This window comes from Copadichromis virginalis, linkage group LG23 (genome assembly GCF_057382275.1).
Source record: "Copadichromis virginalis isolate Kocher_CV1m ecotype Utaka linkage group LG23, C_Virginalis_male_GT1.1, whole genome shotgun sequence".
NCBI classification, from domain to species: Eukaryota; Metazoa; Chordata; class Actinopteri; order Cichliformes; family Cichlidae; genus Copadichromis; species Copadichromis virginalis.
The window spans coordinates 47,723,601-47,842,637 of NC_140639.1; the positions used below are offsets into that span (position 1 = coordinate 47,723,601).

General features: G+C 42.3%; 4 protein-coding genes across 21 annotated transcripts; 1 reads left to right on the top strand and 3 right to left on the bottom strand.

Annotated features, from left to right (window-relative positions):
* Positions 1–15,401: 15,401 nt before the first annotated feature.
* Positions 15,402–49,688, bottom strand: LOC146681970 (NLR family CARD domain-containing protein 3-like). 9 transcript variants are annotated; one of them, XM_085448437.1, is made up of 11 exons: positions 49,542–49,686; positions 48,140–48,305; positions 42,573–42,704; positions 41,759–41,890; positions 39,292–39,533; positions 37,402–39,184; positions 31,861–32,034; positions 22,902–23,078; positions 20,600–20,794; positions 16,496–16,669; positions 15,402–15,820 (listed from the first exon to the last, which is right to left on the bottom strand). In XM_085448437.1, exons 2-11 carry the CDS (start codon positions 48,277–48,279, stop codon positions 15,808–15,810), a joined length of 3,162 nt encoding a protein of 1,053 aa, XP_085304563.1. In that variant the 5' UTR covers positions 48,280–48,305; positions 49,542–49,686; the 3' UTR covers positions 15,402–15,807. The 9 variants fall into 9 exon arrangements, with proteins under 9 accessions (XP_085304563.1, XP_085304561.1, XP_085304564.1 ...); XM_085448435.1 differs by having other exon boundaries at positions 37,402–39,187; positions 49,542–49,685; XM_085448438.1 differs by having other exon boundaries at positions 37,402–39,187; positions 48,170–48,305; positions 49,542–49,684.
* Positions 49,689–62,669: 12,981 nt separating this feature from the next.
* LOC146681971 (uncharacterized) lies at positions 62,670–70,167 on the bottom strand. Its single transcript, XM_085448489.1, has 7 exons — positions 69,855–70,167; positions 69,502–69,727; positions 69,037–69,137; positions 66,910–67,098; positions 66,768–66,842; positions 66,557–66,646; positions 62,670–63,233 (listed from the first exon to the last, which is right to left on the bottom strand). Exons 2-7 carry the CDS (start codon positions 69,725–69,727, stop codon positions 62,997–62,999), a joined length of 918 nt encoding a protein of 305 aa, XP_085304615.1. The 5' UTR covers positions 69,855–70,167; the 3' UTR covers positions 62,670–62,996.
* Positions 70,168–73,486: 3,319 nt separating this feature from the next.
* On the bottom strand, positions 73,487–112,580 carry LOC146681972 (protein NLRC3-like). 10 transcript variants are annotated; one of them, XM_085448422.1, is made up of 14 exons: positions 112,500–112,579; positions 108,646–108,847; positions 107,251–107,419; positions 106,811–106,945; positions 99,672–99,803; positions 97,807–98,048; positions 95,914–97,702; positions 93,671–93,844; positions 90,668–90,847; positions 88,193–88,366; positions 79,685–79,861; positions 77,133–77,309; positions 74,581–74,757; positions 73,487–73,905 (listed from the first exon to the last, which is right to left on the bottom strand). In XM_085448422.1, exons 3-14 carry the CDS (start codon positions 107,391–107,393, stop codon positions 73,893–73,895), a joined length of 3,513 nt encoding a protein of 1,170 aa, XP_085304548.1. In that variant the 5' UTR covers positions 107,394–107,419; positions 108,646–108,847; positions 112,500–112,579; the 3' UTR covers positions 73,487–73,892. The 10 variants fall into 10 exon arrangements, with proteins under 10 accessions (XP_085304548.1, XP_085304551.1, XP_085304550.1 ...); XM_085448425.1 differs by lacking the exon at positions 90,668–90,847; XM_085448424.1 differs by lacking the exon at positions 88,193–88,366.
* On the top strand, positions 111,551–115,661 carry LOC146681973 (uncharacterized). The gene is made up of 4 exons (XM_085448806.1): positions 111,551–111,564; positions 111,629–111,747; positions 114,859–115,179; positions 115,350–115,661. The coding sequence occupies exons 1-4, from the start codon at positions 111,551–111,553 to the stop codon at positions 115,466–115,468; spliced, it is 573 nt and encodes a 190-aa protein (XP_085304932.1). The 3' UTR covers positions 115,469–115,661.
* Positions 115,662–119,037: the final 3,376 nt, after the last annotated feature.

A 119,037-nucleotide genomic window follows, 5' to 3' on the forward strand; every position in this document is an offset into this window, starting at 1 on the left:
GACCATGAACGCCACAATCACTGTGCGCCAGTCCAACACAGTGCTTTACTGTGAACTCACCACAGTACTGCAAACTAAAGTGTTTATCTTCCAGTCCAATCCAATCCGTCTTTATTGAGAAAGCACTTTAAAAAACCCAGGACAAAACCAAAGTGCTGTACAGTAAATGAGTTAAGAACAATAGAATAAAACATAACAGTAAAAAAATAAAACACATAATACATAAAAAATGTAAACAGCCCTATATTTCAAAACAAGATAAAACAGCAAAAATAAACTAAAAAACTCAAACTAAAAACCAACATCTTACAAGGTGTCAAAGGTCAGGGTGAAGAGATGAGTTTTCAGGAGTGATTTAAGAACAGGCAGAGAAGAAGCCTGTCTAATCTCTAAAGGCAGATCGTGTCACAGTTTCAGAGATGCTGCAGCAAAAGCACGATGTCCTCTAAGTTTACGCTCAGTCCTGGGAACATTCAGGAACAGCTGATCAGCTGACCTGAGACAGCGGGTGGGTTTATAAGACTGTGGCAGCTCAGAGAGTTAAGATGCAGCTAGGTCATGGAGAGCTTTAAGAGACATTAATACCAATAAGCTGCTAACATGATGTTGTATTTTATTTACATGTCTGTTTTAGCACTTTAACATTTGCATCTGTCTAACTGGCTAACCATGCAAGACTATTGTAAGCATTGCTCTGTAATAGTGCGACATTTTGGACCCCAGGAGGTCCTTCTGTATCTGCACGATGTTTGACCTGCAGTCTTTATAGCCGCCTATGTATATTCTTTTAAACCTTTTTATTGTTTTTAAATGATAGTTACGGACCAAATGTTAAACTATATAGTTGAATATATAGTTAAAGTGTTTCTCTAGATACAGAGAAAGGTTTTACATCAAAAGGTCATCTGTCTGCATATAAAACAGAAGCTTTCATGCAGATGCACTTCCTGTTTAGAGACTTTGAGGTTTAGGTAGTGACGGGGGTGATTTACTGAGCGTGTAAGTTTTCCTCCTGTCAACACACTCTACAATGCCGCCCACATGCCACTCCTGTCCAGTCTTGAAAGCAAAACATGTATGTATAGTATAAAATGGTGAAATGCTGATTTCCATGTTTCAATTGAATCACTTGATTGTAATCAATTGATTGCAGAGACTTTTGTCAAGACCCTATAGAATCAGAAGTCCCGTGAACATGCACTAATAAAAGCTGCAGTTGTAATAGGGGATAAAGTGGTGTGCACAATGTGTGTTTGGATAAGATGTCAGTAATGCATTCACATTAAAATCACAGGGTTTCTTTCTTTTTCTTATTTTTCTTACATATCATGTAAAAAAAACACTCCTGCAACATTTTTTCTCTGCCACAGATTTAGGAGCGGAAGAGTCCAGCATTTCAACACCTGTGCAAATGTTAGTTTATTTGATAGGTGCATCAGTAGTAATTATTTAAATTAGAGTTTTCAGCAGTGTTGTTGTATTTACAGCAAAGTGCCTGCAAAGTGTAAAAACTAATTAACTGATGATACTAGACCCTTAAAAGAGATAAACACCACTAGTCAAGTCATAATGGCTACTTACAAATACATAAGCACTCAACACAACCCACACAGTGATCTAATGCACAAAAACAAAGGAGACTTAAACTGGCTGAATCAATTACTGTAAAGAAAACATGGAGGAAGGCTTCCTGTGGTGTCTGGCTGCAGTATAGGTCATAAACCTGCCTCCTGCATTACAGCAGACAGGTCAGGGGTCAAATGAAAAGCAAAATGTTTACTTCAGATTAGGGATGCACCGATACCACTTTTTTGGAAACGAGTACGAGTACGAGTACTTGCATTTCAGTACTCGCCGATACCGAGTACTTAATAAAAACATGATTTAAATTTACAGGTAACAGCTTTAGTCCTATAATTTAACAACAAAAAAAACAAGGGACTGGTTTGGAATTAAGAACATTTATTTAAAATAAAAGCATGTTGTATGCAACATATTACAGAATAAATAATTATAAAAAAATTTAAACAGTGACAGTGCAACTCAAGTATTTTTCAGTTTATTGTAAACTCTGCCGCTTTGGACAACACAAGGGGCATTAATAAACATCTTTGCCATTTAGTGCACAATATGTGAATAAACTAACAACATCCACTGACATAGAACTGTGGCAGTCAGTGCAGCTGAGGTAGGTATTAACATCAAGTCTAAGATGACTCACTAAATGGAGAGAAACAGTGAGTGGCAGGGTTTTTTAAGAAAAGTAGCTTTTCTGCATCATCAGCAGTCAGACTGTTTCTGTTTTCATCTATAATGTGTGACACTGAGCTAAAAAGCCTTTCACTGTCCACACTGCTACATGGGGCTGAGAGCTATTTACAGGCTATTTTAGCCAAAGTGGGGAACCTGATTTTGTTGACACCCCAGTACTTCAGAGGACTGTCTTCACGAGGGCTTGGGGCCTCTCCGAGGTATGTGTCGAGCTCAATGGCAGCACCTGCTGCCAGCGGCAGCCTGGGCCTTGAGGAACAGTTTAGCAGGAGGTTCTGCAGCTTCTGCCCGACTCCCCTCTGCCTCACCTCTAGAAGCTCCTGCTTCAGGTGCAGCTTGGCCTCTGGAGCAGTGTTGGAGAAGAAGCGATCTTTATACCTGCACAAAATTCATAAATGTATTAATATGTGGAAAAATAGGACTGATGTCATGTAATACGTGCTCTTCCAGCGTGTCTGTACGTCCTGCTGCAGTCTCTTTATTGGCTGGTTGAGCTGTCCCTGAATGTCCTCGAGGCGGGAGTAGGCTAAGGCGGAATGTTTAAAATGCCCAACTATTTTCCGTCCCACTGCTTTAGCATCAGCTATGCTCCTCTGTGCTAATAAGCGTGGGTAAATAAGCGTGGGCAAACTCTTTGTACTCGTTGTCGTGTTGGGATTTTAGGTGCTTGATTAAATTACTTGTGTTAAATGCGCTACCTTTAGAGCCTCCTCTGGACAATTTCGATGAGCACAATTTGCAGTCCGCCTTTGTTTTAGTGTCTTCGTTCACTTTGAAATAGTTCCACACGGCTGACTTGTCTCGCCTCGCTTTCTCCCAGCTCTGAGATGCAGCCGGGGCCTGTGGGGCGGGCACTCGGCGCCTGTGATTAACCCCTTACATGCCGCTCAAACATAGACAGGGCTCAGACCGTGGTATCAGTCCTCGATATCGGGGAACTTTTAACGAGTACTTTAGAAAATGCGGTATCGAGGCCGATACCAGATACCGGTAAATTGGACTGAACTGGCCAGTTAAATACACGAGGGGATAAGAATAGAAAATAAAATATCTAAAAACAAAGAATGAAAACCAACTATTAATTTAATACTTAAGTCTGTGAAGGTTCTCAGTCATCCAGGTCATCGTAGTCTAAGGAGCTTGGAAAGAAAAGCGTCTGGACTTCTTGAGTTGCTTGAAGACGTTTCACCTCTCATCCGAGAAGCTTCTTCAGTTCTAAGGGTCAATGGTGGGGAGTCCCAGACTTAAAACCAGTGGGAGTTTCGCCCCAAAGAGGGACAAAGGACCCCTGATGATCCTCTACCTAATCACATGAGCCAAGGTGTGAAAGCGGGTGTGGGTCCTAATCAGCCAGGGTTTCGGGTGAGCTCATTGTGAAACCTGGCCCCACCTTATCATGTGATTTCCTGAGGTCAGATGGCCCAGGATGTAAATGGTCTGAGATCCCTTCCCAGACGCCTTAACGTCCAGTGAAAACAACATCATTTTCTCTCCAGTTACCCTCAGCAGTCCAACAGACCTCCAGCACCAGTAAAACATTAACCAGAAATAGTTTATGGGACATGTGTCGTTATTTATGTTTGTGGAAATGTGCATTAAAATTAAAATAAAGATGCTGGTGTCTGACGTTACTGACTTCCCAATTGTGTGGCTTCTGGTGTGGCCTTCACAATTCAATTTTCAATTCAATTTTATTTGCACAGCGACAAATCACAACAATATAAAGTCGCCTCAAGGCGCTTTATATTGTAAGGCAGACCCTACAATAATACTTACAGAGAAAAAGCCCAACAATCATATGACTCCCTATGAGTGAGCAGTCTGGAGACAGTGGGAAGGAAAAACTCCCTTTTAACAGGAAGAAACCTCCAGCAGAACCAGGCTCAGGGAGGGGCGGGGCCATCTGCTGCGACTGGTTGGGATGAGAGAAGGAAGACAGGATAAAGACACGCTGTGGAAGAGAGACAGAGGTTAATAACAGGTATGATTCAATGCAGAGAGCTGCATTAACACACAGTGAGTAGGAAAGGTGACTGAAGAAGAAATACGCATTGCATCATGGGAATCCCTCAGCCACATACACCTGTTGCACTACACAACAAATGCAAGCATGTCAGTTTTATTCATTTTATGCTCATCTTCGTACAAATTTTAAAGGTAATGCAGTCAAAACTTTGTAAGTATCTGAGTGATTGGATGAAGCGGTTTGATGACGTAACACGCTGTTTTAGTTTAAAATGCTTATAATGTTATGATAAATGGTAGTTTTGTTGTTACTTTTACAATATTATCCATCCTTCAGTTTCAGCGAACATGACAGTTAGCAGTGTAATAATTCCTCTGTGATAAAGAAAAATTAGCTTGTTTTCTTTTTGTGTGGGAGCTCGCACAGTGTTTCAACTTTACAGCCTTTTAATATGAAAGTCCTGTCAGTACACTTCCTTTTTACATCATTTCACACTTGCCCCGTGAAGGGCAACAGTCTGACGTCTGCTTAGCCAGGAAAGCTTCAGCTTGTTTCTTTCCGCACATCTTCCTCTTCACTGTCGGTGGCTTACAGACATGTTAACAAGCATGTATCAAAACTTTGCTTGATTTTGCTGTTACCACTAGCTGTGTCCCATGATGCTGAAGGTAATACAAGGAAACTATTTTCATTATGCATTATTAATATTTTTAAATTTATAACCTCCTTGCTTTTAGTTTAAACTAAACACATTATTATGGGATTAAAAAGATGGTTTAACATTCACAAAATATAGAAACTAAAGTCCTCTCTGACACAGGCTGAATCTTGTATTTACCGTATTTTGCTGCCCCTGTTTACAGAGACTGTTGTGAAGACAGTCAGGAGAGAACACGATGTCACTCGGATTTGCAACAAGGAAAGTCAGACTACTATTGTTTTGATTATCTGTAAGATCAAAAGACAGAGGGACACAGGAGGAGAGTGTCATCTGCTGTATCGACACGGAGAGAACGTTACTCAGGAATGTGACCCCAGGTTCTCAATAACAAAAGAAAATCAGACTGCCTTTCTGGAGCTGACCAGTTTAACACCAGCTGATAGTGGGAACTTCACCTGTGAGTGTACAAACACTGAAGGGACATATATTGTCCATATCAGTGTCACTGTGGAAGGTAAATGCATTTTGGTTTCTTTATCTGACACAGTTATTCAGCACTGTGTTAGCATTGTATTGACCTGCTTATGTGTTTTTTATTCTTGTAATTTGTTCATTTCTTTTCTTCTTATTTTCACTTACAGCAGTTTAAATACTCTCACTGACTCATTTATCAGGTACATCTTTGAACCGAGTTGGACCACCTTCAGCCATCAAACATGTCTTCATTTTTTGTGGCACAACAAGGCGCTAAAAACATTCCTCAAAGATTCTCAAGACATATTGAAATTACATCATCACACAGTTGCTGCAGATTCGTCAGCTGCTCTTACTTGAAGCAAACTTTCTGTTCCACCACATCCCAAAGGTGCTCTGCTGGATTGAGATCTGGTGACTGCGCAGGCCGTACATGATTTGAGCGCCGTGACATGGTGTGGTATCCTGCTGGAAGCAGCCATCAGACGATGGGTATTTTTTGGGCATAAAGACATGAATGTGGTCAGCAACAACCTTCAGGCAGGCTGTGGTGTTTAAATGATGCTCAGTGGTTACTACAGGGTCCAAAGTTTGCAAAGAAAATCCTTCACAGAGTATTACACCACCAGCAGTCTGAACTGTTAGAAATCAACTCATCGGGCAAGGCATCGTTTTTTTAGTCTTCTGTTGTCCAGACTTGCAAACTGTAGCCTCAGCTTGCTGTTGTTAGAGGACAGCAGTGATATCCAGTGTGGTCCGCTCTGCCTCAAGGTTTGATGTGTAAACAGCATTTTTACCCAGAGAATCACAGCTCACTGGATATTTTCTATTTTTCAGACCATTGTCTGTGAACAGAGATGATTGTGTGTGAAAATCCCAGCAGATCAGCAGTTTGTGAAGCACTGGGACCAGTAACATGTGCCATGTTGCTCTGTTTGAGCATTGATTTGCTGACATTTTATTATTTTATTAACCTTTATTTAACCAGGAAGATGAAGCTGACATGTGATTGACAAATGAAATGAACACTGAAATATTTGTGTTACACCCTGAACAAGTATACCTCATAAAGTGGCCAGTGAATGTATATAAGCAGTTGGACCAATTTCAGTTCATAGTAATATTCAGAAAAGATGCAAAAGAAGAAGAAGACAAAAGAAAAGAGCACAGTGACAATATTTAAAGCTCTGTGGTTATAAAACTGGGGTTTCATTACTTCACTCAGAGTTTCAGTAGACGTAAACTGTGTTTGATTTGTGTTTTGATTTCCAGGAAATGAAAGTAAATGATTTTACTGACAAATGCATCTTTTCAATGATTTAGACACAAACGAGGCCCACACTTCAGCAGACAAATCTTTTTCCGTTTATCTGCCCGGTGTTGTGATCATCTTTATAACTGGAGTTATCGTGGGATTTATCTACTGGAGGAAAAGTAATGGGTGAGACTATTTTTGCTGTAGTAATTCAAAGATGATATAGATGTAGAGAAAGTGAAAGGAAACATCACATTTCAATAAATGAGAATTCGCTGTATGTTAAACATCATGTCTAGAATGAACACTTTTTATCCTTCCAAAAATAATTATCATTATTAAGAGAGAAGATAATATAAATGTAGATGTTCTTACTTGATTTTTCTCTGTTTGAATGTGAATAGTGTTACACTAATGCTGACATCCTTTCTTATCAACGTGGCTGCTTAAGGTCAGGAACATCTGGAGTGTCTGTACCTGAAAATCCCAACGGTTTGGTGAGCAATTTATTGCTACGATCTACAGCAGCTAGTTAAAAGTTTGCCAGTAACCCTTTAAAGCCGGTCGGAGCTGGCACGCTCCGTTTTGCGTAACTATTTTTAAATCCCGGTAGCACTGCAAACACACAAGCTAGCGCAATCACTTTTTTTGCATATGACACCAGCGGAGTTGTACTTACATCTGATGCCATCAGCTTGTCCTCGGTCACGGTTTCCTTCCACATAAAGCTTTGCAAAAACTGCATAAAAAGTACTTGCAGGAACAAAAACATAATATTCCAGAAAACTTTGCCGATCCGATCAGCTGTTTGTAACACTTCCTACATCCATCAACTATCGCATGTCTGCAATGACCTGCCCGAAACCGGAAGTGACATCATTTTGCAGAAATGTAGTTTTTTACCATCAGGGCCTTATGAGCCTATACTGGTGTTTTTAAAAGTTATGTTTGACTTTATGACTTTCTGTGTCATTTCTGGGATGCTTAGAACTCATATTGCACTGCTGGAAATAGTTTATTTTGATGATTAATTTTGCATTATAATATTTATTTTCATTTTTCCTGCATTATATAAAAATTGGTGTATTTCAAAAATAAAACTATGAAGACACTCAAAATAAATTTCCTGTGGTGGGAAACTATTTTGTGCAACTTTTTTGTATTTACAGTTTTGAGGGATAAGACTCTTAAATTTCTCTAACTAGAAATATATGTTAAAAAAACAAAAACGATTTTCAATTTTTTGGTAGTTTATTCCACTTTTTTGCAATTTATGTAATTACTGTGCACTTAATGCAGACATATTATTAGAATTTGGGCTATAATGATTGTATTGATGTATATGAACTTTAAATGCTCCCAAAAATGGCACTACAGCATGTAAAAATATAATATGAGCTCTGGCAGACTTGGTAAAACATGTACATTTATGTTTTAGGATGTTACTTATATAGATAATTACAGATTAGTGTTATAATACTATTAGTGCCAACTTCAGTGTCCTTTATTTTGTGAAGAAGCTCTTACAGAAATGAGCAGAAACATTAAATAATCCAGGCAACAGATGGAGAGATTTAAAGATCAATAGAGTGTGTGGGTAGACCGGGTTGAACTTGATTAATACCTAAAATATTTCACTTTTCTAAAGGATGACGATGAGCCAGATCAGCCCTATACAAACCTTCAGCAGCCATCGAGTGATTCCTACCAGACTATCATCTCAGTGAACCATCAACACGACAACAAGACACGCTCAGCAAGAAGCGCAGGAACTGTGGGAGTGGATAATAAAGCTCTATGAAACATTTTAAAGTATATAAAACTTTAGGTGACATACTAATATAATAATATTCATATATTATAATAAATGCCCATCTTTTCACACTGGATAGTTGTTTCCCAGTAATGGAGACCATTCAGTCATAATACTCCAACTCAGGCTCTCAGATTTAATACAATACAAACACAATAAACTGTGGCAAACATGACTCTTTGTATCAGACTAGTTTTGTTTTTGAACAAACATCTCATCATAATTTGAACACAATGTCCATCCAGATAAACAGAGAGATCAGTCTGGCTTAAACAATGTTGGTGGTTCACCTTCTACTGTCCTTCCACTTTTATGCACTTCTATTTTAGACATAGTAAAAGTTTCAGTGTAGACACAAGAGGTGAAATAAGGAGGGTGCAAGTCTTCCTGCTTTCACTATAGTCTACCTCACACTGTCAGCCACAGTTACTTCCTCACCAGCATGACTGCACGGAAACTCTGCTTTCTCCTGCTTCTGCTTGTGGTTTTTAGCAGTGAAGGTAAATATATATAATTAAAAAAGAAAAGCTGTAAAGCCAGGTGTTTAAGAAGAAAGCTTTAGTTAGGTTAGTGAAATAATATATGTGATTGATTTTCCCACAACAACAAATATATAGAAACTATAATCCCGATTTTGTTTCATTTTAACTGGAACAATTTATAGAGACTCTTGTGAAGACAATTGGAAAGAAACCCGATTCCACTCAAATATGCAGCAAAACAACTCTGAATGTTACTGTGATGATACTGTGTGAGATCAGCACAGAGAGGAGCCGAGGAGAACAGCGTCGTCTGCTCTATCGTTACGACCGAGGCTTTATTCATGGCTGTGACTCCAGGTTCACACTGATCAAAGAAAATGAGACTGTGTTTCTCCACCTGCTCAACTTAACATCTGAAGACAGTGGGAACTACACCTGTGAGTGTGGATTTCGTGGTGGATTGTATGTTCTCCATCTCAGTGTGACTGTGAGAGGTAAAAACATTTTCTATTTATACCCACACCGCAGATTCAAGGTGGATGTTTGGAACTGCGTTAACACTTTCTTTTCTGTCATACATGGTTTGAGGTCGTCATTCCCGCCTGCAGCGGATTAATGAAAGGTTTCAGTCAGGAGATGAACATCTGGAATGTTTTTAAGCTCTTCTTCTGGCTAATTTGTTTAAAATTTCATTATAAAACTGCTCCAATCACAACTTTGGTGTTATTTCATCAGTGAAATGTTTGAATGATGCAATTGTAACTCTAATGTAATGAAAAGATAAACATGTTTTCCACCTTCATATAACAGATTAATGCAAATTTCGTGACTTTTCATGTTTTCAAAATGAAGTTTTTTTGTGTGTGTGGCAACATTCAACAGACGATGGAGATTCTTCTGGCATGAAGTTCATGGCTACAGTTCCCATCATTTCTGCTGCTGCTTCACTCATCAGTGTGGCTGTGATAACCTGTGGTTACAGCCTGAGGAGAAATCCTCGCAGGTGAAAACTTTTACTGACGCACTTAAACTCATGAAATGACCCTTTGAAATCACTTGAGCACATTACTGCATACAGCAGCCACTGTGGTGTTCAAAGTATCTCATAGGTTCTTTTCAAACACCACACATTAGTTGTAGACATAGCTAGTCTTGTTTTTGAGGTATTTTTCACCCCATGACCTCTGATGTTTTTATCCTAACAGAGAAAACAGATCAGGTCTAACTAACTTAACAGGATCTGAAACTCGCCAGATGTTTGTCAGTTTTCCATAGTTCTGTTTTACACTTAATTGTGCCGAGGCTGCAGTGCATTATGTCTGTGTTTTAAGCTGCACTTTAATTAAATGTAAATGACAGTGTAAATTGTTGTTTAGGACAAAGAGGACCGCTACATGAGCCTTCATCGGCAAAACATCGATGTCTACCAAACTATCTCCTCCGGTCGCCTTCATCATGATGCTGAGGCCACTGCATGTCACAGTCATGTACAATAATAATCAGAGATGGAGTTTTTACCCTGACTACGTGATCTATAAAACTATGATGCTAGACATGCTATCTATAAAAGACACTGACATTTTAACTTGCCAGCATCATGTGTACTGTTAGTTTGTTTTGCACTGAAAAAAGAGAAAAATATTAACGTCCAGTAAAACTTGTAATTATGTTGTGAATGAATTGCCTGAATTCATGGCTTTTAACACCATTTAATTTCTGTTTTTTATCTGGTTTGAACGTTGAAAATCCTGCCACTTGGCTCTGTGGCCTCTGCCACCATTATGGTTTTTGCTATACTGGTCCACTTGATAGTCATATTTGATGATGATTTTACTTTATTTTGAGTCATTAGAATCAGAACGGGGGTCAGGAAAGAAGAAAAAAGATAAGCTGGGGAGAAAGTTAACAGAAGAAGAGGGAAAAATAGAGAAGAAGAGAAATAGATGGAGAGGAAGAGAGAAAACATACTGAAAATCTATTTCATCATCTGCTGAAAAACACAAGGAAAAACCAACACAGTGGGGAACCCACAGCAACAACCAATAATATGCAGTAAGTAGGCTAGTAAGTAGTAGTAAATAATAGATATTAAATGTTACTGAGCAGTAAATGGGCCCAGAGGGCCGAGACCTGAGGGCACCCCACCCGCAGCACAGGCCCAACAGAGCCAGGTGGCCGGGCCCCACCGAGCAGCCGCCCAGAGTGAGCCACTAAACACAGAGAACCACTAATGCACTGTGGGTGGGGGCACCAGCTACTGGCAGGAAGTGTGGTGGGGGGAAATAATACGTGACTATTTTTATGTGGAGTGGAATTAAACTGCCATAGAATATGCTTGTGGTGGATTTGACTCAACACAAGCGTATTGTCAAAGTGTTCTTTGGCATGCATCGAGACAGTTTCTCAGATACTGAAGTGACTTGAGCAGAGCCAGTTAAAGCCTACTGTGCTTGAGTGGGCAGCTCAAGTTTCCACGTGGAAGGTTTAGTGAGACAAAGACAGGAAGTTAAAGCTGCTGACTAATAATCTGCAGGTTCCTGATTTGAGTCTCTGTTAAGAGGATGGTGTCTCTGAGATAATTGCTTTTGTGCATCGATAAATAAACAGGGAAATAAATGAATAGAAAAAAGCATCCGAGCGGATGTGCACCGACAGTGTGCCCACTGGTCTTAAAGTGCCTTTGCGCCCCTTACCATTTATGGAGGTCCCATTTGGGCACATTGGCATGGACCTATAGTGTACATGGATATTGCTTTGTATTAGTTCTGGTATATTATACAACACAATAACATGATGCAGTGCTGCTGTGCACCATTTCTGCAAAGAGTGTGGTGCAAGCAAGGAAGATAAGATAACTCTTGCACAGTCATACCTAGTGCAATAATACAACAAAATTGGAAACTGTCCCACCATAACACAATCATTTAGATACAATATTGGACTTTGTTTACATGTAACTGCACAAATAGAATTTAGAAATGTAATTATTGACAAGAGTGAACAACCACTTATAATGTAATCTACAGCTGTGAGCAAACAGCTAGATAGAGAATCAGAAGTGTTGTTTTCTACAAAGTTTGCTGTTTCAGTGAGAGTCATATGTCATATCATTTCAAACAGTGGCGATCCAGAAATGTTGTACAGACTAACTATAGACTTTAGCCAAAGTTGTTAAGTTAGCTAAAGTGTTGGGATTGTGTGTAAGGCATAAATAAACCTAAAATGCAATGTTTTGGACGTTCTTTGGCACATTTCCCTACTGTAGGGGTCTCTGCAAGCATACGGGGCTCTGAGAGGGAACAAGATGACAACGAGGAATTCTACTGGAAACAGTCGATCATGTCTGTCAAAGCTGAATTCAGGGCAAACTAGGCTAAATTAGTGTTTTTAGCTAACAGCTACAGTAAGCATAAAAGTGACTGTTGGGCTATTATTTGTTAACAGGGGCGATTTTAGCCCATTTTGGGGTGCTTTGGTTCATTTTTGGGGTGCTTTGGTTCATTTTTGGGGTGCTTCAGCACTTACTTACTTTTTTTGACAATATTTCCTGTTTGTGTGACACACTACTAAAAATATAAAAGGCAGAACTTGGTTGAGAGGTAACATTTTAACAACAAAAGTATCCATAATATTTTTTAATATTTTGTAATAATTTATTTGTAATAATTTATTCTGTTTCAGGAGTGTTTTTATGTATCTGTATTATATTATACAAACACATTAAAAGTGAATCTCTGTCCAAAATATGCACTCAGTTTACTTCTTACTCACTATGAGCATCATTCATTATTCTCCTCCAGTAATTAAGGTTAGGATATGTATTTTTTTTATTCCAATCCATTCTTCTTTGGCAGCATTTAAATAACCTTGATCAGAATTGATGGTTTTGTTACAGACTTTTCAAAAAAGTGTTTTGCTTTTCTTTCACAAATGTGGGATTAAATTGTTAAAAAGTACAAAACAGTGATGGCATGTTTTGTGACGAGGACCCAGGCACAGAGAGACTTGATGGATTTAAGAATCTTTTGATTTAATAAAGAAATTTGCAGACTTGCACAGAGACGGTAAAATTATGATGACTGATAAAGGAGGCGAAGACAACAGACGATGAGGACAGGGAGGATGCAGGGACAGAGACGGGGAAGAAGTCTCATTGTGACGAGTAAAGTGTATCTTGGCTGGCTGGGCAGCTCTCTGGGTGCTCAGCCCCCCGAAGCACTGATCCTAGAATCCTCCCTGAATTGTGTTAATACAGTATGTCAACATGAAAGCATAACTGTACAGGGTGGGCCAGTTATATGGATACACCGTAATAACATAGGAATGGTTGGTGATGTTAAAGTCCTGTTTGTGGCACATTAGTATATGTGAGGGGGCAAACTCCTCAAGTTGGGTGGTGACCATGGTGGCCATGTAGAAGTCGGCCATCTGATACCAAATGATACCAAACAAGGCAAAGTAAATAATTTTTAAAAGTGAATGTAGAGGAAACATCAAAAGTTGTCACGGCTGGGGCAGCAGTCGTGTGGTGGAGTGAATGAGGACCAAGATGCAGACGGCGGTGGAGATGCGAGTGGAGATTTATTTACAGTGAAAATAACAAAGGTGAGGGAAGAAGTGAACATCAACCTAAACTGGGAAGAACTAACAGACAAAGCAGAAAACATGAGGGCAGCAGGGAAACACAGAGATGACACGAAGAAGACAGAGAGACGTGGAGAAACACCGATGGACACGGAGACTTTTCACCTGTTCCTTTTGTTTGAAGTGGCCGAACTTGGCCACAGTAGGACGTGGTCTCCCGGTCGCAGCCCGCATGGGGCCGATGCGATGCACTCTATCAAAGGCGATGTTCTTCACCGTGTCCTCCAGCAGCTTCAGGTGGGTTTTGATGAAGTTTTTGCACTCTGAGCCTTCTTCATCACAAGATCCTGGAAGCACTGATCAATGTAATCTTGGAGAGCCTCTAAACTCTCCCCGTTGTTCTCCAGGGTGTTGGAGATGATTTAGACAAATATTGTTAGTTAGAAGACTATTGATAAGTGTATTTGGTAATACTGAAGCTTAAAGGAATTTGTTCAATTCTAAACTACCATTCGCTTTAATTTTCCGCCAAAATCTCCGGCGTCTGACGTCAGTTACAACATGAGTCGCTTACCTCTGACACTCTGAAGTCACATTGAGTTTTCCTCACTGACTGTTTTAGACAGGATTGTGGGAGCAACACAAAAAGCAGCTTCAGCTGGAAACACACAGTTTAGTGTCTTTGCTGCTCGCTTTAAGTCACAATAAACAGGAAACTCATTGTGTCTCATGTCAGAATCAAATCACTCATATACAGGACAGGAAGAGGCGGAGCTTATTTCCTGCAGGGAGAGGTTAGCAGTCTGTGTCTTTCTCATTTCTGACTCCTAAAGAGCTGAAAAACACAGGCTGTTATTGGCTGGCTGACACTGGGATTAATGTCCTTGAAGCCAGCAGTCTTTAATGTCCAGGTTCAGAACGGGCAGGTGAAAAACAGTCCTTTATGTCCTCTGATGTTCAATAAACTGTCCTGATTACTGAGGGAGCAGAGAAAGTGTCTCCATCACTCACCACAGCTGGATGCTCTGAAATCCTGGAATCCAGCTGTGGAGAGGAGCGCCGGCGGCGTGGACGCAGTTTAGTAATCAGGGAACGGGAGACAGGAGGGAAACACAGCTGGGACCAATTACACACACGAGACAGGAAACAGTAACACAGGACTGTCAAAGTAAAACAGGAAATATAACACAGAGTCCAAAGTAAGGAGACGTGGGACACAGTGAAGACACAGAAACAGAAACCAGAACTATAATCACAAAACAAACTCAGAAACATAAAGAGTGAATCAGCTGATTCAGTGTTTGTGACAAAAACATGGATCCTGGTTAATAACTTTTATTTGTTTGTTTCTGTATTATTTTGTGTATCGTTCTTATGAGCTGTTGTTTTGTCAGTGAAATATTATTTCATTGTTTTAAGCTTTTTGTTGACTTTGAAGTGCTTAAGTTGATATTTTTGAACATTTAATTTGTTCGATTATTGTCGAGTCGATAAAACTGTCAAACGCACAGCTGCTTCCAGCACGGCCGGAGGAGAGGTGGCCGAGCAGACGCACAACACACACAGCTCACAGGTTTGCATTTCTAGATATTGCAGATGTTGCAGAAATTGAGAGTAAAGAACTCAGAGATCCAGCGCTGTCTCCTGCCCCTTATTTATACACCACAACACAACGACAGGCGTAACTCACACAAACGGGTAACATGAGGCTCAGATGCTTTGGACGTGTTCACATATACTGGACACAGAATGATGAAGATGGAGCTGCAGGAAGGAGGAAAAGAGGAAAAACACAGAAAAGATTCACAGATGTGGTGAAAAAGGACACGACAGCTTCTGTTTGTTAGTTTGGTTTTTCTTTATTTGGTAAAGATTCAGAAATAAAGAGAAGATCACATGTTTGAATATTATATTAACGTTCTGTAATTACAACAAGTTGTAAAATCTTTCCAGAGTGAGACAGAGACTGTGCAGAGACTGTAGAAGGACAGAGCAGCAGCAGAGCAGTCCAGATACACTGATGATCCTCTGTCAGATCCAGAGGGACACACAGGGCTGATGCTGGACTCTACATTGTGTCTGACAGTGGAGCTGTTCTCAGAGCAGTTCACTCTGCAGCACTGACAGTCATCTGCACTTCATTCCTCTGTCAGTCACTGCTGGATGAAGCTCTCCTCTCCACCTCCCAGTAACATGGCCCAGTCAGAGCGTCTCTACACACAAGCTGCTGCTGCTTCAACCTCTCTGGATCATCAGGACACAGCTGCTCCTCTCTCAGCACACACACTGTCCTGTTTACCATCATGGCCTCCACCTGCAGAGAGAAGGAGGAAGAGCAGAGGAGATAAACGAGTGTTTCCAGAGACTCTTCATCAGCTGTCAGTCAGTGATGCAGCACATCCAGTATAAAGAGCAGCAGGGACGTCAGTGCTGGGACTGTACTAGGACTCATTGTTGCTTCACTTTTTCTAATCTTTGGATTTTTATTGAAGTTGCTGAAAATGTTTTTCCCTCCTAGTTTGAGTTTGGACTTTCATTCATTAGAAGAACCTTGGTGTGTCCACTCTGAGCTCTGTAGGAACCCCAACAACAAGCCCAACAATCCAGATGGACGGTTCCAGCTGTTAACTGGAGGAATTCCATCCAAACATCTGCTCTCACTAAATTCTTCCTCACCTACAGACTGTGTTCTTCACTGCTTTAAACTTGGAAATCAATGCAGTCATTGGTCTGCGTGCTGCTTTGTTCAGAGAGCTGATTGGCTGTTGACAGTGTTTGATCAGAGCGTGTCAGCCGTTACTATGGTGACCATAAAGGTGAGAAACAGGAAGTGTTTGTGTCCAATCCTGAAGCCTGTCACCGTTCTTCTCTCACAGCTTCACTGAGAAGCTGCAGCTTTACAGGAAACACTGGATCTTTGTTTCATACTGACTGTGTTTAGTACAATACTGCTGACAGCACCACCCACTCACTCCATCACTCTACTTACAGCAGAGTCTCCAGTCTGTAGTCTGGACTCTGCTGAAGATCAGACAGCTGCTTCACATCTGGATCCTTCAGGTTGTTTCCCCACAGGTACAGCTGTCTCAGATGGGAGGGGTTGGACTTCAGTGCTGCTGCCAGATAATCACAGCTGATCTTTGACAAACCACAGTTCATCAATCTGTATAAAGAATGAAAGATGTAAGTTTATTAGACAAAGTGCTTGAAATCATTCAGTGTTTCATCATCTGTTCAGAGCTGAAGAAGGTTCAGAATGTAGAAGTTTAGAAAATGGAAACTCCAAACAGCTGAAGCCAACAGGAAGCAGCTTCAAACAGGAAACTGTGCAGAGTTTCAGACTATATGTCCTGATGCAGCCAGTTGGATTTTGGAGATTTGAATCTCTGTTCTGTGACTAAGTCCTTGAATCATTTCTTCCAGTTGGTCCAACACAAGGGCGCAGATTTGTTTTAGTTATTAGTTCACAGAGGCTGTTAAAATTATACGTCTAACATTAAAATGTTGGTGACACAATAATTTCATCCTAATGGTGCTGACATATTCATAGGGTTAATTTTTGCGACAAAATGTCATGAGGTAGTCATTATTTTGCAAATATCCACCTTGTAGTGCAGTTTGCACAAATTGTTTTAAAAATGCACTCACCCTACAAACATTACTGATGAGTCAAGATCTGCACAAATTGACAGAAACACTGAAGCAGCTCCACATTTTATTCTTATTGTCATGTTTGTCCTATTTGTCAGGTGACAGAAGAACCAACACAAAGCTCAGAGAGCAATGGTGACACAAGATCACAGGTGGAATTGGATGATGACTTGATGGTTCATGACTGTATTTGAAGCACATGTGTGACTGCATGTATGTGGAATGTCTCACTGTTATTCATCAGGTGACAGAGGCAGCTCTGCCATGTTGTAGCTCAGAGGTGAAGAGGCGAGGTCACAGGTGACTGACTGATGATTTGGTGCTATAGATTAACTAGTATTTATTATCATGACAATTGTTAGGCTGCTGCTGTAAATTGATTCATTAGTGTATGTTTGACAAAGAATCTGAATTGACACGTCTCACTTTTTATATGGCACGAATCAATGTGTTATTTTATCAGGTGACAATATGTCCTAGTGCAGTCAGAGGGGAGGAGCCAGGGCCAAAGGTGAGGCACATCAAGCACAGAATAATAATTGTAATCTGAGGATAAAACGCAGGTACTGAGGCTGAAAGAAGCCTCAGTGCTCTCAGAAGACTAAAAACATGGGTAAGGTCAACAGTGACTCAAATGAGATTAAACAATGCTGCTGTGTGTCCACCAGGAGAGACTGGACAGTATAGATGCAAAACCAATATGCCAGCAGTTTATCTCAGTTAATGAGAGGAGCAGGCCTGTGTTTGGCTCCTTCACGTTGAGTTGTGTGGGACGCCAGTAGTCCATGTCTGTTGCTGTAACAGTAGTTCATGTTTAGAATAAAAAATCTCAGCTCACTGATTTGATCGGAGCAATAGTGCCTAAAATGTTGCATAATTTTGCTGAGAGATCTTTTACTTTGTGGTAATCTTAGACGAGTAGTTTTATGGACAAAACCCACCAGGTCATTCAGTGTTCCCTTAGTGCCAAAATATAACAGAAGTAATGTTGTTAAGTCCTTAAAGTCATATTCTTTTATTGTCATGACTCTATTTTTATTTTTGTATGATACCTGATTTATATGGATTATGGCTGAAGTAAACTAAAGCCTAAAATACTTTAGTCAGTCATTTGTTTAATAGTAATTTAACATTATATAATTCACATATAAAACTATGAATTGTGATTTTAAATGGTTTAAAAGCACGTAGAATAGCATATGTAGGCAAGTATATTTCTCCTCTTTTTATTAAGAAGCCAAAACAAAAAGGGAAAAAAAAAAGAAACAGGGCAGAGTTCGGTGGTTGAATTATTCGTCCCCAACAATGGCAAAACCAAATCTACACCCTTGGTCCAACAAGACAGACTAAGTATTGGACATGTGTTGTGGCTCCATCAGGGGAGCTTCTAAATGTGATGTGATGGCCCCTCTGGGTCTGTCAGGTCACAGCACTGAAGAGAGCTCAAACTGGGCACACAGTTGTTCCAGTCTGGACCAAAGACTCTATACTGGGACTGAGGGACTGCTTTGACTGCACCCACTGGGACTTTTTAAAGGCTCATGTTCTCACTTAGATCATCGATTTCTACTGACATTTCTTTCTGGGAAAAATGGAGATTACTTTGGAAACAGGAAGTATTTTCCCCAATAAGCAGCCCTGGATTAGTAAATCACTCCAACATGTTCTCAGGCAGAACAAGCTGTCTTGTTATGAGGGAGAGAAGAAAAAGATTGAGGCACAGAAACCTGTTGAAAGAGAGATAAAGCAGCTAAAATCAGGTGTAAAAGTAAAGCAGAGGATGAGCTGAATAAAGGACACTCAAGGCTGGCTTGGAAAGGAATGAAGTCCATGGTGGGGATGCAGAACAAGGAGCAAAGATGAATGTGATGCTGAATCAGCAGAAGACTTGGACTCATTTGATCCCAGCTTTGATATCATTGATTTCAATGAAGAGCTTTGTGATTGTAGCAAAGGGCTGGTAGCTCTGAGAGTCCCACTGATGAGGTGTTTGTGTGGAAATCTCTTAGTGGGACCAAAGAGAGAAAAAGCCCTGGTCCTGATGCTGTGGGAGGGAAATGATTGAAGTGTGCTGTGAGGAACTGACTGGGAGAGTTTCACACATTTTCCAGTCCTCCTTGGAACAACAGGAAGTTCCCAGCATATGGAAACAAAGGTTAAGTGTCCTATGGCACTCAGTGATGATGGTGCTGTGGCCCCACCACCTCCACCTCTTTGTAAAGGAACTAACTGTAATCTGAAGCTTCAAATGGAACTAAGACTTCCTCCACTAGGTGGCAGTGTCTGATGAGAAAGTGTTAGTGGAGCTGGCCTGGAGTCAGAAACAGGAAGATGCAGGATTTGGGCTGAAATGGGCAAAAGTGGTTAGCACTAGTGCCTTAGAGCAAGAAGGTTGTAGGTTGAAGCTTGTTGGTCAGCTGGGCCTTTCTGTGGAGGTTGGATGTTCTCCCACAGTCCAATGAATGCTGCTTAGGTTCATTGGTGCTTCTACATTGGCTGTAGGTGTGGATGTGAGGGAGTGCTTCTCTGTCGCTCTCTGTTGGCCCTGTGATGGACTGCTCACCTGTGCAGGTGGACCACGCCTCTTGCCCTATGACAGCTAGGGCACAGGCTGCAGCCCTGTGAGCCTAAGCTGAATAAACAGTTAGCAAAAATGATCCATAGATGGCCTGAAATCCCCCAGTTAGCAGTTTGGTAGATAGCTATGACATGCTAATCCCATCCAGCAGCTGTATTCTACCTGTAAGCTGATCCCTGCTGAGCCAAAGCACTTTTTCATATACAAATTACAACCTTTAATAGAAACCTATTGGTCAGCATCTTATTAGCCTGCTGTTAGCTTCATTCCACAGAAAACTGAGAGAAACTAACAGAGTTGATAAAGAATAAAGAGAAATGTGCTGATTTAAAGCCTTTGAAGTGCTTCAGATGATCTCTGTCCACTTCTGTCCACTCATTCATTCATGTAAGCTTTCTAATGCAGCTTTGATCTTCACAGTCTGCTTGATGAAACTCATTCTAACCCTGAATGTCAGAGTGTTCCTCCTTCTCTTTCCCATCATTCATGCTGGCAGTGGAGGAGATTTGGATGTTGGACTGTGTTTTGGATGATGTGTGTATGTTTGTGTTGGACTGCTGTCTGTAAAGCAAACGCACATTTTGCTTTGGATTTCAGTGTCAGACAGACTTTAAGGTGCAATGAAGAGTTTGAAAGTTTCACAGTGAATTTTCCAGTGGAGGATTTTTCTTCTTCTTTGAAGGTTTGAAATGTGAACATTGTTCTGCTGCAGTCAATGGACTAAACCAGAGAAGAAGAAAACAGACTTTACCATGAAGATCCTCAGTGTGGATCAGTATAATATCAGCCTGATGTCTGCAGTTTAGTGTCAGCACAACTTTCACATCATATTCATCTCAGCACAACTAAAACATGCTGACTGACCTCAGAGTTTCAAGTTTACATCCTGGACTCTCCAGGAAACCACACAGATGCTTCACTCCTGGATCCTGCAGCTTGTTCTTATTCAAAGACAAGTAGTCATTACTCAGGACCAGCTCTCTCAGATGGGAGGGGTTGGACTTCAGTGCTGCTGCCAGATAATCACAGCTGATCTCTGACAAACCACAGTCCCACAATCTGTATAAAGAATGAAAGATGTAAGTTTATTAGACAAAGTGCTTGAAATCATTCAGTGTTTCATCATCTGTTCAGAGCTGAAGAAGGTTCAGAATGTAGAAGTTTAGAAAATGGAAACTCCAAACAGCTGAAGCCAACAGGAAGCAGCTTCAAACAAACACAACAAGAGAAAAAACTCTGAATGTTTCACATTAAAGTCGAACATTTCTCATAAAAACAGGACAAAGACTTGAAAAAGTCGTGTTTTTCCTTCCAGGAACCACATGGCTTCACTTTTAAAGGTGAAGTGTGAAAGAAATGGACATATTTGAAGTCCAACACCTTTTTCCAGTCACATTATTAAAGCAGACAAACTACAAGCTCATTTTCATTCCAACAAGTCATCTTCTGACCTGGACTAACAACACTGGTCTCTATGTGCAGCTGGCTGTGAGACCAGTGCTCAGGGAGCGTCTACAAAGTGCAACACTGAAAGAACATCACACACTCATTTGCTTCCAGCACTTTCACACAAACATCTACTGTCATTATTGTCACCAAACTCTGTGGATCCTTTATTGCAAATTCAAATGGGATCAAATGGTCAGACAAAAGAGGGTTATGAGGAAATATGATGAAATGTTGTGTATTAGCAGCAACTTATTGAATCATTTTCCTCAGAAACCAAACAAAATGATTGACAAACATGTTTTTACAAACTCAGTGTTGGACTTGGATCAGCAGGATAAGCTGATGTTTAAAGGCATTTGAGTCTCGCTGTATGAGAGTCCAGTTCTTACTCAATATTTATGGATGATGTTCTTTCAGTGTTGCACTTTGTAGACGCTCCCTGAGCCTCACAGCCAGCTGCACATGGACCAGCTGACATTACCCAGCATTAGAGGCGGCTGTAAAAAATTCATGTTCCCATTTAAATGGTTTTAATTTGAATAAAACGATGTTGATTCATTCAATCCTGAATCGATGTTTAATATAAATGTATTTTGCCAGAATCTCAGGTTAAAGCTCACAAACTATTTCAACAAGCAGCAAACAGCTAAAACAGTAAATGAGAGCAGCTAAACACACAAAGATGGAAACACAGAGCGTGGATCGTTCACTCGACGGCACGTACACGGACACGCCGTCGGGGCTGAAAGTGGACAGCTCACAGATCCTGAAGCTGCAGGTTTCATCTGTCTCCAACCAAAACTGAGTGAAGCAGCAGCAAAAGAAGATCCAAACTCTGCTTCACGTTTGATCAATATGCTCATGAATTCTCTCTGACTTTGGCTGTTCCTGCCTGCACAGCTCTCTCTCTCTCAGTGTACTCCAAGAACAGCTTCAAACATCTGTTTCTGCATCATTCACTGTTTATTAGCCACCAGTCTGCTGTTGTGTTCAGTGCTGTCGGCCTCTGACAGTAAAGCCTCATTTCTGCTGTTCCATGGAAACTTTTTAAAATGATGACAGATTACAAACTCTCAGCTGTGTCTGTAATCAAACCTCTGTAACTTTGCTTCACTTCAGCAGCATCAGCTCATGTTCACATGTTGCTTCATGGTTTGCTTCAGTTTTTGATCGACTGCAGAATATTTTGAAGGTTATCTGCTATAAAAAGCCAGAAGAGGAAAATCTGCTTCATGTGTTTCTGTTTGATCCTCAGTGACTTTGACACAAAGGCCTCTGCTGTGATGATCACACCTCTGATCAAGTCTCACAGTGTCACAACTGATAAATGATCAGAGTTAGAATATTTCTGACTGTCTGCTGTGTGCCGTGACCTTTGACCTGCTAAAGACAGTCAGCTGTGGATTATTCATTGTTGTGTCTGATACTTAGAACTGTGAGGAAGAAGCTACACAGTTAATCAGGGTCCCCTCTCTCTGAATCAGGAAAGGTGGGCAGGCCACGTGTGGGCCGCGGGCCATACGTTGAGTATCACTGTTTGAAATGTGAACATTGTTCTGCTGCAGTCAATGGACTAAACCAGAGAAGAAGAAAACAGACTTTACCATGAAGATCCTCAGTGTGGATCAGTATAATATCAGCCTGATGTCTGCAGTTTAGTGTCAGCACAACTTTCACATCATATTCATCTCAGCACAACTAAAACATGCTGACTGACCTCAGAGTTTCAAGTTTACATCCTGGACTCTCCAGGAAACCACACAGATGCTTCACTCCTGGATCCTGCAGCTTGTTGTTGGAGCTCAGGTCCAGCTCTCTCAGATGGGAGGGGTTGGACTTCAGTGCTGCTGCCAGATAATCACAGCTGATCTCTGACAAACCACAGCTCCTCAATCTGTATAAAGAATGAAAGATGTAAGTTTATTAGACAAAGTGCTTGAAATCATTCAGTGTTTCATCATCTGTTCAGAGCTGAAGAAGGTTCAGAATGTAGAAGTTTAGAAAATGGAAACTCCAAACAGCTGAAGCCAACAGGAAGCAGCTTCAAACAAACACAACAAGAGAAAAAACTCTGAATGTTTCACATTAAAGTCGTACATTTCTCATAAAAACAGGACAAAGACTTGAAAAAGTCGTGTTTTTCCTTCCAGGAACCACATGGCTTCACTTTTAAAGGTGAAGTGTGACAGAAATGGACATATTGAAATCAATGATATCAAAGCTGGAATCAAATGAGTCCAAGTCTTCTGCTGATTCAGCATCACATTCATCTTTGCTCCTTGTTCTGCATCCCCACCATAAATATAAAGAGGCAAAACTCACATTTTCCAAAATCCTCTTTAAGCTTCGACAATAAAGGAAGATCGTTTTATACAAGTCTTTGTGGTTTTCTTGTCACCCAGATGCCCGAGTACTTAAACTTCTTATAGCTGGGTTTAAAAGGGGCTAAAATACACAAAACTCCCCAGTTGTCGTACAGATAGACTTTGCCTCGCTCTTCCCAAAATTCACATTATATCCAGAAATTGTCCCAAATTCCTTAAGTATGCATTAAGGTGACCTTGAGGCTCTTAAAGGCGCCTATAAATAAAACGTATTATTATTATTATTGTAAGTCTATCCAAAAGTTTGCGGAGGCTGTTCGATGGGTTGGAAATAAATAAAATCCTGTCGTCGGCATAAAGAGAGACTTCATGTTCGATACCCCCTCGATGTTTTCCCTCAACACCAACACATTGTCTCAGAGCAACAGCTAGCGGTTCAATGGCAAAAAGGAGACAGAGGGCATCCCTGTCCTGGAGGGCAGATTATTGTTAGTCTGGACGGCTGTTAGAGGGGAGCAATACAATACTTTTATCCAAGATACAAAATTAAAGACACATTTTTTAAGCGTATAAAAAAAAATCCCATCTCACCCGATCCAACGCCTTTTCTGCGTCAAGCCAAATGACAGTTTCCAATGTATCACCTTTAACATGGGTATAAATGATATTTAATAGAGCTCTAATGTTCAAAAAAGAGTGCCTAATAAAGCCCGTCTGGTGAAATAATGGAGGACAAATACTTGTGTAAGCGACGGGCCAACACTTGAGCCAGGATCTTGGTGTCTGTGTTGAACAAAGATATTAAACGACATGAACGACAATCTAAATGGTCTTTTTCCTGTTTTACAATTAAACACATCACTGCTTGATGCATTGTTGGAGGCAACGACTGTGAGAGGAAGGATTCTTCAAAAGTTGATTTTAACAGTGAATTCAGTCGGTCAGAAAACTTTATGAAAAAATCAGATGGATACCCGTCGGGGCAGCAGATTTTCCAGACTGCATGCTCCGTACGGCCGTTTCAATTCCAACATTAGAGACAGGTTCCTCCAGACTAGCGATCGCATCTTCTCCCAAGGAGGGAATATCAAACACCTTATTGAAATCATTGTAGATCTCAAGGATAGTTTGGTTGTCTGTAGACCTTATTCCCTGGTCATTGTAGAGCTCAAGGATAGTTGGTTAGCTGTTCTTAGTCGTAGCTGGTGAGCTGATAACTCGCCTGTTTTTTCTCCATGTTCATAAGCGTAGCTGCAACTTTGACTCAGCCTGTTTTGTAGATATGAGATTGTATTCAGTTTGTCATTGTAACCGTTGTGTATATAATACAGGCTCAGGAGAGTGGCTGTACACAGCATGTAGTTTAGTGTCACGGTCACAGTGGCTGACCGTATGGAGAGTGTGTGGAGGACTCAGGCGCAGACACTGGCGCAGACATGAAACTGAGTTTTGAACGAAAAGCGAGCCTTTATTTCGGCTGAAGACATCAAACAAGGCAGAATCACAGTGAAGAGAACTAAACTGGGGAACTAATACTATAATAAATCATGAAGACACGGAAAGCTATGGCTAAGAATACAAAAGACTGGGCATGAAAATATGGAGGGTGGGAACACAGATGACGCGACACAGAGACTAAATACACATGAGGGATGATCAAGTTCCAAACATTAAAACTGTCAAAGCTGCAGGGGGGATTGGCTGTTCCAAACCTGAAATATTATTTCTGGGCAGCTCAGATGAGACCCCTGACTGTATGGGTGCGGGATTTGTCTGAAACTCAGTGGCTAAACATTGAGAAGACAATGTGCGAAAGATCATTGGAATCCCTGCTTTTTTCTAACATTTCAATTAACAATGTGCATATGGGGGAACGGACGAGGGTCACACTAAAGATTTGGCGTAGAATCAAACAATCATTTGGTCTTCCAAAAGAAATTTCATTGTTATCAAGCCTCTCCTCCCTGCAGGGTTTTTCTCCTATTGTGGAAGACTCTGGCTTCAGAGCATGGTCAAATAGCGGGCTTCATAAACTTTGTCATGTTGTGAGGAATGGGCACCTGAGCTCATTTGAACAGTTGAGGTCAGTTTCAGCTTCCTTCTTCTGACTTTTTTAGATTTCTGCAGCTAAGAAGCTTTTTGACAAAACATAAAGAATGGAGGCAAGTTTTGGAGCCCTAACCCATTGAGGAAATATTTCTAAAAATATTTCAAAGTCATTCCTCCCCAAAATTAATCAGTCATTTTTATAACGCATTTATGAGTTTCAATACAAATGCAACTTTGGATATTAAGGCAAGGTGGGAAGCTGAGACTGGCACTCAAATCTCAGAGGACACCTGGGAAGAGGTGTTCGGTGAAGCCCATCTGGTGACTAATTCTGGGCTGTGGAGAGAATTTAAATGGAAGGTGGTCATGAGATATTTTAGAACCCCAGAGATAATTGCCAAAATGAAGCCTACAAATCCTGACACCTGCTGGCGAAATTGTGGTACTTCTTTAGGAACCCACTCACATATATTCTGGTCATGCCCAAAAATCTGCTCACTTTGGAATGACATATTTAAAGTTCTCAGTACAGTTTTCCAACAACCATTAACAAAAGACCAACAGTTAGCCATTTTAGGAGTCTTACCAAAGGGTTTTGCGGGAAACAATAAAACGTATCTCTTAAGAATCTTACAGCAGCACTAAAGTGTATCACTATTAAATGGCTGAATCTTGACCCACCTTCATATAATATGTGGATTGATAAAGCAAGATAAATTTACCAGATGGAGGAAATAACATCTGCTCTGCGGATTCAGAGAGAATTGTTTACTGAGCGTTGGCGACCCATACATGCTTTACTGTTTCAATAATTTAGCATAGGTCTCTTTCGTTATGTTCATTTACGGCTAAGTTTGTCACATGTTATTTAATATTACATAAAGTTTATGTTTTGTTTTCTTTTTGTTATGTTGTTGTCTGTTTGCTTGCTTGCTTGGGTTTTGTTTTGTGCTTCCTAATTGCAGTTCTTATTTTAATCTAGATTTCTGCATTGCAGTTCCTGTAACTGTCCTACTTGTGAACATCGACAAGTACAAGTTGCAATGTTGTAAATTATAATAAAAATTGAGTTAAAAAAAAAAGAATATTAAAGTCGTACATTTCTCATAAAAACAGGAAAAAAGCTTGAAAAAGTCGTGTTTTTCCTTCCAGGAACCACATGGCTTCACTTTTAAAGGTGAAGTGTGAAAGAAATGGACATATTTGAAGTCCAACACCTTTTTCCAGTCACATTATTAAAGCAGACAAACTACAAGCTCATTTTGACAAACTGAGGCTCAAACTGAGCCACAGCTGAACCAGCATCCCTGTACAGCAGACACTTACAGCGCTTGGCTGCTTCCATTGGACCCTCTGCACAGAGCTTCAGTTTCCTCTTCTGGTCCCAAAGTGCAGAACAACAAGGTTTCAAACAGCTTCGTTCCAGCAGCATCAGCCACAGACATGCAGAGAGAATCCTTTGGTTGTGTTGTGTGTTTGCATATCTGCTGTCTGTGTTGCTTTGTGAGGATGGATCATCTCCTGCAGCTCCAGATAAACAAGCTGGACCTGAACCTGGTAGCTTCACTTAGAAGACACTTGTGACGGGAACGTGTGAGAAGTTTTGTGCAGACAAGTGTGGATTTAGAGTGTGGGACGAGCTCTCCACAGTCTTTGTGGAGATCCACATTCTGCATACTGCCTGTGAGAAGCTGCAGACATTTGTCCTCCAAATCCACTGAGCAGTTGCTCGTGGTGGTATTAGCTTCATGTGTGCGTGTTAGCATGAAGCCTCGGTCACACTCTGCTGTGGACACGGTCACGGACAGCTGGACGCCTGATGGACGAGTCGTCCTTCCTGTTAAACTTCTTTGAGCATGAGAATAGCATGAGAAGCTCAGTGGACACTGTTCAGGGTTTTAACTCTCGCTTTCACTTCAGCTTCACCAACAACAGCACAAGCAGAGCAGCCCACTGCCTGCATGGCTGGGACAGCGCCCCCTGGTGACTGTAAACCACTACAACATGTAGACGGCCGTCTGCAGGCTGGATGTAGCACCACCGCAGAGACGTGCTGCAGCTCTGTTTAGTTACCCAGCTGACAGCAGAGGCTGTAGTTTACTGTTACCAACATGGAAAACTGAAGCTTCACCAGCTGGAGCTACAGAGCTGGAGAACAAAGGAGACTGAGAGGCCAGAATGATGTGGGAGGAAACATCAAGAGCCTGTTTGAAAGGAGACACATGTGGATGCTGTGCCAGTCTGTGGTCTGTCAGAAGTCAGCTGAGTCACACTGCAAGAAGCTGCAGAATCTCAGAGGAGGAGATTTGGAAGTGTTTGTGGGACAAACTGGACTCAAAGAAAGAAGATGTTTGTGAAGTCTTTGGTGGAGGTGAGCAGTGTGAAGCAGAACACATGCAGATGAATCAGGAGGTCAGCATCAGTGTCTCCTTGTGGTGGACGGTAAAAGAATCAGAGCCAACGCTCCCGTCCACCCTCGGCATGAAGCAGTGCTGTTTCTGAAACAGGAGGACAAGTCCAGAGAAGACAGAGGAAGCAAAGATGAGGGTGGGACAGGACAGCAGGACTTCCTTCAGACCTGCAGCTCCATCACACTGCTGTAGGTCCTCTTCATCACACATGTACCTGCAGCCTGTCTTCAAGTCCAGGAGTCACCTCCACACAGTGTAGAAGCCTCCTGTGCAGACCATGGAGTCCAGCCTCTGTCAGGGAAGTCGGCACTAAAGCCTGAAAGACTTCAATCTGTCTCTGCTCCACCCGAGAAAGACCAGCACCGTACTTGTTGTGCATTCAAGGAGGGAACATCAGCGCTGCATCGTGGGAACAACACCGCAGGAACAAAGACACAGCACGGCCGATGAAGGACGAGGACAAAGGAAAGGTGAGTGAGAAGACCCTGGTGGTGTGGACGGACCTGCAGGGCTCCAAGACTGAGGAGCAGAGACGTCCATGTACCAGCTGAGGATGCTGCAGTGATCCAGGGAGCTCGGTCCAATCTGAGGCCGTGTGAACTACGTGGACCACAGTTTCTTCACAGACTTCAGCCACGTGAACATCTGGAGATCCAACAGTGCACGAGCTGTGAGCCATCAGCTGTTTCTCTCATCAGCTGCTGTAATGAGAGCTGCTGGAATCATCTCAAGCAGCAGGAAATCACTGATGTTGTTTCTAACCAAAGATATGGGACTGAGCTCCGCTGAGCTCCTTCTACTTTCATCCAGATAGAAACTGCTACAGTCTGCTGATTATTGCTTTGCCTCCATCACACGAGCTCTTTATCCTGTTCTTCACTCTCATTGGTTCTTTGTCTGCTTGTTTTTACAACAGTAGTCTTCTGATTGGTCAAAGAAGACAATCAGCTGTGACTAAATGTAGCTCCTACAGCAGTGATGGGAATAACTACTGAAGCTAATCCAGTATCAAAGCTCAGGAATCAGCAGCTCCCACCTCGTTTTCTTTCAACAACTATTTTTAGCTGCTGTGTTTTTGTGTTTCTGCAGACCTCAGACATCCTGCTGCTCTGGACAACTTTTTCATTCTTTTTTATCATTCTTTTGCTTTTCTTTTATTATTATGTTATATGTATTAATATGTGAAACACTTATTCTTTGTGTTTTTGCTTTGCTCCTGTCAAACTGCTTTAATAAAATCTGCTGCAGTCTAAACTGTGGACATTCCCTTTTTAACCCTTTGTGAAACAATAAAGGTTTAAATCTGAGTATTCATCTATGTTAGTGTTTAATGGGTCTAATAGGACGCTTTTAGGGGGTGGGTTTTTATAATCGATTTATCGATTAAAATCGATTCTGGCTTGGATAACGTAAAATCGATTAATTAAAATCCTGAATCTATTTTTTAATATAAATTTATTTTGCTTGAAATTCCAGAATTTCTGGTGAAATCTCACAAAATCTCAACAACAGCTAAGACAGTAAATGAGAGCAGGAACACGGATTCTGCACAAAGACTTAAACACACAGCGCGACCCGCGAATCAGAATCAGTGAGATGTCGCTTTTCTCACCCGATGACACGGACACGGTCGGGGTTGAAAGCCGACAGCTCGCTGATTCTGATGTTTCAGCGGCTCCGAGCTTTGTGTTTAACCTGTTTGAACCTGCTTAGCTATACCATACCGTCACTGCCATTATATTATGCTGCTATTCATACTGTCATTATAGTAATGCTGCTATCCTGCATATATCTTACTTACTATTGTTTGAATACTTGCGATTGTTTTATTGTACTTTTTATATTTTACATTTATATTTATTTTTGAATCTTGCACCAAGGGAGTGGCACTCCAATTTCGTTGTACTCTGTACAATGACAATAAAGGCTATTCTATTCTATTCTATTACGACCTTTTTATGCTGATTCTAAAGCTGTTAGTTTTATCTCTCTCCAAACAATATTGACTGAACCAGCAGCAAAAGAAGATCCAAACTACGCTTCACATAAACATCGTCATGAACTCACTCTGACTTTTGCTGTTTTGCTTCCACCAGGATAAAAATCACACTTCATGCACAGCTCTCTCTCTCTCTCTCTCTCTCTGTACTTCAAGAACAGTTTCCCATCTAAAAATCTGTTTTCTGCATTATTCGCTTGCTTGTTACGCACAAGTCTACCGTTGTTTACAGCGCTGTCGGCCGCTGTTTTTTTTCCTTTTACTTACTTTCGAAAAGAAAGCCTCATTTCTGCCGTTCAATACTGAACAAATGTAAACTTTTTAAAATTATGCAAAACTGCAAAACGCTGTGTTTGTAATAAAAACGGTGTAACTTTGCTCTGCTTCACTTCAGCAGCATCAGGTAATGTTTATGTGTTTTTGATCTACTGCAGAATATTTTTATAAAATCCCAGGAAAATCAGCTTCATGTTTTTCTGTGTTTTATCTTCAGCTACTTTGACACAAAGGCCTCTGCTGTGATGCTCACACCTTTGATAAAGTCTCGAAAGTGCCAGCTTCCCTTTTATAGATACAAAAATATGTAAATATACTGATCTGAATTATAATATTTCTGACTGTCTGAGGCAACATTTCCCAGATTCCAATCGAATTGAATCGAATCGATTCTAGAAATCAGTGACGATACCCAGCCCTACTTTGAATTGTGTTACACAAAAATAAGCAAAGTTTCTCGTTGTTCAGGCAGAATCGAGCGTTGAAGAATGAATTCACACGTCAATAAACATTTTCATCAGCACAAGCAGGACAATGAAAGCAGGAAATACCCCAAACTGCTATTTCTCATTCTACAACTTCAACAACTGCACATGAATTATACTTCATACACAGACCCACAGTCTCTGATTGCTCTGAAATCTCACTGACAGCCAATAGAAATAAAGAAAAGTCCAGACTGACAGTCTCTGTGGGGTTAGGCAGTGAACTGCTCACGCTGCGTTAAAGTGCATCACAAACTATTGGAATTGGATCCAACTTTGTGAAGCAGATTTCTTCTCAGCTGCTGTTTTGAACATTTCCTCATGAACTGTATTAAACTCTGTAAATGAACTGAGAACTATTTCTACATTTGAAACTATGGATTCATTTTCCCGTTCACTTCTGTACGTTAGTGTATAAATGAATGTTAGACTGGGCTCCATGGAAACACTTGGACTGGTCTCAGCTGCCTTCTTTCTGTAGTCCTTTCTCTTCTCCAGCTTCTGTTTGAAATCCTCTCACAGAGCCTGAAACCTGCTTTGCTGTCATGTGTGGGCCTGTGTTCCTCTGCTTTAACACAAACCTCACCACAGCAGCTGTGTGGGTCGTCTCTGTAGCAGCCAGATCAGCTTCTGATACATGAACATCATCACAGCTCCTAACTTCACCTTTATTAGCTTTGACATTCATGTCTTTCTTTTCTCTGTCTGTTTCCACACAAGCTCAAAGTCTCTGCAGCCTGTTTTTATCTGCTATCATCAGATCTCCAACAGCCTCATTCACATCCCTCACACACTCTACAGCCTCACCAGTACTGACTTCATCTTCACTGACTGATGGAGCACAACATGAACCTGTGGAGGCTGAAAAGCTGTCCTGACAAACATCTCCCCGTCACCACTCCACTTCTGTCAGCCTTTAAATGAACCCTGCTCAAGTCTGTCACTTCTATTTGGAGCCAAGAGGAAAAACTGTTGTTCAGTCGTTTGGAAAGACATAACATTTCTGAAAGCACTCAAACGTCTTCACATTTGTCTTCAGACACATCCTGAACATTTAGGAACTAAAGAACGTTTCAAATATCAAAGATCAGAAATATAGAAAAACAACAACAGCTGCAGTCAGTGAACTCACCTCAGAGTCTCCAGTCGACAGTTTGGACTCTCCAGTCCAGCACACAGAAGCTTCACTGCTGAATCCTGCAGCTCGTTGTTACTCATCTCCAGTTCTGTCAGATGGGAGGGGATGGACTTCAGAGCCGAGGCCACAACTTCACAATGAGTCCCTGAGAGTCGACACCGAGTCAGTCTGAGATTACAGAAAATACAAAATGTGTTATTATAAAAGCAAAAAGTCTGCATTATAAACACAGACTGAATGTATATGAAGACAAAACAGAGTGAGGTCATAATCTGATGAACATCTGCTCTTCACATCTGTGCTTCAGCTCCTCTTACTGTGTTTGACATGACAAAACGATTGAGTCTCTCTCAGACCTGCAGACTTTTACAGTTTTTTCTGAATGCTTAAACCCTAACTGTGATTCCTGTAGCACAATCTCTAAAACTATTCAGACTTATAGCAAAACCACTCACTGAGTTTGCAAAACTAAAAGCACAAAAACTGCACAACACTCAATTACCAAATTTCCAACACACTCCTAGCAAAAGTATACACATGTATGGCTATCATTAACACTAATTTGCCAACTGTCTGGCACACTTTCACATGTGAAAGCTTTTTTAGATAATTAGTTCACTTTGCAATCAGCCTAAGCACTATAATACAGGTAAGCTGTGTGTGCGGAGTACAATGGAGGGAGCAGAAAGAGTGAGAAGTAGAGGAGGCCGAGGAAGAGGACGTGGAGGTGAAGAAGTAGGATGAAGAGGACGACAAGGACAAGGAGGAGCAAGAGGAAGACGAGGAGGGGGGAGAGGAAGATGAGGAGGGGAGAGAGGAGGATGAGGAGGGGGGAGAGGAAGGGTAGGAAGAGTAGGAAATAGAATTGCTGATGACATCAGAGCTACAATAGTGGACCATGTAATCAACCGTGGAGTGACCCTGAGGGTAGCTGGCCAACGGGTCCAGCCTAACTCGAGCCGCTACACTGTAGCAAGCACCATAAGGACATCTTGAAATGAGAATCGGTTAGTACAGTCACTTCGCACAAAGATTTGTATCACCGCCATATGCCAATGAGAAACACACCAATACCATTGATGTAAAAATACTGAAATTGTTACTTTACAGAATTGCTAGATGACCAGATGCTGGGGGCAGAGGAAGCATGTTCACTGCAGACCAAGTAACCCATATAGTCATTATGGCGATTGCAAATAATCCTATACTTGGAAATGAACACTTGTGTTTGTTTTGATGTGTTTGAATAAACACCAGTACTTGAAGTTTGGATCCCTCTATGCTTATGGATCTATGACAGAAGTATGAGCTCAAACTGACATAGCCTACCTTGTGCACAGAGAAAGCAAAAGCCAGATGTGTTTTGTATTCATACCATCAGTGTGCAGTTGGCGCATTGTGTGCTTAGTAGATGATGGCTTGTGTGTACTGTTTGATACGGAAACACCATTTTTACGAAGGTGTGAAGAGTTAATCTAGCTGTGTTTGCTTTTGCAAGAGAACTACAATGTTTTGATGATTGGGTGACAGGTTTTCTTATTTGTGTGAAGAGTTTTGCAAAATTAGCCAATAGTTACAAAAAATGTGCTTAAGCAATCAGAAAAAACTGTAATGAGAATCTTTGTTTGGCTTTAATCTGCAGATGAAGGAGGAAGATGGTGTCACATTTAGGCTTCCATAACGTCCACAGTCTGTCAGTGAGATCTGATCCAGAGTCAGAGTGAAGACACACATGTGGACTGTTTCCTGTCTTGAATCCAGAACATTTTGAATGAGCTCAGCTCAGTGAAGAGTTCCAGCTGGAAAGACGATCTCTGTTTGCTACCTGCTGCTGTCAGGTACGACTGTTCACGTCCACACTCAGGAAAAATCTGCTGACTGTCACCAAACGGAGCAGAAATCTCATCACTGGACAGTAATGATGAATGAACTCAGAGCTGCTGATATCACATCTGATTTCAGGGGAACTAAACACAGAAATGATTGGCTCATTTTAGCTTTCTGAGCCATTAGTCTGCAGGTTTATCACTAGTTGGCAGAAACAGACTTGTATTAATGTTCAGCGCTTCAGTGTTTATGACTCCAGATCCAGGTGACAGCAAGTCAAAATGATGTTACCTGTCTGTGTCCAGCAGCAGCCTTTGAATATTGTTATAAACTCACATGGATCAGTTTGTCTTTGATTGGTTTGTAAAGTTCAAATTCATTTATATTCATCAACTCTAAATGAAAAATGTTTTTCTTCTTCTATGTTTATTATTAGAGTAACAAATTCTTATAGTTTCCTGTTGTTGAGAATTTCAGTGTAAAACCACTCGGACCTGTGCATCACTGCACACTGTGAAAGTATTACTGCAGTTTAATCTATAATCCTAATCAGTGTGTTTACTGGACTGTAGTCAGACCTCCGTTATACCAAAGGAAACACTGAACGTCTTCAAAGTCACAATAAATTTATAATAAATGCTAATAAATACTGGAGTGTTAGAAAAGATGCTTCCAGCGTGTTTGTCTTTGATAGGGTTTATTCTGTTCGTCTACAGTCTGACCACTTGGGGGCGCTTTTGTCTCTTTTGCTCTGAGCCTTGGGTTTATTCAAACTGATTTTAATAAACTATTTTCTGCAAGTTGAAGCTTCATCTCCATCTCCAGTGGTTGTTGCATATTTTATGACTATATTAGTAACAGTCAGAGAGTTTAGAGTAAATTAGATCTTCACGTTTGATTCTTGACACAACATAAATGGTGAGCCAGTGTCAGAGGAAGTGACAGCATCCACCGAGGACCGGGGGGAGTGGGAGGACTGGGGGACCAGGCCAACAAAAAGGTGATCACTGATACAGGTCAGCAAACATTTGCTCATTTGGTGTCTTAGAGCAGACTCCGCCCAGCTTTGTCATCCATGGTTGCTCTTTCAAAGGAATCTAGTTACATATTATTTTACTTAATGATTTACTGACACCACTGACTATGCAGGACAACCCCACGTCTGGAGCCAGTGCACATGTGCACAGTCTGTAAATTTATCCAAGTCACACAAGCATTTTGAAATAAGTCCTAATCAGTCCAAGAAAAACAGTCTTGAAGGGTCTGGATGGACTCGCTGACCACACCAGAACCAGCACTGAGGTTTAGTTCTCTTTAAGACAGATTTCATGATGGGAACCAAATAAAACACATTTCAGTCAAACATGCCACAGAGAGCTCTACAGAAAGATTTATTAGGTTCCTTGATGGAGCCATAACAAACGTCAGCGAGCGACCTCCCAACTGTACATTGATTAAAATGACAAAATAAACTGGGAGCGTCTGGTGTGACGTTACTGTGGTCTGAGTGGCGACTTCCACATTCGCCCTCAGTTGAACGTACACATCAGTAACAAGGATCTGTGGAAACTCTCTTGGTAAGTAAAAAGGATGCAGGGAGGCGGATCGAAGTTCAGTCTCAGCCGTGATTCCCTCACCACCACTTTATCACCAGCTCTCATTATTTTAAAGACAGAGACCCTCACACTGGGCTTCACTAGTTACTGCTGGGTCTCTGTTATACAGAAGGCCCATGCCACATTAAGGAAAAAATAATGTCCTTAATTTCAACATTAAAGGTGAAAATGACTTTGAGAATAAAGAAGAAATGTGGAGATTTGCTGTTTCAGGACAAAGTGCCACAGCTGCTGTACTCTCTGAGTCAGTGAAACTTCAGCAGTGGTGTTAGCTAAAGAAGGGAAATGATTCCTGTTACACATCCATGTGTTATATAAACACAGTGTGGTGAAAAGTATAAAGATGCTGAAAGGATGGTGCAGAAAGCTGAAAAACACAAATCTGGAAGATTTGTACAAAATCAAATGTCTTGTAATGGACGGATGCGAGGTTATCGATGGTTCCACCTTCATACAATAAAGAGGATGGATGCTGCAAAACTGGATGATGAAATATTGGTTCAGCACTTTGTTTGAAAGCGCTTTAGAAATAAAGTTATTATCATAAGACGGTGGATCACTTTGTTTCACTAACTCATCTAAACAAAGCGTTTTGTAGAGGGGACAGCAAACCTGGCAGTTTGTCTTGAAACATCAAATCTCCACATTTCAACTTTTTTCTCCAAATACAATTTTGACTTTAACCTCGACTTTATCTTAAAATGATCGGGAATATTTTTCTTACCGTGGTCCTAAAACTCGGCCTTACTCCGTTTCCATCGAAGCAATAAGGTCAGCTTTCTTGTGCTCCACGGTAAACCTGTTCACCGTGGAGAAATCACGCTGAAGAACTCGGCAAGTAAGGCCCCTGTGAGCTCCACATCTCCAGCGTCGGGTCCCAAAAGAATAAAAGTGACTCTCGACTATACTGGCGAACCTGAAGATCTCCACAGAGCTCTCACTAAGTGGCAAGTCAGCATCCAGGTGAGGAGGATGGCTGTGAAACCAAAACGAGCCAGAATGACTCAACAATCCACTTTAAGAAAAACAAACACACAAATCACTCTGGCCCACTCACTGCTGCTACACGTCACCAACCACCAGGGATGATGATGATGATGCTGGCATCAAGTAATCAAAGCTCAGCTTCTCGTCTGGTGATGATTTCTGATCATTTCTATGATGATCGTACCAAATAATGCAGATACGACGTGATCACGCCCAACAGTCTGCCAACGGGCACAGACTGACCTCTTCCTGCTGTGAGTCGTCCCTGTCAGAGCCTCGTCCTTGTGACTTGGTGATGCTGTGGTGTGTTCGTGACCTCACACGCTGTTTGTGGGACTTTTGTTGTAAAGGGGCGGAGTCACGAGTGGTGACAGTATAAAAATAATGACCTGCAGTGACCTTTGACTCTAATTTTGGATGTATGCTGGCACACTGCTGTCCATCTCAGCTCTTTAGTACAGAGGAAAGAAAAACTAAAGAACTGAAGCACATATGCTGATGGTGATGATGTCACAGATAATGTGATTGTTCACACGTTCAATAATTAGTTGGAAAAATTAAGAAAGTGCAATCAGAGCCCAGATAAAGACAATAACATCAGACAGAAAGAGCAGTGATCAGAAGCACAAACAGAGGCTGCTTTGGACCATCTTCACTGTTTCACACAGTTTCACTTTACTACAAACACGTTCTTTGTAAAGTCTCACTTCAGTCTTCTCTCCTAAGGAGCAATGCTAACAGACCAACAGCAGCACAGACATGAGCAACAGTCTCATTACTGTCTGCTGCACCGTGTTAACACGACCAAGCGGAAACAGCACACAGATAAAACATGTCAGACTGCAAACTCAGCGTAAGACTAAAAACCGACGACGTGATGAAAAGCTCACAGTTACACACCCACATACATGTGAAGGTGCACTCTCCTACCAAGGTCTCTGCCAGAATAATACAAATGTAGTGTTCTGATAAAAAACAAAACATTTTTAAAAGCATGAAAACAACTCTTCACTGTGAACACAAAATAAAGCAGAATTTATTACTGTGTGACTGAGTAACTAAACTATCACTAATTGATAATATTAATGATCACATCTGGACTCACCGAGCCTTTCTGAAGTTCCTCACAGCTGCAATCAGTCGACGTCGTCCCTCTGCTGATGTTTTGTACTTCTGCAGGTCAAACTCATCCAGAACCTCCTCTGACATCTGCAGCATGAAGGCCAGAGCTGAGCAGTGGATCTCAGAGAGTTCCTTTGATTTGTTCTCTGACTTCAGGAACTCTTGGATCTCCTGAGATAATAAGATGTCGTTCATCTCCATCAGACAGTGGAAGATGTTAATGCTTCTGTCAGGAGAGGATTTTGTCTTCCTTCCTTTTAGATTCTTGATGACTCTCTGGATGGTTTCTGGACTGTTCTCTGTCTGACCCAGCAGACCTCCTAAGAGTCTCTGGTTGGACTCCAGACAGAGGCCATGAAGGAAGCGAACAAACAGGTCCAGACGACCATTTTTACTCCTGAAGGATTTTGTTAGTGTTTCCATCAAAAAATCATCCAGAGATGACTCTTTGTATTTTTTTCCCAAGAAGTTCTTCAGCACCTCTGACTTCCTGTTGGTGAAACAGTGGAACATGTAGACTGCAGCCAGAAACTCCTGGATGCTCAGATGAACAAAGCAGTAGACTGGTTTCTGGAAGATCACACACTCTCTTTTGAAGATCTCTGTACAAACTCCTGAGTACACCGAGGCCTCTGTCACATCCAGACCACACTGCTCCAGGTCTTCTTGGTAGAACATGATGTTTCCTTTCTCCAGATGTTCAAACGCCAGCCTCCCCAGCTTCAGAAGAACTTCCCTGTCAGCCTCCGTCAGCTCCTGTGGACTCGTCTCATGTCCCTCGTGGTACTTGTTCTTCTTCCTCTTTGTCTGAACCAGCAGGAAGTGTGAGTACATGTCAGTCAGGGTCTTGGGCAGCTCTCCTCTCTGCTCTGTAGTCAACATGTGCTCCAGAACTGTAGCAGTGATCCAGCAGAAGACTGGGATTCTACACATGATGTGGAGGCTCCTGGATGTCTTCATGTGGGAGATGATTCTGCTGGACAGCTCTTCATCACTGAATCTCCTCCTGAAGTACTCCTCCTTCTGGGCGTCAGTGAAGCCTCGTACTTCTGTTAGCCTGTCAACACATGTAGGAGGGATCTGATTGGCTGCTGCAGGTCGGGAAGTTATCCAGACGAGAGCCGAGGGAAGCAGATTCCCCTGGATGAGGTTTGTCAGCAGCTGGCTGACTGATGACTTCTGTGTGACATCAGACAGCAGCTTCCTGTTGGTGAAATCCAATGAAAGTCTGCTTTCATCCAGGCCGTCAAAGATGAACAAAAGCTGAGAGACAGCCAGCTTCTCTGCTGTGACCTTCTGTAATGTTGGATGGAAAACATGGAGCAGCTCCAGAAGACTGTACTGCTCCTCTCTGATCAGGTTCAGCTCCCTGAATGAAAGCAGAACCACCACACTGACATGTTGGTTCTCCAAGCCCTCTGCCCAGTCCAGAGTGAACTTCTGCACTGAGAAGGTTTTTCCAACACCAGCCACGCCGTTGGTCAGAACCACTCTGATGGGTCTCTGTTGGTCAGGTAAGGCTTTAAAGATGTCCTGGCACCTGATTGGAGTGTCATGGAGGGCGTCCATCTTGGAAGCTGTCTCCAGCTGCCTCACCTCATGTTGGCTATGAACCTCTTCACTCTGTCCCTCTGTGATGTAGAGCTCAGTGTAGATCCTGTTGAGGAGGGTTCTACTTCCTGTTTCATCACTTCCTTCAGTGACACGTTCACATCTCCTCCTCAGACTGATCTTATGTTCATCTAAAACCTCCTGCAGACCAACATCTGCTGAAAGAAAGAAAAACAGACAGAAAACTCTTCAATGTCTGAACAACAACAAGAAGTCCAGTTTTCAGAAATGAGTCCATCAGCAGACAGATGTTCAGTCTTACTTTGTACACAGCTGCTCTGACTGGCTGTCTGCAGTCCAGCTCTGCTTCTGGATCTTTCTCCACACTGGGGACAGGACCAGTCTCCTGATGAAGCAGACTGGTCCCAGTATGAGGACATGCACTGTCTGCAGAACCAGTGTCCACAGCTGGTAGAGACTGGATCCTTCAGGACGTCCTGACACAAAGCACAGCAGGACAGCTGCTCCTCCTCACAGACACCACTCCTCTTCCTCTTCCTCCCTCTGTGAACACATTTCTTTATCACTAAAATCATTGACTGTCAGTGACAAACATCCAGATTTGATGACACTGTGCAGAAGCTCTGATGGTCACAGAGAAAAGTCAAAGTGGAGAAACTTGTGTTTGAGTTCAGAATCCAAGTTTCCTTTGCTGTTCCTGCCTGTCTTATTAAACACAGAGTGATCAGCCTACAAACTCCACAGTAAAAGCCTTCATCACAGAGCTGATTATGTCCTTCACTGGATGTACTGGAAGTTTGGGATCCATCACTTTCAACTGACCTTTGACCTCCTCTAAAAACTGTGGTGGAGCAGCGGTGTCACATTCAGAGCTTTCAGCTTTATTTTGAAAGAGTTCAGTCATCAGGAAGTGAACTTCTGGGTTCTGATTTCCTTTCTATTATTTTACAGAAGTGAAGAAGAAGAACTAAAAGCTTTGAAATGATCTGAGTGATATTTTTGAACATTGCCACCAAATTGAGTTCAGCCTCCAGCAGTAACTTTGTTTCATGATGCCTCCCTGATGATGTGATGTTTGATTACAAACCTGTTTATGTGTTAGACATTAATCACATGAACACAGGCAGAAAAAAGAAGCCAATGAAACAAATGACAGAAACGTGTTCATTCACTGCCATGATCCATATTTTATATGTACAGATGTTTGTAAAGAACACGTGTGCAGCGCTTTGTTCTGAGTATCTGCTGTCAGCACACAGTGCAGCAATAACTACAACCACACGTTTCTGTAGATCCTGAACATCAGCCTGGAGGAATCTGACCTCAGGTCTGCACACAGAGGAGCTTCACCTCTGGGATGATGCTGGCTTCAGCTCCTTCTACAATCAGGCAGAAGCTTCTGCACCATCAGGACACAAACAGAGAGGAGCTTCTATCCTCAGACCATCCAAGTCCTAAATCAGAACATGCTCCCCTCATAGCATCACCATCAGGGTTTAAACAGGACCTTACATCATGTTCTTGTCTCACTGTCATATTTCAGATCATACCTGATTCATTATGACGTCACACGCTGCTACACTGATCCTGCTGCTTCATTACTGCTGATATTACTCTGCTCACTCTGTTCAGTTACTCTGTTTACATCACTTTGCTCATTTGCTTTGTTCTGCTTGCACTGCTCTGTCAGTACATGCTGTGCTAATGTGGCACAAAGCACTTTAACATTACATCTGCACAATGTTTCATTATTTCATTTAATGATTGTTTCTAATGTTTTGTCCAGTCACAGGAGCAGCTCAGCACATTTCACTGTGTTGTACGTGTATGACGATGCCTGTGACAAATAAACAGCCTCGGACTCTTCAATCTTCTGCATTTCTTTGGAGATCAGCTCAGTGGCCTGTTGAGACCATCTTTCTATTTCTGATGACTCAGTTCAGATTATTATCCTGATACTTTCTCCATGTTACACACAGTGTAACGTCACCATGTTACACACAGAGCTGTTCTGTTCCTCGTCACTAAATTCAAAGCTTATGTTGGTCATATCTGTTCTGGGCTGTCAGAGACAGTAAAATGATTCTCACAGACTGATGCTACAGATTTCTTTCACAGACTCGTTTCCAACAGTCTTATAAACAGTGATGTCACCGTCTCCTCCTGCTGACACACACCTTCACACAGCTCCTCCCACCAGCTGAACTAACTGACTTTCACAGCACTGAATTTTAACTCTGGCTTTAATCATCTTATATTTTCTCCTCTTATCAATAATCCATCTGTGGAAACTGCAGAGGGGAAACAACCTCACAGGTTATCAGACCTGTTAACACCTGTTTCTGTCACAGCCTCACAATTCTGTTTGATTCATGTATAGACACAAATTTGTTCTTATTAAAATAAAATCAACTGAAAAACAAATTACCTTTTTAAATATTAAAAGCAGATTTTATATTAGATAATTTCTAAGAAAACTAATAACCAAGTCCAATATCCTTCTCTCACTCGGTCATCTTTGTCTAGTTTAAGTTTTAGATCATCCATCCATTTGCTTCCACTTGTCCTTTTCAGGATCACGGGGTCATAGGGCGAGAGGCATTGTCGACCCTGGACAGGTCGCCAGTCTGTCGCAGGGCTAACACACAGAGACAGACAACCATTCATACTCACAATTTAGATTGACCAATTAACCTATCCCCACTAACTGTAATAACAAAGTGGTCAACAACTTCAAGCACCTATAAATGAGTCAGCAGATCTCTTACATGGTCAGCTGGCGTCCATGACTGAAGAACATTGTTGCTGCAGGTTCATTACTGAAGTTTAGAGGATGTTCTTTGGACCAGTCACTCCTCACAGACACACAGCTGGATACTGGAGACTGTGACCTCTGACCTCTGCAAACAGAAAAAACATTTCTTTTCATATGTGGACACATAGAGCTGTGTGTCATCAGCATAGCAGTGAAAATGTATGCTATGGCTTCTGATGATACTGCCTGAGGGAAGAATGTATAATGTAAACAGAATTGGTCCTAGCACTGAACCCTGTGGAACACCATAATTGACCTGAGTGTGTGAAGATGAATTCCTAGAGTATTTAAAAGTAGAATGGGAGGCAGAGCCTTCAGTTTTCAGGCCCCTCTTCTGTGGAACCAGCTTCCAGTTTGGATTCAGGAGACAGACACTATCTCTACTTTCAAGATTAGGCTTCAAACTTTCCTTTTTGCTAAAGCATATAGTTAGGGCTGGACCAGGTGACCCTGAATCCTCCGTTCATTTAAGGAGACTACTCTGTAGGAGCTCACATACAGTTTGTTGTTGTCATGACAACAACTCCAATGTAAAGTGCATACACAAAATAAACTAACACATTTTAAAAAACAAAGTTTTACTTTGAGGGTGAACAGCCTGGGTCTGTTTCATTGCATGTTTTGGTCCAAACTGACAGATGAAGGGTAAAGTAGATGCATTTGCATCAGCAGGAAAATACACCCAGAACGAGCATCATCATACACAGACCACTGTTAGGAATAAACTATGATGTCAGTGGTAGAATTACAGTTAGCAGATCTCTTACATGGTCAGCTGGCGTCCATGACTGAAGAACATTGTTGCTGCAGGTTCATCACTGAAGTTTACAGGATGTTCTTTGGACCAGTCACTCCTCACAGACACACAGCTGGATACTGGAGACTGTGACCTCTGACCTCTGCAAACACACACATCAATCAGAGATAGATTCTCTGGTTAAAATCTTTTAAGCAGCTGTAAACACAGAAACTAAATGATGTCATAGTTTCTGTCAGTAACAGTAATCTGAGATTAGATTACAAACAGCTGCAGAGATGTTCACAGGAAAACAAGGATATGATTTTGTGTCATTCTGTCTGTAAACATGATAACTGACAGTTAGTACAGACAGGACCATTTGAGATTTTAAAATCTTGTGTCACATTTGACCTCTGACCTGTGATTCAAGGTTGATTAAATTCAATTTTATTTATACAGCGCTAATTCACAACAACAGTTGACTCAAGGCGCTTTATATTGAAAGGTAGACCCTACAATAATACATGCAGAGAAAATCTAACAATCATATGACCCCTATGATCGAGCACTTTGGCGACAGATATCTTGCAGTACTAATATATTGCAAGCTTAATCATTTTAGCAACACGGTCTACGTGGGCCGTGTCCACCGACGGCCGGGTAGGTGAGAAGGGTCTGGCTGCAGCCACTGGGGAGCGCCATATTGGGACCTCCACAGTAACTACTTTGCTTAAACTGATTATGTTGGCACTTTGTTAGCGTTACAACAACGGTCAGACCCCCAAGGTATCTAAACTTTAGTAAGGAATGTGTACTTTTAACACCTCTGGTTAGCATTTAGTGGTCAGTTTCAAAAGTATTTGATTTTTGCTTGTTATTGAACTGCTTTTCACTATCTGTAACATCAATGCACATTGTTCCATTTACTGCATATTGCACTTTGTTCATGTCTTTCATTCCACCTGCATCAACACTAGGGGTGGGTTTTTATAATCGATTCATCGATTAAAATCGATTCTGGCTTGGATAACGTAAAATCAATTCATTAAAATCCTGAATCGATTTTTTTAATATAAATTTATTTTGCCCGAAATGCCAGAATCTCTGGTGACATCTCACAAAATTTCAAGAACCACCAAACAGTTAAGACAGTAAATGAGAGCAGGTACAGGGATTCTGCACATAGACTTAAACACACAGCGCGTCCCGCGGATCAGAATCAGTTAGATGTCGCCTTTCTCACAGTCGGGGCTGAAAGCCGACAGCTCGCTGATTCTGATCTGTCGGCGGGTCCGCGCTTTGTGTTCACGCCCTTTATGCGCTGATTCTAAAGCTGTTAGTTTGATCTCTCTCCAAACAATATTGACCGAACCAGCAGCAAAAGAAGATCCAAACGCTTCACATAAACATCGTCATGAATTCACTCTGACTTTTACTGTTTTGCTTCCACCACGATGCACAGCTCTCTCTCCCTCTCTCTCTCTCTCTCCCTCTCTCTCTCTCTCTCTCTCTCCCTCTCTCTGTACTTCAAGAACAGTTTCGCTTTCTTCATTATTCGCTTGCTTGTTACGCACAAGTCTACTGTTGCTTACAGCGCTGTCGGCCGCTGTTTTTTTCCCTTTTACATTCTTCCGAAAAGAAAACCTAATTTCTGCTGTTCAATACTGAACAAATGTAAACTTTTTAAAATTATTCAAAATGCAAAACGCTTAACCGTGTCTCTAATAAAACCGGTATAACGTCAGAGGTAATGTTCATATGTTGATTAATGGTTTTCTTTCGTTTTTGATGTACTGCAGAATATCTTTATAAAATCCCAGGCCAGGAAAATCACCTTCATGTTTTTCTGTTTTATCTTCAGCTACTTTGACACAAAGGCATCTGCTGTGACGCTCACACCTGTGATAAAGTCTTGCGTGTGTCAGCTTCCTTTTGATTGATACAAAAATATCTAAATGTACTGATCTGAATTATATTTCTGACTGTCAAAATTTCCCAGATTTAAATCGAATCGAATCGAATTAAATCGAATCGTGGATCGAATCGATTCGGGACCTTGTGAATCGGAATTGAATCGATTCTAGAAATCAGTGACAATTGTAACCCATATCAACTACTCCCTGTCACATGACCCACGTCAGCTGATTTGAGGCCCCTCTTCTGATTGGCTCCTTCCACGTCGCGGCAACTCTGAAAACCGGCTGTGGAGGGATACTTCCGGGTTCGACTCCTGCTGTGGCTGTGAGCTTATGGCATTTAGAACGGTGTTGGAAAACAAAGCGTTTTCTCCCCTCAATTCATCTATAAACTCATTTCACCTCAGCGGTAAGTGTCCTTAATATCTTTCACCCTTTGGTTGTCAGTAACCAGCCGATCGTTTTCGCGATTAAAAAATGACTTTGTGCGGCGGAGTTCCCACCGCGAGCAGAACTCCAGTTCAAAAACCGCTGTTTTTGAACACTTTTATTTACTTAAGCATTTTTATGGGCTTACTTTGAAACAAAGTGCGATCGAATGATTATTGTTATGTGTTGCCTTGAATTCGGCTATGCTGTCTGTTAGACAGTTGTTTTTCTTTATTGTTGTTTTTGTATTGTTTGTAGCGAACGCTACTGGAATGTATAGATTAAGCTACGTAGCCAAGATGATTAATAATTTTTGTACATTGATTGATGATGATGATTTGCATTGTTACATAGACTTGCAGAAAAATATATTTGTTTACCCGTAAACTGAATCGAACTTGATGTGCTAATGGACATTTTTCTGACCTACAGGTCAGGTTTTTTTTTCCCCCCCTTTGAATTGATCTTGTTCATATTGAAGTGGCGAGCCGGTAGGACCATTCTCTGTTTTCCCCTCTTTTCCCCCACTTAGCCGTCTTTGGATTACGGACATATTTCCCCATTGTATGAAGCTGGACCCTAAGGAGGAATACCTTGAAAGTGAACTTTAAAAAGAAAAGGACCAAAAAAAAAGGACTCTTAGCAAAAGGACTCTTGCACAGAAAAATCACAGCATTGATTTATTATTTAATTGTGGGCGTTTATGTTGTGTGTTGTATTAATTATTTTGTTCCATTTCCCCTGTCCCCCATTTATTCAATATATTTTTGGTACAAGATATTGCAGTCTTTGGTCTCATCATTCACACCATCTAGGCTCCATAAAGAACTATTTCTTCTGCGCGTCAGTCAGTAAATTCATCCATTGAAATAAACTAGTCCTTAAATAACTTTGCGTTACACGATACCCAGCCCTAATCAACACTGTAAAGTTTGTCACAAAGAGGTTTATATATTTAGAAATACTAATATTCTCTATTCCATTCTGTTCTGCTTTTTTATTGCCCAGATGTTAGTTAGCATTTGTTAAATTGTCTATGTCAATATATACGTATGTCACGAATAAAAGTGTCTTGTAAATTATGTTTTTGTAAAGAATTTTCTCCCAAATCTCTTATATGCTAACTGTAACGTGTTATTTCTGCTAAAACCTGAACTTAAATGTGTATATGGTGTTTATCTGTTTCTCTCTGTTTTAGATCCACATATCAATTTGGAGTTCTGCCTCCAAGCCAGAATTGCAGGAATGCACCACGTGTTGGCTGTTTCACTGCCCTCTGTGCCCCACTCTCAGCCCTACTGTCAGGGCAAAGATCGAGGAGCATATAAATGGACACATTAAAAATGCTTTGCCTTCAAAGGTATGTTGGTATTAAATATACCTCATAGTTAAAGTTATAAATATGCACCTCTTTTCAGCACCTCTGCAGTCTCTTTGTTGACCTAAAAGTTGATTTTCACATTGTACAGTTCAGTTCATTCATCAACAAGAGAAAAAAGTGTTTTCATGAAATTTTTTTTTTCCTGTTTACCATATTTCCTGACCGCTCTTGTGGTCCACACCATTTTGCTTTCATTATTGAGCATGGCTTGGATACTTTTGTTAATATGTACAATCTGATTGTTAGATAAACTGATTGCATTCTATACAACTGCATTTAAATTACATGTTGTTGTTTTTTTCTCTCTTCCAGACAAAATGATATGCCGGTGCACTTTCACTGCCTTGTCTGTAACATGACAGTCATACAGCATCATGTCAGCATTGTCATGTCAGCATTCAGGACTGCTCCCCGCTGCACTCTCCAAAGAGCCCCGCCTCCCTCTCGATGTTTTGTCTCCAGCATCTGAATCTTCAGTAGAACATTCATGTGCTCCTCCCTCTGTGCTGAATGAAACTGTGGCTTGTGGAAAGTCCATGAAAATAAAACGCCCTCACTGTGGTCTTAGTCTTCTTACAAAAAAACCTTCAAGGCTCAGCATTGTTTATACTTGTAACTTCAAAATAAAAAGCTTACAGATGCTATTAACATTAATGTATTACCCTGTAATCAATAATATTTTATACATTTTATGCATTAACCTTCTGGGCTCTATCCTGGCTATTTGTGGCCACTTCTTTTTTTGGACCATTTTTGCTGTGTTAATGCAAATTGAATGAAAAGGTCTAGATTTATTTTCAGCTTTTGGCCACTTGAAACCCATTATGACATTTTTAAATTCCTTGTTATTGACAGTGCTAAATCATGCAATTTAGGTAAAATTGCTTTCATTCTAAACAACACATAAAAATTATGGTTGTTTTCTTTTCTTTTTTACCAAATTACATCATTTACCCATTTTTGGCCAAACAAACAATTTCATGTAATATTCTTAGTTTCAAATAGGGGCATCTGATGGCTTACTACACTGCAGTGGACCAAAAGAATGACACAGGTTTGATCTAAAGGATCTAATAGTTGTGTTTGTGCATGACATTGCAACACAAATATGTATTTGAAAGATAGACTGGAATAAATTATGACACATCAAATATTACACAGACTGCAGTGAATTTCTGTTGATACAGACTATTGAGCTTTGAGTTTCCCAGTCAAACTTATCAGCCAAAATATTAACTCTCAAAAAAAATCAAAGCTGCAGCACACACAGCAACAAACACTGTTAGTAAATGTGTTCTGGAGTTTATGCAGGTGCAGAAAGTGCTGCTGCTGTAAGTCAGCCTAACAGCTTCCAGATCACTTATGTTTCTGGAAAGATGGTAAGAAGGGCATCGCTGCTCATTTCTACAATCTCCCAGATCTTGGAATACAATGCCTTTGTCCCATGAAAACCACTACACAGTACGAGGAGTCCACTAAAACCTACAAATGAAGAGAGATCATTTGTAATATTCTGGATATTTATGATTGAGCTGTTTGTATATATTAGAGCCATTTCTTATATTCTGTAACACTGTCATATATATTGTATTATGTCATTAGTTCAGTCAGTTATTGTTACTGTGTTAGAGTAACTGCAAACACATACTTTCATTAAGGATTAATAAAGTATCTGATTCTGATTAAATACACTGAAGTTACTGTAGGAAAAAAAACTAAATCAGCTGATTTTAAACTAAAGGGTTGGAGCTGCTCTCAGATTTGGTTCTTTTTTTAAATCAACACGACCATAAGGAATCATTTATGATGTCACTGGTAGAATACATGTATATAAACAACCTTTAAACTCTGAGTCAGCAGATCTCTTACATGGTCAGCTGAGCTCCATGATTGAAGAACATTGTTGCTGCAGGTCCATGACTGTAAGGTGGAGGTGTTTGTGTAACCCCGTCACTCCTCACAGACACACAGCTGGATGCTGCAGATGCTGCTCCGTCCTCTTCCTCCATCTTCTTGATGTCAGGGTGGAGTTAGTCTGAGAGGTAAACACACACACTCAGAGGTGCTGTTGTACTGGAAGCACTGTGGCTCAAGGGGTTGGGAAGCGTATCTGTAACCGGAAGGTTGCCGGTTCGATCCCCGGGATCTCTGTCCTGGTCGTTGTGTCCTTGGGCAAGACACTTTACCCTACCGCCTACTGGTGTTAGCCAGAGGGGCCGATGGCGCGATATGGCAGCCTCGCTTCTGTCAGTCTCCCCCAGGGCAGCTGTGGCTACAACCGTAGCTGCCTCCACCAGTGTGTGAATGCGAGAGTGAATGAATAGTGGCATTGTAAAGCGCTTTGGGTGCCATGAAAAGCGCTATATAAATCCAATCCATTATTATTATTACCTTTATTGATTTATTTTGGAATAAATTAAATATAAAGGTGCCAAAAACTGCCTGCAGCTTCTGCTCTGTGACAGGAAACTACTGTCAGGCTCAAAATGACTTCAGATTATTCATCACAGAGTGTTTATAGATCACAGGACACGTTACAGTTTCACTGTTGATGTTTTAGTTTAAAAAATGACGTGAGAAGGTCTTACTGTGAATCTGCGCGCTCATTGGCTAATAATAACTTGAGACTGACAGGTGGTTATCCAATCAGCGTGCGGCCTCACACGGACATAAAACTCTTTAAAGTTTGTTTCTGAAGGGATTTTCAGATCAGACCTGATGTTTCTGCCTACAGCCTGTTTACCGATATAATCAATATCAGACATCAGAGCAACAGAAACCTCGGTGATCAGGACGCCGGGACTGAGAACAGGAAGTGGCTCAAACGTCGCACTTTCGTAAAGTCAGCCTGAACTCCACTCACCGAGTTTCTGTCACCATTTTAGTTTTAAAAGACGTCGTGATAAGGGCGGGTCTTACTGTGAACCTGCGCGCTCATTGGCTAATAACTTGAGATGGACAAGTCGCTATCCAATCAGCGCGCGGCCTCTTCCGACATAAAGTAGTTTCCTTTGAAAAACCAAAGTCTGATTATTTTTGCCTCCACTGATGGAGCCTGTTGTTCCCGCCACAGAGACACAGTAATGTCAGAGCGGTGTTAACACTCACCTGCCTCAGCACAGCTCTCACTCTCCTCCTGCTCTCTCTTCCTCTCTACTTACAGGAAACCAGCGCTCAGAGGAGCCGACCGGCCTCACGTTTCACCCACAGACACGAACAGCGTGGAATTATTTTATGTCATAAGAAGAAACATATTCATGTTAACACTCACCTGCCTCAGCTCCACCTTCCCCCTCCTGCTGCTGCTCAGAACGGAGGATCAACACTTTCACTTTCACTGCTCCTCCCTAAACACAGAGGATGCTGGGACTTGTAGTTTTTAAACTTCGTTCAGCCGTCTTTAGTCCATCCAGGACTGCATTTTGGGACAGTTACTGACCCCACATCTGGGGCTCTTCTCAGCTCTTTCCGGGGGTGAGGTGCCCTTGTACCTCGGGCCTCTGGGACTGGGGTTTGGTCTGCTCTGGCGCGAATGGCTGCCGGCAGGGCCTGCGGGCTTGTCGTCGCAGCCCCCTGCGCCCTCTGTACCTTGGCTACTGGGTGACACCAAATGACTCCTTCAAATTACAAACATATATATTGTTTATTAATGGATCGGATTACATTTTTTTATTTCTCTCCGATATCCGATCCAGTAATTTACGTCAGTATTGGACCGATACGTAATATCGGATCGGTCCATCTCTAGTACGGACCTTCATTGTTTTGAAGTTACCAAAACCCCTTAAATTATAACTTCCTTCTTTCAAAAGAAACAAAAAAAAACATACTCAGAATATTACCTGGCAGTTCTTTATTTTTTGCTTTGAATAGAATTTGTGCTGTTTGGAACTAGATCGTCAATTTTCAATATTTCAGACTGTAAAAATAGTGAGTTTGTATGTTCCTATAACCTGCATTGTGGATGATTCGAATTGCTTTTTTTTGAAGAGTGAAAAGTGAATGTAATGTGGTTTTATAGTTATTGCCCCAGACCTCTGCACAATAGCTTAAGTATGGTGAAATCAGTGAACAGTAGAGAATATGAAGTGATGTTCTGTCGAATGCCTGTTTTGCCTTGTGATACTTTGTGATACTTTGGAATGAATATATCTTACGTGAGCTCTCCAGTTAAGTTTTTCATCTATTATTACCCCCAGAAATTTATTTTCACTGACTCTTTCAATATCAACACCATTTATTTGAATCTTTGCATTTGTATTTAAACTACTATTTCCAAATAACATAAGTTTGGATTTATTCAAATTTAATGATAATTTATTTTTATCAAGCCAGAACTTCACTTTACTTATTTCATTAGTCATATCCTCCAATAAATTCTGCAGATCATCACCAGAGCAAAAAATGTTTGTATCGTCAGCAACGAGAACCATTTTTAATACTTTGGACACTTTACAGATGTCGTTAATGTACAAGGTGAAGAATTTTGGACCCAAAACTGACCGTTGGGGTACACAACAAGCAATGTCCACACATAAGGAGCAACCACCATTTATTTTCACAAACTGCTTCCTGTCACTTAAATAACTCCGGACCCAATCTAAAACTACCCCTCTGACACCATAACGTTCCAGTTTTCTTATTAATATATCCTGATCTATAGTGTCAAATGCCTTTGTCAAGTTTATGAATAACCCAGCCACATATTGCTTTTTGTCTATGGAATTTGTGATGTAATCTATTGAATCTTATAGTGCCGATGATGTTGATCTGCTTGATCTGAATCCGTACTGACTCTCAGTGAGTAGTTTATGTTTATCTATAAAATTTTCCAGTCGGTTTTTAAACAGTTTTTCAAGAACTTTTGAGAATTGAGGTAGTAAAGAGACAGGCCTGTAGTTTGTGAAATGGTGTTTGTTTCCAGATTTGTATAGAGGTATAACTTTTGCTATTTTCATTCTGTCTGGAAATCGACCAGTTTGAAATGATAAATTACAGATGTATGTAAACGGTTTTATAATAGCCTCAATGACTCTTTTAACCACTATCATATCAATATCATTACAATCCAAAGATTTGTGATTTTTACATTTTTTGACAATTTCAAAAACTAACATTTTCATCAACAGCTGTGAGAAACATAGAATATGGATTTCTGTCTATCAGTGTATCGGGTTTTTCCTGTGCTTTCCCAGGATGAGTGATTGTTCTTGCTAAATTTGGTCCAGCAGTTACAAAGAATTCATTGAGACTATTTGCCACAACATCCATGTTGTATTCTTCATGGTCATTACAAATGAAATACTTGGGATAGTTCTTTTGTCCAGTCCCACATTTTATAACACTGTTCAGGATTTCCCATAATCTTTTATTATTATTTCTATTTATATCTAATTGCTTCATATAGTATTCCTTTTTACTAAATCTAAGTATATGTGTTGGCCAGAGGGGCCGATGGCGCGATATGGCAGCCTGGCTTCTGTCAGTCTGCCCCAGGGCAGCTGTGGCTACAACTGTAGCTGCCTCCACCAGTGTGTGAATGTGAGAGTGAATGAATAGTGGAATTGTAAAGCGCTTTGGGTGCCTAGAAAAGCGCTATATAAATCTTATCCATTATTATTATTATTATTATTAGTTAACCTATTTTTATATCTTTTGTATCTGATTTCAGCATCTTTAGTTCTCGTTCTTAAGGACTCTCTATATAGAGCATTTTTCTTTATACATGCATTTTGCAGACCTTTTGTTATCCATGGACAGTCCATATATTTATGTTTCCTACTATATTGCTTTATTGGACAGTTGGTATTGTACAGTAATGTAAATATTCTAAGGAATTCATTATACGCACTATTAACGTCCTGTTCCTGATATACTTCACCCCAGTTCTCTTTCAGTAACTCTTTTTTAAATGCGTTCATTCTTTCTTCTGTTCTTACTCGTCTGTACTCTTTTTTACTGTCCATTTTATTGATCTTGTAATTCCTATCATAGATTGTAAAAATTGGAAGATGGTCACTTATGTTATTAATCAGGAGTCCACTTACAGTCTTATTTTCAATGTCATTTGTAAAAATGTTGTGTGATCCTGGTAGGTCTAGTAGTTTTAGGGAATAGGTTCATATAGTGCATTGTGTTTATAAATTCCTCAGTGGTTATATGTTTATTTGGGTTTAGCAAATCAATATTGAAGTCTCCACAAATGAAAACTTTTTTGTGAGCTATTTCAATAAATGTTTCTTCTATCCAGTCTTTAAATGTCTCAATACTACTACCTGGAGCTCTGTATATACAGCTAATGATTACATTTTTACTTTTTTCTTTACAAATTTCAACTGTAATACATTCTAGTACATTATCAATCACCATCGTCATCTTTTCCACCACATTAAAGTTCAAGGATTTGTCCACATACAAGGCCACTCCTCCTCCTCCTTTGTTTGGCCTAGTTATAAATGTGAATTCATAACCCTCCAGTTCAAAGTCTGTTCCTTTTTCCATATTGATCCAAGTTTCTGATAAGGCAATGACACTAAATGGAGGTGAAAACTGGTTAAGATATTCTTTGATATGATTAAAATTGGCATAGAGATTTCTACAGTTAAAGTGGATAATTGATCATTTATTCTCAGTTTTAATCCTCTGATTGTAGTCTTTATTTGTATAGTAGCAGCAATTGTTATTGTTAGATGAGAAGAAGTTGTTGTCTGGATCTATTTCATATTCCAAGTCCTGTGTATTGTGATCCATATAGTTAAATGTTTTCAGTTCTAATTGATCATATTCTGCAATTGTCTGACTGATGCAGCTGTTTCTTCCAGATGTATCTGAGTTCTTCCTTCCAGTGTGTGTCATAAGTGAGTGTGTGGTTGTCTGTTACCTTGTTTGCCATCCAGATCGTGTTGCTCACTGATATTTTTCGAGATCCGCCACTGAAATCCAAGTTAGGCATGTTTCCCTTTTTGTTGTTGTTCTTGACACGAGTGCTTCAGTTATTTTCTCATCAGTATGTTAGGACAGAAAGGATTCTGTTGTGGATTTATGATCATCTCACGTGTGTCCATCTTTCAAACTCTTAGATTGTGTAGACATTAATGCAGCTGTCAGACTGTAGGCCAGTTTCTTTGCACTGTAAGCATTGATCGGATGCTACTGTAGCAATCAGTGCTTACACAAAACGTCCCTGCGTAAACCCTCAGACACACAACAAACAGATCAATAGTATCTGAAATTCAGAGTACGGATCTTTTTACACATTTCTCACAGAAAATCACCTAAATCGCTTTCGTGTGAGATGCACATCATGTTTGCCTCATAAAGACTTGCCCTGTATGTATTCATTTCTTTTGACTTTCACGTGGAATTGTCACCTAATATAACAGGTCCATCAGTAAATGGTGTCTATCTTCAGTTTCTGTCTCCTAGACTTTGTCCCTGTCAGGTTACAGCTGAATAGATAGTCATATCATGCAGAGACTGCATCGTACTATAATGCTCGTATGATCGCGTTTGTCATAAGTGGACTGGTCTTGTTGAAACTTTGCAGAAACCTTGCCCAGTAAACTGTGAGTGCTAACATTTCTATGGCATATGCAAATACTTTAGACAAATCCCACAGTTGTCTATATTTGTATATTTGACAGTTTAATGAAGCATTTAGAAATCAAAGGTCAGATTAAAATGCTGTATCACAATAGAATGTGATATCACACAATACAATATTTTTAATATCACACACAGCATGAAAGTTTGCTAGTGTATATTATAAAAATATTACAGTATGTTGGTATAACTTTATCCCCTCCTAGTTTTTAAGATACAAATTTTGGCCCACACTGATTTGTGATCATATTCCTCTGTCCACTAAATGAAGATGGAGGCTCTGCTCTTTATTTCTGTGTTTCTCTGGAGAATCCTGGTAACATGATGGCTTTCTGTCTCTAAACACACACGAGCTTAACTCCGAATGAACATGATCAGAGTTCATTGAACCAACTCTGATCAGTCTTTTCTAAGGGTTTCAAGCCTTTCTTGTTCGAGCCTCTCTTTGTTGTTGCTACAGTTATGTGTAATTATTAATAGTATTGCAGATGTTAGCCTCTGCCTGCAGTGTTGATGTGGGTAAAGGCTTTAACCATGGATTAGCGGCAGGTCCCAGCTTGTAAATTGTGGAGCATTAATGCCCACTCCAGCTCCTGTAACCAAATATAAACAGTTGGGATGAGAGTTAGCTCAAGCCACTACAACAGCCAGCAAGAATGATCTGTTCATGCTAGCATTAACAGTGCCTATACACATAGCGACACACGGGGGAGGGGCCTAACTAATAACCAAGATGACTACAGGCTTGGAGGTGCTAAAAGTCAGATATACCAGGAGCAGTTTGGGCTTTAGAACAAATTTTGTGTAATTATAACAATATGTAATTTAGGACCTGGTTACATATGATGCTGCTGATTTTTTAAATCTAATTTTTACGTTGCATTAATTTCTTTTTGTCAGACAGGGAATCAAACAAGTTCTGTTTTCTCGAATGAATCCCACTGTTATTTGTTTGTCCTACCAACAGGGATGTTTACATGGTATTCATGACTGCTGCACCTGATGACTTTCACAGCTTGAGGACTGCAAACATTTCCCAACAAGACATGAGTGGTGGGGTGATCGTTGGTATTCCTGATCAGGTGAGGATCTGTTCCCATCAAACCACCAAAACCAGTTGTTCAGGATGTTTACAGGATGAAGAATCCCCAGTTATTCTTTGTGGTTGGAATGTGCCTACATATGGCTGTGTGGGATTCTGGCTTACTTTAGGGTCAGAGCAGTTGGTATGTGGAGCAAATACTGACACAGTCAGAGTGGGCAAACCAGCAATAGGCTTGTTGTCATACCTGGAAGTCTGAAAGCTCCCGATCCTGGATGGTCTTTCTAGTTTTTAATGACAGGTCGTCTAACAAAGCTTCCATGAGGTGCTATAATGGAGACTGTCCTTTTCAACGAGTTTCTCATGTCTTATCCTACTTTTTTCTTTTTTTTAATTAACAGGAGTGAGAATTTGAAATCCTCTATATTGACATGATTACATTTCTTCTATTAAATGAGAAGTACATTTTGAACACAGTATAGTGAACACAATATCCAAGAAGCTAAATCTGGTGAAATGGTTTCTTTAGCTGTCAGCTTGAAAGGCTGATTGGGGTATTTTTGTCACCTTGCATGCGGGTGGCATGGACACCCGACTTTTGTGTGCATTTATCAAAAAGCTTGGATGCTTTTGAAGATCAGTGGCATTCAACTCATGATCAGCGTTCAAGTTTTCTTAAAATCTTGTAACATGATAACTAGAAAGAAGACAGCTAGGATTTTCAAACTGATCCATAGATGGATCTACTATGAAGCTGAGGGACAGCACTGCTTAAAAGATCCTTTTTAAATGACTCCAGCTGTCTGATTTAATGAGACCACGTGTGCTCAAGTTTCCTGCTCTGACTCGGCCTCAGAATGTCTAGAGGCAGAAATCAAGCACACTCAAAGGAAATAAGCGTATCAGTGGGCATGTGCTCAGCACGCAGAGTGGGAGTGACTAAAGGTGCCACTGCAGAGCATCGCAGTTGTTTCGTGTGATTAAGTTGTGTGTTTATGAACCTGTGAGTGTTAGTCCTTTTGGCAGGATGACTCGCATGAAGCTGTTATAATTGTTTGTGCATGTTAAAGTTATGCCTCAGTTCTTTGATACCATGTTGGTAGGATTATTTGGCACTAAGTTAATAGCAGTGGCTGTAATCTCCCGCAGTCATTACATCCAGCGGTATTACAAATAAAGGACTTTTCTATTGTTTAGTTTAACTGTGGCTAGCTTGCCATGTCCGTGCCTTATGATTGGCAATTTGTATGACGTGCTATTTAGGCAATATATGAGCTATAGTGACCCCTTGTGGATATTGTGAGATATTGCTGTGTTGAGTACATTATGTTTTCAATTGTTTTTCTAGTTATTTGTGACTCTACTAATGATAAAATTGCCTGTTTCTGTTTCCAGAAAACCATTGCTCATAGTCCCACATACTATACAATGATAAGTTCAAGTATGGCTGTACCTAATTTGGATTAAGCCTGGCAAGCACTTTGATGTAAACATTTCTTCTGTGGGACTTAAAGACAGTTAACCCAACTCCTGGACTGCTGCAGTCTTCCTGACAGAAAGCTTAGGCCAGGCTTGTATGCCCAGTATATATATTCTATAACGTGTGTAACTACTTCGTTTAGTTGTTTTTGTTTGGATTTAGTTTAGTTGTTTTTCTTTTCAGTGTATTTCAGTGTCAGTAATTTGTGTAGTGCTCACTCACATTTTCAACTGGAAAAGACCTGCAATAGAAACGTATTTAGGAGCAAACAAGTGAATGAAAAGTTTGACATCATTAAGGCCAAACAGCACCTAGTTTTCAACAAAAACACATAACATAAGAGCAGCAGTGACGATGCAGCTGACACACATGAACCCATTTAAACTGGTCCCAGTGTTTTTAGCCTAACTTGAGTCTTGAACCATTGGGGCAAATGAAAAATTCCAGCAGTTCTTGAAAGCAGCAACTCTGTGCTTTTTTTGTGATGTTAGGGACATTATGGTAACTCGAGGCAGAACACCATCCAAATCTTGGTAAATAACACATGAAAGAACAAAAGAAACAAACATGGTAAAAAGAAGCCAAACGTGTGATAACATTGTTCCATCACGCTCACTCACTATTCTCTCAACCTTTGCCTTCACGGGGCTGCTGCAACAATGTACCTGGGATTACCGTAATGATGCAAATATTAATGAAAAGTGCAGAGTTGCTGCTCTCGGGAATCATTGGACTTCTTTTAATTGAGGAAATGGATCAGGAGTTACGGTAGTTACAGATGTTTAATACAACCCTAGAAAAGAGCTTTCTGTAGTGCTGTGCGATACGGAAAGATTTTTTATGTATCCGATACAAGTAAATACAGGGCTGATATGATCTCTACTTTTTAATGTGGATGATGCATCATCAAAATGCCAAATTGTTTACATTTTCATGACCTTTACGTTGTTTTTTAGGGGGCTTCATCCTAATGATTATTAATGAGTTAAAACCGAGGACAGAAATAATAAAAGGATTTAGTTTGTAGCCCATAGTTTAAAAACAGTATTCACACATTATCCCTTTCTTTAACAGCAACACAAAAGGATCATTATATTCCATTAAATCTGAGCCATATTATATTCAGTATATTTATTTTAATTTCAGTAAATGTTTTTATTTAAATGACATGTTTCAGTGAGATAAATGTGTTATTTCAAGGTTGTTGCATCATTTTTACTTTTCGAGTTGGCTAAAATGAGAATTAGCCAGTTGCACTTTAAAGTAATATAACCAACATATCGCCACAGTTATCTACCTGGATATTCTTCAGAGCATGCTTTCTTGCATGTGACAACAAGAGACCTCTCGGTTGTCTGGTGGAGCATTTAGCGCCTCGCTACATGTTTCCAAATCGGCATTTCTTCTCAGTGAAAGCTGTCCTAGAGAAGTAAAGCAAGTTTGTAAGTTTCTCTCTCAATGTTTGTAACGCATTCCCACGTTAAGCTTAACAACCGATATATGGAGCGACTGCCGCGCCTCCTCTCCCCCTCCCTCTCCTGCTGCTACTTCAATCATGAAACTAATCAATGATCAGCTGATCGCAAGTTCCGTCTCTCTTGTTTGTTTCCCACTTTGCACCAGAAAGAGGAAACCAGCAGATAAACCACAGCAGCACGTTTAAGCTTGATAAGCTGTTGTTAGAATTTATTTAATATTACTTTAATGCCTAATGCTATAAGTAACTGACAGCTGGTAACTGTGCAGGGGCGGGTCTAGCAAAGTTTTGCCAGGGGGCCAGCTGGGGCATTAACAGGGAAAAGGGGGGCACAAAGAAATACTTTTCTTTCTTATTCTCGTTTAAAATGTCTCGCTTTTAATAAATAATTATCTGAATCTTATAACCAAAGTTTTTATCTAACGTAAAATGTATAGAAATCTAATATTGTATATAGTAACTATTAAGTCTAATATATACCCTAGTAAGTTATAGTACTTTTTCCTTTGGGAAGATACCATCTGTGCAGTCTGCAGTTCTGTTGAAGAAAGATGTTGAATCTATTTAATTGTTGTTGAAAAATAATTGATTTCTGTGCATTTTTTTTAAATACATGCATTAAATTAAAGTCGATTATGTCGATTAAGCATCACGAGGCAGAGGGTGGGCGATGGTTCCCTTTAGTTTTTTTTTTGCTGGGAGTTTGCAACCCTATTAGTTAGGTTGTTTAATATTTCTGCTAAGTACTCTTTAAAATACCAGAATAGGGAGGATGGTGCAGGTTTAAGTTTATTAGATTGATCAGTGTTGCTGAACTATGAAATATTTTGGGTGCAGTGTGTTTTTTGCATACAGGTATAACTAAATAACTTTAATGTTTTATTTTTTAAAACTTGAGTATGAACTTATACAAAATAAAGAAAGATATTAAAAAAACTGTTTTATTGATTATAAAAATACGCTGTATCGGATTCATATTGATACTGGACACAAAAAAGTGGTATCGTGCGTTCTCTAGTCCATACAGGAGAGAACCAGAAACTAAAGAAACTAAATTGCGTGTTTACCTTTATGTTGACATCAGTGTCTGTTTTTTTTATTATTATTATTTCAGCATTTCAGCATCTCAAAATATTTTTTAGATAAAAGCAGTCAAAATATTTTTTTTAACAGATGAATCATTAAAGGATGGCAATTTCTAAAATGGTAACCAAAAGACCCGTGTGTTTTCTCTTTGGAATAATAATAATTATTGCTCATTAATAAGAAAACTATTTCGAATCCAATTCAATTTTCGAACAATCAATAAAATGATTGATGACTAAAATGATGAATAACTGCAGCCCTAGAATAAACACATTTTAGAGAAACTTGTGATTTTTGAGATGATGCAGTTTTAATTTGATAGTTTTTCCCCTTTGGTAACTTTGCTGTCCTCGCCCTGAGTTCCTTAGTTTCACCAGCTAGACAGCGAGATAACGATGCTCCAATAACCAGACTTGTTTTCCTTTCTGCGCTGATTTATTGAAGAATGGCCTCTGACCATTGCCTTCTCTTTGACCATCGTAAAACTGAAAGTACAAAATACTGTATTAGCTAACTAACATTGTAAACTAGCTTGTTACACTCTTACTGCAAGCTAACAGTAGATTACAGCTCAGTATTCAATACCATCGTTCCCTCGAAGCTGGACAGGAAACTGCAGGATCTAGGACTGAGCAGCTCCCTCTGCAGCTGGATCCTTAACTTCCTGTCTGATAGACGCCAAGTAGTCAGACTGGGCAGCATCACCTCATCCCCCATGAGGTGCAGAGAAGTACACACCCCCATCACCATCAACGGCGCCGCTGTGGAGAGTGAGCAGCTTCCGCTTCCTTGGTGTACATCTGGCTGAGGATCTTACGTAGTCAGGACACATAAACAAAACAGTGAAGAAGGCGCAGCAGCGCCTCTTCTTTCTCAGGAGACTGAAAAGATTTGGCATGAGCCCCCGCATCCTCAGGACCTTCTATCGCTGTGCCATTGAGAGCATCCTCACTGGATGCATCACCACCTGGTACGGCAACAGCACCGCTTACAACCGCAAAGCTCTCCAGCGAGTAGTGCGGTGCTCTGAACGGATAATTGGAGGTGAGCTTCCCTCCCTCCAAGACATCTACAGGAAGCGCTGCCTGAGGAAAGCGGGGAGGACCATCAAGGACTCCAGTCCCCCCAGCCATCAACTGTTCAGACTACTTCCAACAGGAAGGAGGTTCTGCAGCATCCGGTCCCCAACCAGCAGACTGAGAGACATCTTTTTCCACCAGGCCATCAGACTGCTGGACACTTCATAGACACCTCACCTTCACTACTGGAACTTCAACATTATGCACTCCACACTGTATATAAATGCCACTTGTTTTGCACATGTCCAACTACCAACCTCTGTATATTTTATTTTATTGTTTACTCTATTTAATTTGTAAAATATGTACACACACACACACGCGCGTGTAGAAAAACATATTTAGTATACACATCCAGTAATGCATGTACTATTATATATTGTACATATATTTATTAGTCTCAGATTTAGCCGTTCTTATATTTTGCTTGTTTTACGTTATTGTATTTTTGCACACCTCTGTTGCTTGTGAAGCTCGCAAACAAGAATTTCACTCACATGTACTGTACCAGTGTACCTGCACATGTGATGTGACAATCAAAGTGATTTGATAACAAGATAAAACTTTCAAATGTACAAATTATCGTACCATTTTTACACAAAACAAAAGTTAATAATTATTTTATTGTCACTCATACTTACAGACATATCTTGTCCAAGGCAACAACATTTTAAGGTCCATATCAGCTTAGAACGATAACTTTCCGCCATCTTTGATTTTTTCACCTTCTCATTGTTCCTTTCCCAAAGTAGTCAAACCCATATTACAAAGCAGCCACTAGAGGGAGCTCTAGGGCCGTTTGCAACCATAATATCCAGTTTACCTTATAAAAGGCAGAACAGTAACTATAGTGTTTGCAATAAATGGAGACATTTAAAAACAGAAAGCTATCATCTACTGTGATTCAAGTGTATAAACTAAACCACATAAAATGGCTTAAACTGAATATGGTCACGTTTTATTTTTTGTGTGGCCATTACTGCATTTTAATGGTGTTATAGATGCTGTCGAGGCTAAGCCGACATTTAAAGCCACTGAGCTGTTTGTTGGCAGGTTAATGCAATGTCACTGGTATGAATAAACGTATTAAACTTAGTTCAATAACTGAAACCATACTTATCTTGTCCTTTAGATTCTTTATTCCAACACAATTTAACATAACAGCGCAGCGGTCACAATCTGTTTGCTCCTTCCCAACAACAACACACCTGCTGCTAATGACCTACCTTAAATAGACACACCATATGTAACACAAAAGGTGACCCCTAGTGGCATACATGAGGTACCCACACAAAAATGGCTCCTACAGATACTGAGCACAAATATGAGTACAGAGAATTTCCAGCAAGCTTTTAATACTGTCACAAAAAGGTCTAGAGGGATTTATCAGCATCATCCTGTCAAACTGGTTTTATGGTGGTTTTGATGAGAACAGATTATAGCTTGATCAAGAAGACCAACCGTCGAAGTCCTGTTGGGAAACCTTTGCACTTTTTCAAGGTGTGAGTATCATCAAGTGTAGCAGTGATGTCCTCATTGGTCGTTGACACAGTTGACAACTTGTTTGAGGGATGAAATTGTGGCGTTTTGGTCAGAAAGTTTATACTTGTAAATCAGACTGCAGAAATATTTCTGAAAATGTAGTGGTTTGTTTGTTTGTGGTTTGTTTGTTTGTGGTTTGTTTGTTTGTGGTTTGTTTGTGGTTTGTTTGTTTGTGGTTTGTTTGTTTGTGGTTTGTTTGTTTGTGGTTTGTTTGTGGTTTGTTTGTTCATGTTTTTTGTTTGTTTTTATTTCAAATATCTTATAACAAGATGAAACTACAATTGTAAACGCAATTTGGTTTTTTGGTTTTTTCTCAAACTTAAGTAACTGAAACCTTTCATTGAACTACAGCAGAAACAGATTGGAAATGCCAAGTTATTCTAACACTAGTGGACTTGTTAAACAAAACATTTGTTTCACTTCTTTCTCAACATGCAGCACCATTAAGAACAGTGGACCAGCATAGTTGGTCTGCATGAGCACACTTACTGCAACAGTTGTACATGCTGAAACTGGTTGCTGGCAGCTGATGTGAAGAAATGTCTGGACACATCAAAAGTTTTCTTTTTCATTTTCTTCCTCCCTTGGATAACATACACATGGCAAATAAAAACATGTAACTAGGGTGACGTGAAGTGTGTATCATCAGATTTAACTCAAATATAATGAGGCTGTCCATCTGTGAAGTAATTGTTCCTTCAAAAACCACTGTGACAACAGATTTTATTTCATTCATTTGATGGTTTTCTATTCTGTATACTGGAACTTTTTAATAGCCCCCCTGTCCACACATCCTTGACATGAGACTTTCTGCAGAGTTGCACATGATGAATGCACACAAAACTTAAAGTGTTGCTGTCATATTTTTTTGGATGTGGTTTGTTGTCATAATCAAGAACGTGTCTTATTTTTTTATTTGTTTTGTTGCTGATCGGCCATTGGACTGCTGAGCCTGCAGTGAACAGCCAGTCACTGACTCTTGATGCTAGAGCAAGGACAACTGAGCTCTCTCTCTCTCTCTCTCTCTCTCTCTCTCTCTCTCTCTCTCTCTCTCTCTCTCTCTTTTAAATAAATAATACGTTCGAGCTGTTTATGTTTTTGACTTGTTATGGACTCTGACTGGCAATGGGAGGGCTGGCGGACTCATATTATGGAGGTGGAGGGTAGACACATTTTGTGTGCAAGAGACCACATACTACAGTGGTGATTGACACAGACTTCAATGGACATTTAGGTGAAGGGAACAGAGGTTATGAGGTGTTGGGTAGGTGTGGTGTTTAGGAGAGAAATCTAGAAAGACAGATGTGGGGCAGATTTTCCAAGTGGAAATGGCCGTGGTGCACACATACTTCAAGAACAGGGAGGAACTTGTAGAAATATATGAAAGTGGAGGAAGCTGCACACAGGGCAACTAAATATTATGCAGAAGGTGAAATCAAAAAGACAGGAGACAAGGAGGTGTCAGGGAGAATGCAGCTATGCAGCATCAAATGGTAGTTTGAAGGATGAGTTTGGACATCAAGAAGAGGAAGTGAGTGAAGGCAGAGACATGCAGGAGTATAAACAGGCTCTGGGTAGTAGGGAAGACTTACCAGATGGCTGGGATAGTACAGCTTTATTGAGATAAACTGCCAAGAAGGGGTTTGACGTCTTCTCTGCACAGAAGAAAGGGAAAAAAGAAAAGTGATTTTGAAAGTATTTGAAGGAAGAGATTTACAAAGAAAAAGAAGTGTAGTTAGTGAAATGAAGAAAATAGACCAAGAAACTGGGAGGCTAGGCATGTAGCAGAAAGAGGTGACAAAGGAAAAGGCTCAGTGCCACGTATGTGAAGCTGGACCCCAAGGAAATGAGGGAATGAGACTTGCTAGGCAGAGAGTGAGTTTGAATGGATGTTCAAACCCCAAAAAAAAAAGATATATTCACATAACATAGATTGAAAGAAGCTGCAGGTGGCACAGCAGCTTTAATGTCTTCCAGACAGGAAGTTTTGGAAAGAAATATCATCATTTCCCAGATTTTACTATCTTAGTGTTCTGTAACAAAATCACTGTTGTGCGCATGGTGTTAGAGATGATGATGATTACAAACAAACTTAATGTGCTAGTCGTGCTTTTCTTGAGGGATTTGTCCTTCCACCAGTTTTCATGTCATTGGAATCATTTGTATTCACTGATTCTGGCACTTATTTCATCAAACCAAACTCCAAGTAAATACTTTCGGCTTTTTGGTTTTGTCAAACGAACTAATGTAAAGAATGCCTGGCTGTGCACTACACCACGCAGTGGGAATTTGTCTTCTCCAGTTAAATTCAGGATTAACTTGCTTTATAACACAGACCTCAAAAGTAACCGTTATAACCCCAAACACAAGAAAATGTGATCTACAGCACAGTGAGAACTGGCAACGCTTATCTGGAGGGGTCAGAGTGAATGAACTGGACACCTGTAGAAGCAGGATTTGATTTCCACTGATTTCCTTTCCGATCCGATACCAAGTAAAATTCAGGGTGGTATCGACGATACTGATCTGATACGATACTCTGTACAAAAACTTATTTTTTTACTCTCTTTTATTTTATCTCAAATTATAGCGTCGTAATGATCACAGGACATCAGATTACTTGTTCTTATCACTTAATGATGCAGAATTATCATATAGAAATGAAAAACCTGAAGTTGTGGCTATTTGTTGCCTGCCTGCAGCATTAAAGGACTCCGTGAGAGACGTCTGTCTCGCCCTGGCAGCACCTCTCCCTCTCCTCCTCTTCAGTTCGCCTCAACATACGCTCGTCATATTCTGTGATATGATTCACTCTGAGGTGTTTGACCAGGTCAGCGGTGTTACCACAACACCTCACATTCTTGCCACATGTATGGCAAACCACGTCTCAGCTGTTCGTGGAGGTAAAATACGTCTGCACATGACTCTGTTTACGCTCAGCCATTGTTGTGAGTGTGCACGCCAAGGGGCCGGACACAATGACGGGTATCGGAGGAATCGATATTTCAGTATTGATCCGCACATCACTAGTTGAGATACGTTTTAAACTGGTCCAAAAAACAAATGCATATTTTCCCGAACCACTGTTCCTTGACTAAGGTGGATAACGTGATGAGGTCAAGGAAGGGTGTGACGGAGATTTGATTGAAAAACTTTGTCGTCCGTTAAAGTTTCACGTTGGCTTTTTCATCTTGAAAGCCCTCTCTGCTCGTGTCCAACCCGTGTGAACAATCACAGATGTGAGAAATGTAAACAAACCGTCCACAGAACGCTGATCAGGTTATTTTAAGCGCAAGAAAACAAAAACGTTGCGCTCACCGTCGGCGTCACGGACGAGGCCTGGGGGTCCGGGCCCGTCCACAAAGGTCATTGTAACACAAATCATACGATTGCTAATGAAAATGCTATAAAGCTACATCGCAGATAAGTCTCTGGAGTAACAATCAAGGCCATGTTAGTTATTTGATGAATAGTATCTGTGCCACTCATGGCGCATGACTGAGGAGGACGTTGACCTCTGCAAGTCAGGAAAGTCTGCTGCTCATTGTATAAATATGAGATGTTTTTCAAAAACCAGCCATCATCTCGGGAGGCTGACTCCAAAGTACCATCTCACTTCAAACTTGCAAAACAAGTCGAGTCGATGCGAGCGCACTGCTTGTTTCTAGTTAGTCTTTAAGGATGACAGCATTAGTCTGCTCCTTTGTATGAAATAAAGTGAGTCGAGTCCATGTGGTCTGGCACCCACCCACATTTCTCTGCTAGTGATCCATGAGGACTCCACCTTGTTGCCAGTTCTCTTGTGTGGAAGCTTCAGGAAATGACAGCTTCACTCTGACGTGTGTGAGCTGTGTGAGGTCTGTGGTTAGAAGTTTACAGTGTTTGCTCTTTGTGTCGTCTGTAATATGCTCTATGGCTTTAAAAAAATGGCCACATGTTTCTGTAGCTGAATTTGTCCATCTCTGACCTTCTGAGACTGTATTTTCAAATAGGGACGTTCTGACTTTTCTTCACCTTGTACTTCATTCTGCAAATGTTTTATACTCTATTAGAGTTATTACATTATTCTGTTATGCTATAAAATCAACCCCCATATAAGATCGTACTTAAGAAATACATTTAAAAACCTTCCTGTGCAAATAACCCAAGTTATCTAGAAGAAATAAAAACTGCACCGCAAACCAAACTCAGGTGTTCGACCTGTTGAGCTCGGGAAACTAACTGGTGTTTCATTTTAGTGAGTGCTTTGTTAGATTCCTTCATTTGAACCAAATGAAGTTGATTAAAGTTGATGCATTGATGTGTTTGAAGTGTTTTGTTAGTTGCGATGGATCTCCTGCTGTCTTTTTTCTCATTATTAAAAGAGGATTTCTTTGAATTTCAAACATCCATTTCCTGTTTATCTGGTCCCGGGTCACAGGTGCAGCAGTCTAAGCAGAGAATCCCAGACCTCCCTAAACAACCACTTCCTCCAGCATATCCAGGACAATACTGAGGCATTCCCAGGCCTGCTGAGAGATATAACCTCTCTAGTGTGTCCTGGGTCTGCCCTGGAGACTCCTCCTCATGGGACATGCCCCAAACACCTCACCCAGGATATTTTTAATGAAAACATCACAAATAAGTCGTCAGGTCTGATGGTCACATTTGTGAGATTCAACCACCATAAAGCAGAGATCACACAGGACACACTGTGTAACCCTCAGCTCAGGTGTGTTCAGGACATTTGCTTGGAAGAAGCCGTCTGTGGATAAATCCTGCTCTCCACCTCAGCTGTCAGGTTTATCCAGAGAACGGCCGTCCTGACTTCCAGCAGCCCCACAGTCCTCGTTTCTAATAAACTGGCATCACTGAAATGAACTGTCTGCCTCGCTGTTCAATAATCTGCTCTTTGCCAATTTCCCAGCAGAAGCTTCCACTCATATCAGCATTTTTCTGTGATTCTCACATGAACTAAACGTAAAAAGCTGAAGCCAACCTCAGAGTTCCCCGTAGTGAGGAAGAGTTTCCTCTGAGCCACAGCTGAGTTTGATGCGTCCACAAAGGAAGACTGACGGGAGGACAGACTCTGGGAGAAAGGCAGATATTAAAAGATATGAATACAAAGTACGCTGCAACAAACAGGACAGCAGATTATGAAGAGCGGTTAGACCTTCATGTGTCAGTCATTGAAATGTGATCAAAGTTACCTGTTTGACATCCTGATAGAAGAAAATCAGCTTCTTGGATCCGTTTGCAGCAAAGAATTCATGGATCAGACTGAACTGGAAGAATCAGACATTAATGACTCAAAGGTTCAACTCTGAGGAAGGATCACGTCTCTGAACTTACTCTGTCATCAGAGACGATGGCGTCTTCCACCGCCGCCTCCTCCAGGCTGCCGGCGTCGGCCAGCCTGCTCATCAGGTATTTATGTCGGGCATCCAGAGCTGCCCGCCGTTCCTCCTTCACGGCTCTCGCCTGTTTGGCTACTTCTCTCCTCGCCTCATTGGACAGCAGCATCGTCCTTTTACCAGACACCTGGAGAAACATCAGCTCAGTCTACAGACGCAGAGACCAGTGAGAGCTTGGCCCAAACATCTGCAGGTTTCTGAGGATCACGTTTGACCCTGACTGGAGGCATCGATTCTGAGTGTGACTGCCTAAACTGAGCTACTGTCCCCCCTCCACTGAGACGTTGTCCTGTGATGTGTCATGGGGGGAAGTGTTCCTCACGGTTGGACTCGTGAGAAGTTCAGTCAGTTTATTCAAACTTTAAAAAGACGCATTTTCAGTCTCTGGATTTCAGCAGAAACAAATGTGAACACAGCACTTTTTGATTGAGTATAAAAGGATGAAAGAGTCAGTGATTAGTAACATTGTTGCTGACTGATGCTGTTGTAGAGCTGTCTTTGGATCCTCACCTTCCTGGAAGCCTTCCCTGGATTGCTCATATATCATTAACTTGTTTGTGTTCAGTAGAATCAGGTGTTGTGGATGCAGGTCGTAGCTGTGTGAGGCCTGTACAGTCAGCGCTGTGTGAGCGCTGTGTAACGTTAGCTTAGACTTCTTTCTGTTGTTATCATCCTTCAGGTTAATGTTGTTTTCATTATGCATCACAGGAAGTGTGGGTGGCTGTTAGCCTCACAGCTCATGGAGAGTTGCTGCTGCTCTGCCTCCTTTTTGATGTTTCTGCTCTTTGTGGCTTTGTGTTACTTTGTGTCGTGTCTGAAACAAAGTGAGTCCATGTTACTAACTGTAGTCGGCTCTCTGTCTCGTGCACAGCTGACTGTTGTCTGAATGAAAGTGTTTTTGTACTTTGTGTAATCTGTTGGGTCTTTGAGCCCTTTTTAAACAGCATATGAGCCATATGTATGTGTGTATATGAAAGGTTGTTTGTAATACATCAAATTGTTGCTTATTCTAGAGCTGCTGCTGTGCCTGATTGGTCTACTCGCTCGAAACTGAAGGTTGACTTGATTCTTTTGGTTTTTTACATTTTGTCAATAAACCAACTTCTTTATGATTTGAACGGCGTCTCTGACGTGTCACAGGCCTGTCAGCTTTCTTGGTGATTGGTATAGATTTGAGCTTCATGCTCTGGCTGTTGTTGGGTTTTCCTCTTTCATATTAAAGCTTTTGTCCTACATTTGGCTCTAAAGTCTAATTCTAATCCCAGCACTGTGTCTGGGTGTGTGATGCTTGTTTTCCTGCTCTTTCTCATGAAACAGTCACAACATTCTCAGTCCAACTTTCACTCTTTGCTGCGTTTGCTGCAGCTGCAGTGAACATGGTGCCGTTTGCCTTTAAGAAAGTTGTGCACAAAGGCTTTTTCTCTAGCAGACAGCTGTGTGGCTAAAAGTCAGATCATTTTTTACCACCTCAGTCACACTGGACTGAAACAAGAGTGAAACTAGGAAGAATCAGAGTTTGTCCAGTGACTGCACTGATTTTCTTCATATTCACAAACTGATTCTAAGTAGTTGCATCAGCTAATCACCCGGACACTGAGCGTCCAACACGCTCCCTGAAGGGAAACGATTACATCCTCCAAACAATCACAATCTGTCTCTGAACGACTGGAATTATTCTCTGATTTGTCAATAACTGGAGTTTATCAATGCAGACACGTTGCCAACATGATGAAGTCAGTCTGAGTCGCATCTCTTTGGCTAACTTAACTCAAGTGGTTGCCGACTATTCTGGTTCTATTCCCATATAACAGCAGGGTTGCTGAGCACCTCTGTCACTCTGCACTTATGTTCCCAGTTCTCTTTTGTGGAGGAATTTTCCAGGAATTCCTGGGACCAGCTTTCCATGAGAGACCCGATCAGGAGCGACTGTCCTGGACACTCCCAGCATCACAGGGACTCACAAACCCGTCTACCACAGTGAGAAGACTGATGGTCACAGGCCCACATGTAGCTTTAGATCACACGTGTGCACTTCCTGTGGTCACTGCTGTAACTCTAGACTCACCGAGGGGCCAGTGGTTGGTGAGGCAGCAGCAGCTGAAGTCATGTGACTAATGGCTCTCAGCTTCTGTCCTCCTATTCGCCGGTGTCCTTCACCTGTCACACCTGGTCAAGAAAGAGTGAGAATGTTCAGAGCTTTAATGGAAAAGAATATTATTACATATAAAAGGCCTCTAACAAGTATTGTAGTGTTAATCAGGATGAAGTCCATCATGAAGACTTCAGAGTGCTTCAGACAGTCGGTGGTTTCATCCACAGAGCCTCCAGTCTGCATATCAAAGGATCCTGAGGAATGACAGTGAACCCGAGTTCCCCTCATTACATTCATGTGTGTGACTGTGAGGAAAAGGTGATTGTATGAACGTGTGTGAGCGAGTGAATGAGGCTTGTATCAGAGTGGAGATAATGTCAGCGGCACAAGCTGGACGCTGCAGGTGTCACATGTGAATCTGTGCATCAGTGTCTGCACCTTTGTGGAGGTGAAGCTCAGGAGGTTTGGATTTGTTCAAAGCTCTGTCTGCTCCATCTTTCTTTCCCTCAGGCCTCTCCAGATCAGGAAGGAGGTCCTGTTCTCCTTCTCCCTCCTGGATTTCTGGATCCAGGGAAGGATCAAAGTCTCTCAGCCCAGCATCAGAGCTTCTGGCTGGGGGAGGACTGGAAGTTTCAGCTGGAGGCTGAGAGCCTGGATCTGCCATCTGAGTCACAATTCAAATATTCTCAGTAATCTCAAAAAGCAACAGAAAGGTGCCATTTTCATGAGCAGTGGGTTATCCAGCAGTTTGATTCATGTCAGCAGCATTTAGTTTGTAACTGCTGACTCACCTCTGGCTGTGTCCTGCTCTCAGGGTCACAGTGGACACTGTACCTTTGACCGAAGCTGCAAAGACAGTCAGCAGGGGTCTGGATGCATTCAGCACCACGTCCTTGTTGGGCAGACACCTTCAGTGACAGGACAGTTTATTATGCTGGTAACGTTAATAAGTCTGTTCACCTGTAGAGCTCATTTAAACACATCAGCTGTAGAACATCATGTGTCATGGCGTGTCCAAACTCACAGGCTGCATCCTCCTGAGGACCCGGCCTTCAAGGTCTACGTGGGCCGGGTCCTCCAAAGGTCGGGTAGGCGGGAAGTGAGCGGCTGTGATGGTCTGGCCTTCAGATCCGCGTCACCGCTGTCTCGGTGGAGTTATATATATACTATATATATATATATATATATATTAGGGGTGCAACGATACACAAAATTCACGGTTCGGTTCGATACTTTGGTGTCACGGTTCGATATTTTTTCGATACAAAAAAAATGTTCATGCCTTTTTAATTTGTCATTTATTAAAATTATAAATATATATTTTAACTCAAAAGTACAGTTTTTAAATTTAACCCTAACCCTTGTGCGTGTTTTTTATTTTGACAGCGAATGCGCACCTGCGGACCACTTATGTGCAGCCCTGGTTATTTAGCTCGTCATATTGCAGCCACAGAAATTCTTTTGTCCATGAAACCATAAAGCTGCACTTTCTTTTTGCCTTATAGTCTGATTTGTCATAACTTCTCCGTTTTGTGGTAAGCTTTTCTTTGGCTGTCACTTCTTCACCCTGACCTGTCTTATTTGGCTCAGCAGAACTGAAATGCTTTTACACACTCACTCACATAAGCTCAGCGATTCTCTGCGCGATCAACCTCTCACATGTTTAAGCTGCGGGAGATTTCACTTGTCATGTTTGCATAGTAAGCTAACGATTAATAAGACGATGTCAGAGGAATTGGTGCACAAATTATCATCACTCACAGATCAGTGCTGTCGCTCTCTACACACAGTTCGCACGATTGCAAAGTGAAAGCAAAAAACAAGCGCAAATTCAATCGCGATTTCAATATGTCACATATTGACAGTGGCTCACCGATGCCAATGACATAAGTACCCAGCTACATTTCTGAAAGAATGCAAAAGCATTGACATATATTTTTCCTTCCTACAATAGCCCGACGGGCAGGGAAGAGATAGATTTTGGTAGCCCGACTGAAAAAATAGCTAGCCCCAGGACGTCGGGCTAGCGATATTGCGAGCCCTGTATCTGATTGAGGAATCACTCATCTTTGGAAAAGACAGTTTATTACAGAGAAACGCAGATTCACTGAGCGCTCAACACAGACAGCATTGTCAGAAGGAAAGTTGATAAAATAAATTACAAATTTTGTATTGTTCGATACATATGCGTACCGAACCGAAAGCACTGTATCGAACGGTTCAATATCGATACGAATATCGTTGCACCCCTATTAAGTGACTTATATATATCATATTTAAACCTGAACAGCCAAAGGCCGTGGGGGTCCAAAAACGATGTGCTGGGAGTCCGCTGTTCTCGCCGGCTCTAATGACCCTCGACCTCCCGGTTAGCTATCAAGATGGTGGGTAACAGACGTCTCCAAAAACGTCAGAGCACTTTTGCAAATATGTGATATCTTGACAAACCGAGAAGATATTTGAAGTTTACACTCCTACATTCTCAAACAGGAGCCCCAGCAGAGATGGATGGCTGGCGCGGCTCTCCGGAGCCCCCAGTCAGAGCAGATGCAGGGCCAGCAGGTGTGGAGACCCCTGGCTGAGGCAGCTGAAGCTGTGGGTGGCTGTCAGCCAGCTCAGGATGCCTTTTGGGCTGCAGCAGCATAAAATCCTCAGCAGGCTGGGTAAGCTTGCGTGAGCTCTCTGTGGAGGCTGTTGCAGCTGAGATGGCTCACCCGAGCGGTGCAAACTTAGTTACCTTCAAGGCTCCAGAGTCAGCTGAGGTCAGCAGCTCAGCCTCTGGGGAGGTTACAATCCCTGGAACAGCCAGGTCTCTACAACCAGAAACAGTCTTTGCATGTGCAGCTTCAGAACCAGACTTGAAGTTCCAGTTAGTGTCCGATGTCCCAGAAACACTCAGGTGCTCACTGAGCAATCTCTTGAGGCCAACACTCAGAAAATCAAACCGTCTTTGGCTGAGCCTTTGTGGGAACATTTATCGTCTCTGCTGGAAACATCTGGGAGATGCAGCCTTAACACACTGGGCTTCACAAGTCCTTGGAGGCAGCTCACTAAACTCAGGGATGCAGACAAAATCAGCACTTGCAGGAACACAATGTGCCCTCTCACAATGAGCTTGGAAGCATAAACTGAGTTTTCCTCACTGACTGTTTTAGACAGGATTGTGGGAGCAACACAAAAAGCAGCTTCAGCTGGAAACACACAGTTTAGTGTCTTTGCTGCTCGCTTTAAGTCACAATAAACAGGAAACTCATTGTGTCTCATGTCAGAATCACTCATATACAGGACAGGAAGAGGCGGAGCTTATTTCCTGCAGGGAGCGGTTAGCAGTCTGTGTCTTTCTCATTTCTGACTCCTAAAGAGCTGAAAAACACAGGCTGTCATTGGCTGGCTGACACTGGGATTAATGTCCTTGAAGCCAGCAGTCTTTAATGTCCAGGTTCAGAACGGGCAGGTGAAAAACAGTCCTTTATGTCCTCTGATGTTCAATAAACTGTCCTGATTACTGAGGGAGCAGAGAAAGTGTCTCCATCACTCACCACAGCTGGATGCTCTGAAATCCTGGAATCCAGCTGTGGAGAGGAGCGCCGGCGGCGTGGACGCAGTTTAGTAATCAGGGAACGGGAGACAGGAGGGAAACACAGCTGGGACCAATTACACACACGAGACAGGAAACAGTAACACAGGACTGTCAAAGTAAAACAGGAAATATAACACAGAGTCCAAAGTAAGGAGACGTGGGACACAGTGAAGACACAGAAACAGAAACCAGAACTATAATCACAAAACAAACTCAGAAACATAAAGAGTGAATCAGCTGATTCAGTGTTTGTGACAAAAACATGGATCCTGGTTAATAACTTTTATTTGTTTGTTTCTGTATTATTTTGTGTATCGTTCTTATGAGCTGTTGTTTTGTCAGTGAAATATTATTTCATTGTTTTAAGCTTTTTGTTGACTTTGAAGTGCTTAAGTTGATATTTTTGAACATTTAATTTGTTCGATTATTGTCGAGTCGATAAAACTGTCAAACGCACAGCTGCTTCCAGCATGGCCGGAGGAGAGGTGGCCGAGCAGACGCACAACACACACAGCTCACAGGTTTGCATTTCTAGATATTGCAGATGTTGCAGAAATTGAGAGTAAAGAACTCAGAGATCCAGCGCTGTCTCCTGCCCCTTATTTATACACCACAACACAACGACAGGCGTAACTCACACAAACGGGTAACATGAGGCTCAGATGCTTTGGACGTGTTCACATATACTGGACACAGAATGATGAAGATGGAGCTGCAGGAAGGAGGAAAAGAGGAAAAACACAGAAAAGATTCACAGATGTGGTGAAAAAGGACACGACAGCTTCTGTTTGTTAGTTTGGTTTTTCTTTATTTGGTAAAGATTCAGAAATAAAGAGAAGATCACATGTTTGAATATTATATTAACGTTCTGTAATTACAACAAGTTGTAAAATCTTTCCAGAGTGAGACAGAGACTGTGCAGAGACTGTAGAAGGACAGAGCAGCAGCAGAGCAGTCCAGATACACTGATGATCCTCTGTCAGATCCAGAGGGACACACAGGGCTGATGCTGGACTCTACATTGTGTCTGACAGTGGAGCTGTTCTCAGAGCAGTTCACTCTGCAGCACTGACAGTCATCTGCACTTCATTCCTCTGTCAGTCACTGCTGGATGAAGCTCTCCTCTCCACCTCCCAGTAACATGGCCCAGTCAGAGCGTCTCTACACACAAGCTGCTGCTGCTTCAACCTCTCTGGATCATCAGGACACAGCTGCTCCTCTCTCAGCACACACACCGTCCTGTTTACCATCATAACCTCCACCTGCAGAGAGAAGGAGGAAGAGCAGAGGAGATAAACGAGTGTTTCCAGAGACTCTTCATCAGCTGTCAGTCAGTGATGCAGCACATCCAGTATAAAGAGCAGCAGGGACGTCAGTGCTGGGACTGTACTAGGACTCATTGTTGCTTCACTTTTTCTAATCTTTGGATTTTTATTGAAGTTGCTGAAAATGTTTTTCCCTCCTAGTTTGAGTTTGGACTTTCATTCATTAGAAGAACCTTGGTGTGTCCACTCTGAGCTCTGTAGGAACCCCAACAACAAGCCCAACAATCCAGATGGACGGTTCCAGCTGTTAACTGGAGGAATTCCATCCAAACATCTGCTCTCACTAAATTCTTCCTCACCTACAGACTGTGTTCTTCACTGCTTTAAACTTGGAAATCAATGCAGTCATTGGTCTGCGTGCTGCTTTGTTCAGAGAGCTGATTGGCTGTTGACAGTGTTTGATCAGAGCGTGTCAGCCGTTACTATGGTGACCATAAAGGTGAGAAACAGGAAGTGTTTGTGTCCAATCCTGAAGCCTGTCACCGTTCTCCTCTCACAGCTTCACTGAGAAGCTGCAGCTTTACAGGAAACACTGGATCTTTGTTTCATACTGACTGTGTTTAGTACAATACTGCTGACAGCACCACCCACTCACTCCATCACTCTACTTACACCAGAGTCTCCAGTCTGTAGTCTGGACTCTGCTGAAGATCAGACAGCTGCTTCACATCTGGATCCTGCAGGTTGTAGTTGTATCTCAGGTCCAGCTCTCTCAGATGGGAGGGGTTGGACTTCAGTGCTGCTGCCAGATAATCACAGCTGATCTTTGACAAACCACAGTCCATCAATCTGTATAAAGAATGAAAGATGTAAGTTTATTAGACAAAGTGCTTGAAATCATTCAGTGTTTCATCATCTGTTCAGAGCTGAAGAAGGTTCAGAATGTAGAAGTTTAGAAAATGGAAACTCCAAACAGCTGAAGCCAACAGGAAGCAGCTTCAAACAGGAAACTGTGCAGAGTTTCAGACTATATGTCCTGATGCAGCCAGTTGGATTTTGGAGATTTGAATCTCTGTTCTGTGACTAAGTCCTTGAATCATTTCTTCCAGTTGGTCCAACAAGACAGACTAAGTATTGGACATGTGTTGTGGCTCCATCAGGGGAGCTTCTAAATGTGATGTGATGGCCCCTCTGGGTCTGTCAGGTCACAGCACTGAAGAGAGCTCAAACTGGGCACACAGCTGTTCCAGTCTGGACCAAAGACTCTATACTGGGACTGAGGGACTGCTTTGACTGCACCCACTGGGACTTTTGAAAGGCTCATGTTCTCACTTAGATCATCGATTTCTACTGACATTTCTTTCTGGGAAAAATGGGGATTACTTTGGAAACAGGAAGTATTTTCCCCAATAAGCAGCCCTGGATTAGTAAATCACTCCAACATGTTCTCAGGCAGAAGAAGCTGTCTTGTTATGAGGGAGAGAAGAAAAAGATTGAGGCACAGAAACCTGTTGAAAGAGAGATAAAGCAGCTAAAATCAGGTGTAAAAGTAAAGCAGAGGATGAGCTGAATAAAGGACACTCAAGGCTGGCTTGGAAAGGAATGAAGTCCATGGTGGGGATGCAGAACAAGGAGCAAAGATGAATGTGATGCTGAATCAGCAGAAGACTTGGACTCATTTGATTCCAGCTTTGATATCATTGATTTCAATGAAGAGCTTTGTGATTGTAGCAAAGGGCTGGTAGCTCTGAGAGTCCCACTGATGAGGTGTTTGTGTGGAAATCTCTTAGTGGGACCAAAGAGAGAAAAAGCCCTGGTCCTGATGCTGTGGGAGGGAAATGATTGAAGTGTGCTGTGAGGAACTGACTGGGAGATTTTCACACATTTTCCAGTCCTCCTTGGAACAACAGGAAGTTCCTAGCATATGGAAACAAAGGTTAAGTGTCCTATGGCACTCAGTGATGATGGTGCTGTGGCCCCACCACCTCCACCTCTTTGTAAAGGAACTAACTGTAATCTGAAGCTTCAAATGGAACTAAGACTTCCTCCACTAGGTGGCAGTGTCTGATGAGAAAGTGTTAGTGGAGCTGGCCTGGAGTCAGAAACAGGAAGATGCAGGATTTGGGCTGAAATGGGCAAAAGTGGTTAGCACTAGTGCCTTAGAGCAAGAAGGTTGTAGGTTGAAGCTTGTTGGTCAGCTGGGCCTTTCTGTGGAGGTTGGATGTTCTCCCACAGTCCAATGAAATGCTGCTTAGGTTCATTGGTGCTTCTACATTGGCTGTAGGTGTGGATGTGAGGGAGTGCTTCTCTGTCGCTCTCTGTTGGCCCTGTGATGGACTGCTCACCTGTGCAGGTGGACCACGCCTCTTGCCCTATGACAGCTAGGGCACAGGCTGCAGCCCTGTGAGCCTAAGCTGAATAAACAGTTAGCAAAAATGATCCATAGATGGCCTGAAATCCCCCAGTTAGCAGTTTGGTAGATAGCTATGACATGCTAATCCCATCCAGCAGCTGTATTCTACCTGTAAGCTGATCCCTGCTGAGCCAAAGCACTTTTTCATATACAAATTACAACCTTTAATAGAAACCTATTGGTCAGCATCTTATTAGCCTGCTGTTAGCTTCATTCCACAGAAAACTGAGAGAAACTAACAGAGTTGATAAAGAATAAAGAGAAATGTGCTGATTTAAAGCCTTTGAAGTGCTTCAGATGATCTCTGTCCACTTCTGTCCACTCATTCATTCATGTAAGCTTTCTAATGCAGCTTTGATCTTCACAGTCTGCTTGATGAAACTCATTCTAACCCTGAATGTCAGAGTGTTCCTCCTTCTCTTTCCCATCATTCATGCTGGCAGTGGAGGAGATTTGGATGTTGGACTGTGTTTTGGATGATGTGTGTATGTTTGTGTTGGACTGCTGTCTGTAAAGCAAACGCACATTTTGCTTTGGATTTCAGTGTCAGACAGACTTTAAGGTGCAATGAAGAGTTTGAGAGTTTCACAGTGAATTTTCCAGTGGAGGATTTTTCTTCTTCTTTGAAGGTTTGAAATGTGAACATTGTTCTGCTGCAGTCAATGGACTAAACCAGAGAAGAAGAAAACAGACTTTACCATGAAGATCCTCAGTGTGGATCAGTATAATATCAGCCTGATGTCTGCAGTTTAGTGTCAGCACAACTTTCACATCATATTCATCTCAGCACAACTAAAACATGCTGACTGACCTCAGAGTTTCAAGTTTACATCCTGGACTCTCCAGGAAACCACACAGATGCTTCACTCCTGGATCCTTCAGGTTGTAGTTGATGCTCAGGTCCAGCTCTCTCAGATGGGAGGGGTTGGACTTCAGTGCTGCTGCCAGATAATCACAGCTGATCTCTGACAAACCACAGCTCCACAATCTGTATAAAGAATGAAAGATGTAAGTTTATTAGACAAAGTGCTTGAAATCATTCAGTGTTTCATCATCTGTTCAGAGCTGAAGAAGCTTCAGAATGTAGAAGTTTAGAAAATGGAAACTCCAAACAGCTGAAGCCAACAGGAAGCAGCTTCAAACAGGAAACTGTGCAGAGTTTCAGACTATATGTCCTGATGCAGCCAGTTGGATTTTGGAGATTTGAATCTCTGTTCTGTGACTAAGTCCTTGAATCATTTCTTCCAGTTGGTCCAACAAGACAGACTAAGTATTGGACATGTGTTGTGGCTCCATCAGGGGAGCTTCTAAATGTGATGTGATGGCCCCTCTGGGTCTGTCAGGTCACAGCACTGAAGAGAGCTCAAACTGGGCACACAGCTGTTCCAGTCTGGACCAAAGACTCTATACTGGGACTGAGGGACTGCTTTGACTGCACCCACTGGGACTTTTGAAAGGCTCATGTTCTCACTTAGATCATCGATTTCTACTGACATTTCTTTCTGGGAAAAATGGGGATTACTTTGGAAACAGGAAGTATTTTCCCCAATAAGCAGCCCTGGATTAGTAAATCACTCCAACATGTTCTCAGGCAGAAGAAGCTGTCTTGTTATGAGGGAGAGAAGAAAAAGATTGAGGCACAGAAACCTGTTGAAAGAGAGATAAAGCAGCTAAAATCAGGTGTAAAAGTAAAGCAGAGGATGAGCTGAATAAAGGACACTCAAGGCTGGCTTGGAAAGGAATGAAGTCCATGGTGGGGATGCAGAACAAGGAGCAAAGATGAATGTGATGCTGAATCAGCAGAAGACTTGGACTCATTTGATTCCAGCTTTGATATCATTGATTTCAATGAAGAGCTTTGTGATTGTAGCAAAGGGCTGGTAGCTCTGAGAGTCCCACTGATGAGGTGTTTGTGTGGAAATCTCTTAGTGGGACCAAAGAGAGAAAAAGCCCTGGTCCTGATGCTGTGGGAGGGAAATGATTGAAGTGTGCTGTGAGGAACTGACTGGGAGATTTTCACACATTTTCCAGTCCTCCTTGGAACAACAGGAAGTTCCCAGCATATGGAAACAAAGGTTAAGTGTCCTATGGCACTCAGTGATGATGGTGCTGTGGCCCCACCACCTCCACCTCTTTGTAAAGGAACTAACTGTAATCTGAAGCTTCAAATGGAACTAAGACTTCCTCCACTAGGTGGCAGTGTCTGATGAGAAAGTGTTAGTGGAGCTGGCCTGGAGTCAGAAACAGGAAGATGCAGGATTTGGGCTGAAATGGGCAAAAGTGGTTAGCACTAGTGCCTTAGAGCAAGAAGGTTGTAGGTTGAAGCTTGTTGGTCAGCTGGGCCTTTCTGTGGAGGTTGGATGTTCTCCCACAGTCCAATGAAATGCTGCTTAGGTTCATTGGTGCTTCTAAATTGGCTGTAGGTGTGGATGTGAGGGAGTGCTTCTCTGTCGCTCTCTGTTGGCCCTGTGATGGACTGCTCACCTGTGCAGGTGGACCACGCCTCTTGCCCTATGACAGCTAGGGCACAGGCTGCAGCCCTGTGAGCCTAAGCTGAATAAACAGTTAGCAAAAATGATCCATAGATGGCCTGAAATCCCCCAGTTAGCAGTTTGGTAGATAGCTATGACATGCTAATCCCATCCAGCAGCTGTATTCTACCTGTAAGCTGATCCCTGCTGAGCCAAAGCACTTTTTCATATACAAATTACAACCTTTAATAGAAACCTATTGGTCAGCATCTTATTAGCCTGCTGTTAGCTTCATTCCACAGAAAACTGAGAGAAACTAACAGAGTTGATAAAGAATAAAGAGAAATGTGCTGATTTAAAGCCTTTGAAGTGCTTCAGATGATCTCTGTCCACTTCTGTCCACTCATTCATTCATGTAAGCTTTCTAATGCAGCTTTGATCTTCACAGTCTGCTTGATGAAACTCATTCTAACCCTGAATGTCAGAGTGTTCCTCCTTCTCTTTCCCATCATTCATGCTGGCAGTGGAGGAGATTTGGATGTTGGACTGTGTTTTGGATGATGTGTGTATGTTTGTGTTGGACTGCTGTCTGTAAAGCAAACGCACATTTTGCTTTGGATTTCAGTGTCAGACAGACTTTAAGGTGCAATGAAGAGTTTGAGAGTTTCACAGTGAATTTTCCAGTGGAGGATTTTTCTTCTTCTTTGAAGGTTTGAAATGTGAACATTGTTCTGCTGCAGTCAATGGACTAAACCAGAGAAGAAGAAAACAGACTTTACCATGAAGATCCTCAGTGTGGATCAGTATAATATCAGCCTGATGTCTGCAGTTTAGTGTCAGCACAACTTTCACATCATATTCATCTCAGCACAACTAAAACATGCTGACTGACCTCAGAGTTTCAAGTTTACATCCTGGACTCTCCAGGAAACCACACAGATGCTTCACTCCTGGATCCTGCAGCTTGTTGTTGTCGGTCAGGTCCAGCTGTCTCAGATGGGAGGGGTTGGACTTCAGTGCTGCTGCCAGATAATCACAGCTGATCTCTGACAAACCACAGCTCCACAATCTGTATAAAGAATGAAAGATGTAAGTTTATTAGACAAAGTGCTTGAAATCATTCAGTGTTTCATCATCTGTTCAGAGCTGAAGAAGGTTCAGAATGTAGAAGTTTAGAAAATGGAAACTCCAAACAGCTGAAGCCAACAGGAAGCAGCTTCAAACAAACACAACAAGAGAAAAAACTCTGAATGTTTCACATTAAAGTCGTACATTTCTCATAAAAACAGGACAAAGACTTGAAAAAGTCGTGTTTTTCCTTCCAGGAACCACATGGCTTCACTTTTGAAGGTGAAGTGTGACAGAAATGGACATATTTGAAGTCCAACACCTTTTTCCAGTCACATTATTAAAGCAGACAAACTACAAGCTCATTTTCATTCCAACAAGTCATCTTCTGACCTGGACTAACAACACTGGTCTCTATGTGCAGCTGGCTGTGAGACCAGTGCTCAGGGAGCGTCTACAAAGTGCAACACTGAAAGAACATCACACACTCATTTGCTTCCAGCACTTTCACACAAACATCTACTGTCATTATTGTCACCAAACTCTGTGGATCCTTTATTGCAAATTCAAATGGGATCAAATGGTCAGACAAAAGAGGCTTATGAGGAAATATGATGAAATGTTGTGTATTAGCAGCAAGTTATTGAATCTTTTTCCTCAGAAACCAAACAAAATGATTGACAAACATGTTTTTACAAACTCAGTGTTGGACTTGGATCAGCAGGATAAGCTGATGTTTAAAGGCATTTGAGTCTCGCTGTATGAGAGTCCAGTTCTTACTCAATATTTATGGATGATGTTCTTTCAGTGTTGCACTTTGTTTGGCACAAAATGAAATTATTTGGCCTCTCAGATGCTTTTAGAGATTCCCAAATGACTGATGATGACATCTCTGGGGTCTGATTAATAGAAAAAAATGTCTTTGAGACCTTTTGTAACTGACAAACTCTTCATCTGCTAACAACACTGAGTTGAATCTCCATGGCTGATAGTTGGAGCAGGCATCAGGAATACACATTGAAAAAACAAGAGGAGAAATCACCAGAGTCTTATAATCACATTCTGTAACTAAAGGGAGACGTTTTTCTATACAAATATATGTTTTATGGACATTAGAAAAAAAAGAGTATTGATGTGAAGCAGGATTATGAAATCTCCATACATCAGCCAGCCCATAATTATCAAGAAAGCTCTGAATGACGCATGCTGAGTTTGGACTAAGTGTACTTTTGTGTGAACTGTGGTCCATAGCAGATAATGAGCAGTTTAGGTCTCCCTCAAAGATGATATTGTGTGATGACATATTGGGGAGCCGCGCAAAGACATTAGTGAAAAATCTGTGATCGTCCCAATTAGAGGCGTAGATATTTGCTAAGATCAAAGGAAAACCATAAACTATATTTTCTGCACTTAAAATCCTGTAATTTTCTCATAAATCGACAGTGCGCCTTATGGATGAATTCTGGTTGTGCTTACTGACCTCGAACCGATTTTATGTGCTACACGGCGCTCAGAAACCTTTCAACAGATGTTTTGGTACGACTTTGCTCAGCTACGAGGCCGCACCGCTTGATGGATTGTTGGAGCATTACAGCTACGAGGAGCCTCGCGGAGTGATACGTACTCTGCTTCAACGTAATATTACTGTATTGAGTGTGTATAAGGACCATAAATGGCACCTGTAAGAGACACGGTTACAAAGAGGGTTTCAAACTCCAGGCTGTCAGTCACGCAGTAGAACCTGGGAACAGAGCAGCTGCTTGTTATTATGCTCAGCGTCTGTTTACATTTTGACTGCACGATTGTGAGCTGTTTGTTATGCACAAAAACAACATTGTTTTCTTTTATTTATGGAGCATTATTATTTAATAAATGCTGATCATTTATTCCTGAGTAATTGTTTCATGTACATCTACGCTGTATGTTAATAAATGTGCCTGTGTGAGATTTGGGACACAGCTTTGACTAAGAACTCTCTTTTTGTTCGTACTTTCTGGCTTCAAAAATATCGAGATATATATCGTATATCGCCATCCAGCTAAAGAATATCGAGATATGAACTTTGGGTCATATCGCCCAGTCGTAATATTGCAATAGGTTGTCCGTTAAACTCAAGCGGGGCTTGGGCCCTGGCACGGCGTAGCCACACAATCCTGGTAGTAGTGACGCTCGGCAATGACGGCGTGCGGGTCACCAGCTGGCTTTCTCAGGATAGGGCTCCTGTGTGAGCGGTCGACAATAACGTCTTTATCCATACCCAGCACTTCACGTAGTAGCACGGATACGGCCGTGGAGGAGCTCGAGTCCAGGCCCTCTGGGATCCCTATGATGTGGATGTTAGCTCTCCGCTTCCTGCCTTCATCACATTTATCCTTCAGGTCAGACAGCTCCTCCTTCATACTCTCTACTGTAGACTGCAGGGTGGTCACCTCATCGCTCCACATTGACAGCCCATCCTCAGCTTCTTTCACTGTAACCTTTACTCCATCAACTTCGCCGCACGTCGCCGCCATGCTGTTAGCGATCTCATTTCTCAGTCCTTGCACGTCAGCCCTTATATTGTCAAAATCTTCTTTCAATGCATTTCTGACTTCTTCTTTTAACAGCGTACTAATGTCCTCTTTAATGGATTGAAGAAGCTCCAGTTTTAGAGCAGTAGGATCCACATCACGCGCGTCTGTTGAGTCTGCTCTTCAGCGGCCGTAGAGCTGGACGCTGCCCTTTGGCCATCATCGATACTCTCGCCCGAGATCGCACCGGGGCTAAAATATTCACCTGCTCAGCTGTTTTTGATCAGTTTGAGCCTGTGTGGTTTGATCAGGTGGAGGAACGATGTGATGCTATAAAGACATCATCTTGTCCAAATGAAGTTGTTCCAACACGTGTTTAAAAAGATTTTAAAGGTTGTCGGTTCCGACATCTTAGCGATTTTTAACAGCAGTCTTAGTTCAGGTGTTGTACAGCCTGTTTTAAACATGCTGTTGTACAGCCTGTACTAAAAACCTGATCTGGATCCTCTGTCTGCTCAAACTTCAGGCCTATTTCAAAGCTTCCCTTCCTGTCGAAGATTTTGTAAAAGATTATATTTGTTCAGCTGCAATCTGTTGTAAAGGTTTCAGTCTGGTTTTAAAGCTCTTCACAGCACTGAAACTGCACTTTGGAAAGTTCTTAATGATCTTTTATCAGCCACTGATCAGGAGACTCAGCTGTGCTTTTGGATCTGACTGCTGCCTTGACCACAGCATCTTGACCTCACCATTGGAGCATGGCGGCATCAAGGGCGCTCTATTAGACTGGTTCAGCTCTTTTATTAAATCGCATTATTACATTTGGGGCTTATATTTGACGGCAATTTGAAAAACAGCTGAGCTCAGTTGTACAGCGGTCTTTCTTCAAACTGAGGCTTTTATCTAAGGTGAGATCATTTCTATCTTTTAAAAACCTTGAACGGGCGATCCACGTTTTCATGACGTCCCAGCTGGATTATTGTAACTCCTTATATGTTGGAGTTAGTGGGACCTGCCTGGCAAGACTGCAGCTGGTCCAGAAAGCTGCAGCTCGTCTTCTGACACAAGCTCAAAGACATTTATCGTCCCAACAACCACATATACGCTGGTCCCTCGCTGTAACACAGTTCACCTTTGGCGGCCTCGCTGTTTCGCTGATCTTTTTTGTGCAATTTTGCATGTTTTTGTTTTTTACAGCGCATTGTGTTCTGCGTCCTGATTGGCTGTAGACCATTGTCAGCCAATCTCGTGCCGTGTCTCCTGTACAGTACAGAATGTGTTCAAATTTACAGCAGTGTGACTCTGCAGTGCTGCACTGTATGTTTGTACGTTTTGTCCCAACAAACAACAATGATGACGAGACGTTTTGCACCTGTGGTAGCAGCCAAAGGCAGAGGAAGATGCTGACCATCATAGTTTCAACAAGGAGGCAAAAAGGTTGTAACTGTCCACAACAAGAACATCGTAAGGATGGAGTCAGCTTTGGCTTTGTGGCTCAGTGACCGCAGGAAAAAGAACATCGTGCTGGACACCAACATTATCTGCAGAAAAACTCAAAAGCTTTATGAAACTTTACCTGACAGCGAGGAGCCCAGGCCATGGACGAGTGCTCCTCACACAGAAGCTCATTTAATGCCAGCAAAGGCTGATTTGACACATTTCAGAAACACTTTGCTTTCACTCTTTAATAATGAACTTATTTTTCTATGAAGGTTTGAACTTTGTTTAAACAAGAGAGAAAAGTGTGAAAATGTTCATGCCTGTCTGAGAAAAGTGTAGAAAGTGTGCAGTGAGGGTTTAACTGCCTTAAAACTTCTATAATACTTGTAAAACATAAAGCTGCTACTTCATTCTGAGACTTATTTTTAGAACGTAACTCGATAAACGAGCGACCGCAGTAATGTATTGTGTTTATTTTGAAAACTCTCAACAGGATCTTCAGATTTATTTTGAAAGCTTTATCTGGAAAACACAAACACATAAGCAGGAAACAAAGAGCGTGATATGAAACGATAGACGTTTTCATATGGTCATCATATATACATCGTTCTATCGAACAGCCCCAGCTCCTGCTGTCAGTCTCTGTAAATCTGCTCTTAAAACACATTTGTATTCACTGGCTTTTAATACAGCATGAGAGTTATTTGATATTTGATGTGTGATATTAATATTAGGAGTTATTTTAATAGTTATTTTGGATTCTTGTACAGCACTGTGGTCAACGCTGCTGCTGTAATTAATGTGCTATAAACACATAAACAATCTGCAGTTAAACATCCAAAACTAAAGATGTGATCGCTGCCTTTAGAAAATGTGCTGATGCACAAGATATCAGCTCCATTAAGGTGGAATGTGGCCGTGTTAGAAACATGTTGGAAGAAGTTTGAAGCTGAAACTGTGAAGCTGAGAGTGAAAGAGCTCCAGCGTCTGTCACAGGAAACTTTCTTATTTCCACACTGATGAAAGCATCAAGCTTTGATTTCCTGCTGCTTTTATTGAGTCACACTGTGAGACTGAGCCACAGCTGAACCAGCATCCCTGTACAGCAGACACTTACAGCGCTTGGCTGCTTCCATTGGACCCTCTGCACAGAGCTTCAGTTTCCTCTTCTGGTCCCAAAGTGCAGAACAACAAGGTTTCAAACAGCTTCGTTCCAGCAGCATCAGCCACAGACATGCATAGAGAATCCTTTGGTTGTGTTGTGCGTTTGCATATCTGCTGTCTGTGTTGCTTTGTGAGGATGGATCATCTCCTGCAGCTCCAGATAAACAAGCTGGACCTGAACCTGGTAGCTTCACTTAGAAGACACTTGTGACGGGAACGTGTGAGAAGTTTTGTGCAGACAAGTTTGGATTTAGAGTGTGGGACGAGCTCTCCACAGTCTTTGTGGAGATCCACATTCTGCATACTGCCTGTGAGAAGCTGCAGACATTTGTCCTCCAAATCCACTGAGCAGCTGCTCGTGGTGGTATTAGCTTCATGGTGTGCGTGTTAGCATGAAGCCTCGGTCACACTCTGCTGTGGACACGGTCACGGACAGCTGGACGCCTGATGGACGAGTCGTCCGTCCTGTTAAACTTCTTTGAGCATGAGAAGAGCATGAGAAGCTCAGTGGACACTGTTCAGTGTTTTAACTCTCGCTTTCTGATGGGTTTAGATTTTATTATTGTCATTTGTATTAGGAAATATTTAACCATATATTCTTAGAGGTGTATAATCAATTGTGTAGTGATAGGATGTGTGATCTTTAGCAGGCTGCAGGGGCTTGGTGTGTATTCCACACTAGAATGCACACCCACATCCTGGGAGCACGAGAGAGGTCGTACCTTCTCTTATTGTTTTATGGTAGGATTAACGTAGCTACGTCTGTTCTAGTCTAAGTGCTTTTTGTTTAGATGAACTGCTGGACTTCCTCACCATGTTATCTAGGGTGAACCATCTAGGGTGAAGGGGGGTCTACCCTCTTCCTGACCAAGGATGTTATATGACCCTTTGATCAGCAGTACCCCACACACACACACACACACACACACACACACACACACACACACACACACACACACACACACACAGTATTCTTTGTTCACATGTATACCTATGTGAGATGCTATATGTTAATGACCCTATGCATATTCATGTAACCACAATAAAAGGAGTGCTATGGGGAGCCTGGCTGAGAGTCTGATGGTGGTCAAGTGGTGGAACGACGCTTGGCTCCAGCCAGGTCTCCCTCATGCATGAGTAAACCAGAGAACTTTGGTGCCTTGTGTCTTGCTTTTTGCTGCGTAGCAGATTGTCCTTAACGTTCCAGTGGATAGGTTCAAACTACAAACCTATCACTTTCACTTCAGCTTCACCAACAACAGCACAAGCAGAGCAGCCCACTGCCTGCATGGCTGGGACAGCGCCCCCTGGTGACTGTAAACCACTACAACATGTAGACGGCCGTCTGCAGGCTGGATGTAGCACCACCGCAGAGACGTGCTGCAGCTCTGTTTAGTTACCCAGCTGACAGCAGAGGCTGTAGTTTACTGTTACCAACATGGAAAACTGAAGCTTCACCAGCTGGAGCTACAGAGCTGGAGAACAAAGGAGACTGAGAGGCCAGAATGATGTGGGAGGAAACATCAAGAGCCTGTTTGAAAGGAGACACATGTGGATGCTGTGCCAGTCTGTGGTCTGTCAGAAGTCAGCTGAGTCACACTGCAAGAAGCTGCAGAATCTCAGAGGAGGAGATTTGGAAGTGTTTGTGGGACAAACTGGACTCAAAGAAAGAAGATGTTTGTGAAGTCTTTGGTGGAGGTGAGCAGTGTGAAGCAGAACACATGCAGATGAATCAGGAGGTCAGCATCAGTGTCTCCTTGTGGTGGACGGTAAAAGAATCAGAGCCAACGCTCCCGTCCACCCTCGGCATGAAGCAGTGCTGTTTCTGAAACAGGAGGACAAGTCCAGAGAAGACAGAGGAAGCAAAGATGAGGGTGGGACAGGACAGCAGGACTTCCTTCACACCTGCAGCTCCATCACACTGCTGTAGCTCCTCTTCATCACACATGTACCTGCAGCCTGTCTTCAAGTCCAGGAGTCACCTCCACACAGTGTAGAAGCCTCCTGTGCAGACCATGGAGTCCAGCCTCTGTCAGGGAAGTCGGCACTAAAGCCTGAAAGACTTCAATCTGTCTTTATTATTTTATTTTATTATATTTTCTCCTACTGTGTCATGCTGCTGAGTGACTGCTGCTCATCAAACACAATTCATTGCAATGTTGACCCTGTGCTAACTTCCATATGACAAATAAAACTGAAAACTGAAAACTAATGAGAGCTGCTGGAATCATCTCGAGCAGCAGGAAATCACTGATGTTGTTTCTAAACAAAGATATGGGACTGAGCTCCACTGAGCTCCTTCTACTTTCATCCAGATAGAAACTGCTACAGTCTGCTGATTATTGCTTTGCCTCCATCACACGAGCTCTTTATCCTGTTCTTCACTCTCATTGGTTCTTTGTGTGCTTGTTTTTACAACAGTAGTCTTCTGATTGGTCAAAGGAGACAATCAGCTGTGACTAAATGTAGCTCCTACAGCAGTGATGGGAATAACTACTGAAGCTAATCCAGTATCAAAGCTCAGGAATCAGCAGCTCCCACCTCGTTTTCTTTCAACAACTATTTTTAGCTGCTGTGTTTTTGTGTTTCTGCAGACCTCAGACATCCTGCTGCTCTGGACAACTTTTTCATTCTTTTGTATCATTATTTTGCTTTTCTTTTATTATTATGTTATATGTATTAATATGTGAAACACTTATTCTTTGTGTTTTTGCTTTGCTCCTGTCAAACTGCTTTAATAAAATCTGCTGCAGTCTAAACTGTGGACGTTCCCTTTTTAACCCTTTGTGAAACAATAAAGGTTTAAATCTGAGTATTCATCTATGTTAGTGTTTAATGGGTCTAATAGGTTGCTTTGGCCTTTCCCAGTAATATCTTCCCTTGCAGTCTGTGGTCCAGGCTTCTAAAACCATCCCAGGTTAACAAGAACTACAATCTAGAGGAGAGCTGCCATAACAGGTGTGACTGATGAGATCTGACCTGCAAGGTTACTCAGGTTTGTTTGTATCAGGACAAGCAGGGAAGCCGCCTGGACGTCAAAGTAGTTAGAGCTGGGCGAGTGTCCTCACCCACATCGGCTTCACAACTCTGCATCATCTACTGAGTAAGACTCAGAGCATCAGAGATTAGAAGGTCTACAAAGAGCTGAACCAGACTTCCTGTATAAAGGTTTTAGTTCCACAGATCGACAGTGTCAGCACAACTAAAACGTGGAGACTGACCTCAGAGTTTCAATTTGATGTTGTGGATTCTCCAGAAGAACACACAGCTGCTTCACTCCTGAATCCTGAAGCTTGTGGTAGCTCAGCTCCACCACTCTGGGATACGAAGGGTTGAGCTTCAGCACTGCTTCCAGATAATCACAGCTGATCTCTGACAAATCACAGCTCTCCAATCTGTATAGAGAATGAAAGATGTAAGTTTATTAGACAAAGTGCTTGAAATCATTCAGTGTTTCATCATCTGTTCAGAGCTGAAGAAGCTTCAGAATGTAGAAGTTTAGAAAATGGAAACTCCAAACAGCTGAAGCCAACAGGAAGCAGCTTCAAACAAACACAACAAGAGAAAAAACTCTGAATGTTTCACATTAAAGTCGTACATTTCTAACAAGAGTGTTTTAAAGACAGAGTCACTGATGATCATCTTCTGCCCAGTAAAACTTTGGTTTTCCTCATGTGAGTGTTAATGATGCACAAAGACTGTGAGTGCAAAGAGGGAGCGAGGAGGATGACAGAGAGATGGTACAGGAGCATCAAGAACCCGGCGAGGAAATGAGCAGAAGGACTTTGGAGCCTGTTGGATTGAAGCTTTCACAGAGACGTGTTTGACTGGACACCACCAGGACAGACTTTTAATCCCAGGATTTGGATGAGCTTTCTGTCTTTATGGTCACAAATGATGCTGTAACTCTGTGAATGTCCTGGAACTGTCAGCAGTGTGGTTACGTCCTTTTGACCTGAGTTTCCACAGCTCTTATAACAGCAGTGTACATTCAGACTGAGACACGCTTCAGTCTGTATGGACCTGTTTCTGTAGCTGCCACCATCATTCTACGGTCGTGTCCAAATTCATGGGCTGCATCCTCCCGAGGACCCGGCCTTTGCGGTCTACGTGGGCTGGGTCCTCAGAAGGTCGGGTAGGCTGGAAATAAACGGCTGGGGAAATTGGACGGTCTAGCCTTCTGATTAGCGTCACCGCTGTCTCGGTGGAGTTTAATAAACTCAGCCGTCTGCTCCTTGCTATCTAAAATATAACAGGACACTGGCGTAAATTCTCGACCGTCTCATACTTCTGTTTAATCAGTTTTCTGTTTGACGTTTAGTCAGCTCTGTAAAGACCAAGGAGGAACCCACCTGGGGGATTAATAAAGTTTTATTTTATCTAATCTAATCTAATAACTTTAATCTCAGCCAAACCGATTTACTCACGAACAAACAAAACACTGAAAAAAGCCAAACAATAACATTTTGAGGTTGTCTAAGTGACTTATATATCACGTTAACCTGAGTAGCGAAAGTCCGCGGTGATCTGAAAATGATGTGCCGGGAGTTGTGCCGTTCTCGGCGGCTTCAGTGACCCTCGAGCTCCCGGCGAGCTATCGAGCTGGTGGGTAGCAGACGTCTCCGAAAACGTCGAAGCACTTTTGCAAATATGCGGTATCTTGATAAACCGAGCAGATATTTGATGTTTACACAGCTACTTTCTCGCCTGAAAATATGTTAAAAGTTTATTTTGTGACCGAAAAAGATTAGTATGAGTAATTTTAAAACTTAGTAGCGGCCGCCATTGTTGGAAACTGGAGTTTGGCTGGGCCGCGCTATGAATTCTGGGATATGGTAGGCCACGAAGGACACACCCGACCCATCCTTCAAATTCGGGGAAAAGGAGGACGCATTTGTTGGCTGCATTCGGAGGAGTCTACGAATTTGGACAGCCTTCGACGTGTCGCTGTGACGTAATCGGTCTACAAATGCGGCCTCAGGAGGATGCAGCCCATGAATTTGGACACGACCTACATGTTTGTACATCAGCTTATCAAATACTGTCTGCTGTCTTCATTTATTACTCTTCACCTGCTTCACTGTCACTGTGTGGGCGGAGCTGTCTGAGCCCCGCCCACACAGACACAGCTCCTCTCTGGAGCAAAACTTCTGCTTCATCTCCGCCTCTTTTCTTCATCCTCCACCTCTCTTTTCTCTTCTTCGGTGTTCTGCAGCCACAGAGCCTCACAGCCATTAGCACGCCCATACCTGAGCAGCTAGCATTACCCAGCATGCCGTGCAGCAGTGTCAGTTTGTAGATGTGCAAGAATTCCTGCTCCAAACTGTTTCACAGAGTGCTGTGTGCCGTGACCTTTGACCTGCTAAAGACAGTCAGCTGTGGATTATTCATTGTTGTGTCTGATACTTAGAACTGTGAGGAAGAAGCTACACAGTTAATCAGGGTCCCCTCTCTCTGAATCAGGAAAGGTGGGCAGGCCGCGTGTGGGCCGCGGGCCATACGTTGAGTATCACTGTTTGAAATGTGAACATTGTTCTGCTGCAGTCAATGGACTAAACCAGAGAAGAAGAAAACAGACTTTACCATGAAGATCCTCAGTGTGGATCAGTATAATATCAGCCTGATGTCTGCAGTTTAGTGTCAGCACAACTTTCACATCATATTCATCTCAGCACAACTAAAACATGCTGACTGACCTCAGAGTTTCAAATCGACATCGTGGATTCTCCCGAAAATCACACAGATGCTTCACTCCTGAACCCTTCAGGTTGCTGTAGGTTCCACTCAGGTCCACCTCTGTGGGATACGAGGGGTTGGACTTCAGTGCTGCTGCCAGATAATCAAGGCCAATATCTGACAAACCACAGCTCTTCAATCTGTATAAAGAATGAAAGATGTAAGTTTATTAGACAAAGTGCTTGAAATCATTCAGTGTTTCATCATCTGTTCAGAGCTGAAGAAGGTTCAGAATGTAGAAGTTTAGAAAATGGAAACTCCAAACAGCTGAAGCCAACAGGAAGCAGCTTCAAACAAACACAACAAGAGAAAAAACTCTGAACGTTTCACATTAAAGTCGTACATGTCTCATAAAAACAGGACAAAGACTTGAAAAAGTCGTGTTTTTCCTTCCAGGAACCACATGGCTTCACTTTTAAAGGTGAAGTGTGAAAGAAATGGACATATTTGAAGTCCAACACCTTTTTCCAGTCACATTATTAAAGCAGACAAACTACAAGCTCATTTTCATTCCAACAAGTCATCTTCTGACCTGGACTAACAACACTGGTCTCTATGTGCAGCTGGCTGTGAGACCAGTGCTCAGGGAGCGTCTACAAAGTGCAACACTGAAAGAACATCACACACTCATTTGCTTCCAGCACTTTCACACAAACATCTACTGTCATCATTCATGTTCCTGCTCCTCTGGATTCACACGGAGCCTCTGCTCATGCCGTTGCCATGGTGAATCATAGTATGTGGCTCCATAACTCAGACTGAGCATGCTCAGAGCTGATTGGCCCGACTCTGATCAGCTGATCTAGAAGAGGAAACTCTGCTATATGTACATTATTACATCTACACCTGAATCACAACACTCACACAAATATATCAACTGTGTTTAATATTTTGGCACGTAGATCATTTATGTGCTTCAGCTCTTCTTACATTTTACCACCAACATGTTTCAAAAGGAGCAGCTTTTACTTTGAAGGCCAGCTGTCTGTGTTTCTTGTTTTCATTGTTGGATAATGGAACAAGTCGATGCTTCAGTGCTTTGAATTAGGGGTGGGTTTTAATAATCGATTCATCGATTAAAATCTATTCTGGCTTGGATAACGTGATATTGATTAATTAAAATCCTGAATCAATTTTTTAATATTAATTTATTTTGCCCGAAATGTCAGAATCTCAGGTTAAACCTCACAAAACTTTAACAACCACCAAACAGCTGAAACAGTGAATGAGAGCAGGAACACGGATTCTGCACAGAGACGTAAACACAAAGCTCGGACCCGCCGACACATCAGAATCAGTGAGATGTCGCCTTTCTCACTGACGGCACAGACACGGTCGGGGCTGAAAGCCGACAGCTCGCCGATTCTGATGTTTCGGCGGGTCCACGCTTTGTGTTTACGTCCTTTTTGCGCTCGATTCTGAAGCTGTTAGTTTTATCTCTCTACAAACAATATTGACTGAACCAGCAGCAAAAGAAGATCCAAACTACGCTTCACATAAACGTCGTCATGAACTCACTCTGACTTTTGCTGTTTTGCTTCCACCACAATAAAATCACACTTCATGCACAGCTCTCTCTCTCTCTCTCTCTCTCTCTCTCTCTGTACTTCAAGAACAGTTTCCTGTTTAAAATCTGTTTTCTGCATTATTCGCTTGCTTGTTACGCACAAGTCTACCGTTGTTTACAGCGCTGTCGGCCGCTGTTTTTTTCCTTTTACTTGCTTTCGAAAAGAAAACCTAATTTCTGCCGTTCAATACTGAACAAATTTAAACTTTTTAAAATTATGCAAATTGCAAAACGCTCAGTTGTGTCTTTAACAAAAACACTGTAACTTTGCTCTGCTTCACTTCAGCAGCATCAGGTAATGTTCATGTGTTGATTCATGGTTTTCTTTCGTTTTTGATCTACTGCAGAATATTTCTATAAAATCCCAGAACAGGAAAATCACCTTCATGTTCTTCTGTGTTTTATCTTCAGCTACGTTGACACAAAGGCCTCTGCTGTGATGCTCACACATTTGATAAAGTCTCGAAAGTGCCAGCTTCCCTTTTATAGACACAAAAATATGTAAATGTACTGAATTATAATATTTCTGTCTGAGGCAAAATTTCCCAGATTCCAATCGAATTGAATCGAACTGAACATTTCCTCATGAACTGTATTAAACTCTGTAAATGAACTGAGAACTATTTCTACATTTGAAACTATGGATTCATTTTCCCGTTCACTTCTGTACGTTAGTGTATAAATGAATGTTAGACTGGGCTCCATGGAAACACTTGGACTGGTCTCAGCTGCCTTCTTTCTGTAGTCCTTTCTCTTCTCCAGCTTCTGTTTGAAATCCTCTCACAGAGCCTGAAACCTGCTTTGCTGTCATGTGTGGGCCTGTGTTCCTCTGCTTTAACACAAACCTCACCACAGCAGCTGTGTGGGTCGTCTCTGTAGCAGCCCGATCAGCTTCTGATACATGAACATCATCACAGCTCCTAACTTCACCTTTATTAGCTTTGACATTCATGTCTTTCTTTTCTCTGTCTGTTTCCACACAAGCTCAAAGTCTCTGCAGCCTGTTTTTATCTGCTATCATCAGATCTCCAACAGCCTCATTCACATCCCTCACACACTCTACAGCCTCACCAGTACTGACTTCATCTTCACTGACTGACGGAGCACAACATGAACCTGTGGAGGCTGAAAAGCTGTCCTGACAAACATCTCCCCGTCACCACTGCACTTCTGTCAGCCTTTAAATGAACCCTGCTCAAGTCTGTCACTTCTATTTGGAGCCAAGAGGAAAAACTGTTGTTCAGTCGTTTGGAAAGACACAACATTTCTGAAAGCACTCAAACTTCTTCACATTTCTCTTCAGACACATCCTGAACATTTAGGAACCAAAGAACGTTTCAAATATCAAAGATCAGAAATATAGAAAAACAACAACAGCTGTGTTCAGTGAACTCACCTCAGAGTCTCCAGTCGACAGTTTGGACTCTCCAGTCCAGCACACAGAAGCTTCACTGCTGAATCCTGCAGCTTGTTCTCACTCATGTCCAGTTCTGTCAGATGGGAGGGGATGGACTTCAGGGCCGAGGCCACAACTTCACAATGAGTCCCTGAGAGTCCACAGTCAGCCAGTCTGTGATCATAGAAAATACAAAATGTGTTATTATAAAAGCAGAAAGTCTGCATTATAAACACAGACTGAATGTATATGAAGACAAAACAGAGTGAGGTCATAATCTGATGAACATCTGCTCTTCACATCTGTGCTTCAGCTCCTCTTACTGTGTTTGACATGACACAACGATTCAGTCTCTCTCAGACCTGCAGACTTTTAATGAGAATCTTTGTTTGGCTTTAATCTGCAGATGAAGGAGGAAGATGGTGTCACATTTAGGCTTCCATAATGTCCACAGTCTGTCACTGAGATCTGATCCAGAGTCAGAGTGAAGACACACATGTGGACTGTTTCCTGTCTTGAATCCAGAACATTTTGAATGAGCTCAGCTCAGTGAAGAGTTCCAGCTGGAAAGACGATCTCTGTTTGCTACCTGCTGCTGTCAGGTACGACTGTTCACGTCCATACTCAGGAAAAATCTGCTGACTGTCACCAAACGGAGCAGAAATCTCATCACTGGACAATAATGATGAATGAACTCAGAGCTGCTGATATCACATCTGATTTCAGGGGAACTAAACACAGAAATGATTGGCTCGTTTTAGCTTTCTGAGCCATTAGTCTGCAGGTTTATCACTAGTTGGCAGAAACAGACTTGTATTAATGTTCAGCGCTTCAGTGTTTATGACTCCAGATCCAGGTGACAGCAAGTCAAAATGATGTTACCTGTCTGTGTCCAGCAGCAGCCTTTGAATATTGTTATAAACTCACGTGGATCAGTTTGTCTTTGATTGGTTTGTAAAGTTCAAATTCATTTATATTCATCAACTCTAAATGAAAAATGTTTTTCTTCTTCTATGTTTATTATTAGAGTAACAAATTCTTATAGTTTCCTGTTGTTGAGAATTTCAGTGTAAAACCACTCGACCTGTGCATCACTGCACACTGTGAAAGTATTACTGCAGTTTAATCTATAATCCTAATCAGTGTGTTTACTGGACTGTAGTCAGACCTCCGTTATACCAAAGGAAACACTGAACGTCTTCAAAGTCACAATAAATTTATAATAAATGCTAATAAATACTGGAGTGTTAGAAAAGATGCTTCCAGCGTGTTTGTCTTTGATAGGGTTTATTCTGTTCGTCTACAGTCTGACCACTTGGGGGCGCTTTTGTCTCTTTTGCTCTGAGCCTTGGGTTTATTCAAACTGATTTTAATAAACTATTTTATGCAAGTTGAAGCTTCATCTCCATCTCCAGTGGTTGTTGCATATTTTATGACTATATTAGTAACAGTCAGAGAGTTTAGAGTAAATTAGATCTTCACGTTTGATTCTTGACACAACATAAATGGTGAGCCAGTGTCAGAGGAAGTGACAGCATCCACCGAGGACCGGGGGGAGTGGGAGGACTGGGGGACCAGGCCAACAAAAAGGTGATCACTGATACAGGTCAGCAAACATTTGCTCATTTGGTGTCTTAGAGCAGAATCCGCCCAGCTTTGTCGTCCATGGTTGCTCTTTCAAAGGAATCTAGTTACATATTATTTTACTTAATGATCTACTGACACCACTGACTATGCAGGACAACCCCACGTCTGGAGCCAGTGCACATGTGCAGTTCAATTCCTGGGCAGGTTCTGAAGATGGCCGAGCTGTCGAGGACAAAGTTACTAATGTGAAGCTAATGTGGTTAATCAAGATCTTCATAACTATGTGGAGCAGAGTGTGCTTTCATCGTGGAGAAATCACACTGAAGAACTCGGCACACATTTTGGGGGCCTTTCTGTTTGTTGCTACAATCTGCAAATTTCATTAAAAGTTTAATAAACTATCATCTGGTCTTTATTTTTAGTTAGCACATACCTTAAAAACTCTAAGCTGTAAGCTAATGATAGTTATATAACAGCAGATGCATGCTGGTGCAATAAGCTGTATGTTTTATTTTTGATCTGATTAGTCAAATAATCACAAAAATAATCGTTTGTGGCAGCCCTACTGTGACCTCAAATAAGAAATGATTGCAGTTTATGACTGAGTAACTAAACTATCACCAACTGATAATATTAATGATCACATCTGGACTCACCGAGCCTTTCTGAAGTTCCTCACAGCTGGAATCAGTCTCAGTCGTCCCTCCTTTGTTGTGTTGTACTCCTTCAGGTCCAACTCATCCAGAACCTCCTCTGACATCTGCAGCATGAAGGCCAGAGCTGAGCAGTGGATCTCAGAGAGTTCCTTTGATTTGTTCTCTGACTTCAGGAACTCTTGGATCTCCTGATGTACTGAGAGGTCGTTCATCTCCATCAGACAGTGGAAGATGTTGATGCTTCTGTCAGGAGAGGATTTAAACTTCTTGTTATTCTTCAGGTTCTTGATGACTCTCTGGATGGTTTCTGGACTGTTCTCTGTCTGACCCAGCAGACCTCCTAAGAGTCTCTGGTTGGACTCCAGACAGAGGCCATGAAGGAAGCGGACAAACAGGTCCAGGTGGCCATTTTTACTCTGGAGGGATTTCTCCATGGCTCGTTTAAGGAAATCATTCAGAGATGACTCCTTGTATTTTTTTCCCAGGAAGTTCTTCAGCACCTCTGACTTCCTGTTGGTGAAACAGTGGAACATGTAGACTGCAGCCAGAAACTCCTGGATGCTCAGATGAACAAAGCAGTAGACTGGTTTCTGGAAGATCACACACTCTCTTTTGAAGATCTCTGTACAAACTCCTGAGTACACCGAGGCCTCTGTCACATCCAGACCACACTGCTCCAGGTCTTCTTGGTAGAACATGATGTTTCCTTTCTCCAGATGTTCAAACGCCAGCCTCCCCAGCTTCAGAAGAACTTCCCTGTCAGCCTCCGTCAGCTCCTGTGGACTCGTCTCATGTCCCTCGTGGTACTTGTTCTTCTTCCTCTTTGTCTGAACCAGCAGGAAGTGTGAGTACATGTCAGTCAGGGTCTTGGGCAGCTCTCCTCTCTGCTCTGTAGTCAACATGTGCTCCAGAACTGTAGCAGTGATCCAGCAGAAGACTGGGATACTACACATGATGTGGAGGCTCCTGGATGTCTTCATGTGGGAGATGATTCTGCTGGACAGCTCTTCATCACTGAATCTCCTCCTGAAGTACTCCTCTTTCTGGGCGTCAGTGAAGCCTCGTACTTCTGTTAGCCTGTCAACACATGTAGGAGGGATCTGATTGGCTGCTGCAGGTCGGGAAGTTATCCAGACGAGAGCCGAGGGAAGCAGATTCCCCTGGATGAGGTTTGTCAGCAGCTGGCTGACTGATGACTTCTGTGTGACATCACACAGCAGCTTCCTGTTGGTGAAATCCAATGAAAGTCTGCTTTCATCCAGGCCGTCAAAGATGAACAAAAGCTGAGAGACAGCCAGCTTCTCTGCTGTGACCTTCTGTAATGTTGGATGGAAAACATGGAGCAGCTCCAGAAGACTGTACTGCTTCTCTCTGATCAGGTTCAGCTCCCTGAATGAAAGCAGAACCACCACACTGACATGTTGGTTCTCCAAGCCCTCTGCCCAGTCCAGAGTGAACTTCTGCACTGAGAAGGTTTTTCCAACACCAGCCACGCCGTTGGTCAGAACCACTCTGATGGGTCTCTGTTGGTCAGGTAAGGCTTTAAAGATGTCCTGGCACCTGATTGGAGTGTCATGGAGGGCGTCCATCTTGGAAGCTGTCTCCAGCTGCCTCACCTCATGTTGGCTATGAACCTCTTCACTCTGTCCCTCTGTGATGTAGAGCTCAGTGTAGATCCTGTTGAGGAGGGTTCTACTTCCTGTTTCATCACTTCCTTCAGTCACACGTTCACATCTCCTCCTCAGACTGATCTTATGTTCATCTAAAACCTCCTGCAGACCAACATCTGCTGAAAGAAAGAAAAACAGAAAGAAAACTCTTCAATGTCTGAACAACAACAAGAAGTCCAGTTTTCAGAAATGAGTCCATCAGCAGACAGATGTTCAGTCTTACTTTGTACACAGCTGCTCTGACTGGCTGTCTGCAGTCCAGCTCTGCTTCTGGATCTTTCTCCACACTGGGGACAGGACCAGTCTCCTGATGAAGTAGACTGGTCCCAGTATGAGGAGATGCACTGTCTGCAGAACCAGTGTCCACAGCTGGTAGAGACTGGATCCTTCAGGACGTCCTGACACAAAGCACAGCAGGACAGCTGCTCCTCCTCACAGACACCACTCCTCTTCCTCTTCCTCCCTCTGTGAACACATTTCTTTATCACTGAAATCATTGACTGTCAGTGACAAACATCCAGATTTGATGACACTGTGCAGAAGCTCTGATGGTCACAGAGAAAAGTCAAAGTGGAGAAACTTGTGTTTGAGTTCAGAATCCAAGTTTCCTTTGCTGTTCCTGCCTGTCTTATTAAACACAGAGTGATCAGCCTACAAACTCCACAGTAAAAGCCTTCATCACAGAGCTGATTATGTCCTTCACTGGATGTACTGGAAGTTTGGGATCCATCACTTTCAACTGACCTTTGACCTCCTCTAAAAACTGTGGTGGAGCAGCGGTGTCACATTCAGAGCTTTCAGCTTTATTTTGAAAGAGTTCAGTCATCAGGAAGTGAACTTCTGGGTTCTGATTTCCTTTCTATTCTTTTACAGAAGTGAAGAAGAAGAACTAAAAGCTTTGAAATGATCTGAGTGATATTTTTGAACATTGCCACCAAATTGAGTTCAGCCTCCAGCAGTAACTTTGTTTCATGATGCCTCCCTGATGATGTGATGTTTGATTACAAACCTGTTTATGTGTTAGACATTAATCACATGAACACAGGCAGAAAAAAGAAGCCAATGAAACAAATGACAGAAACGTGTTCATTCACTGCCATGATCCATATTTTATATGTACAGATGTTTGTAAAGAACACGTGTGCAGCGCTTTGTTCTGAGTATCTGCTGTCAGCACACAGTGCAGCAATAACTACAACCACACGTTTCTGTAGATCCTGAACATCAGCCTGGAGGAATCTGACCTCAGGTCTGCACACAGAGGAGCTTCACCTCTGGGATGATGCTGGCTTCAGCTCCTTCTACAATCAGGCAGAAGCTTCTGCACCATCAGGACACAAACAGAGAGGAGCTTCTATCCTCAGACCATCCAAGTCCTAAATCAGAACATGCTCCCCTCATAGCATCACCATCAGGGTTTAAACAGGACCTTACATCATGTTCTTGTCTCACTGTCATATTTCAGATCATACCTGATTCATTATGACGTCACACGCTGCTACACTGATCCTGCTGCTTCATTACTGCTGATATTACTCTGCTCACTCTGTTCAGTTACTCTGTTTACATCACTTTGCTCATTTGCTTTGTTCTGCTTGCACTGCTCTGTCAGTACATGCTGTGCTAATGTGGCACAAAGCACTTTAACATTACATCTGCACAATGTTTCATTGTTTCATTTAATGATTGTTTATAATGTTTTGTCCAGTCACAGGAGCAGCTCAGCACATTTCACTGTGTTGTACGTGTATGACGATGCCTGTGACAAATAAACAGCCTCGGACTCTTCAATCTTCTGCATTTCTTTGGAGATCAGCTCAGTGGCCTGTTGAGACCATCTTTCTATTTCTGATGACTCAGTTCAGATTATTATCCTGATACTTTCTTTTAAAATGTGATGAAATCATTTATCTGATGTTCTGACACAAATACACCAAAACAATCCCAAACAGCACAAACCACCACGTTACACACAGTGTAATAAAAATACAGGCAACTACAAATAAAAACACTTTTAAAATATAAACTAAAATTACAAAGTGGTCACAGAATTTCAAACACCCGTAAATGAGTCAGCAGCTCTCTTACATGGTCAGCTGAGCTCCATGATTGAAGTTCACTGTTGGTGCAGGTTCATGACTGAATTGTGGAGGATATTCTTTGGACCGGTCACTCCTCACAGACACACAGCTGGATACTGGAGACTGTGACCTCTGACCTCTGCAAACACAACCACATTGCATTCATTTCACATCAATTAGTACACCACAAAAGGCATGCAAGAAACACAGTATGAAGGCAAACTTCTGGCTTCAATAACATTCAACAGGTCAGGTGGAAACTTTTCTCAGATTTGATTCATGTTTTTATAGAACGATCCAGCTAAAAAAAATATACCATTAGGTCAGGGGTCAGCAACCTTCAGGACCCAAAGAGCCATTTGGAGCCAGTTTCCACGCAAAAGAAAACACTGGGAGCCACAAATACTTTTTGACATCTAGAATGAAGATAACACTGTATATACTGTTTTTTACCTTTATGCTTTGTGTGAACAACTAAGGTGTGTTGCTTATGAAATCCATGAAGTGCTACAGAGAAAATTACAGGTTATTTATGTAATGAACACATTTGAACTCTTAAAGAAATATAACCAAAGGAAAGACACCCAGCTGAACTAAAATGATGTAGCAAACAAAAGCTGCTGTGAGCCGCCACCCTTATATCTCCTTTGGGCTTTTGGAGCCTTGACCTGACTTTTAAAAAATAATTGGAAAAAAAGCTCTATGCTGCTGAAAGATGAAAAATAGATATTTGCAAAATTCTGCCTAAATATGTATTTTACCTGGTTAATTTCGTTTCGGCGGGTACACCGGCTTCTGCGAGTGTGACGCTTATTTGAGCGATGAAAAAATAAAAAAATATAATTTTATTTTTATATTTCAATATCACAATAATCTTCCAATTTAGAACTACAAGTTAAAAAAGAACATAAATAAAATACACTTCAGCTCAATACTTCTAATTTATTTTCCCAAACCACGAGGAGCCGCACTGTAAGGACTAAAGAGCCGCAGGTTGCCGACCCCTGCATTAGTGTTAGTCAATGTTGCAACTGAACTGAAAAACAAAAGATTTTGGTCCAAAGAAACAAAGTCACTATTAATACAACACAACCCCCCCAAAAAGAGCCATGTAGACCCCGGGCTCTATGGGTCTTGTGCTCGGAGCTTGTTCCTGTGCTGCCATGATTAGTGCCTCTGTGCTGTCTTTCAGTCCAGCTTTGTTCAGCCACTGGTAGGATTTCTGGATGTCAGCCACTTCCTCTGCCTGCTGGTGGTGCAAACTGTGTTGTTCCCTTTCAGTCGATTCACTCGGTACAACACATAAGTATGGGATATCACGCCCTCGCGTGTCCTGGCTGAAGAAACCTTTATTCACGCCTTTACGGCAGATGACGTGTGATGACACGCGCAAGGCCCCGCCCGCACATATAGCCGCTGCCATCACCGTCATCCCTCAGTTCTTACGCTCTTCACCTCGCTGAGAACACCTCTGCTGAGTTGGGCTAGCTAGCTACTGCTAGTTAGCTCCGTTGTCTGCCAACTTGAACCTAGCTTAACTGCCCCTGTTGGTGTTAGCCTCCACCGCCCAGCTGGTGCGTAGGCTGCCCGCGGAGCGCTATTTTCAAGTTTTCCTTGTGCAGCGTTTCGCTTTGCGTTTTGGGAATGGACTCCAAACCGAAGCGAGCAAAGCAGAAATCTTCTGTTCGCCCCTGTCCTCAGGGATGTGGTTTCTCTTTGCACGACAGCGACCAGCACGATGCCTGCCCTGTCTGCCTGGGGATCGTCCACGCTAGGAGAGCGTTGACGGAGCCCGAAGCTTGTGCGTTTTGTCGCCAGCTCCGACGCTCGACCCTGGAAAGACGGGTGACGTTTGTGGAAAGAGTGCTGGGACGCTCGGCTGTCGCACGGCATGACCCTCTTCTGTCCGAGTCTGGAGCCCCGGCTTCGTCCGAGTCCGAAGACGAAAATTTTCAGGTCGATGTCCCCGCGATTAGCTGGGCTGACCACATGGAATACGTTGACGGGTTAGCCGATGACGGACCGGAACCATGCAGGAGCGCTGACGGGCTTCAGCCTGGGTTGAAGCCCGCCAGCGCTCCCCAGGAAGACGATGACGTGCTGGACATCGGCCTGGACATCCATGGTTTGTCGGAGGATGAGCAGGAGAGCTCATTGTCGACCCAATATGCCGCCGCTGCTGCGCCGGTCGGCCACGATGACACCTCTCTTTTCTCCCTGTTTCGCCGTGCCGCTGAGAAGCTGCAGGTGGACTGGCCCTCTCCTCCACCGGCTCGGAAGCCGTCGCGGTTTGCGGGTTTTTTCCTTCCACCGGAGCCCGCAACGGCCAAAAACTGCCTCCCCATGTTCCCAGACTTTCTCTGCGAGCTAACAGCGTCATGGGACAAACCTCTGTCTACCCGCGTCACTGTGCCCGGCTATGGACAGTACATGGAATTGGACGGCGCCGAGGGAGCTGGTTTAGCTAACCCACCCCCTATGGAGCCGTCTCTGGCTGCTTATCTGGCCCCGTCCCATAACCATGGTGTCGGTGGCCCCGCAACTCTGCCGTCCAAGCACTGCAGATTCTCGGCCTCGCAGCTGGAGAAGATTTATCGGGCTCAGGCCGGCACCGCTCGAGCCATGAGCTCCGTCACCATGCTCCAGACGTACCAAGCAATGTGCCTGGCGGAGCTTGGATCGCTGGTTCCGGAGGACAGCCCGCTGTCACCTCTTCTTAACGAGGTTAGAGTCACCACGGATTACATCCTCCGTGCGTCTCGCTGTGCAGCGCTCTCCCTGGGCAGAGGGATGGCTTCGACAGTGGTGGCGCAGAGGCACCTGTGGCTGACCCTCTCCGACGTCCCTGATAGAGACAGAGCTGTGTATCTGGACGCACCAGTGTCTGCGGCTGGGTTATTCGGACATTCACTTGAAGCCATTCAGGCTAGATTCGATCTGAGGAAGAAGCAGACGGAAGCTCTGCGCGACATCATCCCCAGACGCCAGCCCCAGCCCAAGCCCACTGCTAGCTCTCACAGGCCCGCCGCTCCTCTGACAGCTGGCAAGAGACCGGCGCCCACTGCTGGAGTGGGAGGGCCGCCGGCGAGAGCACGTACTCCGGCCCGAGCTCCACGCCAGTCGGCCTGGGGCAAAGGCCCTCCCCCGGGCCCCCGACGGGACCCGACGCCCAGGAGGAAGAAGCCTCAGCCCTCCTAGCTGTGATTGCGAGTGGGGAAGGGATCCGGCAGCAGGGAGACGCTGCTCTTACCCCTCTGTTGCCGCACAAGAGGTGCCGCTTAAGTTCTGTTCAGGTTGTCAGCCCCAGACGGCGCTGCACTTCCCTATCGCGGTCTCCCAAGCACATAACCCCCGCACACGGTTCAGATGTGTTGAATGTTCAAGCGACCACATCGAGTGTTCCCGCTGTTTTTCATTGTTATGCCCCGGAAAAGGTGCACCCAACAAAATGTATAAATGTACATGTTCCCATGTTGCAATCAATAAAGAGTGTTGTTTACTCTCAAACAATCTCAAATGCTCAACCTGCAGGCGAAATGAGCCAGGTCAGGCAGGGGATGCAGTCCCCTGCAGACACACTGGGGGGCGACGGCGCCCCGCCGTCAGTGCTGCAGGCCAGCCGGCTGGCTGCTCACTTCCCTCAGTGGCGCGCTTGCGCCCCCTCTCCGTGGGTGCTGCAAACCGTTGCCATGGGTTACCGGTTGCAGTTCCGGGTCAAGCCGCCTCGTTTCCAAAGAGTCGTGAACACGATTGTCAACCCCGAGGCAGCCTTGGTACTCAGAGAGGAAATACAGGCGCTATTACAGAAGAGAGCAATACGGGTGGTCCCCGCTTCGGAGACGGACAAAGGTTGGTACAGCCGTTATTTTGTCATTCCGAAGAAAGGGGGAGGGCTTCGTCCCATCCTCGACCTGCGAGTCTTGAACACGTACCTGCGAACGTACAGGTTCAAGATGCTAACACTCAGACAGCTCCTGAGTGCAGTCGGCCCGGGAGATTGGTTTGCGACAATCGATCTAACAGATGCTTATTTTCATGTCGCTATACACCCGAAACACAGGCAGTTTCTGAGGTTTGCATTCGAGGGCGTAGCCTACGAATACCTAGTGCTGCCGTTCGGGCTGTCGCTCGCTCCCCGCACCTTTACGAAATGTGCCGAGGCAGCGCTAGCGCCCCTCAGGAAGAGGGGCATCCGCATCTTGGCCTACCTGGACGACTGGGCTCTCGTGGCTTGCTCCAGAGAACAGGCGGAGACGCAGCTGTCGCGGGTTCTGTCACACATTCAGACACTGGGGTTCTCTGTGAACTTTCAGAAGAGCTCGCTAATCCCAGGTCAACAGATCGCTTTTCTCGGTCTGGAAATATGCTCTCTTTCCAGCCGCGCACGGTTGTCAGAGCACAGAGTGGCCGCGTTTCATCGCTGCCTCGCTCAATTTCAGCTGGGACGCAGACTGCGTTTCCAGACGATATTGCGCTTGTTGGGCATGATGGCATCTATGATCGCCGTAGTGCCGCTTGGGCTGTTGAAAATGAGAGCGTTTCAACGCTGGACTCTCTCTCACCGTTTGTGTGCTTCGCGTCACCTCCGGAGGAGGCTGCCGGTAACTGCGTCTTGCATGCTAGCTCTCCGTCCTTGGAGGGAGCCCGGGCTACTGCACCAGGGCTCTCGGATTGGGAGGGTGTTGTTTCGCAAGGTGGTGTCCACAGATGCTTCCCTAAGTGGGTGGGGAGCGCTGTGCGAGGGTGCGTCAGTGAGAGGGATCTGGTCCGCGGCTCAGCGCCAGCTGCACATCAACCACTTAGAGCTGTTAGCAGTGTTCTTAGCTCTAAAGCGTTTCCGTCCAGTCCTGCAGGGCCAGCATGTCTTAGTCAGGACGGACAATTCAACAGTGGTGTCTTATATAAACAGGCAGGGAGGAACACGCTCTCTTCCCCTGTTGCAGCTGTCTCGCTCTCTGCTGTTATGGTGCAGTGTTCATTTTCTGACTCTAAGAGCCACCCATGTCCCGGGCCACCTGAACCTGGGGCCGGACCTTCTCTCCAGGGGGGGTCCTCTGGTGAGAGAATGGAGGTTACACCCTTCAATAGTGGCTCAGATTTGGGATCTATTTGGCGAGGCGCAAATAGATCTTTTTGCTTCCAGGGTGAATGCTCACTGCCCCCTGTACTTCTCCATAATCGACCACGATGCACCCTTGGGCTTGGACGCGCTAGCGCACCAATGGCCAGACGTGCTCCTGTATGCATTTCCCCCAGTGGAAATGATATCTCCAATTCTGGAGAGGGTGCGTCGGCATTCCCTCTCTCTGATCCTGGTGGCCCCTTGGTGGCCCGCGAAGTCGTGGTATGCAGAAATAATCAGCCTGCTTGCAGCAAGTCCTTGGCAGCTTCCTCTCCGCAGGGATCTCCTCTCTCAGGCGGGGGGGGAAGTGTTTCATCCGCGCCCGGATCTGTGGCACCTTCATGCTTACCTGCTGAGAGGTTAAACTTGGTTGCTAAGGGTCTGCCACCTAGTGTGGTAGCGACGATTCAGAGCGCCAGGGCCTCGTCTACTAGAGGCTTGTACGCTTACAAATGGCGAGCCTTCGAGCGATGGTGCCAGGACCGCCACACTCTCCCATTTCAGTGCTCTATTGTGGATGTTTTGACATTCCTGCAGGAGCTGTTGGATAAAGGCCTTTCGTTTTCGACGATCAAGGTTTATTTAGCGGCTATATCTGCTTGTCATATCGGTTTTGACGGGGTGACACCAGGTGCGCATCCCCTCGCCGTGCGTTTTCTGAAAGGGGTTCGCCGGCTGAGGCCCGTGCTTAAGTCCAGTGTCCCGGCTTGGGACTTGTCTTTGGTGCTGGAGGCCCTTTGTGGCCCTCCGTTTGAACCCGTTGGGTCGGTAGATATGAAACTTCTTTCGTATAAGACCGCATTACTTCTCGCTTTGGCCTCGGCGAAGCGAGTGGGGGACCTTCATGCGCTGTCTGTGCATCCTGCCTGCACACAGTTTTCTCCTGGTGGCCGCAAGGTCGTATTGCGTCCGAATGCCGCCTATCTTCCCAAGGTCATGCCTGCATCTTATAGTTCACTGGAGTTTGAGTTGCTGAGCTTTTGCTCCCCTCCTTTTGAATCTGAGGAGCAGAGGAGGGTGCATTCTCTTTGTCCGGTGCGTGCGCTACGCACCTACATTGAGCGCACTCGGGATGTGCGTTTGTGTGACCAGTTGTTTGTCTGCTTCGCTAATCCGAATAGAGGTAGAGCTCTGTCCAGACAGAGGCTGTCCCACTGGATTGTAGAAGCTATCTCGCTGGCATACAGCACCGGAGGTTTTGCGTTGCCCCACGGGGTGGGAGCTCATTCCACCAGGGGGATGGCGACCTCATGGGCTCTTTTTAGAGGGGTGCCTGTGGCTGATATTTGTGCAGCGGCTAATTGGGCGTCGCCGCACACTTTTGTGCGGTTTTATCGGTTGGACGTTACAGCCCCTTCGGTGGCTCATGCTGTCCTTTCTGCTGGGTCTACCACTCACTAAGGATGTGGTGGTCCCGTTCCGGTTCGGTGGCTGCTCTGCGGGGCGTGTATATAGGTCCCATACTTATGTGTTGTACCGAGTGAATCGACTGAAAGGGAACGATTAGTTATGTCTATAACTTCTGTTCCCTGAAGGAGAGGAACGAGGTACAACACAGGGTGGCCCCACTGAGCAGTTGGCTCGGTGAAGAGCGGCTATCGAACTGAGGGATGACGGTGATGGCAGCGGCTATATGTGCGGGCGGGGCCTTGCGCGTGTCATCACACGTCATCTGCCGTAAAGGCGTGAATAAAGGTTTCTTCAGCCAGGACACGCGAGGGCGTGATATCCCATACTTATGTGTTGTACCTCGTTCCTCTCCTTCAGGGAACAGAAGTTATAGACATAACTAATCGTTCTGAGTTTCATTGGACGTCTTTGTCCAAAGCACCAGACAAAGGGCAAAGTAGATGCATTTGCATCAGCAGGAAAATACACCCCAAACTAGCATCATCATTATACAACTTTAACAACGGCCACTAAATGATACTTCATACACAGACCAGTGTTAGGTTAAGTTATGATGTCACTGGCAGAACATTTATAGAAACAACCTTTGAACTCTGAGTCAGCAGCTCTCTTACATGGTCAGCTGAGCTCCATGATTGAAGAACATTGTTGCTGCAGGTTCATGACTGAAATATGGAGGAAGTATTTCTTTGGACCAGTCACTCCTCACAGACACAAAGCTGGATGCTGGAGACTGTGACCTCTGACCTCTGCAAACACAAACACATCACATGAATTACTGATTAATCTCTGTTTAAAATCTTTTAAGCAGCTGCAAACACACAAACTGGATGATGTGATGGTTTCTGTCAGTAATAGTTGTCTCAGATTAGAGTACAGACGGCTGCAGAGACGTTCACAGCAACAGAGAAGAAATCATTACCTTGGATTGCATTACCACTACGATTGATACTAGCATTATCGTACCCGGACCACCATTAGGAATCATTTATGATGTCACTGGCAGAACATTTATAGAAACAACCTTTGAACTCTGAGTCAGCAGCTCTCTTACATGGTCAGCTGAGCTCCATGATTGAAGAACATTGTTGGTGCAGGTTCATGACTGAAGTCTGGAGGAAGTATTTCTTTGGACCAGTCACTCCTCACAGACACACAGCTGGATGCTGCAGATGCTGCTCTGTCCTCTTCCTCCATCTTCTTGATGTCAGGGTGGAGTTAGTCTGAAAGGTAAACACACACACTCAGAGGTGCTGTTGTACTGGAAGCATCACACTGACGGCTTTCTAATGTTGGAGCTTTGGCCCTAAAGTCCAAACCAGTTATTTTAGAGGCTCAAAGTCTTTAAAAAACACCAAAACCATCACATTATTTAATAAGTACATGATCAGGTGGATGAAGGAACTCAGTGTGTTTGGGATCATCATCATGGTGAGGAGCCCACATGTTACGGCTCCTTTGGAGAGAAGCTGAGGATCACTGCAGGAAGTGAGCTCATGAAACCAAACTGCTGTTTGTGAGCAGGATGACTCTGTTATTGGACCTGCTCTGTGTTCTACATGTGATCAATACTTCAAATATCTGTAAACATCTCATCTTATATTTGTTGCACTTGGTCACATCTGTCTTTAAAAATAGATTTTTAATGTCACTGAGAGTTCTTTTCTACCTTTATTGATTTATTTTGGAATAAATTAAATATAAAGGTGCCAAAAACTGCCTGCAGCTTCTGCTCTGTGACAGGAAACTACTGTCAGGCTCAAAATGACTTCAGATTATTCATCACAGAGTGTTTATAGATCACAGGACACGTTACAGTTTTACAGCCTCACGGACATAAAACTCTTAAAGTTTGTTTTTTAAGGGATTTTCAGATCAGACCTGATGTTTCTGCCTACAGCCTGTTTACCGATATAATCAATATCAGACATCAGAGCAACAGAAACCTCGGTGATCAGGACGCCGGGACTGAGAACAGGAAGTGGCTCAAACGTCGCACTTTCATAAAGTCAGCCTGAACTCCACTCACCGAGTTTCTGTCGCCATTTTAGTTTTAAAACACGTCTAGATAAGGGCGGGTCTTACTGTGAACCTGCGCGCTCATTGGCTAATAACTTGAGATGGACAAGCCGTTATCCAATGAGCGCGCGGCGTCTCCCAACATAAAGTAGTTTCCTTTGAAAAACCAAAGTCTGATTATTTTTGCCTCCACTGACGGAGCCTGTTGTTCCCGCCACAGAGACACAGTAATGTCAGAGCGGTGTTAACACTCACCTGCCTCAGCACAGCTCTCACTCTCCTCCTGCTCTCTTAGCTAAACTCACTTCCTCTCTACTTACAGGAAACCAGCGCTCAGAGGAGCCGACCGGCCTCACGTTTCACCCACAGACACGAACAGCGTGGAATTATTTTATGTCATAAGAAGAAACATATTCATGTTAACACTCACCTGCCTCAGCTCCACCTTCCTCCTCCTGCTGCTCTGAACGGAGGATCAACACTTTCAATGCTCCTCCCTAAACTCAGAGGATGCTGGGACTTGTAGTTTTTAAACTTCGTTCAGCCGTCTTTAGTCCATCCAGGACACGCACTGCATTTTGGGACAGTTACTAACCCCACATCTGGGGCTACTGGGTGGCACCAAATGACTCCTTCAAATTACAAACATATATATTGTTTATTAATAAGCAAATATTATGCAAAAAAAAACTACAAGAGAGGAACAGGCAGACCAGAAAATAACAGACATGAAACATAACTGAGACAAGGACACAGGGAAAGTGTCGTAACAAAACTAAAAACTACACATCAGGAAACCTTAACATGAGTCATGGAGCAAGGAATGCTAAAACTAAATAAACACAAAATAAAAACTATAGACACATATCATAACCAAAGCCACTGGGTCACCAGACCCAGGAAAACTAACACCAAAAAGCTGCCTGGTACAAGGAAAAGTCACTGCTTTATTGAGCGAGGAAGAGAAGGATGTTCAGGTTGTGTTTATGCATCCATCCGGCCCTGCTGCAGGTTTCATCTGGCCGACAAAGGAAGAGAACTGCTCTGAGTGCTCAGAGTTATTGATGGACACACAGAGAGTCACTGAAAATGTCTGAACTAAATACTCTTATATGGAGAAAATTTTAAGCTTTAATCTTTAATAGTTTTGAGATATTCATGTTCAAACATTCCCCAGATTTCAGTGTGCAAGACAATGGCCTGAAAGTGGCTCAGTAGACTATTTTATCTTCCAGAGTATTTAAAATATGAAGGTTCACAGCAATCATCATATATGTTCAAACTTTGTATTATAACATTTCTGGAGAAATCAGAGATAGAAAATAAAAGTTCTTGTTTGAGATAGGATGACTTTTGTTTTGTTCTTTCACACTAAATAGTTGAACGACTGAACACTTTCACTTTCATTACCGTTCCCCATTTACAAGAAATCAGCTGACATTTGGTGTGTGTGTGTGTGTGTGTGTGTGTGTGTGTGTGTGTGTGTGTGTGTGTGTGTGTGTTGTAAACCACCAGAAGTAGTGTATAGTGCTTCATCACACACATGCAGGCGCAAAGTTGACATAGTTGATGTGTCATAGTTGGCACATCTGTTAGTCGACTAATCACATAATCAAATATTAAAAATGACTTAATTAATAAAATCATTTCGAGTCCCTGCCTGATCATCTTCAACAAAGAGACATTTTCTCTTTTTTGTGTCGTTGTATGTCGCATTTGGACACTAGGGAGCGATAACATTTAAACAAGGCCAACAGTGTGTAGCAGTGTCCTCTACAGGCCTCGAGGGCCAGTGTCCTGCAGGCTTTAGATGTGACCTTGATCCAACACAGCTGATTTAAATCGCTAAATGACCTCCTCGACATATCTTGTAGTTCTCCAGAAGCCTGGTAATAAACTAATCATTTGATTCAGGGGTGCTGACCCAGGGTGTTATCTAAAAACTGCAGGACTCTGGCCCTCGAGGCCTGGAGTTCTCCACCCCTGCTCTACAGGTTTGTCAGCACTGACCCAGTTAGGCTGGGCTGTCTCTGTGTAAGTGAAACTGAAACTCAATGTTTGTACTAAAGGCCCGGTAGTTCTGGTTTTATTCTCTTCAGTTGTTAGTTTCTCTGGTAGTCTTTTAGAGTTGCCAGTAGAGGATACCTCACCGCTTTGTGTGCCAGAGACAATGGGCAGGGAGGAACGTGGGCATGGCACCTGAGCTTTTCTGCTTAGTTTATTTCTAACCTGTGTTTATGTTGATGTACTCTTGAGTTGTTGATGTGAACATCTTAGTAATTGAGGATTTTCTTTCTGTTCCTTTCAGAGACCACACCCACATACCTAAACCTGTACACTATGCTAACTAGAAGTTTTTCATTATTAAGTGGACTGAATATTTAAAAGAACACAAAGCAAACAAGAGAGAAGAGAAAACCAAAGAGGAGCCGATTCCCTGTTTGATTCAGCTGGCTGTGTCAAACTAGTATTAAAATGTAACTGATTCCTCTGCTGATGAAATAACATTGATGATTTTTGTCAGGAAGCACTCACAGAAGGTTATTAGCTTACAAACAGAGCTTCTCCCCCACAGTTATTTCATAAAGAACAATGAGCACATGCAGTATAAAAACAGGCGAACTCCATCTGAAGTCATTTTCTGGTCCCACTTTCAGGCCTCTTTTTGACATCAAGCCCTGAGGCGATGCTTGAACATGAATATCTAAAAAAAAGATAAAAGCCTGAAATTTTCACAGGTCTTTTTTTTTTTTTTTAACCATCAAATGAATTTGTAATTTGGAAAAGCTGCATCTAAAAATGTCTGAGTAATGGCAACAACAAAAAAATTGTTGCTGTCCTGAAAAGTCGCATATTTGAGCACACACTAATAAAAAACTTTGCAAAACAAATCGTGACAATTGCTGAATGATTTATAATATTTAAAATAAAACAGAAAAATGTTTTCTCAGTTTTCATGCTGGATTGAACAAATATGACAGTTTTGACATATTTTGTCAAATATGTGCACAGGTATCATTTTTGAGACCTACTATACCTAATGTTTTGACAACTATTGGCCAATGTGATAATTCAGGTGAAGTGTAAAATCTCTGATGCATCCATTGGAGTTTAGAGGTTTAGAAGCACCGAGAGCTCAAAAAAGTCTGTAGCATGATAGAAGAAGACTTTAGGGAAGTGAAGCAGTTTCAAACATATGAAGGATTTTCTCTGATGCTCCGTTTTCAGCTTTTTTTCTGTTTTCTAAATGTGAATCTTGAAGTGTTCAGAGTCAGCAGGTGAAGTCAGGTTTCTCTAATCCTAATGTGGATCATGTCACCTGGTTCCTAGGTTTCATGACAGGTCAGAGGTCAGCGACTGTAACTCAGTTCTGTTAATGTGAACTCACTGAGTGTTTGTGCTTCACCTCTCAGACTGACTGAGGGTGATGATGGAGGACAGAGCAGAGTTTGCAGCATCCAGCTGTGTGCCTATGAGGAGCGAGCTGTCGAAAGGAAAAATCTAGACTTCAGTAATGAACCTGGACCCACAGGCACAAAGTAAGGAACAGTTTCTGCTGTAAGACTGACGACGACGATGATGATGATCTGGTTTACTATGGAGCAGATTCATTGGCTAATACCCTGAGACTGACAGGTGGTTATCCAATCAGCGTGCGGCCTCACACGGACATAAAACTCTTAAAGTTTGTTTTTTAAGGGATTTTCAGATCAGACCTGATGTTTCTGCCTACAGCCTGTTTACCGATATAATCAATATCAGATATCAGAGCAACAGAAACCTCGGTGATCAGGACGCCGGGACTGAGAACAGGAAGTGGCTCAAACGTCGCACTTACATAAAGTCAGCCTGAACTCCACTCACCGAGTTTCTGTCGCCATTTTAGTTTTAAAACACGTCTAGATAAGGGCGGGTCTTACTGTGAACCTGCGCGCTCATTGGCTAATAACTTGAGATTGACAAGCCGTTATCCAATGAGCGCGCGGCTTCTCCCAACATAAAGTAGTTTTCTTTGAAAAACCAAAGTCTGATTATTTTTGCCTCCACTGACGGAGCCTGTTGTTCCCGCCACAGAGACACAGTAATGTCAGAGCGGTGTTAACACTCACCTGCCTCAGCACAGCTCTCACTCTCCTCCTGCTCTCTCAGCTAAACTCACTTCCTCTCTACTTACAGGAAACCAGCGCTCAGAGGAGCCGACCGGCCTCACGTTTCACCCACAGACACGAACAGCGTGGAATTATTTTATGTCATAAGAAGAAACATATTCATGTTAACACTCACCTGCCTCAGCTCCACCTTCCTCCTCCTGCTGCTCTGAACGGAGGATCAACACTTTCACTTTCACTGCTCCTCCCTGAACACAGAGGATGCTGGGACTTGTAGTTTTTAAACTTCGTTCAGCCGTCTTTAGTCCATCCAGGACTGCATTTTGGGACAGTTACTGACCCCACATCTGGGGCTCTTCTCAGCTCTTTCCGGGGGTGAGGTGCCCTTGTACCTCGGGCCTCTGGGACTGGGGTTTGGTCTGCTCTGGTGCGACTGGCTGCCGGCAGGGCCTGCGGGCTTGTCGTCGCAGCCCCCTGCGCCCTCTGTACCTTGGCTACTGGGTGACACCAAATGACTCCTTCAAATTACAAACATATATATTGTTTATTAATAAGCAAATGTTATGCAAAAAAAACTACGAGAGAGGAATAGGCAGACCAGAAAATGACAGACATGAAACATAACTGAGACAAGGAGACAAGGACACAGGGAAGGCGTTGTAACAAAAATTTTAACACTTTTGCTTGTCTTCATTTTTCTGACTTCAGTTGGCTTCAGTCTGACTTTAACTGACTGAAAACTTTATTTGAACAAAGTTAACTGACTTGCATTCTCTGTATGTTGATAAATGTATGAAAACATATAACATTTAATCAGCGTCAGTTTTTAATTTGGATAGAGGATCATCCAGTGTCTTAACAGACAGCCAGTTGGATCTTGACTTTTTTGATCAATAACCCTCATTTTAGAAATTCCAAATGACTGTCTTACTGCATCCCACCTCAGCAGCGATGGCGCGCTGCGAGAGACCCTGCTTATGCAGTTAAACAACCCGACCGCGTTCAAGAAAGGAAAGTTGTTTTGCCTTTGCCATCAGAACGTAATGACAGTGTGACTACCTGACAGTAAATGACAATGAATCCACATTTTTGCACAGATTTGGCCTTTTAAAGGCATGTGGTCCTAAACTTTTGAGCAGCTGTAAAACCGCCTGTTTCGGTTTAAGCGCTGTTTTCAATAAATTGACCAGCTCATAAAAAAGTTTTGTCTCACTCCCATTTCTTCTTGTTGCATGTTGAAGCTCTACTTGGAACCTTGTTAAGATCCAACTATGCAAAATATGATGTTTTGTTTTTACAATTTTTCAAGTGGTCTTAAATTTTTGATTGGGACTGTATAAATATTTGCTTTCAGTTATTCACAGTGAGATAATGTCAAAATAAATGGAATAAGTGAAAAATGACTTGTTTGCTCCACATATTTCTGTTGAATGTGTTCTAAAACATCCGTTCTTCAGTATTTTTAACTTGCATATATTTAAATTTATATTTCAATAATGCTGACATATCTCCTTTTTCAGTGTAATGGTTTAAGCTCAGAAACATCTGCAGTATCTATACATGAAGTTTATGTGAGTAATTGTCAAATCCAGAAATATGGATATTTATTTCAGAACTTTATTGCATAACTTACATATTTACACTCTCTCTCTCACACACACACACACACACACACACACACACACACACACACACACACACACACACACACAGAGATCTCTTTATTAAGTTGTGGGCTCATGTGTTCAGCATCACGTTGTTGAGTGCACAGTGCTGTAGCTCAAAGTTCTTCTAAACATGTGAAGACCACAAAAACCAAAGAGTCACTTTTAGCATTATGACTCATTCTATATGAATCTTGCCAGCCATACAAATGAACCGTTTGAAACCTGTGTGAATGCTTTATGCTACAGTGATACACTGAATATGCCACTAAAGCTTCTCTTCTTTCTGAAACTATTTGAAATGTGTCTTTATCACAAACAGTAAAAAGTTACGGTCATATAAAGAGCATTCATGAAACTGTCAGGCCGGTGGTAAAGAAAAGCTTGATACAAGTAGAGCACAGTTTGGTCTTACCGGCTGACACATAAAGTGTGGCACTGTTTTTCATTTTATTTTTCTTTACCTTTTATTATTACACTCACTGACATGAAAATGAGCAAATGAGTATGTTTCATGTTTGTATGTGAGTCTGCTCAGCGTTTCACTTTAAGATTGTGTTAATACAAAGGAACAGGCAGTCATGTACACGCACTTCCTTTACAGAAATACCCTCACCAGCATGTACCTCTGTCAGTGATGCTACTTTAAGGTCTATATAACTCTTTTCAGTACATCATCATCTGTCAGCAGCAGTTACACTGTTACTCTGACACCTGGACAAATATGGATGCACTGAAGTTGTACTTAATTCTTCTTCTACCACTAACTGCAAGCTCAGAAGATTAAGGGGGAGGTAATGTAAAAATCTGATTCATAAAGTAACATTGATTTTTTAATGATACTCCAGCCTCTGTTTTTTTTTATTGTAGAAACTGTTGTGAAAACAATTGGGAAGCAACCAGATGTCACTCAAATATGCACCAATGAAACACAGAGAATCATCACACTGATCGTTTGTAAGATCAGAACTCAGAGAAGTGGAGGCGAAAATTGTAGTCTGCTGTATGAATATGGACGGGGCTTTGAGCACAAATGTGACTCCAGGTTCACACTGATGAAGGAAAATCAGACTGTGTTTCTCCATCTGATCAATTTAACATCAGAGGACAGTGGGAGCTACACCTGTCAGTGTTCAGCTCCTGATGGAACAAAAATTCTCCATCTTAATGTCACTGTGGAAGGTAAACAAGGTAAAAACAACAACCTATTTTCTTATTTTAACCATTAATTGTTTTAGAAGGTGACCTTCAGGATTTGTTAACTTTACAAGGCAATAGTCATACATCACACTTAACCTTTGTTCACCAGCAAATCAAATACTATGTCCATGTTTCTAACAACTCCTTTTCTCCTCATACAGAATTAAGCAGCAGGTCTGGAACAGAAACACTTCCTCTTACACGGATTTGTGTAACTGTGTTCATCATTGTGAGTTTAGTTATCTTTGGATTTATTTACGCACGACTGTGCGACAGGTGAGAAACTTCTGTCAGAGCTGTTTCACATGTTTCATGATTTACCTTTTAACACGCTTCATAACTTTAAAACATGTGATTCCCTTTGCTCTTTTCATTTGGTTAATCCACTTTAGCTGAAGGTCATTTTGATGTAACGTCCTCTTCAGCAAGACTCTGCACTACTGTTCTTATGTTTAGGTGAATTAAAGTCAATTAGCTGCCTGATAATAATTTATCAGACATATTGTTAGGATGCCTGGGTCGTTGACCCAGGGGTTTTGAGTTTATTATATTATTTATACTTTCTAGTCTTTGGTTTCTTTGAATTCTGTCTTATGGTTTATGTCTGTCTTCTCTAGTTGTTCTGTCTCCCCTATCACCTGCATCCCCTTGTCTAGTTCGCGTCTCTGTGTATCCTTAGTTCCTATATCCCCGTGTTCAGTCAGTGTTTGTGTCTGCCCTGGTCCCACGTCTCTGTTCCCTCTGTAGTGCCTGCATGTGAGTCTGTGTCTTTGTTCAGTCTGTGTTATGTGTTTCCTGTTTTACTTTGAAGGTCTCTGTCTTATCTCAGTGTGTTCAGGTTACGCTTCTTTGGTCTCGTCAGTTCTGATTTGTCCCAGCTGTGTTTCCCTCCTGTTACTCATTCCCTGATTGCTCCCTCTGTGTATTTAAGCCCTGTGTTTCTCTGTGTCTGTGTCGTGATCTACCGTTTATTTTGCTGTGTTTTGTCTGCTTGCCTGAGTTTATGGTTAAAGTCTCAGTTCTGGTATCTTTTAGTTCAGCATTAAAGCTTTTTTTTTTTTTGAAGTTTACTTTGTGCCTCCGAGTGTCTGCACTTTTGGGTCCACGATTCCTGTCTGCACACCAATGGCGTGTCCAGCGGGGTGGCCTGGGGGGGCACAGGCCACCCCCCAAACCAGACTGGCCACCCCAGGTGCCACCCCAAAGGCAAAACAATAAAATTCAATCAAATATCAAATGTCCGATTATGTTTTCACGGTGACGCTCAGATATCCGAGTGTAAGTGAATGCAGCATCGCTTCTGCGCTATGTGCATCACGTTAGCAAAGGTAGGAGAGCCAAGCGCGAAAGACGGCACCGCAGGAAACAATTTTTCGGTGAAAGAAAATGAGGACAGAATAAATGTCCCGGTAAGTAATATTAAGTTTGTTGAGTTTAGTAAACTTCGGTGAAATTAGAATACCAAGGAAAAAATAACACTTAAAGAATTATTGCAGCCGTCGAATATTTCTGACAGTATGCTACTGAGGGCAGCTAACATAAGAGTTATGAGTTATAAGATGTAATCTAAGTCGTAACATTGCTGTATGGAGCTGCAGATTTGGTTGCAGGTTAACATAGCTGGACTGGCCATCGGGCTTATTTGACTTATTTTTTATTTTTTTTGTAACGGCATGAACAATGAGAGGTGGTGGATTGGCCAGATGCAGGTCGATGTGTAGAAATAACTCCGTTGTTTGGTGGTGGCTATGGCGGGGCTTCCACAGAGGCAGCAGGTGGATGAGGGAAGGGGAGGCAGGAGGAGAGACCCGAAGCAGCCGCCAGTCCGAGTGTCAGGTGAACTGAACTTCAGGTAAGAAGTTATGACCTGCAGTCTATCTGGGTCAGATATGAACCAAGTTTAGGTGGAGTTTATTTTCATGTTGCTGACTTTTTACTGTCAGTTACAATAACTCATACTGCGTTCTAGCCAGTTTGACGGAGTTTTTATACAGCTGGGTGGGTGCTATGATGTTACTGATAGTGAACTTTATTTTATTCACAAGGTTAGTAGAGTTGCCAACGGCTCCTTAAAAAAATGGAATGGTCCCTCATTCAGAGAAAATATTACGCGTTTCGTATTGAGCTGAGAAGAGACGCAGTTTGTCCCGAACTTCAGCTAGAATGGAAAAAGACACAAAGCTGGAGTTATTCTGTCATTACGCTGCACAGCTGCCTCTTCTCTCATTCTCTCCCCTGTCTCTCCTGTTGCTACTTCAATCATGAAACTGATCAATGATCAGCTGATCGTCTCTCTTGTTTGTTTATCGCCCACTTTGCGCCAGAAAGAGGAAACCAGCAGATATTGCGCTAAACAACAGCAGCACGTTTAAGCTTGATCAGCTGTTGTTAGAATGTATTTAATATTAATTTCTAGTATCAGCTGATGTTTGCTGGAGCCACAGCTGTAAAGCTGCTGGTCATGATGTCGGTTTGGATATGTGGTGAGAGGGAAACATGAAGATGAAACCAGGAGATGTCCTTACTGAATCATCAGAGCTGTGATGGAGAAACAGGTTTACCTTTTAGGTGACATGAATGAGTTGAAGGGAAGTTATCAACTGTTTCTGAGAGACAAATAACACCAGGATCCTTTTTTATGTAGCTGACAGCTGGTAACTGTGCAGGGGCGGGTCTAGCAAAGTTTTGCCAGGGGGCCAGGTAGGGCATTAACAGGGAAAGGTGGGCACAAAGAAATACTTTTCTTTCTTATTCTCATTTAAAATACCTAGTTTTTATTAAATAATTATCTAAATCTTACAACCAAAGTTTTTATCTGACGTAAAATGTATAGAAATCATACATATACCAACAAGACTGTACATCACTGTCACAACAGCATCTGTTTTCATTCAAAGTCTTTATGGCTTTAATACCTGGTGGGTCGGTCTGTAGTAAAAATGCCCAATTTTTTTGTCCCAGTCCAGCCCTGCAGGTTAATACTGGCAGTGTCACCATGCCAGCTGACTGTATTTTATCATCAGCCAGTGTTGTTCTTTATCAATATTACCAAAGTTTACCATAAGGCAGCATAGAAAGTATTTACTTGCTTTCAGGTTTTATTCAAATGTTAGTCTTTTCATTTGTTTCTCCACTTTTTTCCTGTTTCAAAATCAAACACCAGTTTGTGAGAAGATTATCTTCTTTTTTTAACAGGCAGATAAAGTTTTGCATTGGCTAATTTGTCAATTGTTTGTTACAAATGTTCATATTTTAATATTCAAAAATGTTTTTGCCCAAAACATATGTGCACTATGTGTCAGTAAAAATACTATGCAAATATTGATGTCCTTGAATGCTGAGTAAACACTGACAAAGCACTGATTGTATCTCTTGTACTTTATCAACGCAGTATCTAAAAACTTTGCACCGTAGTGGTTAAAATCTCATTCTAATAAGAGTTAAAAGTGCATTTGGTTATTAGGTTTATAGGATTATTGAATTATGGTTAAGGGTTGGTAGAATTTTTTTTTTAAACATTATCTGCCAATTAAATCTGCCACCCTTCTCCAAATCTGTGCCCCTACCTGGCCCCCCCAACAAAAATTTTCTAGACACGCCACTGGAACACGCACCCACACTCGAGAGTCAGGCAGCTTAAATGTGTTTGTCTTCATCTGTAGTTACGTTTCATTGGCTGGAAATGTGCTAACTGGAATCCTTCATGAGTCCAGATGAACAAAAACAAGTGTTTACTGCTCCACGCTGCACGAATCTGAATCAAAATCACTCAGACGCGCCCACGTAGGCATTCCACTAAAACCATGTGACCACCTTCACCTTTAAACCTGTCGTGAATATAATTTTAGA

Bases quoted from the DNA above. Each gene is read 5' to 3' on its own strand.
- LOC146681970 (XM_085448435.1), bottom strand. From the start codon at position 48,279: ATGGAGGAAGAGGACGGAGCAGCATCTGCAGCATCCAGCTGTGTGTCT. The intron at 32,035-37,401 runs GTGAGTCCAGAT...CTGTAATCTCAG, and splicing joins AGGAACTTCAGAAAGGCTCG to ACTGACTCGGTGTCGACTCT. The intron at 23,079-31,860 runs GTGAGTTCACTG...TTCTTTATACAG, and splicing joins TGTCGACTGGAGACTCTGAG to ATTGAGGAGCTGTGGTTTGT.
- LOC146681971 (XM_085448489.1), bottom strand. From the start codon at position 69,727: ATGGCAGATCCAGGCTCTCAGCCTCCAGCTGAAACTTCCAGTCCTCCC. The intron at 66,647-66,767 runs GTAACTTTGATC...CCTTTCTCCCAG, and splicing joins TCTATCAGGATGTCAAACAG to AGTCTGTCCTCCCGTCAGTC. The intron at 63,234-66,556 runs GTTGGCTTCAGC...TCTTCTGTGCAG, and splicing joins TCACTACGGGGAACTCTGAG to AGAAGACGTCAAACCCCTTC.
- LOC146681972 (XM_085448422.1), bottom strand. From the start codon at position 107,393: ATGGAGGAAGAGGACAGAGCAGCATCTGCAGCATCCAGCTGTGTGTCT. The intron at 90,848-93,670 runs GTGAGTTCACTG...TTCTTTATACAG, and splicing joins TGTCGACTGGAGACTCTGAG to ATTGAAGAGCTGTGGTTTGT. The intron at 88,367-90,667 runs GTCAGTCAGCAT...TTCTCTATACAG, and splicing joins TGTCGATTTGAAACTCTGAG to ATTGGAGAGCTGTGATTTGT.
- LOC146681973 (XM_085448806.1), top strand. The intron at 111,748-114,858 runs GCACAAAGTAAG...TTTTTATTGTAG, and splicing joins TAATGAACCTGGACCCACAG to AAACTGTTGTGAAAACAATT. The intron at 115,180-115,349 runs GTAAAAACAACA...CTCCTCATACAG, and splicing joins CACTGTGGAAGGTAAACAAG to AATTAAGCAGCAGGTCTGGA.